This window comes from Oncorhynchus keta, chromosome 26 (genome assembly GCF_023373465.1).
Source record: "Oncorhynchus keta strain PuntledgeMale-10-30-2019 chromosome 26, Oket_V2, whole genome shotgun sequence".
NCBI lineage: Eukaryota > Metazoa > Chordata > Actinopteri > Salmoniformes > Salmonidae > Oncorhynchus > Oncorhynchus keta.
Genome location: NC_068446.1, coordinates 20,143,703 through 20,287,881, shown reverse-complemented (window position 1 = coordinate 20,287,881; position 144,179 = coordinate 20,143,703). Strand labels below are relative to the sequence as shown.

General features: G+C 43.5%; 5 protein-coding genes and 2 long non-coding RNA genes across 17 annotated transcripts; 3 read left to right on the top strand and 4 right to left on the bottom strand.

The window, feature by feature from the left end:
* Positions 1–27,217: 27,217 nt before the first annotated feature.
* bloc1s2 (biogenesis of lysosomal organelles complex-1, subunit 2) lies at positions 27,218–34,281 on the bottom strand. Its single transcript, XM_035737275.1, has 5 exons — positions 34,078–34,281; positions 29,301–29,408; positions 28,942–29,061; positions 28,724–28,828; positions 27,218–27,863 (listed from the first exon to the last, which is right to left on the bottom strand). The coding sequence occupies exons 1-5, from the start codon at positions 34,247–34,249 to the stop codon at positions 27,832–27,834; spliced, it is 537 nt and encodes a 178-aa protein (XP_035593168.1). The 5' UTR covers positions 34,250–34,281; the 3' UTR covers positions 27,218–27,831.
* A 58-nt stretch (positions 34,282–34,339) lies between these two features.
* On the top strand, positions 34,340–82,373 carry usp24 (ubiquitin specific peptidase 24). Its single transcript, XM_052480322.1, has 55 exons — positions 34,340–35,388; positions 39,513–39,681; positions 39,833–39,900; positions 42,010–42,153; positions 42,309–42,431; positions 42,535–42,570; positions 47,174–47,239; positions 47,451–47,516; positions 47,616–47,690; positions 47,896–48,054; positions 48,220–48,334; positions 48,444–48,655; positions 49,509–49,766; positions 49,897–49,995; positions 50,796–50,903; positions 51,046–51,198; positions 53,487–53,618; positions 54,054–54,165; positions 54,628–54,704; positions 58,328–58,468; positions 60,098–60,334; positions 60,492–60,701; positions 60,869–61,042; positions 61,134–61,219; positions 61,297–61,405; positions 61,588–61,743; positions 61,860–62,053; positions 63,256–63,477; positions 63,581–63,744; positions 63,923–64,084; positions 66,086–66,156; positions 66,273–66,433; positions 67,241–67,302; positions 67,393–67,584; positions 69,985–70,244; positions 71,632–71,877; positions 71,982–72,080; positions 72,194–72,276; positions 72,374–72,515; positions 72,647–72,975; positions 73,084–73,208; positions 73,385–73,526; positions 73,611–73,761; positions 74,399–74,494; positions 74,604–74,821; positions 78,602–78,899; positions 79,040–79,142; positions 79,286–79,404; positions 79,778–79,891; positions 80,006–80,071; positions 80,205–80,271; positions 80,636–80,714; positions 80,908–80,983; positions 81,082–81,279; positions 81,490–82,373. Exons 1-55 carry the CDS (start codon positions 35,116–35,118, stop codon positions 81,550–81,552), a joined length of 7,860 nt encoding a protein of 2,619 aa, XP_052336282.1. The 5' UTR covers positions 34,340–35,115; the 3' UTR covers positions 81,553–82,373.
* Positions 82,374–85,559: 3,186 nt separating this feature from the next.
* bsnd (barttin CLCNK type accessory subunit beta) lies at positions 85,560–88,750 on the bottom strand. Its single transcript, XM_052481140.1, has 3 exons — positions 86,909–88,750; positions 85,838–85,917; positions 85,560–85,695 (listed from the first exon to the last, which is right to left on the bottom strand). The coding sequence occupies exons 1-3, from the start codon at positions 87,083–87,085 to the stop codon at positions 85,587–85,589; spliced, it is 366 nt and encodes a 121-aa protein (XP_052337100.1). The 5' UTR covers positions 87,086–88,750; the 3' UTR covers positions 85,560–85,586.
* A 17,854-nt stretch (positions 88,751–106,604) lies between these two features.
* On the bottom strand, positions 106,605–110,425 carry si:dkeyp-51f12.2 (uncharacterized protein LOC100151460 homolog). Its single transcript, XM_035737272.2, has 3 exons — positions 108,895–110,425; positions 108,514–108,800; positions 106,605–108,390 (listed from the first exon to the last, which is right to left on the bottom strand). The coding sequence occupies exons 1-3, from the start codon at positions 108,979–108,981 to the stop codon at positions 108,168–108,170; spliced, it is 597 nt and encodes a 198-aa protein (XP_035593165.1). The 5' UTR covers positions 108,982–110,425; the 3' UTR covers positions 106,605–108,167.
* Positions 110,426–110,600: 175 nt separating this feature from the next.
* dhcr24 (24-dehydrocholesterol reductase) lies at positions 110,601–134,753 on the top strand. The gene is made up of 9 exons (XM_052480321.1): positions 110,601–111,082; positions 122,409–122,564; positions 122,660–122,765; positions 126,126–126,244; positions 132,031–132,294; positions 132,416–132,559; positions 133,036–133,233; positions 133,629–133,807; positions 133,931–134,753. The coding sequence occupies exons 1-9, from the start codon at positions 110,852–110,854 to the stop codon at positions 134,082–134,084; spliced, it is 1,551 nt and encodes a 516-aa protein (XP_052336281.1). The 5' UTR covers positions 110,601–110,851; the 3' UTR covers positions 134,085–134,753.
* On the top strand, positions 111,156–112,548 carry LOC127912012 (uncharacterized). Of its 2 annotated transcripts, none has more exons than XR_008080086.1 (3): positions 111,156–111,905; positions 111,949–112,034; positions 112,121–112,548. It is a non-coding gene; the product is annotated as an uncharacterized LOC127912012 (long non-coding RNA). The 2 variants fall into 2 exon arrangements; XR_008080085.1 differs by having other exon boundaries at positions 111,156–112,034; positions 112,121–112,249; positions 112,293–112,548.
* On the bottom strand, positions 126,951–132,024 carry LOC127912011 (uncharacterized). Of its 10 annotated transcripts, XR_008080076.1 has the most exons (8): positions 130,892–132,024; positions 130,310–130,413; positions 129,469–129,687; positions 128,394–129,274; positions 128,330–128,361; positions 128,226–128,293; positions 128,094–128,193; positions 126,951–127,365 (listed from the first exon to the last, which is right to left on the bottom strand). It is a non-coding gene; the product is annotated as an uncharacterized LOC127912011 (long non-coding RNA). The 10 variants fall into 10 exon arrangements; XR_008080077.1 differs by lacking the exon at positions 130,310–130,413 and having other exon boundaries at positions 128,226–129,138; positions 129,433–129,578; positions 129,615–129,719; XR_008080080.1 differs by lacking the exon at positions 130,310–130,413 and having other exon boundaries at positions 128,226–129,274; positions 129,469–129,719; positions 130,892–130,923; positions 131,052–132,024.
* Positions 134,754–144,179: the final 9,426 nt, after the last annotated feature.

The window sequence follows — 144,179 nt, the reverse complement described above, 5'->3', positions numbered from 1 at the left end:
TGCAGTTCGTTCTGAGACAACACGTTTTCAACGTCATTTTGGAATCAGAAGCAACTGGCGACTCAGCATGCATACTAAAGCAGGAAATCTCCTCTCTATTAAGCAAAGGGGCTATCAGGGCAATACCAGTGGCAGAGAGCCCCCTCGGCTTCTACTCCCGGTACTCTCTGGTTCCCAAAAGATGAGAAGTGTTCATCCCATTCTGGACCTACGGGGCTTCATCAGCTATCTAACAAAGTTCACGTTCATTATGCTTAAGTTCAATGTGCAGTCTTGCTCTATTTGTTGAGGCGCCTGGTTCACAACAGTCGACCTGCAGGACACCTATTTTCACATAAGCATCCAGCCAGCACAAAGGAGGTTTCTAAGGTTTGCTTTTCAAGGCACAACCTACGAATACCTCACCGTCTCTTTCAGGCCAGCGCTAGCTCCCTGACCGTTTAGCAAGTGTGTAGAGGCAGCCCTCACACCCCTTATTAGGCAACATTCTCGAGTGACCGCATCACCAAATTGATAGGTAGAAATACATTCAACATGCAACATTGGCTTCAGAAACCGCTAGAAGCTTCTGTTTCCTGGCTGGCAAAGTACTAGGATGTTGTAAGCTGGTTTTGAATCTGAATTAGAGAGTTGCATTTTAAAACTGAATCTGAGTGCATCTGATAAACTTGAAATAACAGTTTATTGGTGCCTTTAGTAGTGGTTTATTTGCAGCAATTCGACCATGACAGCCTGATTCATACAGTCTCCTCTTAATAAATCCTGTTGCGACTCTAGGGGCAGTATATTTATTTTTGAAGAAAAAAAATGTTCCCGTTTTAAACGGGATATTTTGTCAGTACAAGATGCTAGAATATGCATATAATTGACAGCTCAGGATAGAAAACACTCTAACGTTTCCAAAACTGTAAAGATATTGTCTGTGAGTATAACAGAACTGATGTTGCAGGCAAAAGCCTGAGAAAAATCCAATCTGGAAGTGCCCCATATTTTGAAAGCGCTGCGTTCCAATGAGTCCCTATTGAGCTGTGAATGTGCTATCAACCAGCTTACGCTTTCTACGTATTCCCCAAGGTGTCTACAGCATTGTGCCGTAGTTTTACGCATTTATGTTGAAGAATAGCCGTAGGCGGCTACATTGCATAAGTGGTCACCTGATGGCTCCCAGGGTGACTCTCGTGTAAAATACAGAGGTAGCCATTATTCCAATCGCTCCTACTGAGAAACCAATTGTCCCGGTTGATATATTATCGAATAGATATTTGAAAAACACCTTGAGGATTGATTATAAACAACGTTTGCCATGTTTCTGTCGATATTATGGAGCTAATTTTGAATATTTTTCGGCATTGTGGTGACCGCAATATCCAGTCGATTTCTCAGCCAAACGTGAAGAACAAACTGAGCTATTTCGCCTACAAAAATAATATTTTGGGAAAAAAATTAACTTTGGCTATCTACCTGGGAGTCTCGTGAGTGAAAACATCCAAAGTTCATCAAAGGTAAACGATTTAATTTGAATGCTTTTCTGATTTTGGTGACAAGGTTGCCTGCTGCTAGCAAGGCATAATGCTATGCTAGGCTATCGATAAACTTACTCGAAAGCTTGTCTAGCTTTGGCTGTAAAGCATATTTTGAAAATCTGAGATGACAGGGTGATTAACAAAAGGCTAAACTGTGTTCCAATATATTTTACTTGTGATTTTCATGAATAGGAAGATTTTCTAGGAAGATTTATGTCCGTTGCGTTATGCTAATTAGTGTCAGTCGATGATTATGCTCTCGGACCCGGGATGGGTAGTCACAAGAAGTTGAACTCTGTGAAGCATGTATTTGGGCTGCAATCTGAGGTGCAGTTAACTCGAATGAACTTGTCCTCTGCAGCAGAGGTAACTCTGGGTCTTCCATTCCTGTGACGGTCCACATGAGAGCCAGTTTCATCAAAGCGCTCGATGGCTTTTGGAACTGCACTTGAAGAAACTTTCAAATTTCTTGAAATGTTCCGTATTGACTAACCTTCTTGTCTTAAAGTAATGATGGACTGTCATTTCTCTTTCCTTATTTGAGCTTTTCTTGCCATAATATGTACTTGGTCTTTTACCAAATAGGGCTATCTTCTGTATACCACCCCTACCTTGTCACAAAACAACCGATTGGCTCAAATGCATTAAGAAAGAAAGAAATTCTACAAATGAACTTTTAACAAGGCACACCTGTTAATTGAAATGCATTCCAGTTGACTACCTCATGAAGCTGGTTGAGAGAATGCCAAGAATGTGCAAAGTTGTCATCAAGGCAAAGTGTGGCTACTTTGAAGAATCTCAAATATAAAATATATTTAGGTTTGTTTAACACTTTTTTAGTTAGTACATGATTCCATATGTGTTATTTTATAGTTTTGATGTATTCACTGTTATTCCACAGTGTAGAAAATAGTAAGAATAAAGAAAAACCCTGGAATGAGTAGGTGTGTCCAAACATTTGACTGGTACTGTATATTCAAATTTTCCCTCTCTATTCCCTCTGCACCCCTCCATCTCTCTTCCTCCCCTTCTCCCCCTCTCTATCTCTCTCATCCTTCTCATCCCTCTGTACTCTGAGTCATCTGCTAACCTGATTACTCATCATGCTGGCAGGCAGTTTTAATGAGCCCTTCAAGAAACCTCCACATTACTACTTACTGTTGGAGATCATGACCACAGATCAACCACTCAATGGTCACACACACTGACCAACATCGACCACATCCTGGGGAGTGATGAGAGAATATGGACCGCATGGTCATCTGTGTAACTTCATCCAAAAAAATAAAACGGTGGGGGAAAAAAATAGGTGAAACTTGTCCAATAAGAAACACTCGTCCCGTCCCCCCCCCACATCGTGTCCTGCTGAACACACCCAGGTCACACAGCACAGTTGAGGAGGAGGAGATTCCCAAGGGAACAAGCTTGTCTTTTTGCTCTGTGGTGTGGTTCTCAAGAGGTCAGAGGACCTTGAGGATTTAAAGACACTCAACTCGAGCAGTTCAAGAATTGCCTTCATTTATGAGCACAACCCACTGGGCACAGACAACAACTCAAAGTCTATTCCACATTGGTTCAACGTAATTGAATCGAAATGATGTGGAAACAACATTGATTCAACCAGTGTTTGCCCAGCGGGAAGCATCTCACTCTGGAGAAAGCTGCAGTCGTTGCAGATGAGTTTGTGTTGACACAAAACTACAAACAAAGCACACAGTAGTTATCCCTTCGACACGAAACAATCCAGAGTCACTTCCTACTACGAGGTTTCAGTCTCGTTCCGCCCAAAGTGCCTCAAAGATAAGGATGGGCAAAAACAGTTTTTTTTTGTATCTGCCAGTTTGTCATTACTTATGAGAGAAAGGACACATTGTCTCTTGTGTCCTAAGTTGAAACGGAAAAATGAGGGAGAAAAAGTTATTTCTTGTTGTGGGAGCCCTCCAGACAGTTAAGGCTCTGGTTGGGAATGGATTCTCTACTAAACAAGAGTTTGGATCAGATGTGTATGAAGCCTTAGTTTTAGACGGGTTCGTGTCTCTGCAGAGTGGTGATGCTGTTGAACAGCCTGTGAAGATACTGCAAGACACTTGGGCAGACCAATCCTTGATTTTGTTTATCCTTCGTCCGACACTTCAGCAACTGGTTACAGTGTGTTAGTTCAAGGCGTGGAGTGGAGATGGGTTGCATGGAAGTTCCTTTCTATAATGTCAAACTCAAATCGGGTCTTGCTACTGGGTCGGTCTGTCGTCATTGGAGTGAGTGAAGGGAGTGTCTTTAATTTTGGGCAACGATTTGGCTGGTGGGAAGGGCGTGCCAAGTCCTGTTACCTGTAAGGAACCCAGAGTAGAGGAACCTGATGTGTTATCAGAAAAGTACCCTAGAGTGTTCCCTGCGTGTGGGGTTACACATGCTGTCTAAGAAGAGCAAGTCTTGAGTTGAGGAGGACGTCAGCGATCCCACCATGTTCGATCTGTCTGAGACATTTATGTGTGGTTCTGATTTCGGTAAATCTCCTGAGTTGACCTCTCCTTTGAAAACACCAAATGTCAGCGAGTTTCTAGGACCTCTAAAAGAAGAGAGGGTCCCTACAGTTAACACTTCAATGTCTAAGAAGCAGCTGATTGCTGAACAGAGTAAAGATGCTTCCCTACCCCCTCTCTTTGCTGAGATGTGTCCAGAGGAGGAGTTTGATGAAATCCGTGTGGGTTACTTTGACAGAGATGGTGTTCTGATGAGGTGTTGGTGAACAACAGGACAGTCTGCGGCTCTGCTGGTAATGTAAACATGACGTCATATACTGGACATTACAACAACACAGCAGACAGGCTGGAGAATGGGTTATTGATAGACATGTGGCTCGCTCATGTGTTTCTGAATGGTGAGGAGAGATTGCCCAGGAAATTAAGTGATCAAGGGAGGGAGGGAGGGAGGGAGGGAGCAAGAGATGCCAAAGAGGGGCAGATAACTCAGCCTTTAGTGTGGTGGGGAGAGAGAAGGGGGGATGGAGGCGAAGGGAGAAGGGAAGGGTAGGTAAATGAAAACCACATGCAGGTTGAATCTCTCTTATTGTCTTCAACTCAAACCAGCTGGCTGCTCCTGGCTTATCCTTCAATATAAACATCCCTGCAGTCTCCCTTGCACAAACACACATTTACAGTATACATACACACACATGCACTCAGTGTTCTCCTGACCAGTGAACTTAAACAGCCAAGATCATATACTGACTCATGTACCTGCATCCTCCTACACACTCTCTCTCTCACACACACGCACGCACGCACGCACACACACACACACACACACACACACACACACACACACACACACACACACACACACACACACACACACACACACACACACACACACACACACACACACACACACACACACACACACACACGTTGGGGGTTGTGGAGGCAGGAAATAGCCTCTTCAGCTCCAAAGCCTCTGCTGTTGATCTTGGCATGCTGCAAAGCATGCTGGGGGATAAACTGCAGCTGAGTGGACTAACAGGCCTGTCCTGGCTAACGCACGCACACACACACACAGAATGTGGAGTGTGTTTTATGGATTATTGCTGAGTCACATATCGCTATTCCCCATTTCCTCCTCTTCGTCTCTGTTTCATCCTTCTCCTTCTTAGTATTGCTCTCTCTCCCCCTCTCTCTCTTTATCACTCTGTTTCGTTGACCTGACATCAGTTTATCGAGCCCTGGCATACATCCGCATGCACACACACACACACACAAATATGGATGTGTGTTATAACTTGTGTGTGGCAGGATTGTGGCCAGAGAGTTGATTGCTGTTTTCTCCCTCCAACAGTAATGACTAGCAGACCGACAGGTCGGCACAACTGAGAATAGAAAGAAAGGGTTGCAGCATGTTTTTGTTGTTGAGTCATTAGTCTGCCTGTTGTTTGTCCAAACATCAGATGCTTTCTGTTTATGACTGCTGGGGAGTGTGTGTGTGTATGTGTACTGGACCCTATCCTCCTACCAGATGCTATTGATCTGAAGGTAACTACTAGTACAACTCTCTGTTCCTGAGCCAGGTACACATGCCAGCTCTCATTCTCTCTCTCGCTGTGTGTATGAGAGTGTTGTGCGTGCTTATGTGTGTGTTGGCAGGAGATGTGACAGCAGGAACAGTCATCAGCAGGACAGAGTAAGGGGCCGGAGAGGGTCTACAGTTCATAGTTCAACATCGCAGATCCGTGATAGGCCAACGGTCCATAATGACCAGTAGGCTGGTAAGTATACCATAACCGGACAGAACTATCATGGCCAACTCAGCTGTAGACGCATCAAGGGTGTTCTCATTTCCTATATATGATAATGCCCCTTTGAGAGAGTGGGTCAGTTAATGGCAGTGGGTGAGGAGGAAGAGGAGGATTGGCGAAGGATGAGGCTGACACAGAGACAGATGTGTGTGTCTGTGGTCTGGTGCCACTCTGGCTCCTGGCACTCTAATGCGCTATTTCAGAACTGCTTCCGCACGCACACACACACACACACACACACACACACACACACACACACACACACACACACACACACACACAATGGATGGACTGTAAATAGCTCTGATGGACTCTTGATGATCTTGTTCCTGGAGAGAGAAGCAGGAAGAGGAGAGGAGATGAGACAGTAGGAGTTTGCTGCCATCTTGTTACTGCTACTGAGCACCGGAACCTATACACTGTTTGAGTAATCAGTTTGAGTTTCTGTTTGAGTAATCAGCGTTTCCAGAGAGATTCCCATCAGGCCCCAGGGTTATCCCTGGGGGACGGATATCAGCACTCTAACTCACCCGGAGCTCTGAAGCACCGACTCTCGCTCTCTTCCTCTCTCTCTCTCTCTCACATCGTTGTTCTACTACTGGCTCCGAGTGTTTACTGGAAGCTTCATATTTACCTGGCTGCGTGAGGCAATTTCCACTGAGGAGAAAAGCATCTGTGTTTCCACCACTGGGAATTTGTGTGTGTGTGCAGTCTAGCACCTAAAAGGGTTCTTCGGATGTCCCCATAAGAAAACCCTTTGAAGAACCCTTTTTCCTTCCCGGTAAATGGAATCCAAAAGTATTTGACCTGTAACCAAACAGGGTTCTTCTATGGGAACAGCTGAAGAACCCTTTTGGAAGCCTTTTTTCTATACTGTACAATTCTTTCACTACAACACTTGAACAATATAACCCATCACAGGACAGGGACAACTACAGTGTTTTCAAAATGTAACTGCAACCATTATATAATAGTTTCTTATTAACTGATACACTGACAGCTGAAACGCAGTGAGAACATGTGGCTAACGACCCCCAAGGAAAAATCAATCCCATAATGCTTATGGTGGTCTGGAGAAGAGTTGATTGACCTCTGTTCAAGAGGTCAATCCTACATGAGCTGTACACCAGCAGAGAGGCGTGTGTATGCATGCGAGTGTGTATGGAAGCATGCATGCATAAAGGATGTCACGGTGTAGGCCTCCTGAATCAGCCAACACCGAGGCTCAAACCCAGGACCTCTGCCTTGCTAGCAAACATGACCACCCTCCTGAAGCATCTTACCAGTTGGCGCCACCCGAAAAGCTTGACCACGCATCTCTAAAATCTCTAAAATATTTGTGTCCTTTGCACCTGTAATGTCTCCAGCCAGGTGTTTTGGTTGTTTTTTCTGGGTTTTCTTTGACCGTTATTTCCAGCACTGGGTTTGCTGCAGTCCAAAAATCCTAGGAAACGCTCTTTAATTGACACAAGTAGTCTCCAATCGATTATTTAATGTCTGGTTGTGCATGAGTATTTGGTGGTGGGGGATTGCCTAAACTAGGGGAGGGGGGGGTATACTATTTGTAGATCAGTGATTCTGCACCTCAATTTGCTGAAGCTGACCCTCTCCAATAGACTCAATCCCTTATCATCAGAGGTTATAAGAATGGGGCAATTAGGACAGTAAAATGGGGAAAGACTATGAATCCAACCAGAACCCAGCAAGCACAGAACATTCCTGTAACGTTTCCTAAAGGTTCTCTTTTGGTTCTCAGAAAAATAACTTTCACATGGGACTTTGCTATTTTGGAAAGGTAGAAACACATTGTTCTGAGAACGTTCAAATAAAATTTTATTTTTTGGTTAAATTCGAGCTATCGTTCCCTGTGGTTCCCGTTTGGTTCATGGAATAGAAAAAGTTCTGGGAACGGTGCATATCTAAAGGGCCATATTGGATCAAACTGCTGAAAGAGGAGATAAAGTGTGTGTGTGGAAGTGAGTGCACATCATTTTGTGAATAACTTTTTCTTCCACTAAAAAAACGTATTAAACTTGGAGTGGGGGATTACACAGGCCTTCTGAAAGATCTGGTGAAGGTGAAGATGATGGACAAGACAAAAAGGAGAACAGAGGAAATGTTTATGAAGTCATATGGAATGAGGAACTTCACAGAACTTTTGGAAGAACTTAAGGAAATTGAGAGTGAGGCTGAATTAGATGCGAATCAGATAGCAGATTTCTCCGAAAAACCGTGATATACAACAAATTGATAACTGCAATTATAATTGTGTTAATAGTTCATTTGTAATTGTGTAATCCCAGGTGTGTGTGTGTTCCCAACTTTGTAACTTTCCCAGAACGTTAAGAAAACCAAAATATGTTATCTGTGAAATTTCAAAAATGTAAATTCACAATATCGAAGGGAAAAAAAGAGCACCAATACCCCACTGGCATGCATTACAGACGAGAATCAATTCTGCAAAACCTGCAATTTACACTGAACAAAAATATACACACAACATGTAAAGTGTTGGTCCTATGTGTGGGTCCTATTGGTCCTGAAATAAAAGATCACAGAAATGTTCCATACACACAAAAATAGTATTTCTCTCCAATTTTGTTCACAAAATTGTTTACATTGCTGTTAGTGAGCATTTCTCCTTTGCCAAGATAATCCATCCACCTGATAGGTGTGGAGTATCAAGAAGCTGATAAACAGCATGATCATTACACAGGTGTACCTTGAACTGGGGACAATAAAAGGCCACTCTAAAATATGCAGTTTTGTCACACAAAACAATGCCACAGATGTCTCAAGTTTTGAGAGATCGTGCAAATGTCATGATGCAAATGTCATGATGACTGCAGGAATGTATATGGATTGATTGAATATGTCCGTAAACACACCGGCCAGCTGGTCTGCACATGCTCTGAGGGCGCGGCTGGGGATGCCGTCTGGGCCTGCAGCCTTGCGAGGGTTAACACGTTTAAATGTTTTCCTCACGTCGGCTGCAGTGAAGGAGAGACCGCATGTTTCCGTTGCAGGCCGTGTCAGTGGCACTGTATTGTCCTCAAAGCGGGCAAAAAAGTTATTTTGTCTGCCTGGGAGCAAGACATCCTGGTCCGTGACTGGGCTGGTTTTCTTCTTGTAGTCCATGATTGACTGTAGACCCTGCCACATACCTCGTATCTGAGCCGTTGAATTGAGATTCTACTTTGTCTCTATACTGACGCTTAGCTTGTTTGATAGCCTTGCGGAGGGAATAGCTGCACTGTTTGTATTCCGTCATGTTACCAGTCACCTTGCCCTGATTAAAAGCAGTGGTTCGCGCTTTCAGTTTCACGCGAATGCTGCCATCAATCCACAGTTTCTGGTTAGGGAATGTTTTAATCGTTGCTATGGGAATGACATCTTCAACGCACGTTCTAATGAACTCGCACACCGAATCAGCGTATTCGTCAATGTTGTTATCTGACGCAATACGAAACATATCCCAGTCCACGTGATGGAAGCAGTCTTGGAGTGTGGAATCAGCTTGGTCGGACCAGCGTTGGACAGACCTCAGCGTGGGAGCTTCTTGTTTTAGTTTCTGTCTGTAGGCAGGGATCAGCAAAATGGAGTCGTGGTCAGCTTTTCCAAAAGGAGGGCGGGGCAGGGCCTTATATGCGTCGCGGAAGTTAGAATAACAATGATCCAAGGTTTTTCCCGCCCTGGTTGCGCAATCGATAATCTGATACAATTTAGGGAGTCTTGTTTTCAGATTAGCCTTGTTAAAATCCCCAGCTACAATGAATGCAGCCTCAGGATGTATGGATTCCAGTTTGCAAAGAGTCAAATAAAGTTTGTTCAGAGCCATCAATGTGTCTGCTTGGGGGGGAATATATACGGCTGTGATTATAATCGAAGAGAATTCTCTTGGTAGATAATGCGGTCGACATTTGATTGTGAGGAATTCTAAAATCAGGTGAACAGAAGGATTTGAGTTTCTGTAATCACACCACGTCTCGTTAGCCATAAGGCATACGCCCCTGCCCCTCTTCTTACCAGAAAGATGTTTGTTTCTGTTTGTTTCCCCCAGTGGTCGAAATGTGGAATTCGTACGCTTGCCAAAATGATGGACAGTAATGGGTTGAGAACATTCCAAGTTTTGAAAGATACATACACATTTCCAGGCAACTCGTTTTTTCAGCATCACTGGCTTCTGGAGTCCCTTGGGTAACCCAACTACTGAACCATCCAATGATGGGATTTATAAATAAATTATCTGCACCCCCAAAAGGTCTGATCTCTATAATATTTAAACAACCTTTGGAAAGTTTGTACTTTAGCCATTAAAAGTACAACCCTTTAACTGGAACAGAATATGGAAGAATATGACCATGGCATCCCATAAGCCGAAGCATCAATTAATACATTTTAAGTTTATTCCCAGATTGTATTTAACACAAAGGAAAATGTTACAATTAAATTGGCCCCAACTCCCAATTGTTCATATATGATTTTTTTCTTATTTTTTCCCCACCTTTATTTAACCAGGTAGGCTAGTTGAGAACACCTTTATTTAACCAGGTAGGCTAGTTGAGAACACCTTTATTTAACCAGGTAGGCTAGTCGAGAACACCTTTATTTAGCCAGGTAGGCTAGTTGAAAACAAGTTCTCATTTACAACTGAGACCTGACCAAGATAACGCATAGCAATTTGACACATACAACAACACAGAGTTACGCATGGAATAAACAAAACACAGTCAATAATACAGTAGACAAAAAGAAAACAAAAATGTCTATATACAGTGAATGCAAATGAGGTAAGATAAGGGAGTTAAGGCAAAAAAATAGGCCATGGTGGCAAAGTAATTACAATATAGCAATTAAACACTGGAATGGTAGATGTGCAGAAGATGAATGTGCAAGTAGAGATACTGGGGTGCAAAGGAGCAAGATAAATAAATAAGTACCGTATGGGGATGAGGTAGATAGTCCATCTGTAAACAGCACATCTATGTACAGGTGCAGTGATCTGTAAGCTGCTCTGACAGCTGGTGAGGGTGATGAGTCTCCAGCTTCAGTGATTTTTGCAGTTCGTTAAAGTCATTGGCAGCAAAGAACTGGAAGGAAAGGCGACCAAAGCAGGAATTGGATTTGTGGGTTTGGAGACGAGTATGAAGCGAGGTCCAACCAACGAGAGCATACAGGTTGCAGTGGTGGGTAGTGAATGGGGCTTTGGTGACAAAACGGATGGCATTGTGATAGACTGCATCCAGTTTGCTGAGTAGAGTGCTGGAGACTATTTGGTAAATTACATTGCTGAAGTCGAGGATCGGTAGGATGGTCAGTTTTACGAGGGTATGTTTGGCAGCATGAGTGAAGGATGCTATGCTGCGATATAGGAAGCTGATTCTAGATTTAACCAGACACATAGCCGTCCAGAGTAGGTAGTGATGCTGGACGGGTGGGCAGGTGGAGGCAGTGATCGATTGAATAGCATGCATTTAGTTTTACTAGCATTTAAGAGCAGTTGTAGGCCACAGAAGGAGAGTTGTATGGCATTGATGCTCGTTTGGAGGTTAGATAACACAGGTTCCAAAGAGGGGCCAGTAGTATACAGAATGGTGTCGTCTGCGTAGAGGTGGATCAGAGAATCACCAGCAGCAAGAGCAACATCATTGACGTATGCAGAGAAGAGAGTCGGCCCGAGAATTGAACCCTGTGGCACCCCTATAGAGACTGCCAGAGGTCCGGACAACAGGCCCTCCGATTTGACACACTGAACTCTATCAGAGAAGTAGTTAGTAAACCAAGCAAGACAATCATTTGAGAAACCAAGGCTGTCAAGTCTGCCAATAAGAATATGGTGATTGACAGAGTCGAAAGCCTTGGCCATGTCGATGAATACGGCTGCACAGTAATGTCTCTTATCGATGGCGGTTATGATATCATTTAGGACCTTGAGCGTGGCTGAGGTGCACCTGTGACCAGCTCTGAAACCAGATTGCATAGCGGAAAAGGTACGATGGGATTCAAAATGGTCGGTAATCTGTTAACTTGGCTTTTGAAGACCTTAGAAAGACAGGGTAGGATAGATATCGGTCTGTAGCAATTTGGGTCTAGAGTGTCACCCCCTTTGAGGAGGGGGATGACTGTGGCAGCTTTCCAATCTTTGGGAATTTCAGACGATACGAAAGAGAGTTTGAACAGGCTAGTAATAGGGGTTGCAACAATTTCGGCAGAGAAAGTGAGGGTCCAGATTGTCTAGCCCGGCTGATTTGTAGGGGTCCAGATTTTGCAGCTCTTTCAGAACATCTGCTATCTGGATTTGGGTGAAGGAGAAATGGTGGGGGCTTGGGCGGGTTGCTGTGGAGGATGCCGGGCAGTTGACCGGGGTAGTGGTAGCCAGGTGGAAAGCATGGCCAGCCGTAGAGAATTGCTTATTGAAATGCTCAATTATAGTGGATTTATCGGTGCTAACAGTGTTTCCTAGCCTAAGAGCAGTGGGCAGCTGGGAGGAGGTGCTCTTATTCTCCAAGGACTTTCCAGTGTCCCAGAACTGTTTTGAGTTTGTACTACAGGATGCAATTTCTTCTTGAAAAGGCAGCCTTCGCTTTCCTAACTGCCTGTGTATATTTGTTCCCAAATTCCCTGTAAAGTTACATATCGTGGGGGCTATTCAATGCTAATGCAGAACGCCATCTTAAACAAGCATGCTCCATTCAAAAAATTTAGAACCAGGAATAGATATAGTCATTGGTTCACTCCAGACCTGTCTGACTATATCTATTCCTGGTTCTACATTTTTTTTAATGGGGCATGCTTGTTTAAGATGGTGTCGAAGGCACTTTTAAAGAATAACCAGGCATCCTCTACTGACGGGATGAGGTCAATGTCATTCCAGGATACCCTGGCCAGGTTGATTAGAAAGGCCTGCTCGCAGAAGTGTTTTAGGGAGTGTTTGACAGTGATGAGGGGTGTTTGTTTGATCGCAGACCCATTACGGATTGATTGAAAACAGCAGATGTGTATTTGGAGGGCGAGTAAGTTAGGATGCTATCTATGAGGGTGCCCGTGTTATCAGATTTGGGTTTGTATCTGGTAGGTTCATTGATAATTTGTGTGAGATTGAGGGCATCAAACTTAGATTGTAGGATGGCCGGAGTGTTAAGTGTGTCCCAGTTTAGGTCACCTAGTCGCACGAGCTCAGAAGATAGATGGGGGGCAATCAATTCACATATAGTGTCGAGGGCACAGCTGGGGGCAGAGGTTAGTCTATAGCAAGCGGCAACGGTGAGAGACTTGTTTCTGGAAAGGTTGAATTTTTAGAAGTAGAAGCTCGAATTGTTTGGGTACTGACCTGGGTAGTAAGCCTCCAGAGTTCTGTCTATCTTTGCAGTAGATTGCAACACCGCCCCCTTTGGCAGTTCTATCTTGGTGGAAAATGTTATAGTTAGGGATGGAGATTTCAGTGGTGGTTTTCCTAAGCCAGGATTCAGTCACGGCTAAGACATCTGGGTTGGCAGAGTGTGCTAAAGCAGTGAGTAAAACAAACTTTGGGAGTAGGCTTCTAATGTTAACATGCATGAAACCAAGGCTTTTACGGTTACAGAAGTCAACAAATGAGAGCACCTGGGGAGTGGGAGTGGAGCTAGGCATTGCAGGACCTGGATTAACCTCTACATCACCAGAGGAGAAGTAGGATAAGGGTACGGCTAAAGGCTATAGGAACTGACCTTCTAGCGCGTTCGGAACAAAGAATAAAAGGAGCAGGTTTCTGGGCACGATAGCATAGATTCAAGGCATAGTGTACAGACAAAGGTAAGGTAGGATGTGAGTACATTGGAGGTAAACCTAGGCATTGAGAAATGATGAGAGAGATATAGTGTCTAGAGATGTTTAAACCAGGTGATGTCATCGCATATGTAGGAGGTGGAACAACATGGTTGGTTAAGGCAAGTGATCATATGGGTCCAGTGAGTGGTTGGGCTGGCTGGGGCCACGGCGATTCAGACAGTTAGCAGGCCGGGGCTAACAAGCTAGCAGTTAGCTGACCGGGATTAGCAAGCTAGCAGTTAGCAGACCGGGGCTAGCAAGCTAGCAGTTAGCAGACCGGTCGTGGATTAGTAGGGTTCCAAATAGCTCTAGATAGCTAGCAGGCAGCGGTTAGCAGAATGGGCCTTCAGAGGACGTCGCGCCTGAGGAGCCTGTTGGAATCCTAGAGCAGAATATGTCGGTATTCCAGTCGTAAAGGATCGGCCATGCCCAGTACCGGCAGTAGAAGGGGTCCGGATATTGTAGCCCAGGGAGCTGGGAGCTCGAAAATTCAAGCCCCTTGGGTGCTGCCATAGAGTTATAGAGAAATTATAGATAAAACTTATCGGTGCTCATCGGCCATAAACATGACACAACAAGTTAGAAATCACAAATTCGACAATGAGCAGTTTGGAAGGAAACAGTGGGTAATTGCAAGCACTGCAAAGCAATCACTAGGTGTGTGGTCCAAGTCTGGGTTTAAAGGGTCTCTTTCCCAATCTTAAAATGATAAACATTCAACATTGGCCATGCTGTCAATCCAGCATGACTTCTGCTGAGATCGAAATGACTAGAAACTCAGAACTGGGAAATCTCAGACTTCAGAAAAAACTAGCTCTGACTGGGAAATATGTTTTGAACATTCATCCAATTCAAAATTCCAAGTTGGGAACTTGGGCCTCTTTCAAGAGCTCTGACCTGAAGATCACTGACATCATGATTTGACCTTGTTTTTTTTCCCAGAGTTTCCAGTTGTCTTGAAAGCACCCTAAATTCAGAGAATGCCAGACATTGATGACAACATTTGCCCATGAAGGACCACCGCGCCACCTTCCTGATCAAGTGAGCACAGCACAACAAAGTGAGTCCAAAAATGTATTGTATGTTGCTTCATGAATTATGTAATATGCCTAGGAGATATGTATACTGTAGCTAAGACAGTAATACTAAGTGTATTTTCTGTGGTAAGCTGTTGGTAGCCCATGTGCTTGAGGTTGTGGACAGGTGTCTTTTATACTGATAACAAGTTCAAACAGGTGCCATTAATACAGGTAACGAGTGGAGGACAGAGGAGCCTCTTAAAGAAGAAGTTACAGGTCTGTGAGGGCCAGAAATCTTGCTTGTTTGTAGGTGACCAAATACTTATTTTCCACCATAATTTGCAAATAAATTCATTCAAAATCCTACAATGTGATTTTCTGGATTTTTTTCCCTCATTTTGTCTGTCATAGGTCATAGTTGAAGTGTACCTATGATGAAAATGACAGGCCTCTCATCTTTTTAAGTGGGAGAACTTGCACAATTGGTGGCTGACTAAATACTTTTTTGCCCCACTGTATATATAAAATATAAATAATGTCAGAGAGGAAGACTGACACCCTTCCATATCCTTGCCTATTTCCATACAGTTCCTGTTTTCAGGACGTACTTTATAGGAGTATCAATTACACACACAGCTAGATGCCAGAGGAAACTGGGCTGTTGTGAACGTTGAAACAAAAAGACAATTTTAGAAAGTTTCTCCTGAGCGGGGAAACAAAGGGGGGAAGAGATGACGTCGCACATCGAGAACTAGAGTGTCAACTTGTGGCATGGTTGACACACATGGGAGCTCACAGTACAAGGTCTACACACACACACACACATTTTAATTACCAGTGAAAAGCTGAAATGTCTTAGGTCAATAAATATTCAACCCCTTTGTTATGGCAAATCTAAAAAGTTCAGGAGTGAACATTTCCTTATCAAGTCACGTAATAAGTTGTGTGGACTCACTAAAAGTACAATAATGCAATAACAATGTTTAACATGATTTTTGAGCAACTACCTCTGTACCCCACACATACAGATAATTGTAAGGTCCCTCAGTAGAGCAGTGAAGCAGTTCACATTTTGTCCTGAATACAAAGTGTTATGTTAGGGGCAAATCAAATGCAAAACATTACTGAGTACCACTTTCCATATTTTCAAAAATAGCGGTGGCTGCATCATGTCATGGGTAATGCTTGCATCCCTAAGACCGGGTGTGATAACTCGTATGTCTTAAGTTTAGTAAAGATGTTTGGTACAGTGTGACTTTTAGGAAAGGGGCTTTATAAATGAAAACATAGCAATGTAGTATCAACCTGTGACATCAGAGGGCCAACCAACTTTCTGGTAGAGAATGCAGCCATGAATTGTTGTCTGTAATTGTTGTCTGTAATAAAGCGCAGTGCGCTATGATAAACTGAATCTTAACAGCTTTAATGAAGTGGCAGCTGTGTTCATATAGATGTCACTATAGACTAGGACAGATAGGAACATCGACTGAATAATTTGCTTTCTACTATTTAGCGAAGAAGCCCATTTTTATTCTGTTTCTTAACTAACTCATCAATATGCTTTTTAAAAGACAGCTTTTCATCTATCCAGATATTTGTAAGCAGGGCCATGATCAATATGGACACTATCCAAAGTGCATATGCATAAATCAGAGTTATTTTATGCGCTCTAGAAAACATGCAATACTCATTTCAGGTCAATAAAGTTTTTCTGTAATACAATGAAGGCAGACTGTAGTTCAGTGGAGCCTGGTTAACCGTGGGGGCAATTGCATAGCCAACAGTATCATCAGCATACAAGTGCAGGTTACAATTTTCTACAGGAAATTTGATATTGTTCATGTAAACAGTAAAAAGTAAAACCCAGAATCGACCCCAGCGGGACGCCTTTCGCAATATCCAGGAAAACTGATTTACCACCATCAGTAGATACACATTGAGTTCTACAGTGCATTGCAAAGTATTCACCCCCCTTGGCGGTTTTCCTATTTTGTTGCATTACAACCTGTAATTTAAATGGATTTTTATTTGGATTTCATGTAATGGACATACACAAAATAGTCTAAATTGGTGAAGTGAAATGAAAAAAAAAAAAAAAAAAAAAAGGAAAAGTGTTGCGTGCACATGTATTCACCCCCTTTGCTATGAAACCCCTAAATAAGATCTGGTGCAAACAATTACCTTCAGAAGTCACATAATTAGTTAAATAAAGTCCACCTGTGTGCAATCTAAGTGTCACATGATCTGTCACATGATCTCAGTATCACCTGTTCTGAAAGGCCCCAGAGTCCGCAACACCGCTAAGCAAGGGGCACCACCAAGCAAGCAGGGGGCACCACCAAGCAAGCAGAACTATGAAGACAAAGGAGCTCTCCAAAGGAGAAGTACAGATCAGGGTTGGGTAATTAAAAAATATCTGAAACTTTGAACAACCCACAGAGCACCATTAAATCCATTATTAAAAAAATTGAAAGAATATGGCACCACAACAAAACCTGCCAAGAGAGGGCCGCCCACCAATACCAGGCAAGAAGGGCATTAATCAGAGAGGCAACAAAGAGACCAAAGATAACGCTGAAAGAGCTGCAAAGCTCCACAGCGGAGATTGGAGTATCTCTCCATAGGACCACTTTTAAGCCGTACACTCCATAGAGCTGGGCTTTACATTTACATTTACATTTAAGTCATTTAGCAGACGCTCTTATCCAGAGCGACTTACAAATGGAACTTACTTTATGGAAGAGTGGCCAGGAAAAAGCCATTGCTTAAAGAAAAAAATAAGCAAAGATGTTTGGTGTTCGCCAAAAGGAATGTGGTAGACTCCCCAAACATATGGATGAAGGTACTCTGGTCAGATTAGACTAAAATTGAGCTTTTTGGCCATCAAGGAAAACACTATGTCTGGCACAAACACAACACCTCTCATCACCCCGAGAATACCATCCCCGCAGTGAAGAATGATGGTGGCAGCATCATGCTGTGGGGATGCTTTTCATCGGCAGGGACTGGGAAAGTGTTCAGAATTGAAGGAATGATGGATTGCACAAAACACAGGGAAATTCTTGAGGGAAACCTGTTTCAGTCTTCCAGAGATGTGAGACTGGGACCGAGGTTCACCTTTCAGCAGAACAATGACCCTAAGCATACTGCTAAAGCATCACTTGAGTGGTTTAAGGGGAAACATTTAAATGTCTTGGAATGGCCTAGTCAAAGCCCAGACCTCAATCCAATTGAGAATCTGTGGTATGACTTAAAAGATTGCTGGAACCCATCCAACTTGAAGGAGCTGGAGCAGTTTTGCCTTGAAGAATGGGCAAAAATCCCAGTGGCTAGATGTGCCAAGCTTATAGAGACATACCCCAAGAGACTTGCAGCTGAAATTGCTACAAAGGTGGCTCTACAAAGTTGACTTTGGGGGATGAATAGTTATGCACGTTCAAGTTAAAAAAAAAAAGTGTCTTATTTCTGGTTTGTTTCACAATAAAAAAAATATTTTGCATCTTCAAAGTGGTAGGCATGTTGTGTAAATCAAATGATACAAACCCCTCAAATCTATTTTAATTCCAGGTTGTAAGGCAACAAAATAGGAAAAATGCCAAGGGGGTGAATAATTTCACAAGCTACTGTATTTGCAAGTAATTTTTAAAAAACAGTTACTTGAGAGCCTAGTCTAGGCCAATTGAGGAAATCCTCTGATTTAGCAGTAAGTTATCAATACTTTCAAAAGCTTTTGACAGGTCAATGAAGAAGGCAGCACAATGTTGCCTTTTATCCTTACAGTTAAACACAATGTATAAATAGGGATGCAGCAGAGATAGTAATATGACCTGGTCTAAAACCCGACTGATGTACATTTAGAATACATTTCAAGGATAAGAAATATCTTAGCTGGGAATTAATCAAGGATTTTAACATTTTAGCAAGGCAAGAAAGTTTAGAAATAGGGCAATGATTATTTAAGTCTCTAGGGTCACCACCTTTGTGAAGGGGGAATACATAGGCCACCTTCCAAACCTTGGGGATAGTACCATATATAATAATCAGGTAAAAAATATGGGCTAATGATTCAGCAATCAGGGGGGCAGCGGGCTGCAGCAAAAATGAATAAAGCATATCAGCCCCAGTGGATTTTTTAAATAAAGCATGGCCCCGTGTTGTAAGGATCTGCACACCGTTTCTGGAAGCTGAAAATGTCCCAGTCCCATGGCCTGCATACTCACCATACATGTCACCCATTGAGCATGTTTGGGATGCTCTGTATCAACGTATATGACAGCGTGTTCCAGTTCCCGCCAATACCAAGCAACTTCACACAGCCATTGAAGGGGAATGGGACAACGTTCCAAAGGCCATCATGGTCATGGTCAAATTGCTGCAAAGAAAACACTACTAAAGGACACCAATAAGAAGAAGAGACTTGTGTGGGCCAAGAAACACAAGCAATGGACATTAAACCGGTGGAAATGTGTCCTTTGGTCTGGAGCCAAAATTTGAGATTTTTGATTCCAACTTCCGTGCCTTTGTGAGATGCGGTGTGGGTGAACAGATCTCTGCATGTGTATTTCCCACCGTAAAGCATGGAGGAGGAGGTGTTATGGTGTGGGGGTGCTTTGCGGGTGACACAGTCTGTGATTTATTTAGAATTCAAGGCACACTTAACCAGCATGGCTACCACAGAATTCTACAGTGATACATAGCACGCGCTCCAGTAGGTATATCTCACTAGTCACCCCCAAAGCCAATTCCTCCTTTGGCCACCTTTCCTTCCACTTCTCTACTGCCAATGACTGGAACAAACTGCAAAAATGACTGAAGCTGGAGACTCATATCTCCCTCACTAGCTTTAAGCACCAGCTGTCAGGGCAGCTCACAGATCACTGCACAGTCATTGCCAAAAGTTTTGTGAATGACACAAATATTAATTTCCACAACGTTTGCTGCTTCAGTGTCTTTAGATATTTTTGTCAGATGTTACCATGGAATACTGAAGTATAATTACAAGCATTTCATACGTGTCAAAGGCTTTTATTGACAATTACATGAAGTTGATGCAAAGAGTCAATATTTGCAGTGTTGACCCTTCTTTTTCAAGACCTCTGCAATTCACCCTGGCATGCTGTCAATTAACTTCTGGGTCACATCCTGACTGATGGCAGCCCATTCTTGCATAATCAATGCTTGGAGTTTGTCAGAATTTGTGGGATTTTGTTTGTCCACCCACCTCTTGAGGATTGACCACAAGTTCTCAATGGGATTAAGGTCTGGGGAGTTTCCTGGCCATGGACCCAAAATATAAATGTTTTGTTCCCCGAGCCACTTAGTTGTCACTTTTTCCTAATGGCAAGGTGCTCCATCATGCTGGAAAAGGCATTGTTCGTCACCAAACTGTTCCTGGATGGTTGGGAGAAGTTGCTCTCAGAGGATGTGTTGGTACCATTCTTTATTCATGGCTGTGTTCTTAGGCAAAAAATTGTGAGAGTGAGCCCACTCCCTTGGCTGAGAAGCAACCCCACACATGAATGGTCTCAGGATGCTTTACTGTTGGCTTGACACAGGACTGATGCTCGCTCTCACCTTTTCTTCTTCGGACAAGCTTTTTTCCAGATGACCCAAACAACCAGAAAGGGGATTCATCAGAGAAAAGTATTTTACCCCAGTCCTCAGCACTCCAATCCCTGTACCTTTTACATAATATCAGCCTTCTTCGCCAGGAACATTGTTGCTTTTTCCCCGATCACAATTATAGGCACACTTGCTAGCGTTGTCGCAAAAGGGCTGGGTTTTGATGAATAAACAAGTTGTGGGTGTGCAGAGGCTTGGCCCCTCAATGGCCAATCAGCATCAAGCTGTGTATTAACTGTATTTTATGCTTTGCCTCGGAATAAACTCAAATTCCAAAGTTAGTCTGTTATAGTTTGTTAAATCGCTTACAGAAACGAAATAACAAAATGTAGACCTATCTTTAACGCATTTGTAGTGCACATTGTTCCAAGTAATTGCATGGCTTCAATATCATTCACACTGATATAGGGGCTGTAAATTGCATTATGGCTGAGCATGGACTTGACAAACATTGACAATAAACAAGATTAAATTAATAATTGATAAGGCAAAAAAAAAAATAGAAGGAATAATTATAATCAAATGCTAAACAAAACGAAACAGCTTGTTTTAAATAGGCAATGTCAGACTTACAGGCACCATCATTTCCCCCCCGTGGGCATAAAATATTAAAACAAAGCAGAAGTCGCATTGGATGCGCCATGGACGTTATCACCATAGAACCAGGAAGACGAATCATCCTAAATTCACTAAATTTGCTGAACCTGGCATTAGAGCTGGAAAATGCCCGTGTGCCAGTTTTTACATGACGAGATTGCAAACGAACGAACGCCAGCCGAAAATAGTTTGTATTGGTATAGATGCTGGAACAAAGTGGCCCTGTAGCTGATATTACGTAACACCATCTCTACCCGTTTGTTCCTGTATGAAACTGCCATGCAGTGGGGGCTCAGGGCCAGAGAGAGGAGGCATGGAGGTCTACAGTTAGTAGTCCCCCCTCCCCCCCCACACACAAAACGTGGGTTCAGGAGTCACCCCATGGAGGTGGATGTTTTTGTGGTACACATACACACACATCACTTATCCATCACAGCCACAATGTGAACCACATGGATGTAGTTGCTGTTAATGCCATCCAGCCTGGAGGAGGGCTGTGACATGAGCAGAGCAGGGGTCCGGACTAGGGGAGGACACACACAGCAGGCATCTGGACCAGGTTAGATGTGCTCTATTTATTGTGTGTAAATATCTCTGAAGCTGGGGGCCCATGCCATCAATCAGAAGCATAGTGGTACATACACACTTTGGAGATGGTGGTGCACATGCACGTACACACATACCCTGCTGTGGTCTGCAGGTAGGGGGAAGTATTTACCCCTAGCGAGCAGAGATAGAGTTAACAGCCTAGCGCACAAAATTGGTTGGTTTATGATGGCATAGTCAGGTTGTATGACATTTTATTAACGTATTTAAAAAGAAAATCAACTGAAATACACAAATATTTAATTGTCATGAAAAAGATGCCTTTACCAATAGTTGTAATTTAGTTATGTCATACTACAACAAATACTGAACACCATGAACTTCAGAGTAAACAGCATCTCAATCAGAAAACATATTTACAACCAGAAAATGTGCTCACACCAACTCTAAACTATGATCTAACGCCAAACTACTCAGATATTTTTATTCTCTTAGACAGGAAATTTGTGACTTGTTAGTTTAAAACTTCTTGTGACTCCCAAACCCGCATGGGAGTTTTAGCATAACGCAACGGACATAAATATCCCTAGAAAATATTCCTATTCATGAAAATCACAAATGAAATATATTGAGACACATCTTAGCTTTTTGTTAATCACCCTGTCATCTCAGATTTTAAAAATATGCTTTACAGCCAAAGCTAGACAAGCATTTGTGTAAGTTCATCGATAGCCTAGCATAGCATTTTGTCCAGCTCGCAGCAGGTAACTTGGTCACGGAAATCAGAAAAGCAATCAAATTAAATCGCTCCATAATAATCGACAGAAACATGGCAAACGTTGCTAGAGATTTGGGTCAGTATGTTGGCAGCAGCCACTCAATGTTAGTGATGGCTATTTAACAGTCTGATGGCCTTGAGATAGAAGCTGTTTTTCCACTCTCTCAGTCCCAGCTTTGAAGCACCTGTACTGACCTCGCCTTCTGGATGATAGTGGGGTGAACAGGCAGTGGCTCTGGTGGTTGTTGTCCTTGATTATCTTTTTGGCCTTCCTGTGACATCGGGTGGTGTAGGTGTCTTGGAGGGCAGGTAGTTTGCCCCCGGTGATGCGTTGTGCAGACCTCACTACTCTCTGGAGAGCCTTGCGGTTGTGGGCGGAGCAGTTGCCATACCAGGTGGTGATACAGCCCGACAGGATGCTCTCGATTGTGCATCTGTAAAAGTTTGAGTGTTTTTGGTGACAAGACAAATTTCTTCATTCTCCTGAGGTTGAAGAGGCGCTGTTGCACCTTCTTCACCACGCTGTCTGTGTGAGTGGACCATTTCAGTTAGTCCATGATGTGTACGCCGAGGATCTTTCCACCTTCTCCACTACTGTCCCATCGATGTGGATAGGGGGGTGCTCCCTCTGCTGTTTCCTGAAGTCCACGATCATCTCCTTTGTTTTGTTGACGTTGAGTGCGAGGTTGTTTTACAGACACCACACTCTGAGGCCGTCTCGTCGTTGTTGTTAATCAAGCCTACTACTGTAGTGTCGTCTGCAAACTTGATGATTTGAGTTGGAGGCGTGCATGGCCACGCTGTCAGGGGTGAACTGGGAGTACAGGAGAGGGCTGAGAACGCACCCTTGTGGGGCCCCAGTGTTGAGGATCAGCGGGGTGGAGATGTTTCCTACCCTCACCACCTGGGGGGCGGCCCGTCAGAAAGTCCAGGACCCAGTTGCACAGGGCGGGGTCGAGACCCAGGGTCTTGGGCTTAATGACGAGTTTGGAGGGTACTATGGTGTTAAATGCCGAGCTGTAGTCGATGAACAACATTCTTGCATAGGTATTCCTCTTGTCCAGATGGGTTAGGGCAGTGTGCAGTGTGATTGCGATTCCTGTGGACCTATTGGGGCGGTAAGCAAATTGGAGTGGGTCTACGGTGTCAGGTAGGGTGGAGATGATATGATCCTTGACTAGTCTCTCAAAGCACTTCATGATGATGGAAGTGAGTGCTATAGGGCAATAGTCGTTCAGCTCAGTTACCTTTGCTATCTTGGGAACAGGAACAAGGGTGGCCCTCTTGAAGCATGTGGGAACAGCAGACTGGGATGGGGATTGATTGAATATGTCCGTAAACACACCTGCCAGCTACTCTGCGCATGCTCCGAGGACGCGGCTAGGGATGCCGTCTGGACCGGGAGCCTTGCGAGGGTTGACACGTTTAAATGTTTTACTCACGTTGGCTGCATTGAATGAGAGTCTGCAGGTTTTGGTAGTGGGCCGTGTCGGTGGCACTTTATTGTCCTCAAAGCAAGCAAAGAAGTTGTTTAGTTTGTCTGGGAGCAATACATCGGGGTCCAAGACTGGCCTTGTTTTCTTTTTGTAGTCCGTGATTGGCTGTAGACCCTGCCATATTCCTCTCGTGTCTGAGCCGTTGAATTGCGACTCTACTTTGTCTCTATACTGACACTTAGCTTGTTTGATTGCCTTGCGGAGGGAATAGCTACACTGTTTGTATTCGGTCATGTTTCCGGTCACCTTGCCCTGATTAAAAGCAGTGGTTCGCGCTTTCAGTTTTGTGCGAATGCTGCCATCAATCCACGGTTTCTGATTGGGGAAGGTTTTAATAGTTGCTGTTGGTACAAATTCACCGATGCACTTGCTAATAAACTCACTCACCGGATCAGCGTTATACATCAATGTTGTTGTTTGACGCTATCCGGAACATATCCCAGTCCACGTGATCGAAGCAATCTTGAAGCGTGGAATCAGATTGGTCGGACCAGCGTTGAACAGACCTCAGCACGGGCGTTTCCTGTTTTAGTTTCTGTCTATAGGCTGGGAGCAACAAAATGTAGTCGTGGTCAGATTTGCCAAAAGGAGGGCGAGGGATGGTTTTGTATGCATCGCGGAAGTTAGCGTAACAGTGATCCAGAATTTTCCCAGCCCGGGTTCCGCATTCGATATGCTGCTAAAATTTAGGGTGCCTTGTTTTCAGATTAGCCTTATTAAAATCCCCAGCTACAATAAATGCAGCCTCAGGATATGTGGTTTCCAGTTTACATCGAGTCCTCTTGGTAGATAATGCGGTCGGTTTTTGATTGTAAGGAATTCTAGGTCATGTGAACAAAACAAGACTTGAGTTCCTGTATGTTGTTATGATCACACCACGACTCGTTAATCATAAGGCATACACCCCCGCCCTTCTTCTTATCAGAGAGATGTTTGTGTCTGTCGGCGCGAAGCGTGAAGAAACCAGGTGGCTGTACCAACTCTGATAACGTACCCCGAGTGAGCCATGTTTCCGTGAAACAGAGATTGTTACAATCTCTGATGTCTCTCTGGAAGGCAACCCTTGCTTGGATTTCGTCTACCTTGTTGTCAAGAGACTGGACGTTGGCTAGTAGTATACTCAGGAGCGGTGGGCGATGTACCCATCTACAGAGCCTGACCAGAAGACTGCTCCATCTGCCCCTTCTGCAGCGCTGTTGTTTTGGGTTGCCTGCTGTGATCCGATCAATTGTCCTGGGTGGTGGACCAAACAGAGGATCCGCTTCGGAAAAGTTGTATTCCTGGTCGTAATGTTGGTAAGTTGGCGTTGCTCTTATATCCAATAGTTCCTCCCCGCTGTATGTAATGAGACTTAAGTTTTCCTAGGTTAACAAGTAAGAAATAATACATTAAAAAAAAAAAAAAATACTGCATAGTTTCCTAAGAACGCGAAGCGAGGCGGCCCATCTCTGTCGGCAGTGAAGATAAGATACATTGTCGTTCCTCTGACCCCTCACCAGTCTCTCCCATAGGGACTCGGGTGCCTGTAGGTCTGGGAGACAGTGGGACCTGCAGTGACCTGGTACCAGTTAGACATGGTGCTGAGAAGAGACGTACCACACATCAAAGCAGAAAATTGAAAAACACATGCGCATGCACACTTCATAAATACAACTGAACTTTTCCAGAACCCCTCACTTACTCAACAGTGTGGTGTGGCATCCTGCCCTGCTATTGTAATTGGCCATCTTGATTGATGTTTGATATTTCTAAAATCATATTTCTCAAGGACTCTCTCAGGGACTTTTGTGGTCAGTACCAGTAAGAACAGTCTGTGCGTACGCATATGTTTATGTGCCAATACTGGCTAGTGTCCCATCTGTCTTTCTATCCATCTAGAGCAGGGGTTTTCAAACCTTTCCTCGGGGACACCCAGCCGTTCCATGTTTTTTTTAAAACTTATCGACAGCTAGCACACCTGATCAACTTTAACTAATCATCAAGCCCTTGAATAGGTGAATCAGGTGAGCTGGTTAAGGGCTACAACAAAATTGTTTAAGGTCTTGGGGTCCCAGAGGAGAGGTGGGAAAACCCCTGATCTAGAGTGTGTGATTGTCAGGCTTTGTGTCGGGTCTTTCAGTGGTTACACAGATTCATATAATAAATCAGAGTAAACTGTATTGGCACTTGCAGGGATGTCCTCAGGGAGCCTCCTGATAGACTGTAGCAGGCCTCGATCACGCCTCGCTTTAAATAAGACTCTTTGGGCCTCCTGAGCGGTGCGGCGGTCTAAGGCACTGCATCGCAGTGCTTGAGGCGTCACTACAGACTGGGTTCGATCCCAGGCTGTGTCATATTTGGCTGTGAGCAGGAGACCCATGAGGTGGCGCACAATTGGCCCAGCATTGTCTAGGTTAGGGAAAGGTTTGGCCGGCCAGGATGGCCTTGTCCCATCTCGCTCTAGCAACTCCTTATAGCGGGTCGGCGCCTGTAAGCTGACTTTGTTTGCCAGTTGTACAATGGTTCCTCCAACACATTGGTGCGGCTGGCTTCCGGGTTAAGTGAGCAGTGTGTCAAGAAGCAGTGGGGCTTGGCAGGGTCGTGTTGTGGAGGACGCCTGGCTCTCGACCTTCGCCTCTCCCGAATCCGTACGGGAGTTGTAGCGATGGGACAAGACCAACTACCAATTGGGGAGAAAAATGGGTAAAAGTACAAACATAAAAATAAGACTCTTTCTTGAGCAATAAAGAGTCGGATGACAGGGGAAAGAAACCAGAGCCTCATTTAATTCTCCCTCCCTTGTCCCGTTCCCCTACGTATCGGATTTAACCCCCCATACGCAGCGTTACACTCATGATGCTGTCTCAGCGAGTCGACCGTCCTGTGGCGCTCAGACAACCTGAGTTCAAACAGAGTTGGTCATATATTGTACCCCCTGAAGATTGTAAGTTGTAGCAACAAATGAAAACACCATGTTGAAACATTTATCGACTAGGGGAGAGAGAGAGAGAGCGGGAGGGAAGTAAATAATGTTACATTATGAATAATGAGCTGGGCCTTCACTGGCCTAACGACAGAGACCTGCTTTAGATTAAGCCCCTACAAACAAACACACACACACACACAGACTCACAACCCCCATGCAGCAACTTGCATACACACAGGAGAGCAGTGCAGGAGGCCATATCGGCATCCACTCTGATAATCTATTGCCCCTGGCAATGATATCAGATTTGCTTTGCTCCAGGACAAAAGAGGGAGAGAAGGGGAGAAAGACAGGGAGAATTGGGCCTGTAACCGAAAGTTCACTGGTTCGAATCCCTGAGATGACTAGGTGAAAAAATCTGTCAATGTGCATTTGAGCAAGGCTATTAACCCTAATTGCGCCTGTAAGTTGCTCTGGATATGAGAGGGTTTGTGGTTAGTTAGGGTGCAGAGGGGGTCTGTGTGTGTGTGGTTGGTTGGGGTCTGGGAGATCCACCCTAGTCTCACATACACAGCCTGCACTTCCTTATGAACATGGAGTACCGCTTCCATCTGCTGACCAAATGACAACACATCAGTTTCCTTCACAGATTTATTATCATTAGTTCATGTTTTTAGAAGATACATTGTGCACATGCTGCAATCAAACATGTATGTCAATGCTTTTAAGGGACATTAGTATACACAAGCAAAGAAGTATTATAAAGATCATAAAAAAGGTTTGAATTCAGTTCATGATGCCAGCAGAGGAAAACATTTAAAGAAGCTAAAGTCCATCAGTAGAAAAGTGAATTTGGTTGTCATCTTCTTAGCTGTGTACCTTCAAGGTTAGAAGGAGGTTGGTGATTCTAGGGTAGTGTGCACCAAGGTAGGGGTCAATTCACTAAATCCAGGAAGTCAATTGTCATAGTGACAGGACGACACAGAGCGGCCTGGAATGTTGCTAACAGGAATATGGACTCAAACTACCCAAAGCCCCATCGACAAGCAACTTTACTGATCCATATCCCTCCAACCAACCCCAGGCTACCTCATACCTCTCTATATAAGGCTGGTGTTGTAAAGATGTGGGTGTTGCTTCCTCAGATCAAAAGGGTTAACAGACGGGGAGAAGGAGGACCAGTACCCCCTCAGGCTTCCTCCATCAACCCCTTTTCCTCCTTTCCATATAATCTTCTTCCATATTTACTCATCATCGCTTCTCCAGTTTCTTGAATTTGGCCTCTGCAGAGAGACAGACAGATTGACTGACTGTGCAGGAAGGTTAGTTAGTCTCTCACACACACACACACACACACTTAGGAGTAGTGTCCAGGGGAAGTTCATTTTTAGCTGTTCATTTGGGACAGTGTGCTAGCGCTCTCTGCTGTTGGAGCTCAGGGTGTAGAGGTGAACTTAAACAGCAGAGGGCACCATAAGGCTGTTGCTAACATTCAAGGGCCAGTGCATTTTTAATATGACACTATGAGGTCGAAATAACACAGCCTGTTCAGGTGGGATGGAGTTTTCGGCCCAGATCATGACGTCACAATCTGATCTGATTATAAAAGACCAATAATCGTTCATCAGGGTAAGCGGGTGGGCTCTAGATCATCCTATCAGCCAATCAGGGCTGTGTATGTGAATATCTTCAAACTTCTTTCCTAACGCCCACACGATCAGACTGAGCATTTCAATGACCAAAAGAGGAACAGGGTAATAAATGATGCAAATATATATTTAGGAGTCGTTTAAATAAACAGTGATTTATTAGACATATTGTGATGATTAAAAAAACATTAAAAACACTGCATGGGGCTTTAATGTTGAGCTGAACACTGCAGCACAGCTATTCTTAGCACATCTGCTATAGAGACTGCAAGCAGATTCTAATAGACAAGCCATAGTGAACGAGCTAACAGATATGTATTTCTATCTACCACTTCTCTCCCCCAGTCAGTCTGGTGAGGGTTAAGGTTACACACAAACTCAGTAGGCCCTTTTTCCACTTACAGCCCTGGTATAAATATAGACTTGCAATATGAAGCTACGGTATGTGTTTCCACAGGCATGCTACACTGTCTCTGTGTGTGTTTCTGTCTTACCAAGCTTCTTGGAGTAGGTGTCCAGTTTATAAGCAGCCTGCTCCAGAGACGACACTTGTTCCTCAATCTGGTTTATCTGGTCTAGATAGGGCTGGAGGCTGGCGTCTGTAACACACAAAACAATATATTTCTCAGCTAAATTAAGGTAAAACCCCCCCCGTCATTTTCATAAAGGGTCGCAAGCTTCCCCCTCACGTTTGAAAGGCTAATAAACATACACTTGAGGTTGAGGTCCTGCAGGTTCCTGCTGATATTAATGCTGATGTCTTTCATCTCCATGTACTTCAGACTGGTCAGCTTGTTCATATTCTCCAGCAGACGGTAGTCCTCACAGGTGCCTGGGAGAAGAGGGAAATGGGGGAGCATGAAACAGGAGATGACATTGTTGTTATGCTGAAGACATGACAGAGAGTGTAATAAAACTCAATATTTGGAAGGTGTTCTTAATGTTTTGTACACTCAGCATATACTAGTATGCAGCTGTATAGACATGTAGAGGGAGAGACAGAAGACAGTCAGTCAGAGACAGTCAGGGGAGACAGACATGCAGGAATACAGACAGATAAGACAGGCACACCTGTGAGTTCTCCTTGTAGGAAGACTGCCATCTTATCGAACATGTCTGTACAGAGCTCATTGATGTCTGGTTCTACAGCCTCCTCTGCAGTCTCCACCCCACCGTCACCTACACACACAGCAGAGTTACACACCATTGACATGTTGTAGAAACATCCCATCATCCGTACTCTGGAGGATTCTGCTGGCTCCTACCTCAGATGTAGGACCAATTTGCCAGTCCCTTGGCATGATGCTGTGATATTCGGCTTAGCTACTGCATTCTAATGTAATAAAAGGTACTCATGGCCGACTCCAGGCATAAGCAGTTTCTTAATAAACTCAAATTTTGTGCATAAATTTGTTTACATCCCTGTTGGTGAGCATTTTTCCTTTGCCCAGATAATTCATCCACCTGACAGGTGTGGCATATCAAGAAGCTAATTAAACATGATCATTACAGAGGTGCACCTTGTGCTGGGGACAATATACAGTAAGGCCACTAAAGTGAGCAGTTGTCACACAACACAATGCCACAGATGTCTCAAGTTGAAGGAGCGTGTAATTGGCATGCTGACTGCAGGAATTTCCACCAGAGCTGTTGCCAGATAATTGTATGTTAATTTCTCTACCATAAGCTGCCTCCAACGTCATTTTAGAAAATTTGGCAGTACGTCCAACCGGCCTCACAACTGCAGACCACATGTAACCATGCCAACCCAGGACCTCCAATCCGGCTTCTTCACCTGCGGGATTATCTGAGACCAACCACCCGGACAGCTGATGAAACTGAGGAGTATTTATGTCTGTCATAAAGCTCTTGTTGGGAAAACTCATTCCGATTGGCTGAGCCTGGCTCCGCAGTGGCCCACCCAGGGCTGCCCCCCTGCCCAGTCATGTCAAATCCATAGATTAGGGCTTATTTATTTATTATTTCAATAACTGATTTACTTACATGAACTGTAACTCTGTAAACTTTTTGGAAATTGTTGCATGTTGCGTTTATATTTTTGTTCAATATATATTCATAAATATATAAAAAAGTATGTGGACACCCCTACAAATGAGTGGATTCAGCTATTTTTGCATAATTTGAGTCAATTGGAGCTGTACCTGTGGATGTACACTGCTCAAAAAAATGAAGGGAACACTAAAATAACACATCCTAGATCTGAATGAATGAAATATTCTTATTAAATACTTTTTTCTTTACATAGTTGAATGTGCCGACAACAAAAATCACGCAAAAATGATCAATGGAAATCAAATTTATCACCCCATTGAGGTCTATCCAGCTATCTAGCTAGCCATTTCACATTGGTTATACCAGCCTAATCTCGGGAGTTGATAGGCTTGAAGTCATAAACAGCGCAATGCTTGAAGCATTGCGAAGAGCTGCTGGCAAAATGAACGAAAGTACTGTTTGAATGAATGCTTACGAGCCTGCTGCTGCCTAACATCACTCAAGTCAGACTGCTCTATCAAATCATAGACTTAATTATAACAATGACATACAGAAATAAGAGCCGTAAGTCATTAATATGGTCGAATCCGTAAACTATCATTTCGAAAACAAAACATTTATTCTTTCAGTGAAATACGGAACCGTTCTATATTTTATCTAACGGGTGGCATCCCTAAGTCTAAATATTGCTGTTACATTGCACAACCTTCAATGTTATGTCATAATTACATAAAATTCTGGCAAATTAGTTTGCAACGAGCCAGGCGGCCCAAACTGTTGCATATACCCAGACTCTGCGTGCAATGAACGCAAGAGAAGTGACACAATTTCACCTGGTTAATATTGCCTGCTAACCTGGATTTCTTTTAGCTAAATTTGCAGGTTTAAACATATATACTTCTGTGTATTGATTTTAAGAAAGGCATTGATGTTTATATGGTTAGGTACAGTCGTGCAACGATTGTCCTTTTTTCGCAAGTGTGCTTTTGTTAAATCATCCCCCGTTTGGCGAAGTTGGCTGTCTTTTTTTTAGGAAGAAATAGTCTTCACACAGTTCGCAACGAGCCAGGCGGCCCAAACTGCTGCATATACCCTGACTCTGTTGCACAGAGGCAAGAGAGGTGACAATTTTCCTAGTTAAAAGAAAGTCATGTTAGCAGGCAATATTAACTAAATATGCAGGTTTAAAAATATATACTTGCGTATTGATTTTAAGAAAGGCATTGATGTCTACGGTTAGGTACACGTTGGAGCAACGAGTCCTTTTTCGCAAATGCTCACCACATCGATTATTTGCAACGCAGGCCACGCTACATAAACTAGTAATATCATCAACCATGTGTAGTTAACTAGTGATTATGATTGATTGATTGATTTTTATAAGATAAGTTTAATGCTAGCTTGCAACTTACCTTGGCTTCTTACTGTATTCGCGTAACAGACAGGCTCCTCGTGGAGTGCAATGAGAGGCAGGTGGTTAGAGCGTTGGACTAGTTCACAGTAAGGTTGCAAGATTGAATCCCCGAGCTGACAAGGTAAAAATCTGTCGTTCTGCCAGAGCAAAGCAGTTAACCCACCGTTCCTAGGCCATCATTGAAAATAAGAATGTGTTCTTAAGTGACTTGCCTAGTTAAATAAAAGGTGAAATTCTTTATTTTTTTAAATAAAAAAATAAAATGTATAAAATCAGCCAAATCGGTGTCCAAAAATACCGATTTCCGATTGTTATGAAAACTTGCAATCGGCCCTAATTAAATCAGCCATTTCGATTAATCAGTCGACCTCTAAAAAGAAACCACTACTAAAGGACACCAATAAGAAGAGACTTGCTTGCGCCAAGAAACACGAGCAATGGACATTAGACAGGTGGAAATTTGTCCTTTGGTCTGATGAGTCTGTTATATTTTTGGTTACAACCGCTGTGTTTTTGTGAGACTCAGAGTAGGTGAACAGATGATCTCTGCATGTGTGCTTCCAACAGTGAAGCATGGAGGAGGAGGTGTGATGGTGCTTTGCTGGTGACACATTCTGTGATTTATTTAGAATTCAATTCTGCAGTGATACGCCATCACATCATTCTGCAGTGATACGCCATCACATCATTCTGCAGTGATACGCCATCACATCATTCTGCAGTGATGCGCCATCACATCATTCTGCAGTGATGCGCCATCACATCATTCTACAGTGATGCGCCATCACATCATTCTGCAGTGATGCGCCATCACATCATTCTGCAGTGATGCGCCATCACATCATTCTGCAGTGATACGCCATCACATTATTCTGCAGTGATACGCCATCACATCATTCTGCAGTGATACGCCATCACATCATTCTGCAGTGATGCGCCATCACATTCTGCAGTGATACGCCATCACATCATTCTGCAGTGATACGCCATCACATCATTCTGCAGTGATACGCCATCACATCATTCTGCAGTGATACGCCATCACATCTGGTTTACGCTTAGTGGGACTGTCATTTATTTTTCAACAGGACAATGACCCAACACACCATGGCCATGTAAGGGCTATTTGACCAAGAAGGAGAGCGCTGCATCAGATGACCTGGCCTCCACAATCACCTTACCATAACCAAATTGAGATGAGTTGGACCGCAGAGTGAAGAAAAAGCAGCCATCAAGTGCTCAGCATATGTGGGAACTCCTTCCAGGTGAAGCTGGTTGAGAGAATGCCAAGAGTGTTTAACACTTTTTTGGTTACTACATGACTCCATGTGTGTTATTTCATAGTTTTGATGTCTTCACTATTATTCTACAATGTAGAAAATAGTAAAAATAAACCTTAAATGAGTAGGTGTGTCCAAACTTGACTGGTACCGTACACACACACAAAAGTATGTGGACACCCCTTCCAATTAGCAGATTCACCTATTTCAGCCACATGTGTGCTGACAAGTCTATAAAATCAAGGACACAGCCATGCAATCTCCATAAACACACATTGGCAGTGAAATGGTCCGTACTGATGAGCTCAGGATGCCATCTTTCAGTCAGTTCATAAAATATCTGCTCTGCTAGAGCTGCCCTGGTCAACTGTAAGTGCTGTTATAGTGAAGTTAAAACATCTAGGAGCAACAACGGCTCAGCCACGAAGTGGTAGGCCACACAAGCTCACAGAACGGGATGGCCGAGTGCTGAAGCGCATAGAAATCGTCTGTCCTCGGGTTGCAACGCTTGCTTAATGGAAGCTAGCCCCCACAAGCAATGTTCCAACATCTAGTGGAAAGCTTTCCCAGAAGAGTGGAGGCTGTTACAGCAGCAAAGGGGGGACCAACTCCATATTAATGCCCATGATTTTGGAATGAGATGTTCAACGAGCAGGTGTCGACATAAGTTTGGTCATGTAGTGTATATATTAACTCAGTTGGGGTCTCAACTTAATGTTTAGAGTTAGAATACACAAGGTGCAAGTTCAACATGTGGTTGTTACATCAGCAGTTTCTCTCTTGTTTTGTCAGCCAGACAGTCACTCAATTAGCCATGTCAGCTAACAATTTTTAGATTGCTATGTTAGTCTAGTCAGTTATCATGGACAAATACCGCCCAGGGGCACTAACCTCCATGGGACCCCCATTGATTTTGTGAGTCACTCTCACTCAGATACTGTATAATTAACATGGCATCATGTTTTAGGGTCCCCAAAAGGCTAGAGATGGCCAGAGTAAACAACAAACAAATTGTTAATCTTCTTGCTCTCAATAACTAAAATAGCGCATCAATTTGCAGCAAGGGCGTCTCCATTGGCCCATTTGTGTTTGTCGACCTGCTACGGTTAGCTGGAATTGGAAGCGAGCAAGCACCACTCACTGCTGCTGGTAGGCTTCTTGGGCGCCGCGGGCACAACCTGGCCGTCAGCAGCAGTCTCGCTAGGCTCTCCCCGGGATTCGGAGCTCCCTCCCAGGCTGAGGACGGTAGGATGGACAGGGGGTACTCTGGAGATGCTATCCATCGCAGCAGCCTCCTCTCCCGTGGCCGCCATTTTGCCTTTCCGCCAGTCACATGATGGAGTTTCACGTGACATTTATTGTTACCTCTACCTTTTTGCCCTTTGTGGTGTTGTCTGTGGCCAATAATGTTTGTACCATGTTGTTGTCATGTTGTGTTTTCGTGTGTTGCAGCTATGCTATGGTGTTGTCTTAGGTCCCTCTTTATATAGTGTTGTGGTGTCTCTCTTGTCATGATGTGTGTTTTGTCCTATATTTTTAATACATTTTGTCATGTTTAATCCCAGCCCCGTCCCCGCAGAAGGCCTTTTGCCTTTTGGTAGGCCGTCATTGTAAATACGAATTTGTTCTTAACTGACTTAAATAAAGGTTCGATTTTTTTTATTTTTATATAAAAGTTTCAATAAAATTATAAAAATGAATTATTCCCCCTCTTCTGAATTCGAGCTACACCCTTTTACTTGACAGGCGCGTGCTACGTCGTGTGGTTGTCACCACTAACCATCTTCACACAAACAATAACACAATTCATTTATCTTTTTCCTATTCATATTGATTGATAGTTTTATATTGTTTTGTCATTGTTCGAGTATAGTGAGGTCGAGTGTTTTGTCTAGTCGTGTTGCATTATGAACACTTCGAATCAGTGTGAACCATAATGTTAGTGTTTGCCGAGCTAACTCGTCAGCCTAATGTTAGAGGTTTTGGGGTAAAATAAAGGGGATCCTCAGTCCTCTCTTCGGTTCATATGGGTGGGTCAGGGTGCTGACGTTCTACGCAGGAAGTATCCAGTGAACCATCGTGACAGCCTGCGTGATTGTAAACATGGCGCCATGCACCGCTACAGGGCTGCGCTGTTTTACATCCCGTTTGTAGCTAGCCTGAGACACAAAACTTAACCATGGAGACAGAAGAGGAACAACATATGACAACTCTCCTCTGCATGGGTTTCCCAGATGCAGTGGCGATACGCAAGGCGCTACGCCTGGCGAAGAACGACATCAACGAGGCTGTTGCGCTCCTGACCAACGAAAGCCCCGGTCTTGGGTATGGATATGAGCCGATGGAGAGTGGCCCTGCCCCAGGCCCGAGTGGAGACGGGGAGTCCAGTGGGCGGACCGGGACTGGAGGGTTCGACCCACCTCCCGCATACCACGATGTGGTGGAGAGCGAGGTAAGGGTGAAGAAGGATAGTAAACGTTAGTTCGCTGGCTTCGTAAGCTAGAACACAAGTTAGCTAACGTCGTTAGCGCTATAAAATCTAGCGATGATGATGGCTAGGTAGCCAGACAGGGCTCGCCCTACAATACTGCATAGCGCCTGACTGTCAACATATAGAAGGAAATCCGCGGCATGCATAACTCCATTTACAGTTGGCTAACGTTAGCTCCATCTCGGTCTGCATACATTCGACATTCGGCTAGTTGAGTTGTAAATACAGCACTAGATACTTTAATCATCAGTATTGAAATTGGGTGCACACTAGCCAACATCCGATTCAGAATGTAGCTGTTGCTTGACAGCTAACTAGGTAGTTAGTTAGTTAGCCCAGCGGTTAGTTATGGGGAATGCGCGAATCTCTAACCAACTAACTAGTGTTTGCAATCGTTATTAATAAAGCCGGTTTGCAGAGTGAATGTGGTGATATTAAGATCTTCGCATTCATTACTTTGGGGAAATGCACATCTGTATGCAGTTTAGCGTAATGGAGCTATTGATGATGATGCCCGAGAAGCCGGTGTTGTTAGGCCGGAGACGATAGGTCGCCTAGCGGTTAAGAGCGTTGGGCCAGTAACCGAAAGGTCGCTGGTTGGAATCCCTGAGCCCACTACGTGAATAATCCGTCGATGAGCAAGGCACTTAACCCTAATTGCTCATGTATGGGCTCTGAATAAGGGCGTCTGTTAAATGACTAAAATGTACACATGTAGCTAGCCAACGTTAGCTACGCGAACTAAGCTGGCTATAACTCGGTACATTAGAGAAGCTGAGATTTCGCAATCGCCCGTGAACCTGATGTGGCAATCTTGTGCTTTAAATATTGTCTAATAAAAAAGGTTATTTAAATTGTTCATAGTCCGGTGACAACGTGATGTCTAACTACATGATGTCTCCAGCATCTGCAAGCTGGCTAGAGAGCATCAAGTTGGGGCAGGACAAAACCGTTTTGGTGATTTGGGTATCATCAAAATAACTCCATCGCACACGTTTTTGGTCTCATTCATCAAGTTTTACCTGATTAAGTAAAATACCATTGGATATTTTATGTTGAAAGATCAGTTTATATTCCTAATACTTAAATTGAAACTGATGCTGTTGCTGCTTCCTGTTAAGACATAATGATGAATAATAGTCCAATGTCAAAACAGTTTTAAAGTGTCCGAATCTATAATAGTTTGTGATATATTGAAAACCTAAACATTAAATGTACTATCTACATACACATGTGCAACAATAGTAATCATATGTATTTTTTTTAAGGAGCTACTTATTAACTGCACAAGCTCCAAAACCCTGTCGTTTTGTCAAGTGGCAATACATCACTCATCAATTGGGGTGGGGGTATGTGCTGTTTAAACTACCACAACTCTAAAACCACATGGAACTGGATAGGCTGTATTTTTACATCACTGGTTAGAGGACAACATCCAGAACAGTCAGCTACATTTTGGAATGTTGCATTTTGATAAGGGGGTCAGAAACCTGGCAATGTGGTGCCAGGACGGCAACCTCTCCCTCAACGTCAGCAAGACAAAGGAGCTGACCGTGGACTACAGGAAACAGAGGGCCGAGCACGCCCCCATTCACATCGACGGGGCTGTAGTGAAGGGGTCGAGAGCTTCAAGTTCCTCGGTGTCCACATCACTAAGGATCTATCATGATCCACACACACCAACACAGTCTTGAAGAGGGCATGACCATGCCTCTTTCCCCCTCAGGAGGCTGAAAATATTTGGCAAGGGCCCTCAGATCCTTTTTAAAAATGTTTTTTTTGTTTGTTTTTGTTTTACAGCTGCACCATTGAGAGCATCTTGGCTGGCTGCATCACCGCTTGGTATGGCAAGCAACTGCTTAGCATCCGATCGTACGGTGTATCTCTCTAGTCTAGCGGTTAGGGTACCATCTCTATTCTCTACACACAGCAGATTATGCCCCCTGTCTTCATTGCTGTGCGAAACTGTGTGCATGGTGACGTTGATCACCAGGGTGTGGGCATGTGTGTGTGTCTCTGACACCCGGGTTGCATTCAGTAGGTCACAGCATTGCGAAATGTTTTCAAATGTACCCCATTTTCCAGGAACCGTCTGCATCAAAAGCAGCCCTGTTTTGTTTCTATATTTAAAACATTTCTTTCAGGTTACATATTCAAATGGTTCACATTCAGACTATTACGCCAGACAAATCCCTCCGTCCCACTCTTTCTCCTCCGTCTCCCTCTCTCTCTTCAGCTTGTTTTTGCGTCTCTGCTGTCTGCTGTTAGGAGGCATGTCACGGGTCTGTGGCCCTGCATTCTCATCCTAAATTTAGCTCCACACACAAACATCCCTACATTCTCATATGGTTACCTAGTTGCCCTGCGCAACATACATGCATGCGTACATAAACACAGCACACACACTAAATAAAAACACGCATACCAGAAAGACATAGACACACTAACAAACACACCACATCCCATCCTCCTGAGAGAAGCCCAGAGCTCCAGTCTTCCCCTTAGCTTCTCCTCAGGCAGGAAAACGGCACTAGTACTGTTATTGTTACTGTGTTAATAATGCTGAGATGAAACTGTGACAACTGCCTATTGGTTCAGCAGTAGCTAGTTAGAAACCTCCCCAGGTAGTATCTATTAACCCAGATTATTCTATTTCTACACTAAAACATATTTCTAATGAGATTCTCCTATACACATGCTTTGTAGTCCTGGAGTCATCTCAATCTAGGATCCTGACCCCAGTTGTTTGTTAAAAGACAGGTCAACAGATCATGCTGGCTTCCTTACCTCAAAAAGAGGTCTCTGATTGGACTGTGCTGTTCTGGGGAGCACCTACCTAGATCTAGAGCTCATCTCTTTCCAATTCTTTCTATGAAGGAAGATAGCTGAAACTTCCCTCCCCCTTCATCCTTCCATCGATCATATATTGGTATGCTATACTGAAAGGTCAGAGGGGTTATTGAACACACCCACCACTCTCACAGCCTGTTGTGTTCAAGACCACCAAAGTGAGACCGTTTTTTTTTTTTTTTTTTAAAGACCGGAGCAAATCGAGTCTTAGTCAAGACCCAAGACCGGGAGGGGGGCGAGTCAAGACCGAGATCAGAAAAATGAAGTCCAATTCAAGACCATGATTGTAACTGTGTCAAATAACCACCATAATGAGTTCAAAATGTCCAGTATTTATTTTTATATTTCAGAAGAACATATTGATTCTTTAGACAGTCAGAATGGTGAGAAAATGCGTGCTAATGGCAGAGAACCACTACAGATGATCACTAACCCAAGCTGGTCGATAATAGATAAAGACAATATGTTCCAACTTCCCCGTCTCCCCAAATAATTGTGAGCGCACAACTTTCAAACATTTGCCCCATTCATGCAGGCGAATCAAAGGACATTCTGTCGAGCGTGACAGTTTGAGGATATTTTTCAATGAAAGTAAAGGACATTAATGTTACGAGTAAAGTAGGAAGCCCGGGATTCAATAGGCGATTAGATGTTAATGTGTCATGAAAGGAGGGTGGTTGTTTGGCCTGACCAAGCAGTTTTATATGCTGAGTCTGACTGAGTTTCTTACTTTGCTGGTCTCGAAGAAATTACAAGTCCTCAATGTCAGAGACGGAATAAAGACCAATTCATTTTTATATGTGTATATATATATATATACACACACACACACACACACACACACACAGTGGGGCAAAAAAGTATTTAGTCAGCCAACAATTGTGCAAGTTCTCCCACTTAAAAATATGAGAGGACTGTAATTTTCATCATAGATACACTTCAACTATGACAGACAAAATGAGGGGAAAAAAATCCAGAAAATCACATTGTAGGATTTTTAATGAATTTATTTTCAAATTATGGTGAAATATAAGTGTACCTATGATGAAAATTACAGGCCTCTCTCATCTTAAGTGGGAGAACTTGCACAATTGGTGGCTGACTAAATACCTTTTTTGTGTGTGTATTTAAAACATGTTTTTATGTTATCTGAAACCTAGACAAGACCAGGACTCTCAAGACCAGTCTAGAGTACTACAACACTGGTAGAACTATGAAATGTTTGTGTGTTTCAGAGGAGTAATGATGAGAATGGGAATTGTTCAGGCAGCAGTATGGAGTTCCCCACCACTAACCTGTATGAACTGGAGAACAGAGTGTTCACTGACCACTGGTCAATCCCCTACAAGAGAGAGGAGTCACTGGGCAAATGTCTGATCGCAGCCACCTGCCTTGCCAAACACGGTAAGAGAGAGCCAGTAAGTGTGTGGGGTGGGTTTGTTGTTGGGGGTTTTGTGACTTGTAACTGTTGGATGCTTTTCACACATTATTTTACACCCAGTTGTCAATAACTACAGACTCTCTCACTTTCTTTCTCACTCTGTCTCTCTCTCAGGTCTGGCGGATGCAGATGAAAACTGTAAACAGTTTATGGACAGGTGTATGCACGAGGCCTTTAAAAAGGTGAGTTGTGTGTATGCATGAATGAAGCCTTTAAGTGTGTGTGTGGTAGAGGTTGACCGATTATGATTTTTCAATACCGATTTATTGGAGGACCATAAAAGCCGATACCGATTAATCTGACAATTTTTATTTTATTTTTATTTGTAATCATGACAATTACAACAATACTGAATGATCACTTATTTTAACTTAATATAATACATTTCGATTTAGCCTCAAGTAAATAATGAAACATGTTCAATTTGGTTTAAATAATGCAAAAACAAAGTTTTGGAGAAGAAAGTAAAAGTGCAATATGTTCCATGTAAAATATGTGCCATGTAAGAAAGCTAACGTTTCAGTTCCTTGCTCAGAACATGAGAACATATGAAAGCTGGTGGTTCCTTTTAACATGAGTCTTTAATATTCCCAGGTAAGAAGTTTTAGGTTGAAGTTATTATAGGAATTATAGGACTATTTCAATCTATACCATTTGCATTTCATTAACTTTTGACTAATGGATGTTCTTATAGGCACTTTTGTATTGCCAGTGTAACAGTATAGCTTCCGTCCCTCTCCTCGCTCCTCCCTGGGCTTGAACCAGCAACACAACGACAATTAGCGCGCGCTAACCAGCCAGCCATTTCACTTCGGTTACACCAGCCTCATCTCGGGAGTTGATAGGCTTGAAGTCATAAACAGCGCAATGCTTGACGCACAACGAAGAGCTGTTGGCAAAACGCACGAAAGTGCTGTTTGAATGAATGTTTACGCGCCTGCTTCTGCCTACCACCGCTCAGTCAGATACTTGTATGCTTGTATGCTCAGTCAGATTATATGCAACGCGGGACACGCTAGATAATATCTAGTAATATCATCAACCATGTGTAGTTAACTAGTGATTATGACAAGTTTAATGCTAGCTAGCAACGTACCTTGGCTTACTGCATTCGCATAACAGGCAGCCTCCTTGTGGAGTGCAATGAGAAAGAGGCAGGTCGTTATTGCGCTGCCCTCCAGGACACCTACACCACCCGAGGTCACAGGAAGGCCATAAAGATCATCAAGGACAACAACCACCCGAGCCACTGCCTGTTCACCCCGCTATCATCCAGAAGGCGAGGTCAGTACAGGTGCATCAAAGCTGGGACCGAGAGACTAAAAAACAGCTTCTATCTCAAGGCCATCAGACTGTTAAACAGCCACCACTAACATTGAGTGGCTGCTGCCAACACACTGACTCAACTCCAGCCACTTTAATAATGGGAATTGATGGGAAATGATGTAAAATATATCACTAGCCACTTTAAACAATACTACCTAATATAATGTTTACATACCCTACATTATTCATCTCATATGTATATGTATATACTGTACTCTATCATCTACTGCATCTTTATGTAATACATGTATCACTAGCCACTTTAACTATGCTACTTTGTTTACATACTCATCTCATATGTATATACTGCACTCAATACCATCTACTGTATCTTGCCTATGCCGCTCTGTACCATCACTCATTCATATATCCTTATGTACATATTCTTTATCCCCTTACACTTGTGTCTATAAGGTAGTAGTTTTGGAATTGTTAGCTAGATTACTTGTTGGTTATTACTGCATTGTCGGAACTAGAAGCACAAGCATTTTGCTACACTCGCATTAACATCTGTAACCATGTGTATGTGACAAATACAATTTGATTTGATTTATTTGATTTGGACTAGTGACGTTTGCAAGATTTGATCACCCGAGCTGACAAGGTGAAAATCTGTTTTTCTGCCCCTGAACAAGGCAGTTAACCCACTGTTCCTAGGCCATCATTGAAAATAAGAACGTGTTCTTAACTGACTCGCCTAGTTAAATAAAGATTAAATAAAGGTGTACAAAAAAAAAAATAACAGATTTCCGATTGTTGTGAAAACTTGAAATCGGCCCAAATTAACCGGTCGACCTCTAGTGTGTGGGGGTGTGTGCATAACACTTATAAGTGAGCGACGTAGAACCTGTTTCAAAGCCAGTTTCCCCTCATCTTCAAGAAAGGAGACCTATTTGAACAGGACTGTTTGGTGGAATATTAACACGTTCACTCACTCTGCTTGCTCTTCCCATCCCCCTTTCTAGCTCCTGACCAGTAGTGCGGTCCATAAGTGGGGGACAGAGATCCACGAGGGGATCTACAACATGTTGATGCTACTGGTGGAGCTGGTGGCTGAGAGAGTCAAACGGGACCCCATACCAGTTGGCGTGATGGGTGTACTGACTATTGTGGGTACACACACAGACCTCATGCATACAGTAAACACACACACACACACACACACACACACACACACACACACACACACACACACACACACCACGTCACATGGAATAGCATTCACACACCTCAACCCTTTAAACCATTAGCTGTCTGTCTGTAGGCCTTCAACCCAGACAATGAGTACCACTTTAAGAACCGTATGAAGACGTGTCAGAGGAACTGGAGCGAGGTGTTTGGAGAGGAAGCCATGTTTGCTGTGTCACCTAGCAACAGCTACCAAAAGGTGAGGCTGTAATATGGGTGTGGCTCTAAAGCACAAGTATGAAATAAAAAACAGAAAATATATGTGTGACTGATCACGTGTGTGTGCCTTTTTGTTTCTACAGGAGCCTCATGGCTGGCTGGTAGATTTGGTCAATCGGGTAAGTCCTCCCACACACACCTACACACACCTCTGTGATAGTTCAGGGCAGTTTCATGGCAACAGAATTATGCTGAGGACTCATATTTTTCACTTTAAAATGTATACCAAAAACACCCCCACTGATTTCAAGGTTTATCAAACCATATATCTCCATGCACAATGACTACTTTTAAAGCCCCCCCCCAGACATTGAAGTTAGGTTAAATTTAGGTTCTGAATGAAAGGTGAAAAAGTATTTTCCTTATGTTTAAAATACATATTTTCCAGGACGTTGAAAAGGCGTCTTTTTCCGGATGTTGAAAAATACGTATTATCCAGACATAGAAATCCAGTTAATTTTTGGTTCTGAATGAAAGTTGAATATAAGTAGTTTTATAGACATCTATTTTTTGGGCGAAATCAAGGATGGACCGGACCAAAAACCGATGTCCGTGGATGTGGAAATCCAGGCCGGTCCGGACTGCACCAAAAAAGTCCAAAAGGCATCGGCGTCAGACTACTTAGAGGTGTAGCCTGAAATGTTATTTTCTGAATGCCCATTTATGTGATAAGCCTACCGTTTGTAAAACGCCCCAAAAAGACTTGCGGACAGGGATGTAGCCTACAATGTCAACCCTCAATGGATTTGTATGAATCCCCATCCATGTGGTAGGCCCACTATTTCAGGTCTGAATATCAGCTACCCAACTTTATCAGGAGTTCTTGGGAGCTTATTTTCAATGTGATTACACAGCGGGAAATGCAGAAGTATTTTCTTTTTCGCAATGAACAGCTTGTCAAGACTTCGCCACAGATTGCAGCCACTGGCCTATCTTGGATTTCGCCATCTATTGTTTTCTCATGTTTTGTCATCTCCCATAAGTTGCGGCTGCGAATCCACCATAGATATAGTTAGACAAAATAACAGACCTGCCAACATGCACGTATTTTGCGTACCAGCTATGTAGTTCTCTGTCCATGTACGAGATCCAAGTTAAAAGTACGCAGAAGTAAATGGGTGCTGATTTTTTTTATTTTTTTTTATTGTTGATGTACATTTTCATAAAAAGTGACTCTAACATCCTGGTTCTCGAGCTGCAACACACAGACATGTGCTGAGTTTGTGTCAACGGACATGTAGATCAATACATCCTTATTGGACGTAGCTTCTCGTGTCTGCCCCTCCTGTTTGTTGTGATGCTTGAGTTTGAAGACTGACAGCTGTCCGTAAACACATGGACAAATCCCTTTTCGACTCCGTGTGTTGTGCAAAGGTAAACACTATTTATTTCAAGCTAACGTTAGCGTACATAAGATGGACATTCAGTGGGCTCTAAAGTGCCAGCAGTTCACTCGCATTTGCTAGTGAAAGAAATGAAATGCAAATACGAAAAATAACTGGTGGCATTTGTGCGATTGTGATACACATTTAATTTAATACATTTAATTCTGCTTCCCTTTAGTTGTATTTCCAGACTTTAACTATAATTCTGATCCACGTCACAACAAGTAGAATCCAAAATAAATATAAACATCTTTGCATTAAATGGAGTGGGGAGTTTAGAAGAGTGAGCGATGAAGAATGGATGAGTGTCCGGTATTCGCTATAGAGGCAATGCTTCTAAAATACCGTTGCACTAGATTTGAGATTTGATCCATTTTGAAAATCTGAAATAATGTATGCGCTGTAAAGAAATTCAATAGGCACCTTTACGTAGGCTGAAACAGCCAGTTTGCGGTCTGTGTTGATGCGGTCATTTGTTTTCAATGTTTTCAATGTTGATTTGGAACCCTGTCCAAAAAGTCAATACTTGTGAGCTGGCCCTGTTTGAGAGGTGACAAGCGTACCTCTACTATAGAGACTATACTTGGTGGCCAAGGCAAGTTGGATCTGAAGAACTTCTATGCAGATGTCAGAAACTTTATTTTCTTCTGCGGTTGACTACATGTTGCTGAAATTTCCATTTGGAGATATTCTCCTCCAGCATGCAGTGGTCGCTGACATTGCCAACAGGCAGACTGCCTAGTTCTCATTCCTCAACTTTTAAATGGCACACTTTCCCTGTATTATTCCTGAGGGAGCCTCTGTTGATCTTGTGGAAGATGAGTTTAGACTCTCCGGCAACAACCTTTGAGCAGAGTCTGGTCAACATGCGCATGGATCAGGCCTGGAGAGAAATCGGCGCAATGAAAAGGGGGGGCTGCCTGGTCTACTCCCACCTTTTGGCTGTGATGCTGGGCATATTGGTCATATTTCACCAACACAAACATCATCGTTTCCAAGAACAAAACCCAGTACAGAGCCTCCCTCAGTACAGACATGCTGAGTGCCCTCGTTACCAAGAAGGTATCTATGATTGCCAGAGGAACTGTTTTCCACAGAGAAGTCTATCCTGCTGTCTAAGGCAAAATCTGCTGACTACCAGGCAAATCTGTCTAGGAAATGATTTCCTGAACATTTTGAAGGTCTCCAGAAGATTTGATCTCACCCACTGTTTCCTATCATAGCTTTTTTGTTTTTATTATGGATAACATGTTTATTTGATACTGATGCTTTGCTTCAAACATTTGTTCTTATATCAGAGTTGAATTTTTTAATTTTTTATTATCGTGGATAAGACGTTTGTTCATTTTGTACCTAGATAAATAACTTATTATTTGTTTAATAAAATAAAAACAACTCCAAGAATAAAGGCCCTTGTTAGTGACTTTTACCATATGTGTAAGTGGAATTCCAACCGTATTATAGTGATTTGGTACAATTCTATAATTGCGATCACTCACAAACAGCGCGCGCACAAGCGTGCGGGTAGGCTTCGGCTGCGGTACTGCAAAAACAATGCTCATGGTTCTCATGGGAAGTGAAATGATAGGCTACAATGACTTTGCTCATGATCATGCCCGCTGCAAGTGACATGTAACTAACTATAAATTCCTTGAATTTTCTTACGTGTATGCCTTTTCGTTATCTGCATAGACACTTGTGGTTTCTAGCTATTGTTACACCAGTCAAAGCAGTGGAGCGTGTAGTGAAGCAAAACATGAGCGGTCAAAATCTTGCGGCGACGGGGGAGCAGTTTTTCAAAATGCTATCACATCACACAATAACACTATTTATAAAGGGGTCACTAGCCACTCGGTGGCTAGTTTATTAGGTACAACCATCTAGTACTGGTTCGGATCCCCCTTTGCGTCCAGAACAGCGTGAATTCTTCGGGGGATGGAAATGTTGCTCAATTGGTATCAAGGGACATAACGTGTGCCAGGAAAACATTCCCCACACCATTACACCACCAGCCTGTACTATTGACGCCAGGCAGGATGGGGCCATGGACTCTTACGCCAAATCCTTACTCTGCCATTAGCATGACGCAACAGAAACCGGGATTCGTCAGACCAGGCTGAAGTTTTTCCACTCCTCAATTGTCCAGTGTTGGTGATCGCATGGCCGCTTCTTCTTGTTTTTGGCTGATAGGAGTGGAACCCATTGTGGTCGTCTGCTGCATTAGCCCATCTGTGACGAGGACCAACGAGTTGTGTGTTCCGAGATGCTGTTCTGCATACCACTGTTGTACTGCGCTGTTTTTGTCTGTTTGTGGCCCGCCTGTTAGCTTGTATGATTCTTGCAATTCTCCTTTGACCCCTCAACAACGAGTTGTTTTTGCCCACAGGATTGCCCCTGACTGGATCATTTTTTTGTTTGTCGCAGCATTTTCAGTAAACCGCAGACACTGTCCTGAGAGAAAAGCCAACACCGGAGCTGACGTGCATGGCACTGATGGTCATACCACACTCAGTCGCTTAGGTCACTCGTTTTGCTCATTCTAACGTTCAATCGAACAGTAAATGAATGCCTCGATGCCTGTCTGCCTGCTTTTCTAGCAAGCCACGGCCACGTGACTCACTCTCTGTAGGAGCGAACCATTTTCGTGAACGGGGTGACTGGCCACTGTGTGTGTTTTTTTTAATACAGACCTAACAAATCAGTGAACATTTGCAAATGATCTAAAGTAATCTGATAATTCTCTGTTAAAAAAACAAATTTGCACCCCTTATTTTATTTTGCTCCATGGCTCAGTGAACACAAGTCTGTTTGGATCAGTTCAGTCGTGAAGAGGAATAAAATTGCAGCTGTTTCTGATTAATATACAATGCCATGCTGGTGGTAACGTTAAAATAAAACCCAGTCCTGAAACAAAACGTAGGCTGACAATAATGTCTGTCATAGGAAAAGATACTGCATTCATGTGGATTTACACGGAGTGCACAGTTTGGATAAATATACAGTATCATACTTTGTCTAAAACAATGACTTATTGACTTAAATCATTGTGCAACATCATGAGTAAGCTCTGGCCATCGCCGTTCAGCTCGTAAAAGTGGATTTTTACCTTAATTACTTTACCAAATTTAGCATCTGCAGTTTTTCCAGTAAATGTATTTAAACCTTTTTACTATGTAAATTCTTCAAAGTAGTCATTGTGCATAGAGCTGTATGGCATGTTCAGACAGTTCCGTTACAGTCCAATTGCCGTCCATTTTTGTCTGTGTCTCTATTCAGTGAAGTGACTGTGTATTTCTGTCTCTTCTCTCAATGTCCTTTCCCTTCTTGCTCTCTCTAGTTTGGAGAGATGGGAGGGTTCACTGCTATCCAGGCTAAACTCAATACACAGGAGATAGAGATTGGGGTAAGGGGACGCATGCGTACTTGTGTGGCTACTCTTAGATCTCCTTGTGTGAGTCCTTCCTTTTGAGGATTCTAACCAGAACAACACACACATGGATCCCTTTCCACCATTAGCCCCCCCCACCACCACCACCTCCTCACCTTTGGGAGACAACCATTTAACATTGTCTTTTTTAGACTATGTGTGTATGCAACTCTCTGTTTCTCTGCAGTGTGTGTCTGCTCTGGTCCAGCCTCTATCTGTGTGTGCAGAATACCTCAACTCCAGCCTGGTGCAGGTAAGACATTTCCCTCCAACACACACGCAACATATGGCACATCCTCAGCATGATGATGACTTCATGAGACTAATAATAATAATGTGTGTTTGCTTGAAGCCCATGTTGGATCCTGTTATCCATAAGATGATCACCTATGTTCAGAACCTGGAGGAGAAGGACCTGAAAGACAAGGTACCACAATACCCCCCCCTTGCCTTGTTTACCCGCAAGACTCTGCTCTACAGACCTTGGGATGCTCTCGTAAATGTTATAAATATCAGTGTCCAACGTCTAAAACCGTTCATTCAGCGCTTAAAGTCTGAAGCGAACAGTCAGACTGCACAGAGTTTCCTATGAACACAGCATCAGATGCTGATTGTTTCCGTCCGTCCTGTAGAGGCTGGTGAGCATCCCAGAACTGCTGTCGGCCATAAAGCTGCTGTGTATGAGGTTCCAGACCACCCTGGTCACTGTGGTGGACGACCTGCGCCTGGACACTCTGCTACGCATGCTGAAGACTCCTCACTTCTCTACCAAGATGAACTCCCTCAAAGAGGTGAGAGGTCAGGGGTTACACCATGAAAGGTTAGATGTAAAACAGGAAGCCTTTGCCAAAGTTAGCAGGGCCATGAAAAACTGGTGTCGCTCTCCTTATTGTTATGCTATTGTCCATGTGGATGCTTCTTGCTATAAACGGTATGAAATGTGTTTATGTGTCTAGGTGACTAAGCTGATTGAGGAGAGTACTATGTCTAAGACGGTGAAGAATGCCATTGACACAGACAGACTGCTGGACTGGCTGGTAGAAAACTCTGTCCTCTCAATAGCACTGGAGGGTAAAGACAATGTTAATGTTAGCACTGGAACAACATATTTGTACTTTTATCTATCTTGACATGTGATTCCAGGTAAGAGAAAGCAGTAATAGAAGTGTGTGTGTTCTAGGTAACATAGACCAGGCCCAGTATTGTGATCGAATAAAAGGCATCATTGAGTTGCTGGGCAGTAAACTGTCTCTGGACGAGCTCTCTAAGATCTGGATGATACAGGCAGGACAGTCGTCCACGGTGATTGAGAACATCCACACCATCATGGCTGCTGCTGCCGTCAAGTTCAACTTAGACCAGCTCAGCCACCTGTTTGTCCTTATACAGAAGGTCTGTATGTGTGCTTAGGAACGTCTCTGTGTGTGTTACTTTTATGCTCAGGCAAATGCTGGTCGATTTAGCTATTGGCGGTTAAGAATGTCTATTTCACCAGCCACGTTGGGGGGGGTGGTCAATTTGCAGGCTCTACACTGCAAGCATTACCTTCCCATTTTGTTAATAAAAATAAGAGTCAGAAGTCGACTCTGAGCATATGTGTGAGTTTTCTAACTATTTCTGCTGTTTTGTTTCATAGCTGCTAATCACAAAGAAATACAAATCCTACATATCACTTCGCGCAGCAACAGCTTTAAGCACTGTGAGTGAAGTGCTGATAGATACATTTTTGGAGGCGCTGGCACAGGCATAAAAGTTGGTTTTAATTAACTCAAGTCTGCAAAGGGAGACTTTGTCCTGTTATTTCTTGGCTATTTACATGGTTTTGTTCAATTCATAGCAGATATGCTGTAGATGCTGTCTACTACTAGTCACATCCCAAATCTCTCACAGACACAAGTGACATGATTTGAGTGGCCCTGTTACCACGGTAACCTCCTGCCCTTATAGGGGAAGCGGGAAAATGTTTTCATCTGATATTTTGGGTAAAAGACTCTGGTCACAAAAAATGAAATGAATTTGAGCAATATTACCACATTTACTTATTTCTAATACATTTCTTGTTTTAGAAAAATGACAAAGCGTGGTTGTTTATTTTTTTTAAATGTAATTATAACAAACATATTTTGGCTGGTAAAAAAAATCTGAATGGCTGGTAGATTTTTTTTCTTCTTTCATCTACCTGCCACCATAGCTGGTGGAACAAAAAGTTAATTTTAGGCCCTGAATATGTGTGCGTGTGTTCCAGAGCTGGGAGGTAGAGAGTGACCGTGTGAGGCAGAAGCTGCTCAGTCTGATTGGGAGGATCGGTAGAGAGGCCCGCTCTGAGGCCACCACAGGGAAGGTGCTGGAGGTGCTGTGGGAGTTTGCCCATCTGCCAACCCTGCCCACCTCCCTGGTACAGCAGGCGTCTGAGGAACACCTGGCCATCCTCACCGACGCGTACGCTGTGAAGGAGACTGTCAAACGCTGCTACATCATCAAATGTATAGAAGACATCAAGAAGGTGAGAAACACACACACTTTCTGTTTCTCTGTAGGCTGAAGCGCTTTGTCACTCACAGCCTTTGAATGTCAATGTACGTTTTTTTTTACACGCACGCACACGTCCTGAATAAGCCAGTTTATGTTTGTAGACTCAGACTGAGGAGGAGGGTAAAACCAGCGACATTCAGAGCTCGTTTCTTACTGGCTCCTGGGGCAAGAAGAAAGCCAAAGAGAACTCATTGGCCAAAGTAAGAGAAGCCCCTCCACTTCCAACTCTACTGACCCCTCAGCATTCACCTACAATCTTCTCAATGCTACACACCAACCAATTCTGGAGGAGTGCTGGATCACGGGGGGATTTGATTGGTCACTGAAGGATTGCTAGACTTGATTTTAATGCTGCGTTCATAACCAAGTGGGAAAGTGGAAATTACAAGTTGTGAAGTCGTAAATACCAGTTGGATGCTTTCACAGTCTTTGAACTCGTTGAGAAACACAGATTGGCTAATGGCCAACAAGCTGCGTCAACCATTAACTAAAAGTGCAGCTTGTAAACAATTTAAAGGGTTCAATAACCATATTTATAGATTGCTTTTGTTGTTGCATTTAACTGCCCAAAATGCTGTTATCGAGAATTTCCTTAGTTGTCAGAGGTCAGCATGTGGAAGTGGGAGCTCAGGGATGATAGACGAGTTTCCCACTAGTAATTACCAGTTGGAGGGGCATTCAAGTGGATTTTTCCTAGGTGTATGTGGTAAATTCCACCTTCCCACTTGGTTAAGGACGCAGGGTAACATGAGCTGTTTCAGTACTACATCAGGTGTCTTAATTTTCTGTGGAATGGGCCAGTCTTCATTTGAGGTTATAAGGCGTGTGTGTGTTGGGGGAAGTCCAGGTGTATAAGTCAAGGGGTGGGGTATTGACTGGATAAGGTTTGTGTTTGGGCTTCAAGGTGTAAGGTGTGGGGCGGCTCTGGTGTTCTGTGTCATGTGATTGGATGAGCTGAAGGAATCTGACGGTACTGCTCATCTAGTGTGTGTGTGTGCAGTCTTCACAGCAGGGCAGCCCCCAAGCGGTCTGGGTGGTTCCAGCTCTGCGGCAGCTCCATGAGATCACACGTTCCTTCATCAAACAGACCTACCAGAAACAGGACAAGGTACACACACACACACATTACCCCTGCAAGAGAGACCTTATCCAAGATGGCAGCAGTTGACAGCATTAAAAGTACATGAACACATTACTTGACACATTTTAAAATGAACAGACACATCTTCATAGCACATGTGCTTCCCCAGCAGAGCATCATCCAGGACTTGAAGAAGAACTTTGAGATCGTCAAATTGATCACAGGATCTTTGGTGGTCTGTCATCGACTGGCTGTGTCTGCAGCTGGGAGCAATGGACTGGCCGGACACACACTCGTAGATGGACGATACACCTACCAGGAGGTGCTGCAGCGTGTCTGTGTGATTTGCTTTGATGGGTTGATGAATGTAGAGCTTTGGTAGGAGTTTGTGGCTGAGATTAGGGCTGTGACGATACCAGTATTGCAATATTTTTTCCATGGCAAAAAAGAACACCAAGCAGACAACTCTTTGGTCCTTAAAAAAAAAAGTTTTATGGCCTCCTGAGTGGTGCAATGTTCTAAGCCACTGATTCGCAGTGTTGCAGCGTCACTACAGCCTGGGGTTCGATCCGGCCATGAATGGCAAAATTTGCCCAGTGTCGTCCGGGTTAGGGGAGGGTTTTCCGGCAGCCTTTACTTGGCTCATCGCGCTCTAGCGACTCCTTGTGGCGGGCCGGGCGCCTACAGGCTGACTTCAGTTGTCAGTTGAACGGTGTTTCCTCCACACATTGGTGTAGCTGGCTTCCAGGTTAAGTGAGCGAGTGTTAAGAAGCATGGCTCGGTGGGTCATGTTTCGTAGGACGCATGACTCGACCATCACCTCTTCCAGGCCCGTTGGGAATTTGACAATGAGACAAGATCATGAAATTGGGGGGAATCTGCTGTATAGTGTGATATAGATTGGAAAGTATGTGACTGGATGACAACATAATGATGTTTGTTTCCAACATTAGGGCTGTTTTTCTAAAGACGTTGAATCCGCTTTCGTGTTTTGTTTCCTTGTCACGATACTCGTATCGTCCTGGCCCTAGTTGAGATGATGGACTGAGGATTTTGACATTTTAATGTCACAAGTACAGCAAAAGGCCTTTCTTGCCAGTTCTAAACCAAACAATGCAATAATCAAAAACAATGTATTACTAGAAAAAAGCACACGAGAAATAATAAATATGAAATACACTTTGAATTAAGTAAGCATACTATAGACAGGAAATATTTAAAAAATTCAGATCCAATACCATATTTACATGTGCAGTGATACTGGAGTGAAGGAGGTAGATATGCACAGGGGTAAGGGGACTAGGCAACAGGATATAAGAAACGGAGTAGTAGCAGCAGCTTGCATGTGAGTGCGTGTGTAGAGTCAGTATAAATGTGAATGAGCAAATGGTGGAGTGAATGTTTGTGTGTAGGGCCCTGTGAGTGTGCATAGAGACAAATGTAAAAGAGAACGTCAAAGGTCAACTCTGTCCGTTTAGCCATTTTGTTAGCTATTTATCAGTTGTATTGCTTGGGGATAGAAGCTGTTCAAGAGCCTGTTGTTGTGAGACTTGATCCTGTGCGGCAACAGAGAAAATAGTCTATGGCTTGGGTGGTTGTGGTCTTTGATTTTCCGGGCCTTCTTTTCACACCGATATAGAGGTCCTGGATGGCACGGAGCTCGGTCCCAGTGATGTACTGAGCTGTCCGCACAACCCTCTGTAGCGCTATGCGATTGAGGGCGGTGCTATTGCTATACCAAGCAGTGATGCAGCCAGTCAATATGCTCTCACAGCTGGTACAGCTGTAGATTGTTTTTAAGGATTTGAGGGCCCACTCCAAACTTTTTCAACCTCCTGAGGGGGAAGAGACACTGTTGCATCTTCAAGACAGTGTGTGTGTATTTGGACCGTTTGAAGTCTTTAGTGGTTTCGGCAACGAGGAACTTGAAGTTGTCTACCTGCTCCACTGCCACTCTGTGGATGTGGATGGGGGCGTCCGTGCCCCTCGTTTTCTCTAGTCCACGATCAGCTCCTTGGTCTTGCGTTGAGGGAGAGATTGTTGCTCTGACCTTCACCCTGTAGGCTGACTCATTGTCGCCGGTGTTGAGCCGTGCGTGGCCACACAGTCATGGGTGAACAAGGAGTACAGAAGGGGACTAAGCACACATCCCTGTGGGGCCCCTCTTTTAAGGGTCAGCCTGGTGGAGGTGATGTTGCCTACCCTCACCACCTCGGGTCGGCCCGTCAGGAATTCCAGGATCCAGTTGCAGAGGGAGGTGTTCAGACCCAGAGTCCTAATCTTGGTGACAAGTGTGTAGGGGATAATGGTGTTGAATGCTGAGCTGTAGTCAATGAACAGCATTCTCACATAGGTATTCTTCTTATCTCAGTGGGTGAGGGTAGTGTGGAGACCAATTGAGATTGTTGGGATGGTATGCAAATTTGAGTGGCTAGGATGGTGCCGTTAATGCGTGCCATAACCAGCCTCTCAAATAACTTAATGATTACAGAGGTGAGTGCTTCAGGGTGGTAATCATTGTGGCATGAAGCCTTAGAGTTACTCAGAACAGTGATGATTGTGGTTTGAAGTACATGCTAGCCTCTGACTCTTTCTCCCTCCCCTCCTCAGTATCTAGACGGCCACCTGAGGTTCCTGGCCTTCTTCCTCCAGGAGGCCAGCCTCTACCTGGTCTGGAACAGAGCCAAAGAACTATGGGATTGCCTGGTCTCTGGACCCGAAGTCTGCGAGCTGGACAGAGAGGTACCTACACATGTTACATAGTCCTCTCTCGGTGTGTGTGTGTGTGTGTGTGTGTGTGTGTGTGTGTGTGTGTGTGTGTGTGTGTGTGTGTGTGTGTGTGTGTGTGTGTGTGTGTGTGTGTGTGTGTGTGTGTGTGTGTGTGTGTGTGAATTTTTAAAAAAATAATACAAAGATCTCGTGCTGTTTGGTTTGCCTAATATAAGGAATTACAAATGATTTATACTTTTACCTTTGATACTAAAGTATATTTTAGGAATTACATTTACTTTTGATACATACGTATATTTAAAACAAAATACTTTTTACCTTTACTCTTGTAGGATTTTACTGGGTGACTTTTACCTTAACAGAAAATGACTTAAGTATCTTTACTTGTACTCAACTATGACATTTGTGTACTTTTTCCACTTTTTCTGACTTTACCTGTGTGTGTAGATGTGTTTTGAGTGGTTCACTAAGGGCCAGCATGATCTGGAGAGTGATGTTCAGCAGCAGCTCTTCAAAGAGAAGATCCTCAAATTGGAGCCCTACGAGATTACTATGAATGGTGAGATGCACACACACAATGTATCTTTTTGAAAACATTTTTGATGGCAGCCCACTCATCGACAAAGTGCATTTGGAGTATTCAGACCCCTTCACTTTTTCCAAGTTTTGTTTAATCAATTCTAAAATGGATTAAATTAACAATTTTCCTCATCAATCTACATACAATACCCCATAATGACAAAGCAAAAACAGTTTTTTTTTTTAAATGTCTGCATATTTATTACAAATAAAACATGGAACCTTATTTGCGTAAGTATTCAGACCCTTTGCTAGTAGACTCCAAATTGAGCTCAGGTGCATCCTGTCTAAATAAGGACAACCAACAATGAAATCCATTTTACAATAAGGTTGTAACCTAACAAAATGTGGAAAAAGTCAAGGGGTCTGAATACTTTCCGAATGCACTGCATGTAAATCTTAGATAGTGGCTTTAACCAGGGTTTTATTTGGGATTTTTCAGGCTTCAATCTGTTCAAGACCTTTTTTGAGAACGTCAACCTGTGTGACCATCGCTTGAAACGCCAGGGGACTCAACTGGTGAGTCAGTACACGCACGCACAGTCTTGTTTTACTAACATTGTGGGGGCACAATTGATTCCCATTCAAAATCCTATTTTCCCTAACCCTTACCCTAAGATTAACCCCAAAACTTAATCCTAACCCTAATTCTAGAAATAGCCTTTTTCCTTATGAGGATCGCCAAAATGGCCCCAGTTGGTTGCATTTAATTTTTTTTTTTTTTTTTTAATGTTTAACTTTTATTTATTTATTTGACCATTTATTTTACTAGGCAAGTCAGTTAAGAACAAATTCTTATTTTCAATGACTGCCTAGGAACAGTGGGTTAACTGCCTGTTCAGGGGCAGAACGACAGATTTGTACCTTGTCAGCTCGGGGATTCGAACTTGCAACCTTTCGGTTCCTAGTCCAACGCTCTAAGCACTAGGCTACCCTGCCGCCCCCGTTTTGGTTCCCATAAGTATAGTTATATGTGTCTACACATCGCCCTTTTTAGGTCATTACACAAAATTAGTGCCTTATGCGTCCATTTGATATTTTAATTCTAAATTGTGCTCCAATATAGAATTTTAAAAGCCTGTTATATTCAGATAATTGCCCTTTTTAATATAGACCACAATTCAATAAATCTGGCTTTGAATGTGAATAAAGTGTTCACAAAACAAGCTTCCATTTCTTCTGTCATAAAATAATGTATGGATTTTAAGATGAAATCATCAGACCTGTTATGGTCAAATCTGACTTTATTTGGCACTTAAAGTTATATTGCCACTTTTGGGGCGACCCGACAAAATTGACAGAAGTTTCATTTTCGCTTTTTTTTATTTTTACTTTCGGTTGTGTACACCAGCTTCAAACAGCTGAAAATGCAGTATTTTTGTTATGGAAAATATATTTTTTAGATGGTACAATGAATGTCTACACTATACTTGCTTGTTTTGTCACTAACTGAAATTAAGCAAACTACTAGAATTTTAGAACCCAGGAAATGGCAGAGCGATATCTGCATTGTGCACCTTTTTAATAGGCATTAATGATACTTACTATAGTCCAGGTATACCCAAACTGTTACTCTCTCGCAGGAAACCATTGCGCAGACATTTAGAAACAAAACATGACAATTAGAAAAATAAGCCACAGGAGTTTTTTGAGCGAGAATAAAGACGACTTTCAAGTAGTAAGACATGTATAAAAGCAACAGATACCATTAATAAGACTGGCTAGAAGTGTCTTATATGGTGAGCTACAGAGTGGCTCGGACAGGCAAGCCCCATACTATTGTGGAGGACTTAATTCTTCCTGCTCCCGCGGATATGGCTGGGACAATCCTGGGGGAAAAGGACCAAAAAACACTGTCTCCATCAAACAACATTGTTTCACGACTCATCAGTGATGTGGCAGGAGATGTTTTGAAACAATTACTGCTTTGCATACAAGCCAGTGAATAATTCTATGATTTACAGCTGGATGAGTCAACAGACGTGTGTAACGTGTGCTGGGAGTCGGGAAGCAAGTTCAGGGAGTGAGTGTTTTTTAATAAATAAATAATACAAAACAAGAAACGAGAACAACGCACAGACATGAAACTGAAACAATGACTGCTGGGGAAGGAACCAAAGGGAGTGACATTTTTAGGGCAGGTAATCAAGGAGTGGATGGAGTCCAGGTCAATGTCATAATGCAATGATGCGCTTAACGATGGTGACAGGTGTGCGTCATAACGAGCAGCCCGGTGACCTAGAGGCTGGGGAGAGCGCACACGTGACAATGTGGCGGGCCTGGCCCAGCTACTGGTATATGTCCATTATGTTTATGGGGGGTCAATTAAGGAAGACATCCTCTTCTGGAAACCAGGACAACAGGAGAGGATATTTTTTTTAAGTACTGGACAGCTTTGTGACATCAAATGGACTTTGGTGGTCAAGATGTGTTGTATCTGTACTGATGGCGTAAAAGCCATGACAGGAAGACATGGTGGAGTGGTAACGCGCGTGCAAGCATTTTCTCCCGACACCACTTGGGTACACTGCAGCATCCACCGAGAGGCTCTTGCTGCCAAGGGAATGCCTGACAGCTTGAAAGATGTTTTGGACACTACAGTGAAAATGGTTAGCTTTGTTAAAGCAAGTCCCCTGCACTCTCGTGTATTTTCTGCATTATGCAATGATATGGGAAGCAACGATTTTACGCTTTGACAACATACAGAAGAAGTGTGCTGGTTATCAAGGGGCAAAGTATTGACACGTGAGCTCAAATTTTCCTTCCCTGACCATCATTTCCACTTGTCTGACCGCTTGCATGACAACGAGTTTCTCACACGACTGGCCTGTCTGGGTGATGTTGTTTCTCGCCTGAATGATCTGAATCTAGGATTACAGTAACTATATTCAATGTGCAGGGACACATTTGAGGCTATGATTAAGAAGTTGGAACTCATTTCTGTCTGCATTAACAAGGACATCACACAGGTCTTTCCATCATTGGTATGATTTTTTTTTGTGTGCAAATTAACTAAAGCTTTACGGACAATGTCAAATGTGATATAGCGAAGCACCTGAGCGAGCTGGGTGCGCAATTACGCAGATACTTTCCCGAAACAGACGACACAAACAACTGGATTCGTTATCCCTTTCATGCCCCGCCTCCAGTCAACTTATTGATATCTGAACAAGAGCCTCATCGAAATTGCAACAAGCGGTTCTGTGAAAATGGAATTTAATCAGAAACCACTGCCAGATTTCTGGATTGGGCTGCGTTCAGAGTTTCTTGCTTTAGCAAATTATGTTGTTAAGACACTGACGCTCTTTGCAACCACATACCTACGTGAGTGTGGATTCTTGGCCCTTACTAGCATGAAAAGTAAATACAGGCACAGACTGTGTGTGTGGAAAATGTTTTAAGACACTCTTACAACCCAACATTGTAGAGTTATGTGCATCCTTTCAAGCACACCATTCTCATTAACCTGTGGTGAGTTATTCACAATGTTTGTCGAACAAATAAGGTTTTATATGTAAGATGGCTAAATAAAGTGAACAATTATTTATTATTATTTGTGTCCTGGTCCTATAAGGGCTCTTTGTCACTTCCCACGAGCAGGGTTGTGACAAATTCACTCATTCTTATGTTTAACATTTATATCATATAGTGTGTGTGGCAGGCTTACAATGATGGCAAAAAACAACATTTGAGAGTGCACTGACCCTGTTGCTAGAGGGGGTATGCCGCTGAATGTTTGGAGGTGTACAGGACTATTAGAAAAGTTTGGGAACCACTGCTATAGTCTTTTTATTGTAAAAAACATTTATGTTGAACATGTATGTGCTCTATATAACAATGTTAAAATTAGGCGAAATCAATTTTCTTCAAGTTACACATCTCAAAAGGCACTGACATGGTGAAACGACCCCTTTTTTATTAAATAATTTGGTTCATGATATGTCTAGACAGTCGTTCATCTCCATATCAGTATTGAGACATATTTTCAGAGCTGGAAAGTAATTTATGGACTCCAACAATCTGACCAGTTTCTGTCAATTTATTCAGCATATGAGGCTAACACTATCCTGACCGTTAGGATTAATGCACCAGTGGGACCTAAACAGCCCAACCTTTTTATCATTTCGGTCCTGTGTGTGTAGTGTGTGGAGCGGCTGGACCTGTCTGGGATGGACTTTATCTGGCGCATCGCCATGGAAACGCCTGACGAGGAGATCGCTAACGAGGCCATCCAGCTCATCATCACCTACAGCTACACCAACCTCAACCCAAAGATGAAGAAGGTGTGTGTGTGTGTGTGTGCAGGGTTTGATGAAGGATTACTTGAGAAAGGTAATCCGTTACTGATTAGAGATTACATGACAGTAAAAGTAATTAGTAATATAATCCATTGGAATGAGTAACGCAATCTGATTACTTTTGGATTACTTGGTTAGCCAGCATCTGCCACATCAGTTTATGCTGCAGACTGATGAGTGACCTCTCTGCCCACCTATCTCTCCTCTTGCCCACCCAGCTCACCAGCATCTTTGGGCAATTGCTGGCTCAGATGCCTGTTGCATCTTCTTGATGAAATGACACCACTGCTAAAAAGTCTGTTTCACTGTCAAGTTGCAGGGAAAGCAGACCCAACTCTTGTTCTTTGATTGTGCAGTTCTAGGCCTACTGCACCCAGCCACCAAGCAGATAGTGCTCAGTAAAAGAGGAAATGAGCGTTTGAATGTCTGGCCCACCTTTAACATAACAGTCTGGAACCATAAAGTAGACATGTAACGGATCCAATAGATCTGATTATTTCATGGGTTGGATGATCAATTGTGCAAATATTCTGAATGTAGACTATTCTCAATTTGCAAACACACATAGATCTGTGTGCCAAAGCTGACAGGTATATTTCAGTGTAGTTTCACTTGAAACTAGAGGGTTAGCTGTGCAAGCAGCGGATTTGTCGTGTTTTTCATCCCAGGGCTTAGGAAGTGAACAAACAGGATGGAGCTGTGTTAACTAATCTAAAGTGTCCTTTTGACAGAAAGATCCTGATGAAATGAGGGACGATTTAGTTCTCAGTAAAGCGGGGGTCTGATGTTTTCTGGTTTAAAGAAAGTTTCTGTAGAGACAACCAAGCAAAGTAATTTGGCAGTTTTGGAGATTTGAAATAGATTTGAACAGAAAGGAGAAGTATTCATTTCCACTAAAAGGTGACTTTACACTCAGCACAACTCTCAAAAACCTGCAATTTCTATTGCAGCAAACATCTTGATATTAGATGAAGTAATGCGTTGTTTTTAAGAATATAACTCATTTGATTACGCCATATTTGTTTTAAGCAATCTGTGCTGATAGTTACTTCATTTTTGTAATCCGATTACATAATCCCTGTTACATGCAGTCCGTTAGTACCCAAACCTGTGTGTGTGTGGGGGGGGGTCATGGTTACCATCTCTGCTATTGACTCTCAAATCAAATTTTATTTGTCACATACACATGGTTAGCAGATGTTACTGCAAGTGTAGCGAAATGCTTGTGCGTCTAGTTCCGACCGTGCAGTAATATCTAACAAGTAATCTAACCTAACAATCTCACAACAACTACCTTATACACACAAGTGTAAAGGAATGAATAAGAATATGTACATAAAATGTATGGATGAGTGATGGCCGAACGCTATAGGCAAGATGCGGTAGATGGTATAGAGTACAGTATATATACTGAGATGAGTAATGTACTGGCATAGTTTTAAAGTGGCTGATACATTTACTACATCAATTTTTCCATTATTAAAGTGGCTAGAGATTTGTCGTCAGTATGTTGGCAGCAGCCACTCAATGTTAGTGATGGCTATTTAACAGTCTGATGGCCTTGAGATAGAAGCTGTTTTTCAGTCTCTCGGTCCCCGCTGTGTGTGTCTGTAGGATTCTGTGTCTTTACACAAGAAGTTCATTGCTGATTGTTACAAACGACTGGAGGCAGCCAGTTCAGCTCTAGGAGGCCCCACGTTGACTCATGCTGTTACCAGGGCAACCAAGATGCTGACGGCCACCGCCATGCCAACTGTTGCTACGTCGGTCCAATCACCTTCCAGGTCCACCAAACTGGTTATCATTGAGAGGCTGCTGCTATTGGCTGAGCGTTACGTCATCACTATCGAGGTAAGACCTCACACTGACCAAAATATGTAACACTGCATTTATCATTTTTGTTTAAACGTTACACTACTTTCACCTATATGTCGTTATAAACATTTAAACTTGGGGGATGAGAGCGTGACATGGAAAGATAGACAAATGACTGTGTGTGTGTGTGTAGGATCTGTACTCTGTGCCTCGTACCATTCTACCTCACGGAGCATCGTTCAACGGCCACCCTGTCTCTCTACACGTCACCTATGAGTCCACCAAAGACACCTTCACCCTGGAGGCCCACAGTAATGAAACTGTAGGCAGCATCCGATGGAAGATCGCCGAGCACCTCAGCTGTCCAGTTGACAATGTCCAAATCTTTGCCAATGACAGCGTGGTGAGTGTGTGTGTGTGTGTGTGTGTGTGTGTGTGTGTGTGTGTTATTTGTGTGTCTTGTTGACTGAACAGTGTGTGTGACAACGTAGTAAGCCAAAGGATGGAAGTGTGTGACTGTGTATCATATGCATCTGTGTGTTTTGTGTGACTCTCCCTCTTGCTCTGTAGTTGACTATGAACCGGGACCAGAAGCTGCTGTCCCAGCTGGGGTTCAGTGATGAGCAGTCTCTGACAGTGAAGAGCTCTGGCACAGGGACACCCTCAGGTGGCAGCTCTGAATCCTCCGCCTCCGCCTCCTCCTGCAGCTCTGCGGTCTTCAACTCCGCCTACGCTATGGAACAGGTAAACCACACACAATCACTCACTGACATGTGTATACGAACACATTGAGTTCACGTTTGTCTCTGATTATGTGCTAACGGTGTGTTTGTAGGAGAAGTCCCTTCCAGGCGTTGTCATGGCGTTGGTGTGCAACGTGTTTGAGATGCTCTACCAGCTGGCCAACCTGGACGAACCCCGGTGAGTTGTGCATGAACACACACAGATCCTTCAAGGACCTGGACCTGAATGTATGACGTTCTGTGTGTGTGTTTCAGGACAACCCTGCGTGTGCGTAAGCTGCTGCTGCTGATCCCAACAGACCCAGAGGTTCAGGATGCTCTAGATAACTTTGTTCCCAAAGAGTCCAGTGTATGGAGTCACCAGGTACATTTACATTAACTAGTTCTATAGCTACTAACCCTTCAGTACTATCATAATCTAACCCTGAACTAGCAACCATCAGGCCCGGTGGGTTAGTTTGGGTTGAAATGATGAGGACAGTTAAACCCCTCTGACCAGAGCCAGGGTGATAACATGTATGCATTTCCTGTGTGTGTCTGCTGTAGAAGACGCTGTTCACCCTGGGTCAGGGGTCAGGCTCTCGGTCTCCGTCTCTGGGTTCTAAGCAGCAGCACCAGCCCAGTGCTGCCTCCATCTTGGAATCACTCTTCAGATCCTCTGCTCCCGGGATGTCCACCTTCAGAGTCCTCTACAACCTGGAGGTGCACACACACACACACACACACACACACACTCCTGTACACACACACACATTTGTGCACGGACACACTTAACACACTTCGTTCTGTGACCTCTCTCTTTCTTCTCCTTTCTCAAGGTGTTGAGTTCTAAGTTGATGCCGACCTCTGATGACGAGATGGCTAAGACCAGTGTCAAGTCTTTCTGTGAGAACTTCCTGAAAGCTGGAGGTCTCAGTTTGGTGGTGAACGTGATGCAGCGAGACTCTATTCCCTCTGAGGTGGACTATGAGACCAGACAGGGAGTCTACTCCATCTGTCTACAACTGGCCAGGTACACACACACACACACACACACACACACACACACACACACACACACACACACACACACACACACACACACACACACACACACACACACACAGTGGCGGTTCTAGCTTGTATATCTCCCTGGGCGAACCCCCACCCACCATTCTGCACTAACTGTGCTTTTTATTCAGACATTCGGAACAACACAAATAAATAATCATAACATTTTAAAACTATATAAAATATATACAAAAATAACTCATAAATATAAAAAATAAATAACAGACGAATAGAAACAAATTTGTGTTGATTTGGCACTCAAGCATCTACATTACCCATTCCCCAACACTGTCAACCAAGAATCAAGACTACATTACCCATCCCCCAACACTGTCAACCAATAGTCAAGACTACATTACCCATCCCCCAACACTGTCAACCAAGAGTCAAGACTACATTACCCATTCCCCAACACTGTCAACCAAGAGTCAAGACTACATTACCCATCCCCCAACACTGTCAACCAAGAGTCAAGACTACATTACCCATCCCCCAACACTGTCAACCAAGAGTCAAGACTACATTACCCATTCCCCAACACTGTCAACCAAGAGTCAAGACTACATTACCCATTCCCCAACACTGTCAACCAAGATTCAAGACTAAACCAGTTCACCTTGGTGGTGTGCAGACTGGGTTTATATTATTCTTAATGATTTCACACAAACCAGGAAAAAATGCAACAATATGTCTGTGAAACTATATATTCACAGTATTATGAATGAATTGTAGTTTATTTGGTAGCATTTCGTAGTGTGACTGATTTGTACTAATTGCATTAATACTGTACAAAGTTAGAGGTGCGCTATTTGATAGATTCCCCCTACCTCGGGCTTCCAGTGGGGAGACCTCTGGTCAACCTACTCCCGCCCCCCTCCCCATCTCGCACTTCTGAGTGGGAGACCTTCCCAGGCAACTAGAATCAGGGCGCCCACTCCGACAAGGTTAATTGACCCACAGTTCCACACGGTGACATGATATCATTGACGTGACGTGCAAATGAGCAATAGAAAAACGATCGCGCAAATGTCACCATTCTGATTTTTCTTTTGTGTGGGCGCCTGTCCATGTCGCCTAGAACGAAACCCACCACTGCACACACACACACGTTTCGATACGTTGTTAGAGAGGTTGAATGTGATTGGATCTTTCTTTCCCCTGCAGGTTCCTTTTGGTTGGCCAGAGTATGCCGTCGTTGCTGGATGATGATGTCATCCGAGAGGGCGACACGCTGTCCAGTCGGCCGTTCCGTAATGCGGGGCGACCGGGGAGGCAGCTGTCGCTGTGTGGAACGCCAGAGAAGAGCTCCTATAGACAGATGTCTCTGTCTGAACGCTCCTCCATCAGGGTAGAGGAGATCATCCCTGCTGCACGCGTAGCTATACACACACACACACACACACACACACACACACACACACACACACACACTAATGCATACCTAACACAAACATCTTACACACACCTCTAACCATGTCTCTTCTCCATAGACGATGGAGGTGGGGGACTTCACCTCGACGTTGGCGTGCTTCATGCGTCTGACATGGGCAGCAGCCGCTGGCCGATTGGACCTCGTCGGCAGTCCACAGCCAATCAGACCTGAGCACAGCTCGCTCCTCCCACTTGGGGTCCGCACCCGTGTCAGCAGCACTGGTGAGACACACACATACAATGCACTGGTGGAATATATTGACACACATTTAACAACATACACATCAGCCTGAATTGTGAGCAATGAAATGGCTTGTCTGTTACGCTCTTCTCATTCTTTGGCCTTATACTGAGGATTTCTCTCTCTCTCCTCTCTCTTTTTACTTCTCTCTCTCGACAGGAAGTAACTGCAGCTCCAGCAGTGAGGGCGAAGCGCCACCCACAGCTCTGCATGCTGGGATATGCGTGAAGCAGCAGAGTGTTTCTATTAAAGACTGCATCATCGCTAGAGAGGCCCTGTCACTACTGGTCACCTGTCTACAGCTACGAACACAACAGCTAGGTAACACACACACACACACCCTGTCTCTACTGGTCACCTGTCTACAGCTATGAACACATCAGCTAGGTAACACACACACACACCCTGTCTCTACTGGTCACCTGTCTACAGCTACGAACACAACAGCTAGGTAACACACACACACACCCTGTCTCTACTGGTCACCTGTCTACAGCTACGAACACAACAGCTAGGTAACACACACACACACACACACACACCCTGTCTCTACTGGTCACCTGTCTACAGCTACGAACACAACAGCTAGGTAACACACACACACACCCTGTCTCTACTGGTCACCTGTCTGCAGCTATGAACACTGCAGCTAGGTAACACACACTGACATTTTTCAAAACCTGACCCAGTCTGTAATACCTACATGTTTCAAGCAGACCACCATAGTCCCTGTGCCCAAGAACACCAAGGTAACATGTCTAAATTACTATCGCCCTGTAGCACTCACATCTGTAGCCATGAAATGCTTTGAAAGGCTGGTCATTGGCTCACATCAATACTATCATCCCAGAAACCCTAGACCCACTCCAATTCACATACCGCCCCAATAGATCCACAGATGACGCAGTCTCTATTGCACTCCACACTGGCCTTTCCCACCTGGACAAAAGGAACACCTATGTGAGAGATGTTAATTGACTACAGCTCAGCATTCAACACCATAGAGCCCTCCAAGCTCATCACTAAGTTAAACTCCCTGGGACTGAATACCTCCCTCTTCATCTGGATCCGGGACTTACTGATGAGCCGCACCCGGGTGATGAGGGTAGGCAACAAAACATCTGCCATGCTGACCCTCACCGCGGGTGCCCCTCGGGTGCGTGGTTAGTCCCCTCCTGTACTCCCTGTTCACCCACGACTGCGTTGCCACGTACTACTTCAACACCATCATTAAGTTTGCTGACGGCACGACAATGGTTGGCCTGATCATTGGCGACGAGGAGGAGGTCAGAGACCTGGCAGTGTGGTGCCAGGACAGCAACCTCTCCCTCAACGTCAGCAAGACAAAGGAGCTAATCGTGGATTACAGGAAACAGAGGGCCGAGCACACCCCCATTCACATGGACGGGGCTGTAGTTTGAGGGGTCGAGAGCATGAAGTTCCTCGGTGTCCACATCACTAAGGATCTACCATGATCCACACACACCAACACAGTCGTGAAGAGGGCACGACAATGCTTCTTCCCCCTCAGGAGGCTGAAAAGATTTGGCTTGGGCCCTCAGATCCTCAAAAAGTTATACAGCTCAGAATTGAGAGCATCTTGACTGGCGGCATCACTGCTTGGTATGGCAACTGCTTGGCATCTGACCGCAAGGCCCTACAGAGGGTAGTGCGTACGGCCCAGTACATCACTGGGACCAAGCTCCCTGCCATCCAGGACCTGTAATACCAGGCGGTGTCAAAGGAAGGCCCTAAAAATGGTCACTTACTCCAGCCACACAAGTCATAAACTGTTCTCTCTGCTACAGCACGGCAAGCAGTACCGATGCACCAAGTCTGGCACCAACAGAACCCTGAACAGCTTCTACCCCCAAGCCATAAGACAGCTAAATAATTAGTTAAATAATTAAACCAAACAGCTACCTGGACTATTTAACTATCAGCATTGACCCTTTCTGCACTAACTTTCTTTTGTCTCATCACACACGCTACTGTTTATTATCTGTGACTTTATTCCTAGTTGTATGTACATATCTACCTCAATGACCTCGTACCCCTGCACACCGACTCAGTATTGGTACCCCGTGTATAGAGCCAAGTTATCGCTGCTCATTGTGTATTTATTATTATGTGTTTTACCTGTCTATTATTTCTCTATTTTCTTTCTCTGCATTGTTGGGAAGGGCCCGTAAGTAAGCATTTCACTGTTAGTCTACACCTGTTGTTTACCAAGCATGTGATGATTACAATGTGGCCTTGATTTGACACACAGACACTGTTTTGTAAAGACAGAATGCTAACAGTGTGTGTGTCTCTCTCCAGGCTCATTCTACATCCTCCCCTGTGTCAGCGACTTCATCATCGACATCCTGCTAGGATCAGCCAGTGGAGAGGTACCTAGGATGTGTGTTGGTGTGTGAGACTGAGTGTGTGTGTGTGTGTGTGTGTGTGTGTGTGTGTGTGTGTGTGTGTGTGTGTGTGTGTGTGTTCTAACCCGTGTCTCTGTCAGATCCGGCGTGTGGCATGTGACCAGCTGTACACGCTGAGCCAATCCGACAGCTCTGCGTTCCCTGAGATCGTCAAACCCAACGTGTTCCTGCTCCGAGTCGTCCTCGCCTCCCAGCTGCCTCTCTGGAGCCCCACGTCTGTCATGAGAGGAGTCAACCAGAGGTACACACACGTATTGTTGTCATTGCTACTGGGAGGCAGTAGTAAGTTATCTTAAACAGCAGATGGGGCCAAATTATCTGTGAGAGATGATAGATGGACTAACATGCTGACCACACCGCTTGCAATGATTTGAATAACAAATCAGGCGCTAAAATAGAACCAAGTTCTATTTGTGACGCTTGATGCGCTGCAAGTCCCGCCTCTCCCATCTCCTCATTGGTTTTTAGGAGCATAGACCCACGTGGGTGATTGAAAGATGAACTGAGGTCCACACTCCAGTCGGGGGTGGTAATGCACCTAAAGTTGGTTGCCAAACACCATATAACGTCCACAGAAGAAGACTGACGGCGGAATGATTACTAGAAACAAACTCAGTTTACGCTTTTATCTGTGGATTAAGTGTCGGGGGACCTTGTGCAGTAGAGGACCTTGTGCATTTCAGGTAAAACAACCCGAAGTTTATATCCCAGGAAAAATTTGCTGGCAACGTCAATTTAGCTAGCTAAACTACCATGAATGTTTAATGCTTTTCAACCTGTCCCCAAATTAATATAGTTGGTTCAGAGTTTGTTTCAACCTGCGTGTCCTGATCATGTCTGGACAAAATCAACATGCGCGCGGATGCCCGCGTGTGCCCAGTCTAGTCAGCATGTAACTGGAAAATATATAAAAGCTGATGTAAAGCGTCATATAGCTGTAGCTAGTTGTAAGTGTATATGGATGTATTGCTCCACGGCCTGTTTTGTTCTGTGTATTTTGTTCTGTCTGTTGTCTATATCTGAGTGTAATATTGTTCTGTCTGTCCAGGTTGCTGTCACAGTGTACTGAGTACTTTGACCTGCGATGTCAACTACTGGATGACTTGACCAGTAAGTTTACACACACACACAGACACACACACCAACGGTTTTCCAACACTCATTGATTGACACATGATGAATGCTCCTGTCCCACTCCAGGTTCGGAGATGGAGGTGTTGTCAGTGAGTGCGGTGGCCATGTTGGAAGATGAAATCAGCTGGTTGGATAACTTTGAGCCCAGCTGGAGCTCTGAGATGGAGACCAGTGAGGCTGACAACATCCTGCAGGCTGGACACCTCCGCCTCATCAAAACACTACTGTCACTCTGTGGCACAGAGAAGGAACAACTGGGTGAGAACACACACTTTCATATGCCGTGCCTTCGGAAAGTATTCAGACCCCTTGAATTTTTCCACATTTTGTTATGTTACAACCTTATTCTAAAATGTATTAAATGCTTTTCCCCCTCATCAATCTACACACAATACCCCATAATGACAAAGCAAAAACTGTTTTCATTAATTTTTGCAAATGTTATTTTTTAATTTTTTTTATGATAACATTTACATAGGTATTCAGACCCTTTACTCAGCACTTTGTTGAAGCACCTTTGGCAGCGATTACAGCCTCAAGTCGTCTTGGGTATGACGCTACAAGCTTGGCACACCTGTATTTGGGGAGTTTCTCCCATTCTCTGCAGATCCTCTCAAGCTCTCAGGTTGGATGGGGGGCGTCGCTGCACAGCAATTTTCAGGTCTCTCCAGAAATGTTCGATGGCTTCAAGTCCGGGATCTGTCTAGGCCACTCAAGGACATTCAGAGACTTGTTCCGAAGCTGCTCCTCCGTTGTCTTGGCTTTGTGCTTGAGGTCGTTGTCATGTTGGAAGGTGAACCTTTGCCCCAGTCTGTCAAGGATCTCTCTGTACTCTGCTTCACTGTAGGGATGGTGCCAGGTTTCCTCCAGACGTGATGCTTGGAATTCAGGCCAAAGAGCTCAATCTTGGTTTCAGAGAGAATCTTGTTTCTCATGGTCAGAGTTCTTTAGGTGCCTTTTGGCAAACTCCAACCGGGCAGTCATGTGCCTTTTTACTGAAGAGTGGCTTCCGTCTGGCCACTCTACCATAAAGGCCTGATTGGTGGAGTGCTGCAGAGATGGTTGTCCTTCTGGAAGGTTCTCCCATCTCCATAGAGGAACTCTGTCAGAGTGACCATCGGGTTCTTGGTCACCTCCCTGACCAAGACCCTTCTCCCCCGATTGCTTAGTTTGGCTGGCCGGCCGGCCGGCCAGCTGTAGGAAGAGTCTCTTGGTGGTTCCAAACTTCATCCGTTTAAGAATGATGGAGGCCTTTCCAAATCAAAATGTGGAAAAGGTCAAGGGGTCTGAATACTTTCCCAATGCACTGTACATATACACCATCGGAACACAGAGTACACACACACACACACACCAGAACACAGCCTGCCATACATACACACACATAGTTCAGATCCTTAAAAGGTTATATTTTCCGAATGCTTTGCTGTGGTAGGGAGACGGTCCAGCACCAAGCACAATTGCAAGTTACACTGAACAAAAATATAAACCACATATAAAGTGTTGGTCCCATGGTTCATAAGATTAAATAAATTATCCCAGAAATGTTCTTTAGGCACAAAATGCTTATTTCTCTAAAATTTTGGGCAAAAATGTGTTTTATCTCCCTGTTAGTGAGCATTTCTCCTTTGTCAAGATAATCCATCCACCTGAGATGGGTGGCATATCAAGGAGCTGATTTAAACAGGATGATCATTCCACAGGTGTACCTTGTGCTAGGGACAATAAAAGGCCACTCTAAAACAGGCAGTTTTGTGTCACACAGCACAATGTCACAGACGTCTCAAGTTTTGAGGGAGCGTATAATTAGCATAAATGTCTAATGTTAATTTCTCTACCATAAGCCGCATCCAATGTTGTTTTCGAGAATTTGGCAGTACGTCCAACTGGCCTCACAACCGCAGACTCACGTGTATGGCATTGTGTTGGCAAGTGGATTGCTGATGTCAACATTGAACCGAGTGCCCCATGATGGGGGTGCGGTTATTGTATGGGCAGGCATAAGCCACGGACAACAAACACAATGCATCTTATCAATGGCAATTTGAATGACGAGATCCTGAGGCCCATTGTCGTGCCTGTCATCGGTCGCCATAACCGTATGTTTCAGCATGATAATGGACAACCCCATGTCGCAAGGTTATGTACACTTCCTCGAAGCTAAAAATGTCCCAGTTCTTCCATGGCCTGCATACTCACCAGACATGTCACCCATTCACCATGTTTGGGATACTCTGGATTGACGTGTACAACGGCGTGTTCCAGTTCCCGCCAATGTCCGGCAACTTTGCACAGCCATTGAAGAGGAGTGGGACAATATTCCACAGGCCACAATCAACAGCCTGATCAACTCTATGCGAAGGAGATGTGTCGCACTGCATGAGACAAATGGTCACACCAGATACTGACTGGTTTTCTGATCCACACCCCTACCTTTTTTTTCTCAAGGTATCTGTGACCAACCGATGCATATCTGTTTTCCCAGTCATGTGAAATCCATAGATTTGGGCCTTATGAATTATTTTAATTGACTGATGTCCTTATATTAACTGTAACATTTTTGCATGTTTCATTACAAGACAGTCCAGGCAGATCGGGTTTCAAAGTCGCTAAATAGACGACTTTCACATTTACAGCATGTGTGTGTTTTCTCCACAGGTCACTCTCTGATCCAGCAGCTGTTAGATGACTTCCTCTTCCGAGCATCGCGCATCATCCTGAACACATCTAACCCCGCCTCCAGCTCCCCCCCCAGCCACGACTTCTTCCCCAAGTGCAGTACGGCCAGCAGCAGACTGGCAGCCTACGAGGTGCTGGTGATGCTGGCAGACAGCTCTGTGGCCAACCTACAGCTCATCACCAGAGAGCTGCTGTCCATGCACCACCAGTCAGACCCCTCGCTCAGCAAGGAGTTTGACGTGAGTCTCACACACATTTTTGCTCTCATGCGAGCGCACACACACAGATGGGCGTAACGGTTTGGTGTGTTTTGCGTTCACGTTTCACAATGTTCCTGACGTTGTCTGTTGTGACTGGATTGTTATGTTGGGCCTCAAGTTTTCCGCTCTGATGCCGAGTTTGTGGGAGGTGGGAGTTTACCAGTTATGAAGTCGTAAATACCAGTTGGATGCATTCATGTGATTTTAACTCTGTTTGAGAAACGATTTGGCTAATGGCCAACACGCGGCGTCAACCATAAACTAAAAGAACAGCTATCATGCTTGCAAACAAATTATAGGGTTTCCATAACCACATAAATAGATTGCTTTTTTTTATTAAATAATGTTTTGTTGCATTTAACTGGCGAAAATGCTGTTGTACGTTTCCTTTTGTAGGTGACGTCAGAGGTCAGCATGTGGGAGAAGTGGGTTCTCAGGATGATGGACTAGTAATTATGAGTTTGACGGCCGTTCAAGTGGATTTTTTTCCCTCCCCAGTCGTATATGGTGAATTCCCACTTCCATCTCGGTTCTGAACGACACTGCCTCCTTCAGTGCCAGATGGGTGTACCTGTGACTCATAAAGGGGGCATGTCTGGAGCATGATACATCTCTTTCCAGGGTAATGTGACGTTCATAATGTTGGCTCGAGTACTTTCACGAGTTGCTGAAGAAAGGGAACTATTCTCAACCACAGAGAATAGCCTACCTATCGCTCTTGTAAGTTATTTGGCTCTGTCACAATCAGCTGCCAAGGGCTGCTTGAATGCAGAGGGGAGACGATGTGTTGTTTCCGTCTTGCTCTGGTACACCGGGGTGATGTCGGCGTAAATGTGTCAACCACATTTGAGGCGTTGTCCATCGTCGTTGTAATCTACTGGGAAGCCTAAATGTTCCCAAACGGGAGATTTAAACGGTGGTGGTGGTGGAACGTCTATTCCTGGTTTATCGACCCCAGGACCGTTTGAAATGCGGCAATTAAGATTTGAATTTGGATTACAACGTGCGCATAGGCTCTAGTTGTGTTAACGGAATCGCCTGAAATAACTTTTCAGCTCAGATTTACTGGAGACATTGGCCTACCATGCAGCGTAGCCACAGCCTATAGGCCTAGTGTTTTCTGTGTTTTTTTATTTATTTATTCGTTTGGGTTCAGAGTGCGGAACAAACGGGGTCCCCCGTACCAAACGGTTCGGTATGAGTACGTGTACCGTTACTACCCTGGTGTGCGTGTGCCCACACACAACAAACACATGTGAATGGAGAAATGCTTGATAGAACTGAAGTGTTTACAGGTATGTAATGTTTCTACCTTCAGTGTCGTAACTCTCTTCTCCTATTCCCTCCCTCCGTGCCCCTCTCCCAGTTCCTCCCGCCGGTGGACAGTCGCTCTGTGTCGGGGTTCGTAGGGTTAAAGAACGGTGGAGCCACCTGCTATATGAATGCTGTGTTCCAGCAGCTGTACATGCAGCCTGGCCTGGCTGAGGCCTTTCTGTCTATAGAGGACGACACGGAGCAGCCAGACGAGAGTGTTTTCTGTCAGGTCCAGTCTCTGTTCGGACACCTGATGGAGAGCAAGCTGCAGTACTACGTCCCTGAGAACTTCTGGAAGGTATCCGAACATGCGCGGACGTGCACACGCACACTCATTAAAGTACACTACACAGTACATACCCGCGTTTCCTTTGAAAATAATGCATGTTTTTGTTTCTGTAGATCTTTAAGATGTGGAATAAGGAGCTGTATGTACGAGAGCAACAGGATGCCTATGAGTTCTTCACTTCACTGGTGGACCAGTTGGACGAGCACCTTAAGGTTTCACACACTCCACTATTCACTTATCTACTTATCACACATATTTGTACTATAATGTGACACACACCTTTTTATTATTGACATATTGAGATGTTGTCTGTTTTGTTCTTTAGAAAATCGGCCGTGAGCAGATCTTTAAGAACACTTTCCAGGGAATCTTCTCTGATCAGAAAATATGCAAAGACTGTCCTCACCGGTAAGCTCACACATGCGTGTATACACACACACACACACACACACACACACACATCACTTTTAAACCCCTAACTATAACCTCTGACCCCCGATCGTAGATATGAGCGAGAGGAGACGTTTATGGCGCTGAACCTGGGTGTGACTTCGTGTCAGAGTCTGGAGATCTCATTGGACCAGTTCGTCAGGGGGGAGGTGCTGGAAGGAACCAACGCCTACTATTGCGAGAAGTGCAAGGAGAAGGTGTGTGTGTGTGTGTGTTAATATATGCATAAGGAGGATGTGTATTAATGTGTGTGTAAACAGGATGTTTATTAAGTCGATGTCCAGTGTTAGTGTACATGTACATTAACTTGGTGTGTGTATCTCTCCAGCGTACCACAGTGAAGCGGACCTGCATAAAGTCCCTGCCCAGTGTTCTCTGTATCCATCTGATGCGCTTCGGATTCGACTGGGAGAGCGGACGCTCCATCAAATACGACGAGCAGATCAGGTTTCCCTGGGTGCTGAACATGGAGCCCTACACAGTGTCTGGCATGGCTCGTCAGGATGGGGGGGCGGAGGGGGGAGAGAGCCGGGGGGAGGCAGGTGGCTCACCCAGGAAGAAGGTCACTATCTCTGAGAACTACGAGCTTGTGGGAGTCGTAGTCCACAGCGGACAGGCGCACGCTGGACATTACTACTCCTTCATAAAGGACCGACGGTGAGAGACTAACACTTAAGTGTTATAAACAAATATCCTATTTTTAAGACAAGGAAATTACATTGATCATAAATAGTCATCTTACCATTCTGCTCTCCTCTCCTGTAGGGGAAGTGCTAGAGGAAGGTGGTATAAGTTTAATGACAATGTGGTCGAGGAGTTTGACATGAATGACGAGACACTGGAATACGAGTGCTTTGGAGGAGAGTACCGGCCTAAAGTCTACGATCAGTGTAAGTCCTATTTAACAGGTAGAACAAATAGTGGATGTAAATGGAACATTCGCAGCGCTAACATTTTTGGGGTCCCTCTGGGTAGTGTCCTTGGTCCCCTTTTTTCAGTTCCTTCTGTACATTAATGACAAACTCATAAAATATCCAACCTAACATCACTTTGTGTGTGTGTGTAGCTAACCCCTACCCAGATGTGCGGCGGCGGTATTGGAACGCCTACATGTTGTTCTACCAGAGGATCAGTGACCAGAACTCTCCTGTTCTCCCTAAGAAGAGCAGAGTCAGCGTCATGAGGCAAGAGGCAGAAGACCTCACGCTGTGAGTCTCACACACACACAGCCTACATACACACACCTCATGCACACACACAACTCACACTGTAACCCTCTCTTTTTCATGTAGTTCGGCGCCCTCTAGCCCAGACGTCAGTCCCCAGTCATCCCCTCGCCCTGCCAGGGCCAACAATGACCGTCTCTCTGTTCTGACCCGTCTCGTACGGAAGGGAGAGAAGAAAGGACTGTTTGTGGAGAAGATGCCTGCTAGGATCTACCAGGTAACTACACTGGACTGGTTCGGTGGACCACATTTTGTAATCAGTCACCTTCCATGAGACCTGAGGACTTTAAAAAAGCACCCTGTGTTAATGCCTAGGCTTTAGCTCAGTTCGCTAATCAAATGTTATTGGTCACATACACCTATTTAGCACATGTTATTGGTCACATACACCTATTTAGCACATGTTATTGCGGGTGTAGCGAAATGCTTTTGTTCCTAGCTCCAACAGTGCAGTATAACACTGTCTTGTGGCGCACAGACAAACTCCTCTCCCCTTCCCCCTCCATTTTTCTGTCTGTCTGTCTGTCTCTCTCTCTGTGTCTCTGTCTCTCTCTCTGTGTCTCTGTCTCTCTCTCTGTGTCTCTGTCTCTCTCTCTGTGTCTCTGTCTCTCTCTCTGTGTCTCTGTCTCTCTCTCTGTGTCTCTGTCTCTCTCTCTGTGTCTCTGTCTCTCTCTCTGTGTCTCTGTCTCTCTCTCTGTGTCTCTGTCTCTCTCTCTGTGTCTCTGTCTCTCTCTCGGTGTCTCTGTCTCTCTCTCGGTGTCTCTGTCTCTCTCTCGGTGTCTCTGTCTCTCTCTCGGTGTCTCTGTCTCTCTCTCTGTGTCTCTGTCTCTCTCTCTGTGTTTATCTGTCTATAGATGGTGAGAGATGAGAACCTGAAGTTTATGAAGAACAGAGATGTGTACAACAGCGACTACTTCAACTTCACTCTGTCACTGGCCTCCGTCAACGCGGTATGTGTTTGTGTGTGTAAGATAAACAGAGACGTGTCTGCATAATTCAAAGTTATGCCTGACTCTTTTAAAACTGTTCTTATAAGGTGTGTGTGTGTGTGTGTTGCAGACAAAGCTGAAGCACCCAGCCTATCAGGCCATGGCCAGAGTCAGTCTCCAGCTAGCAGTCCACTTCCTGTTCCACACCTACCTCCACACCAAAAAGAAGCTGCGGGTGGACACAGAGGAGTGGATGACTACGGTGGAGGTGCTGCTGTCTAAAAGCAGTGAAGCCTGTCACTGGATGGCTCAGTACCTGGTGGGACCTGAGGGACGAGAGATCACCAAGTCAGTACTACTATAATACTGCGATAGTACTGTGACCGTATTACTGCTACACCAGCAGTCATAAGTTATGACCGCAGTCAAATTCCATGTGACCATTGAGTCACGGTAATCTCCTCTTATGCACTCTGGACATGTTGGTAGTACTCAGCTCCCTAACGACCATCAGGTCATAATGGCCTGGTACTCGGGGTTCTATTGTCCCTCTAACCACTCTGACATCAATGCACATGAAATCAGAAATCACATCAAACACTTACCAAAACAGTGTCATGCTATTAAAACCCACCATTAGGCAAAAAATATTTACCTCACTGTGATGGCAATTTGAAGAAAGAAGTTCAACAACTGGTTGAAACTGAGTGGAAAACGTGGTCATTTCAAAGCCAAACGCAGTGAAATGGACAGCCGTTTCTAAGGTGATGATTCAGTCAAAGTGTTTAAGACGTTGCATATAGAACCTTAATTTGCATATTAGAGCTTGCGCAAACTCTTTCAAATAGTCAATAGCCTATAGTCGCATCATGAAATCCATTGAATGTTTTGATTCTGAAGACAGACAGGTTTGTATAATTCACAACTAAAATTGCCAAAACCGACATCTAGAGTATAAGACCTGTTTCAAATGATCACTTTCATGCTCAACGAAACCACTTGCTCCGGATATATTTTTTTCAATTATATTTTTCTAACAAAAAAAATCTGATTATAAAATAATAGGACTGACAGGTATATCTTTTCTGCTAAATGAACTAGCCTACAGCCTTTGGCATGGCGCATAGCCAGATGGCATACATTAGGCCGATTCCTATTCTGTTCTTCTGAAATATATTTTCTTCATATCATAATGTTTATTTTAGGCCAGACTAAAATGAATATTGTGATGGTGTGTATTAAATAGGTTTATTCAACTTTTTTAATGTAGATGTTCCAAAGGCGCACATCGCCAGGTGGTAAGGGAAGGTAACAACACATCTGCCACGCTGATCCTCAACATGGAGGCCTCTCGGGTGTGTGTTCAGTCCCTTCCTGTTCTCCCTGTTCACCCATGACTGCATGGCCAAGCACAACTCCCAACACCAAGTTTTCCGACGACACAACAGTGGTAGGCTTGATCACAGACAACGATGAGAAAGCCTATAGATCACCGACAAAGATGAGAAAGCCTATAGGGAGGTGGTCCGAGATGCCAGGATAACATCTCCCTCAAAGTGATCAAGACAAAGGAGATCATCGTGGACTACAGGAAAATAAGGGCAGAGCACGCCCCCATTCTCATCGACGGGGCTGTAGTGGAGCAGGTTGAGAGCTTCCAAGTTCCTTGGTGTCCACATCACCAACGAACTATCATGGTCCAAACACAAGACAGTTGTGAAGAGTGCATGACAATGCTTATGGCACCTCAGGATATTGAAAAGATTCAGCATGGGTCCTCAGATCCTCAAAAGTTCTACAGCTGAACCATCGAGAGCATCCTGACTGGTTGCATCACCACCTGGTATGGCAACTACTCGGCCTCCGACCGCAAGGTACTACAGAGGGTAGTGCATACGGCCCAGTATATCACTGGGGCCAAGCTTCCTGCCATCCAGGACCTCTATACCAGGCGGTGTCAGAGGAAGGCCCTAAAAATGGTCAAAGAATCCAGCCATCCTAGTCATAGACTGTTTTCTCTGCTACCGCACGGCAAGCGGTACAGGGGGGCCAAGATTAGGTCCAAACGGCTTCTTAACAGTTTCTACCTGGACGCTATAAGACTCCTGAACAACTAATCAAATTGCTACCCGGACTATTAGCATTGATCCCCTCCCCATTTTTACGCTGCTGCTACTCTGTTTATTAACTATACATAGTCACTTTACCTCTACCTACATATTACCTCAATTTCTTTGACTAACCTGTGCCCCCGCACATTGACTCTGTACCGGTGTATATAGCCTCGCTACTGTTATTCTATTGTTGCTCTTTAATTATTTATTTAATTATTTTTGGTCCCCCACACCATTTGTATTTGGTGCATGTGACAAATAAAATGATTGAATTTGTATGTGTAGAAACCTGAAGTTGCCAAACAAATATTTGTTAATTAATGGCAAATTGCCAGTTGACAAATTTAAGACCGCCACAGCCTTAATACTAACGACTAACTACTCCTCCCAGCTGCCTACTGCACTGAGGCTAGGTAACACGGTCACCACCGATAAATCCATGATAATCAAACATTTCAATAAGCATTTCTCTTCGGCTGGCCATGCTTTCCTCCTGGCTACCCTGACCAATAGCTCCGCCTACCCGCAGCTACTTGCCCAAGCCTCCCCAGCTTCTTTCACCCAAATCCAGATAGCAGATGTTCTGAAAGAGCTGCAAAACCTGAACCCGTACAAATCAGCTGGGCTAGACAATCTAGACCCTCTCTTTCTAAAACTATCCACCGCCATTGTTGCAACCCCTATTACTAGTCTGTTCAACCTCTCTTTCGTATTGTCCGAGATCGCTAAAGATTGGAAAGCTGCCGCGGTCATCCCCCTCTTCAAAGGGGGTGACACTCTAGACCCAAACTGTTATAGACCTATATCCATCCTGCCCTGCCTTTCTAAAGTCTTCAAAAGCCAAGTTAATAAACAGATCACTGACCATTCCATTCTGAATCCCACCGTACCTTCTCCGCTGTGTAATCCGGTACCATGCTCAAGGTACTAAACTATATTATAACCGCCGTCGATAACAGACAGTACTGTACAGCCGTCTACATCGACCTGGCCAAGGCTTTCGACTTTGTCAATCACCGTATTCTTATCGGCAGACTCAACAGCCTTTGTTTCTCAAATGTCTGCCTCGCCTGGTTCACCAACTACTTCTCAGAGTTCAGTGTGTCAAATCGGAGGGCCTGTTGTCCGGACCTCTGGCAGTCTCTATGGGGGTTCCACAGGGTTCAATTCTCAGGCCGACTCTTTTCTCTGTATATATCAATGATGTCGCTCTTGCTGCGGGTGATTCCCTGATCCACTTCTACGCAGACGACACCATTCTGTATACGTCTGGCCCTTCTTTGGACACTGTTAACTAACCTCCAAACAAGCTTCAATGCCATACAACACTCCTTCCGTGGCCTCCAACTGCTCTTTAATGCTAGTACAACCAAATGCATGCTTTTCAACCATTCGCTACCCGCCCGCCCGACAAGCATCACTACCCTGGACGGTTCTGACCTAGAATATGTTGACAACTGCAAATAGCTAGGTGTCTGGCTAGACTGTAAACTCTCCTTCCAGACTCATATTAAACATCTCCAATCCAAAATCAAATCTGAAATCGGCTTTCTATTTCGCAACAAAGCCACCTTCACTCACGCCGCCAAACTTACCCTAGTAAAACTGACTATCCTACCGGTCCTTGACTTCGGTGATGTCATCGACAAAATAGCTTCCAATACTCTACTCAGTCTGCATCCAGTTTGCTATCAGTGCCATCCGTTTTGTTACCAAAGCCCCTTATTCCACCCACCACTGCAACCTGTATGCTCTCGTCGGCTGGCCCTCGCTACATATCTCTGTTGTTCTTTCTGTCACACTGCTTTGCTTTATCTTGGCCAGGTCGCAGTTGTAAATGAGAACTTGTTCTCAACAAGCCTACCTGGTTAAATAAAGGTGAAATCATTTATTATTATTTTTTATACTATAATACTACCACTCTACACAGAACCACTGTAGTACTACTATTTATATCTTACATTTCTACTCATCAATCTAACTGATCTTCTCTTTCTCTCCTCTCTCCTTCCAGAGTGTGTCTGTTGGAGTGTGGGGTAAGGGAGGTGAGGGTCGTAGTGGCAGCCATCTTGGAGAAGACCTTAGAGAGTGCGCTCCACTTCGCTGACTCTGGATTGGACAGCCTGACCGACGCGCTCCTCTCCCTATTGGACAAAGACGTTCCTGAGAATGTCAAAAACTGCAACCAATACTTCAGCCTCTTCAGCAACTTTGCTCAGAGAGGCTCTGGTCCGTGCCATTTGTTGTTGAAACACTCAGCGTATCGTAGGATGCTCATCTTTCTCCTCGGACCCAACAGACAGAACAACCAGGTACTCGCAGCACACACTCAATTCCTACTCCGCTGCAGTGAAATGCATATGACAGAATGTTATTGTTGATGGTTCTGGAAGTTAATTAACTTTTTTCTCACTCTCGCTCCCTGTTCCTGTGATTCCTTCTCCCACTCTAGAATCGGAGGTGGAGTCCAGCCCAGGCCAGAGAGTTCCTGCACCTCCACTCCACTCTGGCCCTGATGACTCTCCACTCAGACCTCAACACACAGCACACACATGGTAACACAAACGCACACGCCTTACCGCAGTTAGGATGGTTCCATAATACGCTGATGTGTGTGTTTCTCAGATCACGGTGTGTGTTAGCTGATGTGAGTGTGTGTGTGTGTGTGTGTGTGTGTGTGTGTGTGTGTGTTTCTCAGATCAAGGTGTGTGTAAGCTGATTGTGAGCAGTATCCCTGCCTCCTCCCGCCTCCTCCCCCTCAACGCTGACATCATGGCCTCGCTCTTCAGCCCAGAGGGACAGCCTTACCTGCTAGAGGTAACATACACACAGTCTCACACACACACACACACACACTGAGGAGTATTTCTGGCTGTAATAAAGCCCTATTGTGGGGGAAAACTCATTCTGATTGGCTTGGACCGGCTCCCCAGTGGGTGTCCTCCCAGGCCCACCAATGGCTGCGCCTCTGCCCAGTCATGTGAAATCCATAGATTAAGGTCTAATGATTTTATTTCAATTGACTTATTTCCTTTATATGAACTGTAACTCAGTAAAATTGTTGAAATTGTAATATTTTTTGAACAGTAACTCTGTAAAATCGTTGCAATTGTAATATTTTTGTTCGGTGTATATGGAAGAGGCAGTTATTCTTTTTTTTTTTAAACGTTTTTTTTTTGTTTGTCTGTAGGTGATGTTTGCGGTGCGGGAGTTGTCAGGCCCTCTGACTGTGCTGATAGAGATGGTGACGTACTGCTCCTTCTGTAACGAACCCTTCTCCCTCGGAGTACTACAGCTGCTCAAGGTAAGAACTACAACTGCCAGTTGTGAACAAATCCATTTCCACAGAGGACTCCAAATCCCAGCACAAACCACATCATTACTCTTCTGATCTGTGTGTGTACGTTTATGTATATAGACTCAGTTGGAGACCGCTCCACCCCATGAGTTGAAGAACGTGTTCCAGCTGCTGCAAGAGCTGCTGGTGAGTGACCGCTGTCAATCAAACCTGTCTGTGCATTAGAGTTGAGCGATTTACAGACAAGAATTAGTTTGGGATGGGGAATCCATGCCCCGACGAGGCAGTGTAATACACGCGGTGTAACGTGTGTTCTCAGGTGGTAGAGGACCCTCTCCAGACACAGAGACTGAAGTACGCCTTTGAGTCAGAGAAAGGCCTGCTAGGTAGGCTACCTTCCACTGGAAGTGTGTGTATTTGTAAGGCGTGTGGAGAGCGTGTGTATTTGTAAGGCGTGTGCAGAGTGTGTGTAAGGCGTGTGCAGAGCTTGTGTATTTGTAAGGCGTGTGGAGAGTGTGTGTAAGGCGTGTGCAAGGTGTGTGGAGAGCGTGTGTATTTGTAAGGTGTGTGGAGAGTGTGTGTAAGGCGTATGCAGAGCGTGTGTATTTGTAAGGTGTGTGGAGAGTTTGTGTAAGGCGTGTGCAGAGCGTGTGTATTTGTAAGGTGTGTGGAGAGCGTGTGTAAGTGTGCGTGTGTGTGTGTGTGTGTGTGTGTGTGTGTGTGTGTGTGACACTCCTCTCTTGTTTGCAGCATTGATGCACCAGAGTAACAACGTGGACAGCAGCCGCTGCTACCAGTGTGTCAAGTTCCTGGTTACCCTGGCACAGAAGTGAGTTCCTCCAGAGACCAGGAAATATGTTCCTGTCGCCACCCTTTTGTCTCAGGCTGAAAATATTGAATGGAAGTAGATTTGACCGTTGCAGCAAGTACATGAAAGTAACAAAGAGAATTTGTTTCAGTTAAAACCTCTCATTTCATACTTCCTGATTTCACATCTAGTGTTTGTCTGTCTCTTTCTCCAGGTGTGCTCCTGCTAAGGACTATTTTAAAGATCTGTCTGGTCACTGGAGCTGGGCAGTGCAGTGGCTGCAGAAAAAGGCAAGCATCAAGCACACAACGCACACACAATTTCAGATGTGTGTGTGTGTGTGTGTGTAGAGTATGGGTTCGTGTTACAGTGTGTGTTTCTCTGTCAGATGTCAGAACACTACTGGACTCCTCAGAGCAACGTGTCCAATGAGACGTCCACAGCCAAAACGTTCCAGCGCACCATCTCAGCCCAGGACACGCTGGCCTACGCCACAGCGCTGCTCAACGAGAAGGAGCCATCTGGCAGCAGCAACGGCTCTGACGGCAGCCCAGCCAACGAGAACGCAGACCGCAGCCTCCGACAGGTACAGCTTGACAGAGAGGTAGCAAGTATGAAGAGCTCAGTAGCGGTCCTAGAATAGAGCCTTGTCAGGGTATTGTCACTTCTCAGGACTGGGCTGAGCTCAAAATCTTGGCTGAAGAGTTTTGTATGACTCGGTTTCATAAAGATCTCTTACTCTGAGATGTCACGTCTCCTGTAATCTCTCTCTCTCTCCCCTCTCTCTTTATCTCAGGGTTCCGAGTCTCCCATGATGCTCGGTGATTCAAAGAGTGATTTGGAGGATGTCGACCCTTAGGAGAAGCTACCAGACACAATCCCTCCAATGGAGAGAAGGCTCCAGACAGCCAATCAAAAGACTGCTTTTCACCTCTGATTGGCCAGAGTTTTGAGGGAGAGGCCCGCTACAGCCTGGTTGGCGGAGCAACAAAGGATGCGTGAAATATCTTGAGTGACTTCCGGCCAGACTAATGTAATCAGAGCTGGAGGAGAGTTTAGAGACCAGACTAATGTAATCAGAGCTGGAGGAGAGTTGAGAGACCAGACTAATGTAATCAGAGCTGGAGGAGAGTTGAGAGACCAGACTAATGTAATCAGAGCTGGAGGAGAGTTGAGAGACCAGACTAATGTAATCAGAGCTGGAGGAGAGTTGAGAGACCAGACTAATGTAATCAGAGCTGGAGGAGAGTTGAGAGACCAGACTAATGTAATCAGAGCTGGAGGAGAGTTGAGAGACCAGACTAATGTAATCAGAGCTGGAGGAGAGTTGAGAGACCAGACTAATGTAATCAGAGCTGGAGGAGAGTTGAGAGACCAGACTAATGTAATCAGAGCTGGAGGAGAGTTGAGAGACCAGACTAATGTAATCAGAGCTGGAGGAGAGTTGAGAGACCAGACTAATGTAATCAGAGCTGGAGGAGAGTTGAGAGACCAGACTAATGTAATCAGAGCTGGAGGAGAGTTGAGACCAGACTAATGTAATCAGAGCTGGAGGAGAGTTGAGAGACCAGACTAATGTAATCAGAGCTGGAGGAGAGTTGAGAGACCAGACTAATGGAATCAGAGCTGGAGGAGAGTTTAGAGACCAGACTAATGGAATCAGAGCTGGAGGAGAGTTGAGAGACCAGACTAATGTAATCAGAGCTGGAGGAGAGTTGAGAGACCAGACTAATGTAATCAGAGCTGGAGGAGAGTTGAGAGACCAGACTAATGTAATCAGAGCTGGAGGAGAGTTGAGAGACCAGACTAATGTAATCAGAGCTGGAGGAGAGTTGAGAGACCAGACTAATGTAATCAGAGCTGGAGGAGAGTTGAGAGACCAGACTAATGGAATCAGAGCTGGAGGAGAGTTGAGACCAGACTAATGTAATCAGAGCTGGAGGAGAGTTGAGAGACCAGACTAATGTAATCAGAGCTGGAGGAGAGTTTAGAGACCAGACTAATGGAATCAGAGCTGGAGGAGAGTTTGAGACCAGACTAATGTAATCAGAGCTGGAGGAGAGTTGAGACCAGACTAATGTAATCAGAGCTGTAGGAGAGTTGAGACCAGACTAATGTAATCAGAGCTGGAGGAGAGTTGAGAGACCAGACTAATGGAATCAGAGCTGGAGGAGAGTTTAGAGACCAGACTAATGGAATCAGAGCTGGAGGAGAGTTGAGAGACCAGACTAATGTAATCAGAGCTGGAGGAGAGTTGAGAGACCAGACTAATGTAATCAGAGCTGGAGGAGAGTTGAGAGACCAGACTAATGTAATCAGAGCTGGAGGAGAGTTGAGAGACCAGACTAATGGAATCAGAGCTGGAGGAGAGTTGAGAGACCAGACTAATGGAATCAGAGCTGGAGGAGAGTTGAGAGACCAGACTAATGGAATCAGAGCTGGAGGAGAGTTTAGAGACCAGACTAATGGAATCAGAGCTGGAGGAGAGTTGAGACCAGACTAATGTAATCAGAGCTGGAGGAGAGTTGAGAGACCAGACTAATGTAATCAGAGCTGGAGGAGAGTTTAGAGACCAGACTAATGGAATCAGAGCTGGAGGAGAGTTGAGACCAGACTAATGTAATCAGAGCTGGAGGAGAGTTGAGAGACCAGACTAATGTAATCAGAGCTGGAGGAGAGTTTAGAGACCAGACTAATGGAATCAGAGCTGGAGGAGAGTTGAGAGACCAGACTAATGTAATCAGAGCTGGAGGAGAGTTTAGAGACCAGACTAATGGAATCAGAGCTGGAGGAGAGTTGAGAGACCAGACTAATGTAATCAGAGCTGGAGGAGAGTTTAGAGACCAGACTAATGGAATCAGAGCTGGAGGAGAGTTGAGACCAGACTAATGTAATCAGAGCTGGAGGAGAGTTGAGAGACCAGACTAATGTAATCAGAGCTGGAGGAGAGTTTAGAGACCAGACTAATGGAATCAGAGCTGGAGGAGAGTTGAGACCAGACTAATGGGTTACAGTGCAGTTTATTCTTCTCTTTCTGGCTGAGTCAGAAAGTTCACCCCTTTGCCTTTGTAGTTCACTACTTTGGGCTAAAGGTTCAGTGACGGCTAGTGGTACTAGACTGTATCGGCAAAAGGGTGTCATTTCAGATGGAGCCACTATTGTCTCACAAGGATGGGATGGGTTTGTTTTGTAAGTTGTTGCTCATATTTGGCAATGTAACTAAACAGACCATATTCATTATTGTAAAGATCTGTTCGATAGCTGTAATTTGAAATGTAAGATAATATTTTAAAGTCTCCTGTGCTCCACTCTGTAGATGTGTGTATGTGTGAGCCCGCGGTATGACCTGCTCTGGAAGAACACACACACACACACACACACACACACACACACACACACACACACACACACACACACGTTTAAGCAGGGTTTTTAAGTATGCACTTTATAGTCCACCCCAGTCTAGTGGAGTAGAGCAATAGTGATCAGGTTCGCTAGATCAGCTTAACCATCCTCAACACACACACCATCACACGCACCTGTCTTTCTTTTGGTGTTAGCACTTCTTATCACACCAAACTTAGTTTTCAGCTTGTTACACACACACACAGTACACACAGCCAATGCCACCGTAGAGAACACGCGCTCCTATGGCTATGTCTGTTGCTCCGGTAACCACAATGGTATCTAGGAATGGCGCAGTCTACGGAGGGTTCTAGAACACGAACGGAACCAAACCAACCAATAATTCAGCGCTCTCTCCTCCCCTCCCCTACAGCGAATCACAGCGCTGGATTTTAGGTATTTTAATTTCTTTGTTTTTGGTTTCTCCTGACGTCGCTGTACTTATGCCACCACCACTGCCCTGTGACACACACACCAGAGATAAGGTCATCGTGCCAACCAGAGGAGAGATCAGGAGCAAGTTTTACTTTGGGTGCCAATGAAATACACACACTGTCTTCCCCTCTTTTATTTATTTATATATATATACACACCATACTCTGCTTTATCATAATTATTTGGCGCTGGGTTTTTCTTGTTTTGCCTTTTTATCTTTGTCAGTTCAGGTTTGCCTTTTGACACAGAGGGGCATAACCTCTGACCCCTAAGCTCTGATACCAAACCCCACCCCACCTGGACCTCTGACCGCTAACCTCTTGAGCTAACCCAACTCCTGGGAGAATTCTAGTGCCTTCATCTCCCAACTCCCCTCACCTCTCTGAAATCAAATTTTATTGGTCACATACACGTGTTTAGCAGATGTTTGTGGGTGTAGTGAAATGCAAAGTTTCTTAAGAGCTCGAAGCGAGGCAGCCCTCTGTCAGTGCCATTTTTAAGCGTCCCTTGTCCCTCTCACACCAATCCCCTACCTGGCAACAGATGACTTGCTATAATGAACTGTGTGTATGTTACCATGCTGTGTATTGACCAGCAGACTGACTGGGCCCTCATCCTGGTCTTAGAGGGCTGTGTCAGAGCTTTCAGGTGTGTTCTAGGTCTGGTGTGCCAGTGACACAGCACTCCTCACTCAGAGCCTACTGCTCAGTTTGACCCTCCACAGCACCTGTAGTACTTCTCAGAACAGTACCATCTGTGGTGTGTAGTAAGGGGGGGAGGGAGGGATGGAATTACGGAATGATATGGATCCAGATTTTTATTCTGTCTCATTCTGCTTTGAGCATCACTCCTGCTGAAGGCCAGTCCGAGGCAGGACCATTCATGTTGAAACCCAGTTTTCATTTGTACATCAGTTTGATTATGGGGAAATTTGATATAAAATAAACTGGAATGCCCAACCTTTTTGTAAACTTTGTCTTGTTCTTTGGTGTGTCTGTGAAACAGGAGCGATCACAGTAAAATATCAAATCCATAAAAGATGTTTATTTCAGGTCAAGCCAGGTGTAGTACAGGACAGCTGTGGGAAGAGTGGAGCTGGAGGACCAGAGGGACAGACAGGGCAGGGCTGACCTTGTTATCATGGAAACCAGCCAGTGTAACACTGAGAGAGAGAAGTGGGAGATACGTCAGTCTTGTATCAATGCTCCATCACATAAACATACATTCATAATCACATTACTTCCTAGTAATACTACATATTAGTATATTACTGGAGTGTATATGTGTGTGTGTGTATACAGTACCTGATGTTTTTCTCCCCTGCAGCAGCATCCATGCTGTCCCTGGCTCCCCTCTCCTCCAGGCTCTGAGAGATCAACACCACCTGACAAACAGAAACACAGATTTCATGACCCTGTTTGTTTATTCCATGCACACTCATTCTGTGTTTAGTATGGCTCTGGGAGAGACCGAGTGGAGACAGACCGCACGTCCTGCTACTATACTGAACAAAAATATAAATGTAACATGCTACAATTTCAAAGATTTTACTGAGTTAGTTTAGAGAAGTAAATCAGTCAATTGAAATAAATGATTTAGGCCCTAGTATATGGATTTCCCATGATTGGCAGGGGCGCAGCAGGCCAACCCACTGGGGATCCAGGCCCAGCCAATCAGAATGATCCCCCCACAAAAGGGCTTTATTAAAGACAGAAATACTCCTTAGCACCCCCCTCCCCCTCAGATGATCCTGCAGGTGAAGAAGCTGGATGTGGAGGTCCTGGGCTGGCGTGGTTACACGTGGTCTGCGGTTGGACGGCCAAGTTGGATGTACTGCCAAATTCTCTAAAATGACGCGGCTGATGGTAGAATCCTCTCTGGCAACATCTCTATTGAACAGTTCTGCAGTCAGCATGCCAATTGCACACTCCCTCAACTTGAGACGTCTGTGGCATTGTGTTGTGTGACAAAACTGCACATTTTAGAGTGTCCTTTTATTGTCCCTTTGATCATACTGTTTAATCAGCTTCTTGATTTGCCACACCTGTTAGGGGGATGGATTATCTAGGAAAGGAGAAATAATCACTAACAGGGATGTAAACATGCATATGGGACATTTCTGGGGTCTTTTCTTTCAGCTCATGAACATGGGACCAACACTTTACATGTTACGTTCATAGTTTTGTTCAGTATAAATCAGTTGTCCAAACCACCATCCTGTTCAACACACACACTAAAACATCTCTTTCATACACATATGTAAGGTGGTTCGTGATTTCTTGATTGATAACCTTACCTGGGACCTGAAGACTTGCGTTGGCTGGCTCCCTGAGGTAAGTTTAAACTTGAACACACACACACACACCTGTTCTTACCTTAGGGTAGCACTGGCAGAGGCTCCACGCGGTGCCAAGGGTGATCATGGTGATCCCCAGAGAGCAGAGTGTTGCGTAGATGTGAGGTCGCTCCTGAGTCATAACGAACAGACCGACTAACAACACACACATCCCCGCCGCGATCAGACCATACCGATACGGCTTACCCTCCACCATGCTGCTACCCTGACCAATGAAGTCTGAACCAAACCCACCTTGGTATGGAGCCTAGCTAAGGCTATGTAATGCTCTGGGTCAGATACTACTGAAGGTGAGGGAGAGAAGGAGGTTCAAGATTTGTAATTCAGCAACAGAGTTCCACTCTGTTGGTTATTACAGCCTGCAGACAGACTAAGGTGTGTGCATGTGGACGTTTTTATGTATACTTGTGGGGACCAGAAGTCCCCATAAGAATAGTAAAGGAACACTCATCTGACCAACTGGGGACATTTTGTTAGTCCCCACAAGGTCAAATGCTATTTCTAGGGTTAGGTTTTTGGGTTAGGGAAAATAGAATTTTGAATGGGACTGAATTGTTTGTCCCAAGAAGGTCAGTTATACAAGACTGTGTGTGTGTGTGGTTTTACTATCCTTGTGGGGATCAGAAATCCTCAAGGATAGTAAAACAAGTACAGTTCTGACAAGTGGGGATATTTTGCCAGTTCTCACAGGGAAAAATGTTATTTAAGGCTTAGGGTTAGGTTAGGGAAACTATGATTTTGAATGGGAATCAATTGTTTGGTCCCCACAAGAATAATACAATGTTTGTGTGGTGGCCAGAGGTGGGTCACCTTGTCCTACCTCCAGTTCTACTTGAAGTAAATGCTTTCTCAAGGAGAGATGAAGGGGAGAAGGCTGTCACTCTGCTAGGAGGCCCACAACTCCTTCTCCACCGTCCTATTTTCCTCTCTCTCTCTCTCTCTCTCTCTCTCTCTCTCTCTCTCCTTGAAAGCATTTACTTCAAGCGTAACTGAGGTTAGAACAGAACAAAGAAACCGAGGAAACATACAGTGCATTCGGAAAGTATTCAGACCCCTTCACTTTTTGTTACGTTTACAGCCTTGTTCTGAAATGGATTAAATATTGTTTTCCTCATCAATCTAGACACAATACACCATAAGTGAAAAAACAGGTTTTAGAATTTTTTGCACATTTATAAAAAAAAAACTGAAATACCTTACTTACATAGGTATTCAGACCCTTTGGTATGAAACTCGACATTGAGCTCAGGTGCGTCCTGTTTTCATTGACCATCCTTGAGCTGTTTCTACAACTTGATTGGAGTCCACCTGTGGTAAATTCAATTAATTTACATGATTTGGAAAGGCACACACCTGTCTATATAAGGTCCCACAGTTGACAGTGCATGTCAGAGCAAAAACCAAGCCATTGGGTCAAAGGAATTGTCCAGGTACCAAAACATTTCTTAAGCATTGAAGGTCCCCAAGAACACTCAAGAAGTGCTCCCTCAATCCGTGTAAAATTATTACCTCAGAATTGCTCTCCAAAGACTGTGTTTTTGACACTGACAACCTTCTGACTACCTGCTGCTTCAGAGGCCCAAAAGACTGGAAGGAAAACACTATTTCTTTCCCATATATGTCTTTATATAAGAAAATATTGTTAAATAGGAATAAATTATTTAAGCTGTTTTTAGATTGATTTTATATTGACATTGCTAAGTACTTATTTACCTCAGCGACACAGTTTTATTTAGCTAACGTTATCTAAGTTAGCTAGCTAACTGTTATTGCTGCTTTCTGTTTATCTAGCTAGCTAACTTCTTGTAGCTGCTTTCTGTTTGTATGTAGTTTGCACTTTAATGGCATCTCTCGAGGAGATTTTCTTTTATCTTTCCAACCAGGCAAAATACTATGAAGGCAGCACTGATCTCGACTAGAGGTGCAACATTCATAGGGGGGCAGAGAAATTCACAATTCAGGGTAACGTTAACGTTAAGCTGTTAATTTATATTACTGTTACTGTTAGATAAATGGTTGTACATAAATCCTTCCAGTTAACAACCATTTTTCATCTAGCTAATGTTAGTTGGTCATCTACATGTCGCTAGCCATACATTTAGTTATACTGTATGTCTGTCACATTGAGGTATCTAGCTATAAGTTAACCCTGATCAATCAAATGGATAGGTCTTAACAATTATGGTAACTCCAACTGCCCTTACTTAACAAGGTGTCACTAGATGACAGAGAGAGACCCATACAGAAAGAGAGGGAGGAAGAAAGTGAGAAAGAAAGAGAGAGAAAGTGGTGGGAAGAGAGTGAAAGACGGAGAGATGGAGAGTGAGAGAAACAGAAAGATAAAACGAGCAGTACAATTTTACTTTGATTTTAGTATTACAACAACTCTTGTCTTCCAACTTGTTAGGCAAGCACGTGCACCTACTGGGGAAGGATGGCCAGCAACACAGGAGGGTGATTTTCACTAAGGAGGAGAAGGAGGACGTGCTGACAGAGATGCATGTTGGACATTTAATATGAAATATATTTGCATTTATTTCTGTTATCAATCAAGGTGAGACTGAAGATCAACAAGGTGCAGGATAAGCAGAAGGAGAGCTACCAGAGGAAAATCAAGAAGGGGACCAAGTGCTTCGACATCCGGGCAAATTACTTGATTTGGAAGGAGGATGAAGGCGAGACCTACGAAACCTCGCTCCTCTTTCGCTCCTAGCTGGGGTCATCATCCGTTAGGGTTATGTAAATATAACAGAATATCAGATAACTATTTGCACACAAAATAACCTGAAGCTAGTTTTAGTTTTCCTAAAACTGACATTTTTTCTCTTTATGTCTTCATAATGGTTACCTCGGTAGAAGCCAACAATCTTCTCCAGTTGGAGCAGTTGGACACTTCCAACTATTCCGTCACACTCCTAGTTAGACAATTTTACAATTGATCAAGCTCTTCTGCAGGTGCAGCATTCAGAAGTGGGAGGCCTCCTCGCGGTGAGCGGCATCGCCATGATGTCAGCAGTACCAACACTGGCCCAGGGGTTTGTCCAGATAGTCAATCTCAAGGCTAACTACTGGGTCACGGTAAGTAACCTTCGCTGAGAGGTAGGTGCTGTTAAGGTGTATGACTCCAGTGGTCATAACACCGTCCCAGAGTTTCTCTCACAATTGACAGTTCAGTTGCCGAGTTCCTTACTGGTCCTTAACCTCTTCTCCCTAACTATTAATCTTTTGTGTCCAATTCCAAATCAAGTTTTAGGCCAGGGTTGGCATGGAATTGTACATGGGTTTCTAGTTAGTGTTTGCATATCCGGAGGCTCTAGATTTGTGTATGTAATCTGGCAGAAGTCTCCCGGAGTCCATTACACAGCAGGGTTGAGTCATCACCATATTACTATACCTATCCAAGCCCCATCAGGTCAAATACTACAAAGATAGAGTAGGGGGTTAAAGGCCTTAATCAAAAACAAAATCCTTCTCTTGGCCTGTACCTTGATGTGGTGAGAGGGCTTCCAACTAAACCAGGCCCATGTTATTGAACCCCTGACTGAGACTGGCTGCCTGTTGGGAACAAGTGACTGGAAGAACTAGCCACAGCACCTGATCGAACATCTCTTGAAAAGCGTCTGCTAAATGGCATATATTATTATTATTATTATTATTATTCTGCCTCTTTCCTCTCTCCTCATCCTTTAACTCTTTCTCTCCTCTCCCTCCAGATGAAATTCTATATCTAGGGATGTCAATCACCTTCCGGAGACACCTGAAACCCCACCTCTTTAAGGAATACCTAGGATAGGATAAGTAATCCTTCCCACCCCCCCCCCCTTTTAAGATTTAGATGCACTATTGTAAAGTGACTGTTCCGTTCCATTGGATGTCATAAGGTGAATGCACCAATTTGTAAGTCGCTCTGGATAAGAGCGTCTGCTAAATGACTTAAATGTAAATGTAAACACAGTGGCCTCCATCATTCTTAAATTTAAGAAGTTTGGAACGACAAAGACTCTTCCAACAGCTGGCTGCCTGGCCAAACTGAGCCATCGGGGGAGAAGGGCCTTAGTCAAGGAGGTGACCAAGAAACCGATGGTCACTCTGACAGAACTCCAGAGTTCCTCTGTGGAGATGGGAGAACCTTCCAGAAGGACAACCATCTCTGCAGCCCTCAACCAATCAGGGTTTTATGGTGGAGTGGTCAGACAGAAGCCACTCCTCAGTAAAAGGCACATGACAGCCCGCTTGGAATTTGCCAAAAGGCACCTAAAGGACTATCAGACCATGAGAAATAAGATTATTTGGTCTGGTGAAACCAAGCTTAAACTCTTTGGCCTGAATACCAAGCATCACCTCTGGAGGAGACCTGGCACCAGCCCTACGGTGAAGAATGGTGGCCTCATACTGTGGGGATGTTTTTCAGGGGACTGGGAGACTAGTCAGGATCGAGGGAAAGATGAACGGAGCACAGAGCGTACAGAGAGATCCTTGAGGAAAACCTGCACCAGACGCTCAGGACCTCCGACTGGGGGGACGAAGGTTCACCTTCCAACCGGACAACGACCCTAAGCACACAGCCAAGACAACGCAGGAATGGCTTTGGGACAAGTATCTAAATGTCCTTGAGTGGCCCAGCCAGAGCCCGGACTTGAACCCACCTGCAAATAGCTGTGCAACGACGCTCCCCATCCAACCTTAGAGCCTGAAAGGATCTGCAGAGAAGAATGGGAGAAACTCCCCAAATACAGTTGTGCCAAGCTTGTAGTGTCATACCCAAGAAGACTCAAGGCTGTAATCAATGCCAAAGGTGCTTCAACAAAGTACTGAGTAAAGGGTCTGAATACTTATGTAAATGTGTTAGTTCAGGTTTTTTTTTATAAACATTTGGTCAAAATGTTTAAAAACCTGTTTGCCATTATGGGGTATTGTGTGTAGATTGATGAGGGGGAAAAACTATTTAATACATTTTAGAATAAGGCGGTAACGTACCAAAATGTAGAAAAGGTCAAGGGGTCTGAATACTTCCGAATGCACGGCATGCTATAACAATACCTTAACACTCACATCTGAGACACAAACGACTCAGAGATCTTTGGTTAATCATTTACTAAAGTTGATCATGACATCCCATTTTAAAAATGAAGAGAGAGAGAAAAAAAACTTGTTACAAGCATTTACTACTGTAACAACAAGGCACTTCTGGTTGAAATCATCTCTGCCCAAATTTTATTACATTGTCAAAAAAGCAAATCAGTGAAAATTATATTAATTTTAATATTGTACCTGTAAACCCACCAAAGGGGGAAAAAATTGAATCAGTGGTGCAAGACCACAGAAGCACACACACTCGCTATATCGCACTCACTCACACATACATACATACATACATACATACATACATACATACAGACGCACACACCTTCTCAATCACACTCGGGAATGACACTTAACACTTAACTCCCTCCACAGTCACAGACACAGCTAATGGAGTCCAATGCCGCAAGAAAGTCAGATTGGGGTTTTAAAGGCTGGCTCCATTGAGGCTGGTAGTGAAGGCTTAGTGCTGGGCTTGTCGCCTGGTGTAGCACGATGCCACTACAAAGTCAAAATATATGGCTGCCGGGCGGTCTTATACTAAAAAGTAACAGCAGCAAACAACAATTTTAGGTTGTGTAAAGTTTTTTTTTCTAAATGACATAATAGGAGTGCAGTGTATTACGCTGTAGTAGTCTTAATAGCAGCATTATAACGCACTCATTCTTCAAACAAGTATGTAAACAATGTTGGTGGGTTCAACCCCTTACAGCCTCTGCATTCCCCTCCATTCCCAAACAACGACTCTCCCAGCACGGGGGGGCTTTTTTTAGCTCACTGTGTAATGGCAGCAAGGGAAAGAACAGTGGTCCCATCCTAGCCCTCAGAGGTCAGAAGGACCTCGGCTCTTCATGACAGAGTCGTAGGAGGGGGGTGCCTCCAGGTCCCAGGGAGGAGGGGTGGGGGACAAGGGGAGGTGTAGAGAGGGGGTCACTCGCACAGAGTCCTCTGACATCTCTCTATGTATCCGGTCCAACCTCCTAGGGAGAGAGAGACGGATTATAGACATATAGTGACAAACTCCCATGTCGCTCAAATCACATTGTTTCATTGTCTCCAAGAATCCTTGTCTCCTGTCCATCCTGCTCAGTGTTATTATACAAGCCGCATACAAGCCGCATACAAGCCGCATACAAGCCGCATACAAACCGCATACAAGCCGCATACAAGCCGCATACAAGCCGCATACAAACCGCATACAAACCGCATACAAGCCGCATACAAGCCGCATACAAACCGCATACAAGCCGCATACAAACCGCATACAAACCGCATACAAACCGCATACAAGCCGCATACAAGCCGCATACAAGCCGCATACAAACCGCATACAAGCCGCATACAAACCGCATACAAACCGCATACAAACCGCATACAAGCCGCATACAAGCCGCATACAAGCCGCATACAAGCCACTGATGCCCACCTTTGGAACATCTAAAAAAATGTTTGTTTTTAACTATAATAACTCAATTTAATACACAACATCACAATAAATCTATTATTTATTTTTGTCAGGTCTACAGAAACATTATGATATGAATATAATGTATTTCAGAAGAACAGAATGAGTTAGCCAGATAACATACAGTAGGCCATGTGCCATGCCATAGGCTTGTTCATTTAGCAGGTAAGATATGCTTGTAAATTCCGTGCCATTATTTTATATTATACAATTTATAGTAAAAATATAATTGATTATAGCTGAATAAAATAAAGGATATTTTTCCCATTCTGGAGCAACTTCACATATGAAGTGGCTATATTGAGCGTAAAAGTGATCATTTGAAACAGGTCCTATACGCTAGATTTAGAGATATTTGGCAAATTTAATTGTGAATGATACAAACCCACAAAAACAGAAACGTCCTCTCACTGTCAACTGCGTTTATTTTCAGCAAACTTAACATGTGCAAATATTTGTATGAACATAACAAGATTCAACACAGACATGTGACTAACAGAAATAGAATAATGTGTCCCTGAACAAAGGGGGGGGGGCAAAATCAAAAGTAACAGTCATGATCTGGTGTGGCCACCAGCTGCATTAAGTACTGCAGTGCATCTCCTCCTGATGGGGGAGATGCACTGCAGTACCAATATGAGATGTTACCCCATTCTTCCACCAAGGCACCTGCAACTTCCCAGATGAGGGGGAAGGGCCCTAGCCCTCATCCTCCAATCCAACAGGTCCCAGACGTGCTCAATGGGATTGAGATCCAGGCTCTTCGCTGGCCATGGCAGAACTGGCCATGGCAGGAAATCATGCACAGTACGAGCAGTATGGCTGGTGGCATTGTAATGCTGGAGGGTCATGTCAGGATGAACCTATAGGAAGGGTACCACATGTGGGAGGAGGATGTCTTCCCTGTAACGCACAGCATTGAGATTGCCTGCAATGACAACAAGCTCAGTCCGTTGATGCTGTGACACACCGCCCCAGACCATGACGAACCTTCCACCTCCAAATCCATCCCACTCCAGAGTAGAGGCCTCGGTCTAACGTTCATTCCTTCGACGATAAACGCGAATCCGACCATCACCCCTGGTGAGACAAAACTGCGACTCGCCAGTGGAGAGCACTTTTTGCAGGTCCTGTCTGGTCCAGCGACGGTGGGTTTGTGCCCATAGGTCGACGTTGTTGCCGGTGATGTCTGGTGAGGGCCTGCCTTACCACAGGCCTACAAGAACTCAGTCCAACCTCTCTCAAGCTATTGCGGACAGTCTGAGCACTGATGGAGGGATAGCGTGTTCCTGGTGTAATCTGGGCAGTTGTTGTTGCCATCCTGTACCTGTCCCGCAGGTGTGATGTTCAGATGTACCGATCCTGTGCAGGTGTTGTTACACGTGGTCTGCCACTGCGAGGACGATCAACTGTACGTCCTGTCTCCCTGTAGCGCTGTCTTAGGCATCTCACAGTACGGACATTGCAATTTATTGCCGTGGCCACATCTGCAGTCCTCATGCCTAAGGCATGTTCGCGCAGATGAGCAGGGACCCTGGGCATCTTTCTTTTGGTGTTTTTCAGAGTCGGTAGAAAGGCCTCTTTATAGTGTCCTAAGTTTTCATAACTGTGACCTGAATTGCCTACCGTCTGTAAGCTGTTAGTGTCTTAACGACCGTTCCACAGGTGTGTGTTCATGACTTGTTTATGGTTCATTGAACAAGCATGGTAAACAGTGTTTAAACCCGTTACAATGAAGATCTGTGAAGTTATTTGGATTTTTACGAATTATCTTTGAAAGAAAGGGTCCTGAAAAAGGGACATTTTATTTTTTGTTGAGTTTATATTGGCTGCATGATGCGCCTATAGGCTATTGATGATTTGAGAAAGTCACAAAAATAGCTTGTGCTCTGTTCCTTGTCTCAGGCTGCACAGCTGTTCTCCCATCAAGTGGTCATATTTTCAATTTAATCTTGTCTTCACTAATATGTCAAATTCGTTTAGATTTAGATTGGCCCATTATCAAATAGGCAAGAACAGAGGCAGAGGGAAAAATACATTCACTCTGTAGGCACTGGAATAGTGAATGGAGGCCACTTTCCTGCTGGTTAGTTTTTCAATCAGGAAGGGTAAGCTACTCTGGTTAATTTAATCCTTCCATCAACCACTGTTTGAGGCGCATACAGCCTCTCGACAGGGGATATTCTGCTCAAACTCTGTATGCCATGGGCTCTCAAACCCTGTTCCTGCAGCTACCCAGTGCTTCATTTTGGAAACCAAGTGAAATCTGTATGGGAACATTGATAGTAACATGTTTTCACAGCTAAAAATATTTAATTAAACTGTTGACAGTGCGCTCGGAAAGGAAAATGTCCAATACAATTTTACTATAATTGTAAGCTATCTCTGTAAACCACCCTGCACAATCAATGAAACAACCGCATCGCTTAGGCCTATACATTCTTTCCCAAACTCATGGATAGTCTAGAGCGTAGCATAAGGTAACCAGTCCATCTATCAGGTATCACTGGTAAGACCCAGATGCAGACCGTGTCAAAGTAACCATGGACCGCAGGCAGGGTCAGGTCAAGCAGAGGTTGGTAATCCAGAGGTGGGGCAAAGGTACAGGACGGCAGCCTCAGGGGCAGGCAGAGAGGTCAGGCGGGTGGGTACAGGGTCAGGACAAGCAAGGGTCAAAAACCAGGAGGATGAGAAAAGAGAGACTGAGGAAAAGCAGGACCTGACAAAAAAAAATGCTGGTAGGCTTGACAAACAAGACGAACTGGCAACAGACAAACAGAGAACACAGGTATAAATACACAGGGTATAACTGGGAAGATGGGCAACACCTGGACGGGGGTGGAGACAATCACAAAGACAGGTGAAACAGATCAGGGTGACACCATCCAGTATGCATAATAATACAGTCCACACTCAAAGGCGATTACTAGAATTTGTTTGATTTTGGAGTATAGGCTAGACCAATTATGTACCAAAGACATCTTAAATCTGTTTTTTTGTTTTGTTTTTCTGCTGTGCGTAATATGCGATAGGCTATGCATTGTGTAACGTACGGCACAATTATTATTTTAATTTGGGGGGGGGGGGTTCAGGCTTGGGCTCATATATAGGCATATGTGTATGCATTAGCTCTAATATATGTATGTTTTTAATTCATCCTCACCTTAGAAAGGGCTGTCCATTTCCTTGTGTTAGGCTTTGAAACCACACCCACATGGACCATGTTTTCCACTCAGTTTCAACCCGTTGTTGAACTTCTTTCTTCAAATTGATCAATCACATTGAGGTGAGTTTTAAACGCAAAAATACTGTTTTGATGATGAGTTTGATGTGATTTTTGATTGCATATGCATTGATGTCTGACTGGTTACAGGTACAATAAAGTACCAGGCCATTAGGACCTGATGGTCGTCAGTGTGTTTGGTACTACCAATGCGTGTCAAATCAAATAAAAAAAATATATTTTTTTGCATGCTTCCTAAACAACAGGTGAAGACTAACAGTAAAATGCTTACTTACGGGGCCCTTCCCAACAATGCAGGGAGAAAAAAAAGATGAATAATAGACAACACGAGGAGTGCATAAGAGGAGATTACCGTGACTCAACGGTCACGTGAAATTTTACTGTGGTCATGACTAATGACTGCCGTAACAGCCCTGTGTGTGTTTACCTCTGGATGGCCAGGGCCTGGTGTGGGCTGTAGCGTGTTCCTGTGCGGGGGTGTAACAGGAAGTGTCCAGGTACGTCCAACACCTGTAGCGTTGTCATGACAATACAGAGTCCCGCGGTGGTCAGTGTCGCTCCGGTAACAGCCATCAGCACCCCCAGCCAGAGGGCTGGACCTTGCAGAGTCAGGAAACCCCCTACTACCTGCATACATACATACATACATACATACATACATACATACATACATACATACATACATACATACATACATACATACATACATACATACATACATACATACATACAGTAAGCCAGGACACCATCTATATACTTGTTAACAAAAAAAGACACACAGCTAGAAATCTGCACCCTCCTACCATCATCACTGGGCCTAGAGAGAGCAGCATGCCCTGGGGAGATGGCCTCCTTCTCTCCCTCTGTCTGCCTGGAGTTACTCCCTGACTTGGCTCACACACACTACACTCCTCCTGCAACACCATCATACACAATCTGCAGGGGAGAGAGAGAAAGATGAATGAGCGTAATGTTTATTGTTAATTTTGTATTGTTTATTTCCCATTTGTTTCTTGTCAATTTCACTTGCTTTGGCAATGTAAACATGTGCTTTCCATGCCAATAAAGCCCTTTAAATTGCATTTAAATTGAGATATCAAAGAGGGTTAGAGAGTTATCAGATGATCACTTGTTGATTGAACTAGGGCATACCATTTTACCTTCTGAAGAAGCTTCCAGTTGCCCAGCCGGGGATAAAGGAAGGATAGTAATTATTTAGTTTCTATACATCTCCGTTGTTTTTTTTTACTAATCTCTTCAACTAGTTTCTTCCTTTATGCTTTCCATGTGGCATGCGGGGCTGTGATTGTTATCTAAACTAAATTTAAGAATCTCAAGAATCAAATGATTCTACTCGACCGAGAGTATAATTTAAAACTCATCCCGCTTGCTTTGCCAGAGGTAATCTTGATCGATCCTTTAAATCCGTTATAACGTTGCATCGCGGTCGACATTGAATGTGTGTCGAGTTGTGGGCAGGGCAGGACACTCGCCCCCGGTAGTCACACAGCCCCTGCGCGTGGTAAAAGGAAGTCGGTTTCTGAATGTTATTCGGTGACCGTAGGAGGAAAGGATCAAGACAGAGAGAGGGGGCGGGAACGGAGAGAGACAGGGTGGGGCAGTGGCGGAGAAGAGAAAGATCTGGATATCGTCAGTGTTTTATCAAAAACATGTTCGGCTGTTGATTTATCTAGACGAAGCTGTGTGAGGAGGGGGGGAGGATATATGCCATTCCTATTGTGTGGTGTAATTAATTATCCATAGACTCGTTTTCAATTAGTTGGACAGTGTAGGTTATTATCTCTGAAGCAGATCACTTTGATTCAAATTGTTTCAGTGAACAAGCAAACCTATAATCTTCAATGATTAAAATGTGATGATTGACTGGCCAGTCAGTCATCTCTATTACCAGAATGTGTTGATCGAGAGAGCCTAACCTGGAGCCTCATTTATCAATGTAACGTTGCGTAGAAACTATTCTAAAATACTACTCCCGGAAGTTCATACGCATATAACATTTGTGATTTATCAAACAATCCTACTAGCGTCAGATGCACACCAGAAGGGGAGAACCATTGATAAATAAAAATTGTTCTTAGCCTCAGTGGTTGTGCACAACCTTGGGTAGTTGCATTTCGGAAACGCCCCAAATTAACCATTTGGTCAAAATCACCCCTTTTAAAACTTCTTCCGAATTGGTCGTTCCCTTACAGGACGGTTGAGCTAATTTAGGCTAATGTGATTAGCATGAGGTTGTAAGAAGCATGAACATTTCCCAGGACATAGACATAACTGATATTGGCAGAAAGCTTACATTATTGTTAATCTAACTGCGCTGTCCAATTTACAGTAGCTATTACAGTGAAATAATACCATGTTATTGTTTGAGGAGAGTGCACAATTTTGAACATGAAAAGTTATAAACAAATTAGGCACATTTGGGCAGTCTTGATGCAAAATTTTGAACAGAAATGCAATGGTTCATTGGATCAGTCTGAAACTTTGTACAGACACTGCTGCCATCTAGTGTCCAAAATCTAAATTGCACATGGGCTGGAATAATACATTATGGCCTTTCTCTTGCATGTCAAAGATGATTGTACAAACAAAGTGTTTTCTTTGTATTATCTTTTACCAGATCTAATGTGTTATATTCTCCTACATTCCTTTCACATTTCCACAAACTTAAGTGTTTACTTTCAAATGGTATCAATAATATGCATATCCTTGCTTCAGGGCCTGAGCTACAGGCAGTTAGATTTGGGTATGTCGTTTTAGGCGATTTATTTTTAAAGGGTCCAATCCTTACGAGATTTGTAAAGCCCAGGGGGAATATATAAAGTCGTACCATGAAATTCAACGCGCAACCAAACGAAGCGAAGAAGAAAAAAAAACTTTTCCAAGACAGAAATAGAGGTGCTAGTATCAGAGATTGAGTAAAACCAAAATGTTTTTTGGGGTTCGCTCAGTTGTGGCGATGACCAGTAAAAATAACAACATGCTAACATTGCTGTTCTGTAGAATGACCGAGCAGTGCGTTCCACCTGGCCACCATATTCAGCAGCGTCCTTTTGCGCGTAACATAATTTATCACTTGCACATTAAGCATGGAAACCTGTTTACATAGTTAAAATTGTTTGGGGATATACAGTTGAAGTCAGATGTTTACATACACTTATGTTGGAGTCATTAAAACTCATTTTTCAACCACTCCACAAATGAACAAACTATAGTTTAACCATGTCAGTTAGGATATCTACTTTGTGCATGACACAAGTAATTTTTCCACAATTGTTTACAGACAGATTATTTCATTTATAATCCACTGTATCCCAATTCCAGTGGGTCACAAGTTTACATACACTAAGTAGACTGTGCCTTTAAACAGCTTGGAGAATTCCAGAAAATGATGGCATGGCTTTAGAAGCTTCTTAGAAGCCTAATTTACATCATTTGAGTGAATTGGAGGTGGTGTACCTGTGGATGTATTTCAAGTCCTACCTTCAAACTCAGTGCCTCTTTGCTTGACATCATGGGGAAATCAAAATAAATCAGCCAAGACCTCAGAAGAAAATTGTGGACCTCCAAGTCTAGTTAATCCTTGGGAGCAATTTCCAAACGCCTGAAGGTACCACGTTCATTTGTACAAACAATAGTACGCAAGTATAAACATGGGACCACGCGACACGTCCTGTCTCCTAGAGATGAACGTACTTTGGTGCGAAAAGTGCAAATATATCCCAGAACAACAGCAAAGGACCTTGTGAAGACGCTGGAGGAAACGGGTACAAAAGTATCTAAACTCAGCAAAAAAAGAAACGTCCCTTTTTCAGGACACTGTCTTTCAAAGATAATTCGTAAAAAGACAAATAACTTCACAGATCTTCATTGTAAAGGGTTTAAACACTGTTTCCCATGCTTGTGCAATGAACCATAAACAATTAATTAACATGCACCCGTGGAACGGTCGTTAAGACACTAACAGCTTGCAGCCGGTAGCCAATTAAGGTCACAGTTATGAAAACTTAGGACACTAAAGATGCCTTTCTAATGACTCTGAAAAATACCAAAAGAAAGATGCCCAGGGACCCTGCTCACCTGCGTGAACGTGCTTTAGGCATGCTGCAAGGAGACATGAGGACTGCAGATGTGGCCAGGGCAATAAATTGCAATGTCCGTACTGTGAGACACCTAAGACAGAACTACAGAGAGACAGGATGGACAGCTGATCGTTCTCGCAGTGGCAGACCACGTGTAATAACACCTGCACAGGATCAGTACATCTGAACATCACACCTGCGGGACAGGTACAGGATGGCAACAACAACTGCCTGGGTTACAAAAGGAACACACCATTTTTTTTCTTTTTTTTCTTTTTCCATTTTTTTTTCACCTTTATTTAACCAGGTAGGCTAGTTGAGAACAAGTTCTCATTTGCAACTGCGACCTGGCCAAGATAAAGCATAGCAGTGTGAACAGACAACACAGAGTTACACATGGAGTAAACAATTAACAAGTCAATAACACAGTAGAAAAAAAGAGAGTCTATATACATTGTGTGCAAAAGGCATGAGGAGGTAGGCGAATAATTACAATTTTGCAGATTAACACTGGAGTGATAAATGATCAGATGGTCATGTACAGGTAGAGATATTGGTGTGCAAAAAAGCAGAAAAGTAAATAAATATAAACAGTATGGGGATGAGGTAGGTAAAATTGGGTGGGATATTTACCGATAAGACTATGTACAGCTGCAGCGATCGGTTAGCTGCTCAGATAGCAGATGTTTGAAGTTGGTGAGGGAGATAAAAGTCTCCAACTTCAGCGATTTTTGCAATTCATTCCAGTCACAGGCAGCAGAGTACTGGAACGAAAGGCCCGCATCTCAATTCCATTGAGCACGTCTGGGACCTGTTGGATCGGAGGGTGAGAGCTTGGAAATGTCCGGGAACTTGCAGGTGCCTTGGTGGAAGAGTGGGGTAACATCTCATGGCAAGAACTGGCAAATCTGGTGCAGTCCATGAGGAGGAATGGACTGCAGTACTTAATGAAGCTGGTGGCCACACCAGATACTGACTGTTACTTTTGATTTTGACCCCCCCCTTTGTTCAGGGACACATTATTCCATTTCTGTTAGTCACATGTCTGTGGAACTTGTTCAGTTTATGTCTCAGTTGTTGAATATTATGTTCATACAAATATTTACACATGTTAAGTTTGCTGAAAATAAACACAGTTGACAGTGAGAGGACATTTCTTTTTTTGCTCAGTTTATATCCACAGTAAAACGAGTCCTATATCAACATAACCTGAAAGGCCGCTCAGAAAGGAAGAAGCCACTGCTCCAAAACTGCCATAACAAAGCCGGACTATGGTTTGCAACTGCACATGCGGACAAGATCGTACTTTTTGGAGAAATTTCCTCTGGTCTGATGAAACAAAAATAGAACTGTTTGAAAGTAATGATCATCGTTATGTTTGGAGGGGGATGCTTGTAAGCCGAAGAACACCATCCCAACCGTGAAGTACAAGGGTGGCAGCATCATGCTTTTGTGGGGGTGCTTTGCTGCAGGAGGGACTGGTGCACTTTACAAAATAGATGGCATAATGAGAAAAGATAATTCTGTGTATATATTGAAGCAACATTAGTCAGGAAGTTAAAGCTTGGTCGCAAATGGAGAATGACCCAAAGCAAACTTCCAAAGTTGTGGCAAAATGGCTTAAGGACCACAAAGTCAAGTTATTGGAGTGGCCTTCTCAAAGCCCTGACCTCCATTCTATAGAATTTTTTTGGGCAGAACTGAAAAAGCGTGTTCAAGCAAGGAGACCTACAAACCTGACTCAGTTACACCAGCTCTGTCAGGAGGAATGGGCCAAAACTCACCCAACTTATTGTGGGAAGCTTTTGGAAGGCTACCTGAAACACTTGACCCAAGTTCAACAATTTAAAGGCAATGCTACCAAATACTAATTGAGTGTATGTAAACTTCTGACCAACTGGGAATGTGATGAAAGTAATAAAAGCTGAAATAAATCTCTCTCTACTATTATGACATTTCACATTCTTAAAATAAAGTGGTGACCTAAGGCCTATCTGACCTATGGCCGTGGAATTTTTACGAGGATTAAATGTCAGGAATTGTGAAAAACTGAGTTGAAATTTATTTGGCTAAAGTGTATGTAAACTTCCGACTTCAACTGTATTTTATGTGGGTGCGTCTATTTCTCCGTTCATATTTGGGCACCCATCGTTGCAAATAAATCTCTTGACTTCGAACTGTTGTGCGATTGTGTGTGGAAATTGTATGTTACTGTTAGTTTTGCTGATGATTGCATACAAAACATTGGCTCATCAAGGGGTGTGAGATGCCGATCAGCAAGCTCCCGTTGAAAAGGGCCTGTTTTGAAAGGTACCTGTTGTGGATATCACTTGGATGTGCAACGGAATGGCAAATGTTTGCCTTTTTTCAAGTAGGTATTAAATCCCCACAAAAATCATATAACATTGGTTTTGGGAAACAATATCTGATGAGCCAATCTGTACTTTGCAGAACAACTCCCACCTGTCTCTAAAAATGAGCTCTCTGGAAAATGCAGCATGTGTCAAATCATCCAAAAGCAAAATCAGCCATCTCTTATTTGATTACCCATTATCTCAGTATTTTACCTCTAATTTAACAAATTTTACTTGATGTGGATTGTTATCTTAACAAATGCACTCATGTGGTCAAATTATAGGCTATAGCAGGTCAAGATACTTTTGTATATATAGTGTATGTGGACACCCTTTCAAATGAGTGGATTTGGCTATTTCAAATCTAATTTTATGGGTCACATACAAGTGCTTAGCAGATGTTATTGCGGGTGTAACGAAATGCCTGTGTTTCTAGCGATAGTGAAGTAATATCTAACAATTCCACAACATATAGCCAATACACACAAATCTACGTAAAGGAATGGAATTAAGCATATATAAATATATGGACAAGCAATGTCAAAGCGGCATAGACTAAGATACATTAGGATAGAATACAGTATATACATATGAGATGAGTAATGCAAAATATGTAAACATTATAAAAGTGACTAGTGTTCAATTTATTGAAGTCGCCAGTGATTTCAAGTCTATGAATGCTGAGCACGCCACCTTGTGGGTCCCCAGTGTTGAGGATCAACGAAGTGGAGGTGTTGTTTCCTACCTTCACCACCTGGGGGTGGCCCGACAGGAATTCCAGGACCCAGTTGTGCAGGGCTGGCTTCAGACCCAGGACCTCAAGCAGAATGATGAGCTTGGAGGGTACTATGGTGTTGAATGCTGAGCTATAGTCAATGAACAGCATTCTTACATAGGTATTCCTCTTATCCAGATGGGATAGGGATGTGCGATGGTGATTGCATCGTCAGTGGATCTATTGGGGTGGTAAGGAAATTGAAGTGGGTCTAGGGTGACAGGTAAGGTAGAGGTGATATGATCCTTAACTAGCCTCTCAAAGCACTTCATGATGACTGAAGTGAGTGCTACGGGGTGGGGCGGTAGTCATTTAGTTCAGTTATCTTTGCTTTCTTGGGTACAGGAACAATGGTGGCTATCTTGAAGCATGTGGGAACAGCAGACTGGGATAAAGCAGATATTGAATATGTCCGTAAACACAATAGCCAGCTGGTCTGCGCATCCTCTGAGGATGCGGCTAGGGATGCCGTCTGGGCCGGCAGCCTTTCGAGGGTTAACACCCTTAAACTTCTTACTTACGGCAGCCACGGAGAAGGAGAGCCCACAGTCCTTGATAATGGGCCGCTCCGGTAACCCTTTTGGTTAGGGTAGGTTTCAATAGTCACAGTGGGTACAACATCACCTATACACTTCCTGATAAACTCAGTCACCGTATCAGTATATTCGTCAAGGTTATTGTTGAAGGGTACCCGGAACATATCCCAGTCCGCGTGATCAAAACAATTTTGAAGCGTGGATTCCGATTGGTCAGACAAGCGTAGAATAGTCCTTAGCACGGGTAATTACTGTTTGATAATACTGTCGGCATTTGATTGAGGTATTCTAGGTCAGGTGAACAAAAGGACTTGAGTTCCTGTATGTTATCACAATCACACCATGAGTCGTTAATCATGAAACATACACCCGCCCTTCTTCTTCCTGGAGAGATATTTATTCCTGTCTCCGCGATGAACTGAGAACCCAACTGGCTGGACTGACTCAAACAGTATATCCCGGGAGAGCCATGATTCTGTGAAACAGAGTATGTTGCAATCCCTGATGTCTCTCTGGAAAGAAATCATCGACCTGAGTTTGTCAACTTTATTATCCAGAGACTGAACAATAGCGAGTAATATTCTCGGAAGCGGTGGGTGGTGTGCGCACCTAAGTCGGACTAGAAGACCAATCCGAGTACCTCTGCCAGCGGTGTTTTGGGTTGGCCTCTGGAATCAGTTAATTTGCCCTGGGGGGTGCGAACAAAGGATCCGATTCAGGAAAGTCGTGTTCCTGGTCGTAATGCTGGTAGAGCTGGTGAGTTACAGCTGCTCTGATATCCAATAGTTCTTCTCGGCTGTATGTAATAACACAGAAAAACTGCTGGGCTAATAATGTAAGAAATAATAAATTAAAAAAACTAAATACAGCAAAGTTTCCTGAGAGCTAGAAGCACGGCAGCTCTCTCTGTCGGTGCCATTTCGTTGTTCTTTCAGCCACACCCATTGAAGACAGGAGTATAAAGTCAAGCACACCGCCATGCGATCTACATAGACAAACATTCACAGTAGAATGATCTTACTGAAGAGCTCAGTGACTAGAATGCAATGCCACCTTTCCAACAATTAAGTTCATCCAATTTCTGCCCTGCTAGAGCTGTCCCGGTCAACTGTAAGTGCTGTTATTGTGAAGTGGAAACTTCTAGGAGCAACAACGGTTCAGCCGGGAAGTGGTATTCCACACAGCTCACAGAAAGGGACCTCCGAGTGCTGAAGCATGTACCGCAGAAAAATCATCTGTCCTCCGTTGCAACACTCACTACCGAGTTCCAAACTGCCCCTGGAAGCAATGTCAGCACAATAACTGTTCATCGGGAGCTTCATGAGATGTCTTTCCATGGCCCTAGCAGCCGCACACATGCCTAAGATCACGGTCTGCAATGCCAAGCGTCGTTTGGAGTGGTGTAAAGCACACTGTCATTGGCCTCTGGAGCAGTGGAAACGAGTTCTCTCGAGTGATGAATCACACTTCACCATCTGGCAGTCCTGGTTCGGGGAATTTGTATTTTTTTAGTTGAACCTTTATTTAACTAGGCCGGCCAAACCCTCCCCTAACCCAGACGATGCTGAGACAATTGTGTACCGCCCTATGGGACTCACGATCACGGCCGGTTGTGATACAGCCTGGGATCGAACCAGGGTCTGTAGTGATGCTTCTATCACTGAGATACAGTGCCTTAGACTTCTGACCCACTCGGGAGCCCTAAAAGACAGTCATGGTTTGGACTAGGCCCCTTTGTTCCAGTGAAGGGAAATCTTAATGCTACAGCATAAAATGACATTCTGTGCTTCTAGCTTTATGGCAAAAGTTTGGGAGAGGCCCCTTTCCTGTTTCAGCATGACAATGCCCCTGTGCACAAAGCGAGGTGCATACAGAAAGTGTTTGTCGAGATTGGTGTGGAAGAACTTGACTAGCCTGCACAGAACCGTGACCTTAACCCCATCGAACACCTTTGGGATGAATGGAAGCAAGTCCCTGCAGCAATGTTCCAACATCTAGTGGAAAGCCTTCCCAGATTAATGTAGGCTGTTATAGCAGTAAAGAGGGGACCAACTCCATATTAATGCCCATGATTTTGGAATGAGATGTTTGACGAGTATGTCCACATACTTTTGGTCATGTAGTGTATGTTGCATGAATTCAGTGGAAATACAATGGAATAAAAAAACAATTTAATGATTACTCTCCCAACTTCACACATTTTCAACATATATTTTCCTCATTCTACACATGACAAGCAGTTCCCTTATTCCACCACATGCCACTGTGCATACGCAATGTCATGGCTGTGCTTAAATTTGTGCAGCCTCAATCATATTTCATATTGATAAATCTCACACTCTGCGTGGAAATTATCCCAAGCATTATTTACACACAGATTTGTGCCTATGCATTATTGATAAATGAGGCCCCTGGAATCTAATTCCTAAATTCATAGTCTTATACAACAAAATTGCACAGAATAACAATATGTGCATTTATAAAGTACCATAACTCAATCATTAATCAGCCAAGGAGATACATCTCTGGGCTGATTCTGTATGTGGAGCCTGTTTCTACATACTACATTCTTCTTGTGGCAGAACAGGTGGGTCATCATGTGCTACAGATTGACCATGCAGAGCCTTTAAGGGTCATGTCTAGATGGGATACAGCTTTTGTCAAATTTGACGTCAAACGTTTTATTTTAGCTAATCCTTTTCCTAAACTTAACAGCCTGCTACATTTACCTAAACCGCTGCGTAAATTCTATGCTTGATCTGAAAATGTGGTAGGAGACACCATTTGGAGGGTGTGACGCAATTTCGTGGCCTCCGGAGTCGTGCAGAGGCCAAATTGAGCTCCATACCGCATCGCCATGCACCTCCCAAATGTTGTAACAATGTGGAGGGATCCATATAGCGCTGTATAGTCCTGCATTGACATGATTGGTTGACGGTAGATGGGGGCGGGAGGTCCTGTACAAACACAAACTCACTTCCTTGACAACTTACTTCATAACAGTTCTACTCAACAGCTCTGCGCTGATCCGCGAAGCACAAGAGGTATGAATGCCCTGATTTCTGCAGAGGCCGTTTCACCGTAAATGCTGCACGGCAAATGCAGACGACAGATTGACCATGCGTCGCCTTTAAACCTGCTAAGAAAATTCTATGTTGACTGAAGCTGTATCCCTGCTAGACAAAACCCTTTAGAGGGGGCTGGATGTGGTATTTGTATGGTTTTCGTTGTCTAGCATATCGACTGACCACTAGATGTCCTCGCAGACACATTAATGTATCACATTTGGATTTCAAAAGTACTAGATGACATGAAATCATTTCAAGTATTCAGACTATTTTGTTGAACTTTACATAATTAAATAGTATTTAACTTTTATATTCTGTTACACATGCATATAATGTAAAGAGCTAGCAGAGGCAGGGAAAGGCACTGCGGACATTGAGTGTGGTTTGCACTTTTGGGCTATTCCATCGGTTCCTTTGCACCAGGCAAACTCAATGTCCCATTTAAAAGGTAGCTTGTGAAAACATGCTCAACTACAGGTTGTTGAAGAGAGACAGATAATATGCTGCTCAGAGTGTTGCTTTAGGGCAATCTCCTATTCCTGCCTTTTCCTATGGGCTGACAGCTGATTGGAAGAGCCTGAGTGAAGGGTGTGGCCACAGTATTCCTCCTCCAGTGTGGTGGGTGGAGGCAGTGTGTGGGCCTGTCTGGTGATGTCACACCTCAAAGCTGATCTCCCGTGATCGGCCAAACAGGGGTTCCGAGGCCAGGTGTGTGTCTGAGTAGGCGCGGCGCAGGTGGGTGGAGCTACAGGTGGTCTTTATGGCGACCTCGTAGGGAGGTGGGGGGCCCAGCCCGGGGGGGTAGCGGGAAGGGGGGCTGAGTGGGGGGTAGTCCACATCATTAGCCCCATACACACCTCGCCGCTGGTGCTCGGTCCTAGACACAAACACACACACATAAAGGACAGTTACAGTACATGCACAGTGCATTGTAACCTTTCATTGTAACCTTTTAATGTACTTTCAATTCAACAATAACAATTCAAGAAGGATGTGTTACCTCTGCAGTAGGGCTGACTGGGACTCTGGGAAGTGTCCAACAGGACCACGGGGGCTGAAGAGGACATGTCCCAGGTCAGGATGGGCGTATCGGCCAGGGTAGTTGAGGTCTGGGTGTGGGTAGGGATAGTTGGGGTGTTCTCCCTGGTGGGGGTATTGGGGGAAGTTGGGGTACTCTCCCTGGCTGTACTCTACCTGGTGCTTGTTACTCATGGCCCAGAGAAGCCCCAGGATCAGCATGACGGCTCCCAGCACCACACAGCACAGAGAGAACGCCTGCAGGCGGCTCTGTAATAATAATACATAACATTATTTTATTATTAACCATAATCATAACAGTAATAATAATAGATTGTACATTGTATCTCTTTATGGTACCCACCTGTGAGGAGGTGAGAAAGGCAGTGGAGCCGCCTGTCGCGATGAGAAAGACTCCGAGGAAGATGGCGCCGTGGTGGAGGGAAGGCATCGCTCTGGGACCTCCGGGGATGAGGTTTGTGTGTGTGTTAGTTTCTGTGGTTCAGGGAAGGCATCTCCCTCTCTATGGGATCACCAGGGATGTAACCGCCTGGTAAATAACCCGTTGGGCGTGCTCTGTTCTGGTCAGTTCCATGGGACCAGGTCCCATTCCAAGTGTGGTTCCCAGGTCCGTGTGGGTTATTTGGAGTCAAGAAGCAAAGGTGATGAATGGATTTGAAGTTAAATGAAAGTTAAAGTTGAAAGACATTTGCACAGAGTCTCATTATCTTCAGGTACAGCAGTAGAAATACAAATGAAATGGAGGAAATGTTGGTTTTCTTTTATTCCTTCCAGACTGGATGATGAAATGAAGACAAAAGATGAGGTGATCACCATCAATTTCTTTTAGAATAATAGAGACCCATTTTCCAATGATATCCAGAAGCTCACATAAAAAATGGTCAATATCATACAGTTTCTTAAATGAAGACACTGAAAGCAGGAGAGAATCATCCGGGAGGGCTGAGTGAGTGTGTGAGAGAGAGAGAGAATTAGTGTGTGGTGTGCGTGTTCCGGGCAGGAGAGACAGACGAGTTGACAGCAGAGCCCATTAATTACTGGCGCCCCACCCTCTTGTCTAATGTGTGTGTACAACTCACCAGGCAAGTAATGCTCCATTCATGTGTGTGCATGTTTGCATGCCTCGGTGTATGTGTATTCGCATGTTCACTCCTTTTCATATGACCCAACAACTGAAAGTGAATTCAACTGAAAACAATCAGTCAGAAATCTCTCCTGTGCCAGTGCTTGACTTGGACTGAAATAGGAGTCGATACTCATTTTGGGTACCGGTACTGTTTATATTTAGGTGCAGGAGCTCCACAATATAATTGAGCGACTATTCTATTAGAGGAACAGGAGCTCAAGCAGTAGACCATTTGAGGTGTTGGTACTCAGCTCCGGTGAGCTCCTCCTGCCCAAGTCAAGCATGGCTCCTGTCACTGTGACAGTTCATAGATGTGGCTAAAGCTAGGTATCCAGACCTACCTCACTGTATGGATAGGGTATATGGTATTATTTATCTAGTTTGATTTCAGACTAATAGTTAACTATGGATATTTAAGGATGTATTCGCACTGTATTCACACATTCAATTTATTTTCATTGGTTAGGGTTTCATGTATCCTAATAATCAATGTAGTTTTATTACCTGTTTTATTGGTATAGTTTTATTTCTTGGCTATATGATTGCAATAACTACTATTGTAATTATATGGAAGTTATAATAGTTTATAGTTTAATTAATATAGCCTATGTTTTTCATATAGTTTAATAATTGTATCATGCATATAATAGGATATTGAAATACTGTAGGCCTAGTTTAAAATAATTGTATTTGTTTTTACAACGTTTTATTGATTTACAACAGTTAGGTAATACATGATATGTTAATGAAGGCATGAGCAGGGGGTGAATGGTGTGACGAGCTTTCTGCTCTCTGATTGGACGAAGCGCGCCGACATGCAACTGGAGTTATCCCGATTGACGCATTGCTCGCCAATGAGCACCGGCCAGAGGCGGGGCAAGCCGACCACCCAACCAGACTCGCATATCAGAGAGAACGACAGGAGTGGCTGGATTCTAACTTCAAAATTTACACACCTATCTATCTATGTGTTTAAGTGTGTGTGAATTTATGTGTGTGTACGTGTTGGCATAAACAATCTGTGTTGGATTTTAAAAGCAGAAGCTTTTTAATCTTGCATCGCTCGCTCCCAACTAAAGGTCATAGAAGATCGATTGTTCCTAGAAGGGATTTTCTCTCTGGAAAAGTCCCAGTGGACCATCATCAGGCCAAGTTGACCAACAGAGCGGTAAACATGGATCCGTTGCTGTATCTTGGTGGACTGGTAGTACTATTTCTGTTGTGGATCAAGGTGAAAGGCTTAGACTACGTGATCGTTCATCAGAGATGGATATTCGTCTGTCTGTTTCTGCTGCCGCTCTCAGTCATATTTGATGTGTATTATTACCTGCGCGCGTGGCTCATCTTCAAGATGTGTTCCGCGCCTAAACAGCACGACCAGCGCGTACGGAACATCCAGAGACAAGTAAGAACACGAGGCTGAATATCAATTATGTATGCACTCCTGTGATTATACTCTATTTAAATACACTGTTAATATTAAAGGCCCCGAACAGTCATTCCAATTCCCATGTAAAATAGCCTCTTGTGTGACTAAAATATCACCCATAATATTTGTTTTGGATAGGAGTGGAAATTTATTTGAGAAAATTACTAACTACCAGGAAGTTTGAAAAGACAGTGTGAGTGGGCAGGGAGCTTAAATTCATGAGCTTGCCTTGACTGACAGCTATAAAACGCCAATGTCAAGCAACTTCGGATTCAGTATTGCAATAATCATCAAGACAATTTGGTGATACACAAAGCAACTCAAACAACATTGAAATTGCATGAATGATGTCAACTTTTTTTTTATATATACATCTTCCGTTTGGCATGTCTCTTGTTATGTGGTTCACAGCAACACTGACTGATGTGTTGACTTGACAACTGTGTCAGGGTTTTGAACGGCCCTCCGCCTTTTCTTCCATGCTGGCTGAAGCCCTGGGTAGCCAGTAACTAGCTAACACCAGACACAGATGAAGCCCTGGGTAGCCAGTAACTAGCTAATACCAGACACAGATGAAGACCTAGGTAACCAGTAACTAGCTAACACCAGACACAGATGAAGACCTAGGTAGCCAGTAACTAACTAACACCAGACACAGATGAAGACCTAGGTAGCCAGTAACTAGCTAACACCAGACACAGATGAAGACCTAGGTAGCCAGTAACTAGCTAACACCAGACACAGATGAAGACCTAGGTAGCCAGTAACTAGCTAACACCAGACACAGATGAAGACCTAGGTAGCCAGTAACTAACTAACACCAGACACAGATGAAGACCTAGGTAGCCAGTAACTAGCTAACACCAGACACAGATGAAGACCTAGGTAGCCAGTAACTAGCTAACACCAGACACAGATGAAGACCTAGGTAGCCAGTAACTAGCTAACGCCAGACACAGATGAAGACCTAGGTAGCCAGTAACTAACTAACACCAGACACAGATGAAGACCTAGGTAGCCAGTAACTAGCTAACACCAGACACAGATGAAGACCTAGGTAGCCAGTAACTAGCTAACACCAGACACAGATGAAGACCTAGGTAGCCAGTAACTAGCTAACACCAGACACAGATGAAGACCTAGGTAGCCAGTAACTAGCGAACGCCAGACACAGATGAAGACCTAGGTAGCCAGTAACTAGCTAACACCAGACACAGATGAAAGGGGAAACATGTAAGTATCTTTGCCAGAGATAAATAGGGTAAACTTTTAAATATATTTGCTGACACCCTACTGTAACCCTACTGTTGGCACCAGTAGAGTAGCTATCTAGCTATATAAACTACGCCCCTCTACAAACACGCCTTCTTCAATGTTGGTTACAAAGCGGTACATATTTACATTAGATAAGAGAACATCATGTTATCATCGGTGTATTAAAATGAGGGTTAGGGTGATGTCACCTTAACCCCTTAATAATCCCGCCTCCTGAATCGAAGTGTTTGACATGGGGGAGGGGACCAGTAACTTTATGATCAAACGTTATCAAAGTAGAAGCAACAGTGATTTTTCATAATTTGGTCACCATACTGTACTTTGATCTGGTTTAATTCAAATGTCATTGATCAGGACTCTCAATTCCATTCCATTACACATTAGAGTCATTGGACGAAGGTGTCTTCTGTAGGGGGGAGTTTTGTTAAGATCCCTGATGCTTGGTCTGAAGATTAATATGCATCGCTTGCTGTACAGTTTTGGAAGCATAAGGACCTTATCTTTCATATCAGCGAGAAATCATTAAAAAAAAGTTTATATTGATACACGCCTTGATAGGGTTAGTGTTCCTACACGGCCGTGTCTCCATGCTACAGCGCTTGTTTAAGGAAAACAGACGGAAGACAAGAGGCGACCAACTGTGCAAATTAGTTATCTAGCATGTGTGTAAGTGTAACTCAGGAAGTGTAGCGGAAGTGTCGTTTCGTCGGATGGACACACCCATAGCTGAATGGATCTGTGCAAACACTAGCTGTAGTAGTACTTTTTTATTTGAAGTATTGTTTCTCACTGATGAAAGATAAGGGCCATATGTTTTGAAAGCCGTATCGCAAGCAAATATGCGTAGGCCTACTGTCTTAATAAAACAAGCACCATTTCCAGATTGTTGCACACCGCGTTCAGACAATCAGGTTGCAGCAGTCTGTTGTTTACCCCTGTCTGAACACAGTGCAGCAACATCAGGATGTAGCATTGGCCATTCTAGCATGGTGGTGGAAAATATTGTTTTATTAAGACAGGACACATATTTTCCCAGTTCTTTTAGGTCGGTGGACCATTAAATTGAGTTGAGGAAACCGATGCCTTTGCAGCCTGAATGAAGGATGTTTTATGTATGAGCCGGTCGCTGGGGGAAACGATTGCATAGCCAGCTGAGCACATTGAAGTCAAACTCAGATTAAACAAGATAGTGCAATCTGGTGGCCGGTTGGGCCTCTACTAGAGGTCGACTGATTAATCAGAATGGCCACTTAATTAGGGAAGATTTCAAGTTTTCATAACAATCGGTAATCAGCATTTTTGGACATCGATCATGGCCGATTACATTGCACTCCACGAGGATACTGCGTGGCAGGCTGACTACCTCTTATGCGAGTGCAGCAAGGAGCCACGGTAAGGTGCTAGCTAGCATTAAACGTATCTTATAAAAACAATCAATCTTAACATAATCACTAGTTAACTACACATGGTTGATGATATTACTAGTTTATCAAGCTTGTCCTGCGTTGCATATACAGTGGGGCAAAAAAGTATTTAGTCAGCCACCAATTGTGCAAGTTCTCCCGAATAAAAAGATGAGAGGCCTGTCATTTTCATCATAGGTACATTTCAACTATTACAGACAAAATTAGAAAAAAAATGGTAGGATTTTTAATGAATTTATTTGAAAATTATGGTGGAAAATAAGTATTTGGTCAGTAACAAAAGTTTATCTCAATACTTTGTTATATACCATTTGTTGGCAATGACAGAGGTCAAACGTTTTCTGTAAGTCTTCACAAGGTTTTCACACACTGTTGCTGGTATTTTGGCCCATTCCTCTATGCAGATCTCCTCTAGAGCAGTGATGTTTTGGGGCTGTTGCTGGGCAACACAGAATTTCAACTCCCTCCAAAGATTTTCTATGGGGTTGAGATTTGGAGACTGGCTAGGCCACTCCAGGACCTTGAAATGCTTCTTACGAAGCCATTTGGGGTCATTGTCATGCTGAAAGACCCAGCCACGTTTCATCTTCAATGCCCTTGCTGATGGTAGGCTTTGTTACTTTGGTCCCAGCTCAGTGGTTCTGGGATTTTTGCTCACCACTCTTGTGATCGTTTTGACCCCACGGGGTGAGATCTTGCGTGGAGCTCCAGATCGAGGGAGATTATCAGTGGTCTTGTATGTCTTCCATTTCCTAATAATTGCTCCCACAGTTGATTTCTTCAAACCACGCTGCTTACCTATTGCAGATTCAGTCTTCCCAGCCTGGTGCAGGTCTACAATTTTGTTTCTGGTGTCCTTTGACAGCTCTTTGGTCTTGGCCATAGTGGAGTTTGGAGTGTGACTGTTTGAGGTTGTGGACAGGGACTCTGGGACAGGTGACATTAATACAGGTAACGAGTGGAGGACAGAGGAGCCTCTTAAAAAAGAAGTTACAGGTCTGTGAAAGCCAAAATCTTGCTTGTTTGTAGGTGACCAAATACTTATTTTCCATCATAATTTGCAAATAAATAAATAAAAAATCCTACAATGTGATTTTCTGGATTTTTTTTTCTAATTTTGTCTGTCATAGTTGAAGTGTACCTATGATGAAAATTACAGTCCTCTCTCATCTTTTTAAGTGGAGAACTTGCACAATTGGTGGCTGACTAAATACTTTTTTGCCCCACTGTAATTGATGCGGTGCCTGTTAATTTATCATTGAATCATAGCCTACTTCGTCAAATGGGTGATTTAACAAGCGCATTCGCAAAAAAAGCACTGTCGTTGCACCAATGTGTACCTAACCATAAACATCAATGCCTTTCTTAAAATCAATGCATATTTAGTTAATATTGCCTGCTAACATGAATTTCTTTTAACTAGGGAAATTGTCACTTCTCTTGCCTCTGTGCAACAGTTTGGGCCACCTGGATCGTTGCGAACTGTGTGAAGACTATTTCTTCCTAACAAACACAGCCAACTTCGCCAAACGGGGGATGATTTAACAAAAGCATATTTACGAAAAAAGCACAATCGTTGCACGAATGTACCTAACCATATAAACATCAATGTCTTTCTTAAAATCAATACACAGAAGTATATATTTTTTAAACCTGCATATTTAGTTAAAAGAAATTAAGGTTAGCAGGCAATATTAACCTGGTGAAATTGTGTCACTTCTCTTGCGTTCTGTGCAACAGAGTCAGGGTATATGCAGCAGTTTGGGCTGCCTGGCTCATTGTGAACTAATTTGCCAGAATTGTACGTAATTATGACAACATTGAAGGGTGTGCAATCTAACAGCAATATTTAGACTTATGGATGCCACCCGTTAGATAAAATACTGAACGGTTCCGTATTTCACTGAAAGAATTAACGTTTTGTTTTCGAAATGATAGTTTCCGGATTTGACCATATTAATTACCAAAGGCTCGTATTTCTGTGTGTCATTATATTATAATTAAGTCTATGATTTGATAGAGCAGTTTGACTGAGTGGTGGTAGGCAGCAGCAGGCTTCTAAGCATTCATTCAAACAGCACTTTACTGCGTTTGCCAGCAGCTCTTCGCAATGCTTCAAGCATTGCACTGTTTATGACTTCAACTTTATCAACTCCTGAGATTAGGCTGGCAATATTAAAGTACCTATTAGAACATCCAATTGTCAAAGGTATATGAAATACAAATGGTATAGAGAGAAATAATCCTATAATAACTACAACCTAAATCTTCTTACCTGGGAATATTGAAGACTCATGTTAAAAGGAACCACCAGCTTTCATATGTTCTCATATTCTGAGCAAGGAACTTAAACATTAGCTTTTTTACATGGCACATATTATTTGAAAATGTTTCATTATTTATTTGAGACTAAATAGATTTTATTGATGTATTATATTAAGTTAAAATGTGTTTATTCCGTATTGTTGCAATTGTCATTATTACAAATATATATATAAAAACCGGCCGATTTAATCGGCATTGGTTTTTTTGGGTCCTCCAATAATCGGTATCGGAGTTGAAAAAGCATAGTCGGTCGACCACTAGCCTCTACTCTACTATCCTACATGTAAAGGCCTATTAATTGATAACTTGTGCAGTGCTATTACAATCTAAATTCTAACATGTTATATAATCTGGACCTTCACACAGGTTCCTGATAACAACCCCAGATGCGTGCGTGCGTGCGTGTGTTCCTAAACGCAGATCCCTGATAACACCAGATGATAACAGATCAAATTATAATACATTTTATGTGTGTGTGTGACTGTGCTGTGAAATTCCTGGGGTGAGGGACCTTAATCCCCCTCTTCCTAAAGGGATTTTGGAAAGAACAAGGGATTTGGGAATGGATAACAAACTGTGCAGGGTTCACTGCGTAGATCTCGGAATGTGTGGCAGTGTGTGAGTGTATTCTGGGAGCTCAGCATTTCATCATGGTATCAGGTATTGTATTTACCTTGTGTCGGTTCAAAGTTCAAATTCTTGCTTCCATGTGTTATGTTCTGTAGGGATTAATTTACAGGGAAAAGCAGGAGTACGGCTTTAACAATTGGGCGATTTTAGCATGTAAATCTTGGTGGTGTAAAAAAAAAAAAAAAAGAAGTGGGATGCATGCCAGCAAAGCCACAACACTAAACAATACATTAATTGCACTATAACGGTGACACATGGTGCACACAAACTGTTAGGGCTTACATAAAGCTGTGTCCCAACAGCAGTCCCAACACCTTACCACAAAGCGTCAATACAGGAATAAGATCTAATCATACTACACCGGCTCCGACGCTCGTCTTATGTGACAGGGCTTGCAAACTATTACAGACAATAAAGGGAAGCACAGCCGAGAGCTGCCCAGTCACGAGCCTACCAGACGAGCTAAACTACTTTATGTTCGCTTCGAGGCAAATAACACTGAAACATGCATAAGAGCACCAGCTGTTCTGGAAGACTGCGTGATCACGCTCTCCGCAGCCAATGTGAGTAAGACCTTTAAACATGTCAACATACACAAGGCCGCAGGGCCAGACGGATTACCAGGACGTGTACTGCGAGCATGCGCTGACCAACTGGCAAGTGTCTTCACTGACATTTTCAACCTCTCCCTGTTCGAGTCTGTAATACCAACATGTTTTAAGCAGACCACCATAGTGCCTGTGCCCAAAAACACCAAGGTAACCTGCCTAAATGACTACAGACCCGTAGCACTCACATCTGTAGCCATGAAGTGCTTTGAAAGGCACACATGGCTCACATCAACACCCTCATCCCAGAAGCCCTGGACCCACTCTAATTTGCATACCGCCCAAAAAGATCCGCAGATGCAATCTCTATTGCACTCCACACTGCCCTTTTCCACCTGGACAAAAGGATCACTTATGTGAGAATGCTATTAATTGACTATGGCTCAGCGTTCAACACCACAGTACCCTCAAAGCTATTCACTAAGCTAAGGATCCTGGGACTAAACACCTCCTTCTGTAACCGGATCCTGAACTTCCCGACGGGCCGCCCCCACGTGGTGAGGGTAGATAACACATCCGCCACGGCAGGTTACTTTAGTGTTTTTGGGCACAGGCACTATGGTGGTCTGCTTAAAACATGTTGGTATTACAGACTCAATCAGGGACATGTTGAAAATGTCAGTGAAGACACCTGCCAGTTGGTCAGCACATGCCCGGAGCACACGTCCTGGTAATCCGTCTGGCCCCGTAGCCTTGTGTATGTTGACCTGTCTAAAGGTCTTACTCATGTCGGCTACGGAGAGCGTGATCACACAGTCGTTCAGAACAGTTGATGCTTTCATGCATGCCTCAGTGTTGCTTGCCTCGAAGCGAGCATAGAAGTGATGTAGCTCGTCTGGTAGGCTCGTGTCACTGGGCAGCTTGTGGCTGTGCTTCCCTTTATAGTCTGTAATAGTTTCCAAGCCCTGCCACATTCGACGAGCGTTGGAGCCGGTGTAGTATGATTCAATCTTAGCCCTGTATTGATGCTTTGCCTGTTTGATGGTTCGTCACAGGGCATAGCAGGATTTCTTGTAAGCTTCCGGGTTAGAGTCCCGCACCTTGAAGGCAGCAGTTCTACCCTTTAGTTCAGTGCGAATGTTGCCTGTAATCCATGGCTTCTGGTTGGGGTATGTACGTACAGTCACTGTGGGGACGATGTCCTCAATGCACTAATTGATAAAGCCAGTGACTGATGTGGTGTACATCGGAAGAATCCCGGAACATGTTCCAGTCTGTGCTAGCAAAACAGTCCTATAGTTTAGCATCTGCTTCATCTGACCACCTTTTTATAGACCAAGTCACTGGTGCTTCCTGCTTTAATGTTTCCTTGTAAGCAGGAATCAGGAGGATAGAGTTCTGGTCGGATTTACCAAATGGAGGGTGAGGGAGAGCTTTGTACGCGTCTCTGTGTGTGGAGTACAGGTGATCTAGAATTTTTTTCCCCTCCGGTTGCACATTTAACATGTTGATAGAAATTTGGTAGAAATTATTTCAGTTTCCCTGCATTAAAGTATCTTGCCACAAGGCCCGCTACCTCTGGGTGAGTGGTTTCCTGTTTGCTTATTTCCTTATACAGCTGACTGAGTGCGGTCTTTGTGCCAGCATCTGTCTGTGGTGGTAAATAAACAGCCATGAAAAGTATAGCTGAAAACTCTCTAGGCAAGTAGTGTGGCGCCGTTGATAGGACCTTGTGAAGATGCTGGAGGAAACCGGTACAAAAGTATCTATATCCACAGTAAAACGAGTCCTATATCGACATAACCTGAAAGGCCACTCAGCAAGGAAGAAGCCACTGCTCCAAAACCGCCATTAAAAAATCCAGACTACGGTCTGTAACTACACATGGGGACAAAGTACTTTTTGGTGAAATGTCCTCTGGTCTGATGAAACAAAATAGAACAGTTTGGCCATAATAACCATTGTGTAATAACCAGTCTCAACGTCAACAGTGAAGAGGCAACTCCGGGAGCTGGCCTAGGCAGAGTTGCAAAGAAAAGCCATATCTCAGACTAACCAATAAAAGATTAAGATGGGCAAAAGAACACAGACACTGGACAGAGGAACTCTGCCTAGAAGGCCAGCATCCCGGAGTCGCCTCTTCACTGTTGACGTTGACTGGTGTTTTGCGGGTACTATTTAATGAAGCTGCCAGTTGAGGACTTGTGAGGCGTCTGTTTCTCAAACTAGATTCTCTAACGTACTTGTCCTCTTGCTCAGTTGTGCACCGGAGCCTCCCACTCCTCTTTCTATTCTGGTTAGAGCCAGTTTGCTCTGTTCTGTGAAGGGAGTAGTACACAGCGTTGTACGAGATCTTCAATTTCTCACATGGAATAGCCTTCATTTCTCAGAACAAGAATAGACTGATGAGTTTCAGAAGAAAGTTCTTTGTTTCTGGCCATTTTGAGCCTGTAATCGAACCCACAAATGCTAATGCTCCAGATACTCAACTAGTCTAAACAAGGCCAGTTTTATTGCTTCTTTAATCAGGACAACAGTTTTCAGCTGTGCTAATTAGAGGTCGTCCGATTATGATTTTTCAACGCCGATACCGATTACTGGAGGACCAAAAAAAAAGCCGATACCGATTAATCGGACGATTTTATTTGTTTATTTGTAATAATGACAATTACAACAATACTGAATGAACACTTTTATTTTAACTTAATATAATACATCAATAAAAATACATTTAGCCTCAAATAAATAATGAAACATGTTCAATTTGGTTTAAATAATGCAAAAACAAAGTGTTGGAGAAGTAAAAGTGCAATATGTGCCATGTAAAAAAGCTAATGTTTGAGTTCCTTGCTCAGAACATGAGAACATTTGAAAGTTGGTGGTTCCTTTTAACATGACACTTCAATATTCCAAGGTAAGAGGTTTTTAGGTTATAGTTAATATAGTATTTATAGGACTATTTCTCTCTCTACCATTTGTATTTCATATACCTTTGACTATTGGATGTTCTTAAAGGCACTATAGTATTGCCAGTGTAACAGTATAGCTTCCGTCCCTCTCCTCGCCCCTACCTGGGCTCGAACCAGGAACACATCGACAACAGCCACACTCGAAGCAGCATTACCCATGCAGAGCAAGGGGAACAACCACTCCAAGTCTCATAGCTGGTGACGTTTGAAACGCTATTAGCGCGCACCCCGCTAACTAGCTAGCCATTTCACATCGGTTTACAACAGCCATTAGGCTGATAGGCTTGAAGTCATAAACAGCGATGTGCTTGTGAAGAGCTGCTGGCAAAACGCACTAAAGTGCTGTTTGAATGAATGCTTACGAGCCTGCGGCTGCCTTCCATCGCTCAGTCAGACTGCTCTATCAAATCATAGACTTAATTATAACATAATAACACACAAATACGAGCCTTTGGTCATTAATATGGTCGAATCCGGAAACTATAATTTCGAAAACAAAACGTTTATTATTTCAGTGAAATACGGAACCGTTACGGTATTTTATCTAACGGGTGGCATCCCTAAGTCTAAATATTCTTGTTACATTGTACAACCTTCAATGTTAAGTCATAATTACGTAAAATTCTGGCAAATTAGTTCGCAATGAGCCAGGCTACCCAAACTGTTGCATATACCCTGACTCTGCGTGCAAGAGAAGTGACACAATTTCACCTGGTTAATATTGCCTGCTAACCTAACCTTATGGTCCTTCTGTAGCTCAGTTGGTAGAGCATGGCCCTTTTATGCCAGGGTAGTGGGTTCGATTCCCGGGACCACCCATACGTAGAATGTATGCACACATGACTGTAAGTCGCTTTGGATAAAAGCGTCCGCTAAATGGCATATATTATTATTATATTATATTATATTAACCTGGATTTCTTTTAGCTAAATATGCAGGTTTAAAAATATATACTTCTGTGTATTGATTTTAAGAAAGGCATTGATGTTTATGGTTAGGTAGTCGTCCAACGATTTTTTTCTCAAATGCGCTTTTGTTAAATCATCCCCCAGCATTTTATTGATTATATGCAACGCAGGACACGCTAGATAAACTAGTAATATCATCAACCATGTGTAGTTATAACTAGTGATTATGATTGATTGTTTTTTATAAGATAAGTTTAATGCTAGCTAGCAACTTACCTTGGCTTACTGCATTTGCGTAACAGGCAGTCTCCTCGTGGAGTGCAACGAGAGGCAGGTGGTTATAGCGTTGGACTAGTTAACTGTTAGTGTTGCAAGATTGGATATGAAAAAAAATCTGCGCCCCAAAAAAATGATTTCCGATTGTTATGAAAACTTGAAATCGGCCCGAATTAATCGGCCATTCCGATTTTAATCGGTCGACCTCTAGTGCTAACATAATTGCAAAAGGGTTTTCTAATGATCAATTAGCCTTTTAAAATTATAAACTTGGATTAGCTAACAACGTACCATTGGAACACAGGAGTGATGGTTGCTGATAATGGGCTTCTGTACGCCTATGTAGATATTCCATAAAAAAACAGATGTTTCCAGCTACAATAGTCATTTACAACATTAACAATGTCTGCACTGTATTTCTGATCAATTTGATATTTTAATAGACAAAAAATGTGCTTTTCTTTAAAAAACAAGGACATGTATATTTTTTCTTTTCCCCACCTGCCCTGAATGACGGGTCACCACTGCTTCTATGCCATAAAGTTCCAGACCTTTAGGCAGGGGACATAGTGTTCAGAGCGGAGTGAGAGGCAAGCCAGCAACTGGAGCGTTGCCAGTTCGACTCCTGGGTCTGACGGGGGAGGGGGGGGGGGTCAGGCGAGAAGTGAGCTGGCAACAGGAAGGTTGCTGGTACCAAATCCTAGAATCCATTGCCTGCTGTTGTGCCCTTGAGCAAGGTACTTAACCCCCAACAACAACAGCTCCCCTGGCGCACTGTGTGGCAGCCCCCCCACACCTCTCCAAAACCTGTATGTGTATGTACACGTGTCTTTCAAAGGGTTTGGTTAAAAGCGTCAAAAGTCAAATTTTGGTAGGACCTTGTGTGCAATTTACAAATAAATTGAGCTTAATAAATCTACAGTATAATACTGTCTGTGTGTTGCAGGTGCGCGAATGGAGGAAGGAGGGTGGGAAAACCCACATGTGTACAGGTCGTCCAGGCTGGCTGACTGTCTCTCTCAGAGTGGGGAAATACAAGAAGACCAATAAGAACATCATGATCAACATGATGGACATACTGGAGGTGGACACACAGAGACAGGTATAGGAGATCAAACACACACACTGTAGCTCTGTATATAAAAGTGTGTGTGTGTGTGTAAACCCGTATGACCTGGACATGTGCATGTATAACAGGTGGTTCGTGTGGAGCCCCTGGTCAACATGGGCCAGATAACTGCTCTCCTCAACTCCCTGGGCTGGACTCTGCCTGTGCTGCCAGAACTGGACGACCTCACTGTCGGTACGCTACGCATCTCGTTACCATATCATCTGCATATCATCCTCATATATTGGTTGTATATGGCTCAGGTTATATTGTGTGGTGGTATGTGTTATTTTATAAACTGGGTGGTTCGAGCCCAGAATGCTGATTGGCTGACAGCTGTGGTATATCAGACCGTATACCACAGGTATGACAAAACATGTATTTTTACTGCTCTAATTACGTTGCTAACCAGTTTATAATAGTAATAAGGCACCTCGGGGGTCTGTGGTATATGGCCAATATACCACGTTTAAGGGCTGTATCCAGGCAATCAAACTAGTAGTAGTATTTTAAAGGGTAATAAAAAAAACCTGTGCTACGCATTAATGTTATAAAATGATTGTTCTATTTATCGTTATCGCATCAATTCAGGCAATTTATCGCAATATGGAATTTTGTCCATAATGCCCAGCTCTAATATATACACTGATCTTTCCATGATACTGACCAGGTGAATCCAGGTGAAAGCTACTGTACGATTCCTTATTGATGCCACCTGTTAAATCCACTTCAATCAGTGTAGATTATTATTAGTATAAGTGGAGGAGAACGGTTAAAGAAGAATGTCTAAGTCTTGAGACAACTGAGACATGGATTGTGTATGTGTGTCATTCAGAGGGTGAATGGGCAAGACAAAATATTGAATTGCTTTTGAACGGGGTATGGTAGTAGTTGCCAGGCGCACCGGTTTGTGTCAAGCACTGTACCGCTGTTGTCTATTTCACATTCAACAGTTTCCCGTGAGTATCAACAATGGTCCACCAGCTAAAGGGCATCCAGCAACTTGAAAAACAATCCAAATCTACACTGATTTGAAGTGGATTTAACAAGTGACATCAATAAGGGATCAAGGCTTTCACCTGGTCAGTCTATGTCATGGAAAGAGCAGGTGTTCGTAATGTTTTGTACACTCAGTGTATGGTGGGATATGTTGTTGTCCTATACAACGACTGTCAAATTGTCATCCAGAGGGGTATACTACGAAGGCAAATATTCTGAAATAACCTTTTATTTTTTTTAAAGATGAGTGTGAAATATGCATGGTCTAATTCTCTCAACAACCAAAAACAAATATATATGTTTAGCTTTCTTAATCTACGGGATCGGTGTCCCTATACTGGGACGGTTGAGCTAACGTGCGCTAATGTGATTTGCATGACGATTTAAGTAACAAGAAAATGTCTCAGGACATAGACATGTCTTATATGGTCAGAAAGCTTAAATTCTTGTTAATCTAACTGCACTGTCCAATTTACAGTAGCTATTACAGTGAAAAAATACAATGCTATTGTTTGAGGAGAGTGCACAACAACAAAAAACTTCTCACGGCAACTGGTTTGATACATTCACCTCTGAAGATAAATAATGTACTTACATTCAGTGCTCTTGTTCTGATTTGTCATCCTGAGGGTCCCAGAGATAAAATGTAGCATAGTTTTGTTTGATAAAATCTATTTTTATATTCAAATGTAGGAACTGGGATCTACAGTTTGAACCCCTGCTGTCTCTGGCTCCACACCCATCCCGCCTGGCCATCTAGATGTGTGCCAGTTAGTGTATAAGCTAATTATCTATCATGTGTGTAAACTCTTATTTTGTATTACCATATTATTTTTGTATGTTCTCTATAGTTATGTACTTGAAAATGTATCAATTGACCAATTCGGAACATTTGGGCAGACTTGATACAAAATATTGTCCAGTATATTAAGGCGTCACTGGATCAATCAGAAACTTTGCACACGAACTGCTAAATCTAAATTGCTCCTAAACTGTAATATTATATGATGGTCTTTCTCTTGCATTTCAAAGATGATGGGAAAAAAGGAAAAAAAATATTAAAAACTCATGTTTTTTCGTTTGTATTATCTTTTACCAGATCTAATGTGTTATATTCTCCAACATTCATTTAACATTTCCACAAACTTCAAAGTGTTTCCTTTCAAATGGTATCAAGAATATACATATCCTTGCTTGAAGTCCTGAGCTACAGGCAGTTAGATTTGTGTGTGTTATTTTAGGTGAAAATGGAAGAAAAAAAAAAGGTCAGATCCTTAAGAGGTTGAACCCAAACATCAGTAGTTATTTCTGGTTGTTTATCAAAGTTAGCTGGCTAACTCATTGATTGTAGTATACTCCTCTGTAGTTTAGCATTTCCATGGCATATCATCCATCACAGGCTTGTTATTTTGGGTTGTGATAACCATCACACTCTCTTATTGGATTGGATGATACATGGTTTACAGATGGTAGAGTTCCGAACGTGAAACTCAGAGGAAATGGTTTCGGAAGTGTACAGCGCCCCTGGATCAGATTCCATAATGGTTTTACGGATCCATGAATGTTAGATCAACAGCTTAATGTTTTCCCATCAGCACGCTGTAGATTAATCTGGATTTCCACAGAGACTCTCTCTCTCTCTCTCACACACACACACACAAAACCGAGGAACTGTTTCCTGCTCTCTGTTCTCTGTTTCCTGCTCTGTGTTTACCCTGCTCTCTTCTTTTTCACCTGTGAGGGTATTGAGTTCCCCGAATCCCTAAAGTGTCCTCACTTTTGTCAGTGTTGTTTTTGTTGTCCTGTGCTGTTCTATGTTGTTATTATTATTATTATTTTTTTTTACAGTTTGTTATTATTCTGTTTTCAATGAACCGTCAGAATAAACAGCATTTGACAAATACCTTGTCAGTCCATATCACATAATAATAATCATTACATGCTTATCAATAACATACAGTAAGGAGCATTCATAGTACATGCAAGCAACAATATACGCTGAGCTAATTGATTCCAACATTATAAGAAAAACAAAAAAATAGGATGAATTAGAAAATAACCCCCCCCCAACACCACATCCCACCCGAGTGACTCTTTAGATGTAACTCCTCGTAGCAAGAGATCTTACACTTTTAGCTGCATTTCACCACATTAACAAGGTTCTTTCATTGTCACCTTGAGAATGAGAAGTGGACTATTCCAAAATAACAATATATCTAAAAACTAGAAGACCCATTGGAGCAATGCCAGTGTATGTGGGGGCTTTCATCTTAAGACAAAGTACTGCTGTAGCCTAATGGTTAAAGCGTTGGGCTAGTAACCGAAAGGTCACCAGACCGAATCCCCGAGCTGACAAGGTAAAAACCTGTCGTTCTGCCCCTGAACAAGACAGTTAACCCACTGTTCCTAGGCCGTCATTGTAAATAAGAATGTGTTCTTAATTAACTGACGTTCCTAGTTAAATGAAAGTTATATTTAAAAGATACTATTCCCCCATTTTTTATGAAATAATCAAGCCTACTCCTCTCTCTCTCCTCTCTCTCTCTCTCTCTCTAGGAGGTCTTGTGATGGGTACAGGTATTGAGTCGTCCTCTCATATCTATGGACTCTTCCAGCACATCTGTGTTGCCTTTGAGCTGGTGCTGGCTGATGGCAGCTTGGTCCGCTGTACTGAGGTGAGCATAGCTCTCTTTACTGTTTGACTCTTTGAGAGAACCTTGTAGTCGGAGACTATGTTAGTTATAGAACTGGAGGTCTGTAGTATTACTAACAGAGTAATACTACATACCTCCAGTTCTATAACTAACAGAGTAATACTACATACCTCTAGTTCTATAACTAACATAGTAATACTACAGACCTCCAGTTCTATAACTAACAGAGTAATACTACATACCTCTAGTTCTATAACTAACATAGTAATACTACAGACCTCCAGTTCTATAACTAACAGAGTAATACTACAGACCTCCAGTTCTATAACTAACATAGTAATACTACAGACCTCCAGTTCTATAACTAACATAGTAATACTACAGACCTCCAGTTCTATAACTAACATAGTAATACTACAGACCTCCAGTTCTATATAACATAGTAATACTACAGACCTCCAGTTCTATAACAGAGTAATACTACAGACCTCCAGTTCTATAACTAACATAGTAATACTACAGACCTCCAGTTCTATAACAGAGTAATGCTACAGACCTCCAGTTCTATAACAGAGTAATGCTACATACCTCTAGTTCTATAACTAACATAGTAATACTACAGACCTCCAGTTCTATAACTAACATCCAGTAATACTACAGACCTCCAGTTCTATAACAGAGTAATGCTACAGACCTCCAGTTCTATAACAATAACTACAGACCTCCAGTTCTATAACTAACAGAGTAATACTACAGACCTCCAGTTCTATAACTAACATAGTAATACTACAGACCTCCAGTTCTATAACAGAGTAATACTACAGACCTCCAGTTCTATAACAGAGTAATACTACAGACCTCCAGTTCTATAACTAACATAGTAATACTACAGACCTCCAGTTCTATAACTAACATAGTAATACTACAGACCTCCAGTTCTATAACTAACATAGTAATACTACAGACCTCCAGTTCTATAACTAACATAGTAATACTACAGACCTCCAGTTCTATAACAGAGTAATACTACAGACCTCCAGTTCTATAACTAACATAGTAATACTACAGACCTCCAGTTCTATAACTAACATAGTAATACTACAGACCTCCAGTTCTATAACTAACATAGTAATACTACAGACCTCCAGTTCTATAACAGAGTAATACTACAGACCTCCAGTTCTATAACTAACTACAGACCTAGTTCTATAATACTACAAACCTCCAGTTCTATAACAGAGTAATACTACAGACCTCCAGTTCTATAACTAACATAGTAATACTACAGACCTCCAGTTCTATAACTAACAGAGTAATACTACAGACCTCCAGTTCTATAACTAACATAGTAATACTACAGACCTCCAGTTCTATAACATAGTAATACTACAGACCTCCAGTTCTATAACATAGTAATACTACAGACCTCCAGTTCTATAACTAACATAGTAATACTACAGACCTCCAGTTCTATAACTAACATAGTAATAATACAGACCTCCAGTTCTATAACTAACATAGTAATACTACAGACCTCCAGTTCTATAACATAGTAATACTACAGACCTCCAGTTCTATAACAGAGTAATACTACAGACAGACCTCCAGTTCTATAACTAACATAGTAATACTACAGACCTCCAGTTCTATAACAGAGTAATACTACAGACCTCCAGTTCTATAACATAGTAATACTACAGACCTCCAGTTCTATAACAGAGTAATACTACAGACCTCCAGTTCTATAACTAACATAGTAATACTACAGACCTCCAGTTCTATAACTAACATAGTAATACTACAGACCTCCAGTTCTATAACATAGTAATACTACAGACCTCCAGTTCTATAACAGAGTAATACTACAGACCTCCAGTTCTATAACTAACATAGTAATACTACAGACCTCCAGTTCTATAACAGAGTAATGCTACAGACCTCCAGTTCTATAACAGAGTAATGCTACAGACCTCCAGTTCTATAACAGAGTAATACTACAGACCTCCAGTTCTATAACAGAGTAATACTACATACCTCTAGTTCTATAACTAACATAGTAATACTACAGACCTCCAGTTCTATAACTAACATAGTAATACTACAGACCTCCAGTTCTATAACAGAGTAATGCTACAGACCTCCAGTTCTATAACAGAGTAATACTACAGACCTCCAGTTCTATAACAGAGTAATGCTACAGACCTCCAGTTCTATAACAGAGTAATACTACAGACCTCCAGTTCTATAACAGAGTAATACTACAGACCTCCAGTTCTATAACAGAGTAATGCTACAGACCTCCAGTTCTATAACAGAGTAATGCTACAGACCTCCAGTTCTATAACAGAGTAATGCTACAGACCTCCAGTTCTATAACAGAGTAATACTACAGACCTCCAGTTCTATAACAGAGTAATACTACAGACCTCCAGTTCTATAACAGAGTAATGCTACAGACCTCCAGTTCTATAACAGAGTAATGCTACAGACCTCCAGTTCTATAACAGAGTAATACTACAGACCTCCAGTTCTATAACTAACATAGTAATACTACAGACCTCCAGTTCTATAACTAACATAGTAATACTACAGACCTCCAGTTCTATAACTAACATAGTAATACTACAGACCTCCAGTTCTATAACTAACATAGTAATACTACAGACCTCCAGTTCTATAACAGAGTAATACTACAGACCTCCAGTTCTATAACTAACATAGTAATACTACAGACCTCCAGTTCTATAACTAACATAGTAATACTACAGACCTCCAGTTCTATAACTAACATAGTAATACTACAGACCTCCAGTTCTATAACTAACATAGTAATACTACAGACCTCCAGTTCTATAACTAACATAGTAATACTACAGACCTCCAAGTTCTATAACTAACATAGTAATACTACAGACCTCCAGTTCTATAACAGAGTAATACTACAGACCTCCAGTTCTATAACTAACATAGTAATACTACAGACCTCCAGTTCTATAACAGAGTAATACTACAGACCTCCAGTTCTATAACTAACATAGTAATACTACAGACCTCCAGTTCTATAACAGAGTAATACTACAGACCTCCAGTTCTATAACATAGTAATACTACAGACCTCCAGTTCTATAACTAACATAGTAATACTACAGACCTCCACAGACCAGTTCTATAACAAGTTCTATAACTAACATAGTAATACTAACATAGACCTCCAGTTCTATAACTAACATAGTAATACTACAGACCTCCAAGTTCTATAACTAACATAGTAATACTACAGACCTCCAGTTCTATAACTAACATAGTAATACTACAGACCTCCAAGTTCTATAACTAACATAGTAATACTACAGACCTCCAGTTCTATAACTAACATAGTAATACTACAGACCTCCAAGTTCTATAACTAACATAGTAATACTACAGACCTCCAGTTCTATAACTAACATAGTAATACTACAGACCTCCAGTTCTATAACAGAGTAATACTACAGACCTCCAGTTCTATAACTAACATAGTAATACTACAGACCTCCAGTTCTATAACTAACATAGTAATACTACAGACCTCCAGTTCTATAACTAACATAGTAATACTACAGACCTCCAGTTCTATAACTAACATAGTAATACTACAGACCTCCAGTTCTATAACTAACATAGTAATACTACAGACCTCCAGTTCTATAACACAGTAATACTACAGACCTCCAGTTCTATAACTAACATAGTAATACATTTACATTTAAGTCATTTAGCAGACGCTCTTATCCAGAGCGACTTACAAATTGGTACTACAGACCTCCAGTTCTATAACTAACATAGTAATACTATAGACGTCCAGTTCTATAACAGAGTAATGCTACAGACCTCCAGTTCTATAACTAACATAGTAATACTACAGACCTCCAGTTCTATAACTAACATAGTAATACTACAAACCTCCAGTTCTATAACTAACATAGTAATACTACAGACCTCCAGTTCTATAACTAACATAGTAATACTACAGACCTCCAGTTCTATAACTAACATAGTAATACTACAGACCTCAAGTTCTATAACTAACATAGTAATACTACAGACCTCCAGTTCTATAACTAACAGAGTAATGCTACATACCTCCAGTTCTATAACTAACATAGTAATACTACAGACCTCCAGTTCTATAACAGAGTAATACTACAGACCTCCAGTTCTATAACTAACATAGTAATACTACAGACCTCCAGTTCTATAACTAACATAGTAATACTACAGACCTCCAGTTCTATAACTAACATAGTAATACTACAGACCTCCAGTTCTATAACTAACATAGTAATACTACAGACCTCCAGTTCTATAACTAACATAGTAATACTACAGACCTCCAGTTCTATAACGAACATAGTAATACTACAGACCTCCAGTTCTATAACTAACATAGTAATACTATAGACCTCCAGTTCTATAACACAGTAATACTACAGACCTCCAGTTCTATAACTAACATAGTAATACATTTACATTTAAGTCATTTAGCAGACGCTCTTATCCAGAGCGACTTACAAATTGGTACTACAGACCTCCAGTTCTATAACTAACATAGTAATACTATAGACGTCCAGTTCTATAACAGAGTAATGCTACAGACCTCCAGTTCTATAACATAGTAATACTACAGACCTCCGGTTCTATAACATAGTAATACTACAGACCTCCAGTTCTATAACAGGGTAATACTACAGATCTCCGGTTCTATAACATAGTAATACTACAGACCTCCAGTTCTATAACAGAGTAATACTACAGACCTCCGGTTCTATAACATAGTAATACTACATACCTCCAGTTCTATAACAGAGTAATACTACAGATCTCCGGTTCTATAACAGAGTAATACTACAGACCTCCAGTTCTATAACTAACATAGTAATACTACAGACCTCCAGTTCTATAACTAACATAGTAATACTACAGACCTCCAGTTCTATAACTAACATAGTAATACTACAGACCTCCAGTTCTATAACTAACATAGTAATACTACAGACCTCCAGTTCTATAACTAACATAGTAATACTACAGACCTCCAGTTCTATAACTAACATAGTAATACTACAGACCTCCAGTTCTATAACTAACATAGTAATACTACAGACCTCCAGTTCTATAACTAACAGAGTAATGCTACAGACCTCCAGTTCTATAACAGAGTAATACTACAGACCTCCGGTTCTATAACATAGTAATACTACAGACCTCCGGTTCTATAACAGAGTAATACTACAGATCTCCGGTTCTATAACATAGTAATACTACAGACCTCCAGTTCTATAACAGAGTAATACTACAGACCTCCGGTTCTATAACATAGTAATACTACAGACCTCCAGTTCTATAACTAACATAGTAATACTACAGACCTCCAGTTCTATAACTAACATAGTAATACTACAGACCTCCAGTTCTATAACTAACATAGTAATACTACAGACCTCCAGTTCTATAACTAACATAGTAATACTACAGACCTCCAGTTCTATAACTAACATAGTAATACTACAGACCTCCAGTTCTATAACTAACATAGTAATACTACAGACCTCCAGTTCTATAACTAACAGATTAATACTACAGACCTCCAATCCATTAGTAAACACAAGCCAACACCTAGCTAAAGCTAATCTGGAAACAAAGGTTTCACAGTACAACAAGAGAGAGCGAAGGAAAGAGTTAGAAAGGAGGAGGATTGTTTCTGTCCTCTGCTGTGTCTCTCTTACAGGAGGGGAACTGTTGTTCTGTGTGTTTGTGTTCTCTAACAGGAGGAGAATTCTGACCTGTTCCACGCGGTTCCTTGGTCCTGTGGAACTCTGGGGTTCCTGGTTGCCGCGGAAATAAAGATTGTCCCTGCGAGGTTGTGGGTTCGTTTGCAGTATGAGCCAATCAGAGGGCTGGAGAACATCTGCCGTCGGTTCAGTGAGGCGTCTGAGGACAAGAACAACACATTTGTAGAAGGACTGCAGTACTCACTGGATGAAGCTGTTATCATGACTGGCACTATGACTGACACCGCTGAACCCGACAAGGTGAGAGAGGGAAAGCGAGAAAGAATGACCGGGTACACTGAGAAGGACAAGCGAGGAGGAGAGTGCTGTCTTGTCTGCAAGATCTAACCATATCCCTCCTCTGTGTGTGTGTGTGTTTCAGATCAACCGGATCGGCCTGCACTATAAGCCTTGGTTCTTCAAGCACGTTGAGAGATACTTGACAGAGAACAAGAAAGCAGTAGAGTACATCCCGCTTCGCCACTACTACCACAGACACACACGATCCATCTTCTGGGAGCTCCAGGTACACACACACACACACACACACACACACACACACACACACACACACACACACACACACACACACACACACACACACACAATGCATTAGACAGATGATACAGAGTGACCCTTTTATCCTGCAGATTTCAGCATGTCATCTTATTCTCCCCCAGCTCATGCATTAGTCTCCCTAATGCATGCACACACACACTGCTATTAGGAAGTCATGTGTGGTTTGCTGGTAATTGTTTCTTTCCTAACCTTAAATGATGTTATAAATAATGTATTTTTTTCTGGCAGACAGAGGATGTTGTTGTTGGGGAAGGGGGAGAGGATGGGTAAAGGAGGCCGTTTTACAGCTTCCTGATATTCTATCCTTATTGAGGGTCGTGGTCTGTAGGGCGTACATTACAATAGCTAAACGTTCTGAAATGTACTGGACACCACTGCACTGCTGGAAAGCTGATTCCTGTTCACATGAATGTGTGTCTCCAGGACATCATCCCGTTTGGTAACCACCCAGTGTTCCGCTGGTTGTTTGGCTGGATGGTCCCTCCTAAGATCTCTCTGTTGAAGCTGACCCAGGGAGAGACCATCAGACAGCTGTATGAGCAGCACCATGTTGTCCAGGACATGCTGGTCCCCATGAAGCACATCCAGACCGCTATCGCACGCTTCCACCAGGACATCCACGTAAGACACGTACTTTGCATGATTCCACAGCGTAACATATACCCTAATAAATTAGACAAACTCAAGTGTGACTGAGTTGGTAGATCTCGTTTTAAGGGTGTGACTGAGTTGGTGCAGTATATCTCGTTGTAGGGGTGTGACTGAGTTGGTATGTCTCGTTGTAGGGGTGTGACTGAGTTGGTATGTCTCGTTGTAGGGGTGTGACTGAGTTGGTATGTCTCGTTGTAGGGGTGTGACTGAGTTGGTATGTCTCGTTGTAGGGGTGTGACTGAGTTGGTATGTCTCGTTGTAGGGGTGTGACTGAGTTGGTGCAGTATGTCTCATTGTAGGGGTGTGACTGAGTTGGTATGTCTCGTTGTAGGGGTGTGACCGAGTTGGTATGTCCCTCCCTGCAGGTGTACCCGCTGTGGTTGTGTCCGTTCATGCTCCCCCCGGGCCGGGGGATGGTTCATCCTAAAGGTGAGGAGGCAGAGCTGTATGTGGACATCGGAGCGTATGGAGAACCCGGAGTTAAACACTTCCAGGCTAAAGCCTCGTGTAGACAGCTGGAGCAGTTTGTCAGAGAGGTTCACGGGTGAGTTTCTTAACACACACACGTTACACACAAATATACCAACCCTTACACACAAGCACCCCAACAGGGAATAGAGAGTAGGGAGTTAGGGTTCAGATTGTGATGATGTGTGTGTGTCTCCAGGTTCCAGATGCTGTATGCTGATGTGTACATGGAGCGCAGTGAGTTCTGGGAGATGTTTGACGGGACGTTGTATCACCGTCTGAGGAAGGAGCTTGGCTGTCAGGACGCTTTCCCCGAGGTCTACGACAAGATCTGCAAAGCTGCACGACACTGACCTCTAACCTCTGATCCTTTCAACTCTACCAGCAACAATATGAAGATGAGAGCCTTTAAGGAGTGTTTGCACCATGTTCTCATCCTGTTTGTATGGTTAATTCCACTGAATGTGAATGTGCTGATGAAGCAAACACAGCCCTAACACTTGCCTGTTTTGACGTCTAACCTCTGACCCCTAACCCCAACACCAGCCTCTAGCTCATAACCCTAGGAGAGACCTGTGCTGTCATTTGTTTGTTTTAACATTCCTTAATTTGACTATCAAGGGGTATATTTCCTTAGTTCAAATGACTGGACATCTTACAGACTGTGGCTTTAATGATGTAATGCCCTCTGCCTGTTATACAACACACATCCGTCTATCATGTGTTTAGAATCTATCCAGACATATGGAGCATGTTTCTTTGTGTCCACTGTGATCACATCACTCCGCCTTAAACTCATCTGATGATTATTGGTTCGCACGTCATCTGTAGTGTTTAATCCCATCACATTTCTCTGGCTTGTGGAAGAACAGTCACCTGTTCTCAGTCCGTGTGTGTGTGTGTGTGTGTGTGTGTGTGTGTGTGTGTGCGCGCGTGTTCAGAGAGAAAGGACGTCACTGCTTTTGTCCACATAAATGTTTTTGTTGATGTATGATAATAAAGTTTGATTTGTCAACCGTAAATCTCTCTACTACTTTCTACGGTACCAAACATAGACATCTTATATTGATTGATCAATATAGATTTGAGTATAGTTGAAAAACAAAACTTTGAAATCTGATGGTTGAATCCTAAGTCTGGGGCGTGCTGCTTGTGTGTATGCTGTGTGCCTTTGCAGCTGTCATCAAAGCGTTCCTTCTGGGCGGCACCAGGAAACTCCCTGAAACGCACAAGCTCTGTCAGAGAAAGGTCTCTCGTCTCATTTCAGGTCGGGTATCACTGTGTGTGTGTGTGTCTTACTGTGAGTGCTCGTCTCTGACAGGTTTGTGACTCAGAGAAGTGCACGGGACTAGGTTGAGGGCATTGGGACAGAGTACTGTGGTAGATTCTGGAACGTTTGGGTACTGATCCAACATTCCAAACACACCGTGGTTCTGCGTCTCATGACGACACAGCTCTTCTCCAAACCCCATATACACACCAGGGTACTCCCTTGGAGTCAGGTTCATACACTTCTGCACGCTAGAGAGAAAACGTTTGGTGGTGGTCACTCGCAGTTTAATATGTTCTAAGGTGTGTCTGTGATGGTGGGAGATTGTGTGTGTGAGCCAGGATGTAAGGGTGTGATTTTAGTGTCTGTATGTTACCGGGGAGCTGAGGTGCATTATGGGTGCTCCATTTGACCCCGCCCTCTTCTCCAGCGCTGCCCAACACTCCCTTTACCATAGCAACCAGTGCCTGGCATCCAACTCTGTGCACACATATGTTGAGACGGAGTAAGGCGCTTTGAGCATCACAGAGAAAGATTGATCCAAATCTAATCTACCTTGAATGATTGTAGCCAGTTGATACCTGCTTTTAACATGGTATTACCATGGGGCATATCGTCCAGTGTACTGAGTATAACATATTGTGTTCTCTTGCCCTCTAGTGGTGTACTGTTTTACCTGTGTGTGTTGTGGTACCCGTGCGTTTCTGAACCTCTCTACTCTGCTGTCACACACTCCTCTCACTCTGCCTGGTTTCTTCTGTAGCTCCTCTATAAAGTCTGCTGTTCTGTATGTTCATGGACCCACTTTCAGGCACTGGTTGCTACGCCACCTTCCCGCCCTGGGGCAGCCACCCTGCCTTCTTCTAAATCTCAGCCTCCTTCAGCCCAAAGGAGGCCAAGCCAAAACCGACCGCCCCATTGAAGCAGTCAACCTGCTGCCCTGTCATGGTGAAGGGGACTCCATGGAGCTGCCACTGCCTCCTTGGCCTAAGGTGTCCTCATGTCCGGCATGAGAGCCAGACTGAGTCTGGCCAATACCCCCTGTGAAACCAGAGGTGCTATCAAAACTACAGTCCCTCGCTGTGTCACAAGGGGCACCACCCATACTGCAGTCCCATGCTGTAACACTAGAGGTACCACCCATACTGCAGTCCCTTGCTGTAACACTAGAGGTACCTCCCATACTGCAGTCCCTTGCTGTAACACTAGAGGTACCACCCATACTGCAGTCCCTTGCTGTAACACTAGAGGTACCACCCATACTGCAGTCCCTTGCTGTAACACTAGAGGTACCACCCATACTGCAGTCCCTTGCTGTAACACTAGAGGTACCACCCATACTGCAGTCCCTTGCTGTAACACTAGAGGTACCACCCATACTGCAGTCCCTTGCTGTAACACTAGAGGTACAACCCATACTGCAGTCCCTTGCTGTAACACTAGAGGTACCACCCATACTGCAGTCCCTTGCTGTAACACTAGAGGTACCACCCATACTGCAGTCCCTTGCTGTAACACTAGAGGTACAACCCATACTGCAGTCCCTTGCTGTAACACTAAAGGTACCACCCATACTGCAGTCCCTTGCTGTAACACTAGAGGTACAACCCATACTGCAGTCCCTTGCTGTAAGACTAAAGGTACCACCCATACTGCAGTCCCTTGCTGTAACACTAGAGGTACAACCCATACTGCAGTCCCTTGCTGTAACACTAGAGGTACAACCCATACTGCAGTCCCTTGCTGTAACACTAAAGGTACCACCCATACTGCAGTCCCTTGCTGTAACACTAAAGGTACCACCCATACTGCAGTCCCTTGCTGTAACACTAGAGGTACAACCCATACTGCAGTCCCTTGCTGTAACACTAAAGGTACCACCCATACTGCAGTCCCTTTCTGTAACACTAGAGGTACAACCCATACTGCAGTCCCTTGCTGTAAGACTAAAGGTACCACCCATACTGCAGTCCCTTGCTGTAACACTAGAGGTACAACCCATACTGCAGTCCCTTGCTGTAACACTAGAGGTACAACCCATACTGCAGTCCCTTGCTGTAACACTAAAGGTACCACCCATACTGCAGTCCCTTGCTGTAACACTAAAGGTACCACCCATACTGCAGTCCCTTGCTGTAACACTAGAGGTACAACCCATACTGCAGTCCCTTGCTGTAACACTAAAGGTACCACCCATACTGCAGTCCCTTGCTGTAACACTAAAGGTACCACCCATACTGCAGTCCCTTGCTGTAACACTAAAGGTACAACCCATACTGCAGTCCCTTGCTGTAACACTAAAGGTACCACCCATACTGCAGTCCCTTGCTGTAACACTAAAGGTACCTCCCATACTGCAGTCCCTTACTGTAACACAATAGGTACCACCCATACTGCAGTCCCTTGCTGTAACACTAGAGGTACCACCCATACTGCAGTCCCTTGCTGTAACACTAGAGGTACCACCCATACTGCAGTCCCTTGCTGTAACACTAGAGGTACCTCCCATACTGCAGTCCCTTGCTGTAACACTAGAGGTACCACCCATACTGCAGTCCCTTGCTGTAACACTAGAGGTACCACCCATACTGCAGTCCCTTGCTGTAACACTAGAGGTACCACCCATACTGCAGTCCCTTGCTGTAACACTAGAGGTACCACCCATACTGCAGTCCCTTGCTGTAACACTAGAGGTACCACCCATACTGCAGTCCCTTGCTGTAACACTAGAGGTACCACCCATACTGCAGTCCCTTGCTGTAACACTAGAGGTACCACCCATACTGCAGTCCCTTGCTGTAACACTAGAGGTACTTCCCATACTGCAGTCCCTTGCTGTAACACAAGAGGTACCACCCATACTGCAGTCCCTTGCTGTAACACTAGAGGTACCACCCATACTGCAGTCCCTTACTGTAACACTAGAGGTACCACCCATACTGCAGTCCCATGCTGTAACACTAGAGGTACTTCCCATACTGCAGTCCCTTGCTGTAACACTAGAGGTACCACCCATACTGCAGTCCCTTGCTGTAACACAAGAGGTACCACCCATACTGCAGTCCCTTGCTGTAACACTAGAGGTACCAGCTCCAGCAACGCCTCCAATGCTGAAGCCACAGCCCCTCTCACTACCATCCCTACCTGGCCTCCTGTTAGGTAGCTTGCCCTTATTGGCCAACCACACCTTTGACCCACGGGGATAGGTGGCCGTAGAATGGCCAATCTTCAGTCGGCTAATGGCCTCCATTGAGGAAAGCCGTTAGGTGGTGTAAAAGGCAAACCCTCTTACCATGCCCTTTCAACAGTTTAGTAAGCTGATGCTGCTCACATTCAGGGAGAAAGGACTGGAGTCAGCAGCAGACACGTTGGGGGCTAAAATACTTTCAGTTTAAGAGAAACCTCAGTTACTGAAGCTTTACTTTAAGCTACTTATTGTTGAGCATTTCTGTTTGTAAAATTATCAGTAATTCTAGTCAACCACAGGAGGCTGTTGAGAGGATGACTGCTCATAATAATAGTTGGAAGGGAGAAAATGGAATGCCATCAAACATCTGGAAACCATGTGTTTTGACGTATTTGATACATTCCACTGAATCCACTCTAGCCATTACCACGAGCCCGTCCTCCACAATTACGGTGCCACCAACCTCCTGTGTAGTCAACGTCAACTCATCGCTTAATGCTTGCTTGTATATTTGAATGATCTGTAATGAGTCAGATAAACATTTGAATAGGATAATTGCTTAGTCGTATTATGAGTTGCATGTGAGGTATTTATAATATCATAAAATACAGTACCAGTCAAAAGTTTGGGCAGATCTACTCATTCAAGGGTTTTTCTGTATTTTTACTATTTTCTACATTGTAGAATAATACTGAAGACATCAAAACTATAAGATAACACATATGGAATCATGTAGTAACCAAAAAAGTGTTAAACAAATCTAAATTAATTTTACATTCTTCAAAGTAGCCACCCTTTGCCTTGATGACAGCATTGCACACTCTTGGCATTCGCTCACCCAGCTTCACCTGGAATGCTTTTCCAACATTCTTGAAGGAGTTCCCACATATGCTGAGCACTTGTTGGCTGCTTTTCCTTCACTCTGCGGCCCAACTCATCCCAAACCATCTCAATTGGGTTGAGGTCAGGGGATTGTGGAGGACAGGAAATCTGATGCAACACCCCACTCTCCTTCTTGGTCAAATAGCCATTACACAGCCTGGAGATGTGTTGGGCCATTGTCCTGTTGAAAAACAAATGATAGTCCTACTAAGCGCAAACCAGATGGGATGGCGTATCGCTGCAGAATGCTGTGGTAGCCATGCTGGTTAAGTGTGCTTTGAATTCTAAATAAATCACTGACAGTTGGATGGCGGTTGGAACCAAATATCTAAAATTTGGACTCATCAGACCAAAGGACAGATTTCCACCGGTCTAAGTACGTGTTTCTTGGCCCAAGCAAGTCTCTTCTTACTATCGGTGTCTTTTAGTAGTGGTTTCTTTACAGCAATATGACCATGAAGGCCTGATTCACGTAGTCTCCTCTGAACAGTTGATGTTGAGATGTGTCTGTTACTTGAACTCTGTGAAGCATTTATTTGGGCTGCAATTTCTGAGGCTGGTAACTCTAATGAACTTATCCTCCACAGCAGAGGTAACTCTGGGTCTTCCTTTCCTTTACAGTCCCTGGTTTGATTCCAGGCTGTATCACAATCGGCTGTGATTGGGAGTCCCAGCGGCGCACAATTGACCCAGTGTCGTCCGGGTTAGCGTTTGGCCGGGGAAGCCCATCATTGTAAATTGGAATTTGTTCTTAATTAACTCACTTGCCTAGTTGAATAAAGGTTACATAAAACATTTAAAAATACATTGTCACAACACAACTGATTGACTGAAACGCATTAATAAGGAAATAAATTCCACAAATTAACTTTTAACAAGGCACACCTGTTAATTGAAATACATTCCAGGTGACTACCTCATGAAGCTGGTTGAGAGAATGCCAAGAGTTTACAAAGCTGTCACTAAGGCAAAGGGTGGCTACTTTGAAGAATCTCAAATATATTCTTATTTGTTTAACACTTTTTTGGTTACTACAAGACTCCATAAGTGTTATTTCATAGTTTTGATGTCTTCACTACTATTATACAATGTAGAAAATAGTACAAATAAATAAAAACCCTGGAATGTGTAGGTGTGTACAAACTTTTGACAGGTACTGTATATCAAATATTACCCCACTACAGTAAATGTGACCCCGACATGATATCATTAGGAATTAGTTTATTATATTGATTACTTTGGAGGTACAGTAAATTGCGACTTGATAATATCTTACTGAGACTTTGGATCAAATATTAGTTAATTCCATTAGATTCCCTGATATATAACAAATATGTAGTTTATGTGATGGTGAATATTAAGTCAGGCTGACTGGCTCTCGTTCAGGCAAATTAGAAAAAAAGTGCACTCAGGCTATCCAGAAAGGCCAAAGTTAGTTACTTTAAGGAGCAGTTCTCTCTCTGTGGGTCTAACCCCAAGAAGTTCTGGAAATCGATTAAAGACCTGGAGAATAAACCCTCCTCCTCACAGCTTCCCATGTCCCTTAATGTTGATGATGTGGTTGTCACTGACAAGAAGCACATGGCTGAGCTCTTTAATCACTACTTCCTTAAATCCAGATTCCTTTTTGACTCAACCATGCCTCCTTGCCTGTCCAACATTTCCTCATCTCCCACCCCTACTAATGCAACCTTTTTAACCTGTCCCTCCTCACTGTGGAGGTTGCCATTGATTGGAAGGCAGCCACAGTTCGTCATTTATTTAAAGGGAGATCAAGCTGATCCATACTGTTATAGGGATATTTCTATTTAGCCCTGTTTATCAAAAGTGTTGGAAAAATATGTCAATAATAAACTGGCTGGCTTTCTTGATGTCTATAGTATTCTCTCTGGTATGCAATCTGGTTTCCACTCAGGTTATGGATGTGTCACTGCAACCTTAAAGGTCCTCAATGATGTCACATTGCCCCTGATTCTAAGCAATGTTGTTTGCTATTTTTATTGACTTGGCCAAAGCTTTTGATAAGGTAGACCATTCCATTCTTGTGGGCTGGCTAAGGAGTATTGGTGTCTCTGAGGGGTCTTTGGCTTGGTTTGCTAACTACCTCTCTCAAAGAGTGCAGTGTATAAAGTCAGAACATCTGCTGTCTCAGCCACTGCCTGTCACCAAGGGGGTACCCTAGGCTCAATCCTAGGCCCCACGCTCTTCTCAATTTACATCAACAACATAGCTCAGGCAGTAGGAAGCTCTCTCATCCATTTATATGCAGATGGTACAGTCTTATACTCAGATGGTCCCACCCTGGATTTTGTGGTAAACGCTCTACAACAGAGCTGTCTTAGAGTCCATCAAGCTTTCTCTGCCCTTAACCTTGTTCTGAACACCTTCAAAACAAAGGTGATGTGGTTTGGTAAGAAGTATGCCCCTCTCCACACAGGTGTTATTACTACCTCTGAGGGTTTAGAGCTTGAGGTTGTCACCTTATACAAGTACTTGGGAGTATGGCTAGATGGTACACTGTCCTTCTCTCAGCACATATCAAAGCTGCAGGCTAAAGTTAAATCTAGACTTGGTTTCCTCTATTGTAATCACTCCTCTTTCACCCCAGCTGCCAAACTAACCCTGATTCAGATGACCATACTAACCATGCTAGATTATTGAGACGTAATTTATAGATCGGCAGGTAAGGGTGCTCTCTAGCGGCTAGATGTTCTTTACCATTCGGCCATCAGATTTGCCACCAATGCTCCTTATGGGACACATCACTGCACTCTATACTACTCTGTAAACTTGTCATCTCTGTATACCCATCGCAAGGGGGCTCCCAAGTGGCGCAGTGGTCTAAGGCGCTGCATCTCAGTGCAAGAGGCATCATTACAGATGCTGGTTTGATTCCAGGCTGTATCACAACCGGCCATGAATAGGAGTCCCATAGGGCAGCATACAATTGCCCCACCGTCGTCCGGGTTTGGCCGGGGTAAGCCATCATTGTAAAAACTGACTTGCCTAGTTAAATAAAGATAAAAAAATAAAAAAGACCCACTGGTTGATGCTTATTTATAAAACCCTCTTAGGCCCCACTCCCCCCTATCTGAGATACCTACTGCAGCTCTGATCCTCCACATACACCCGTTCTGCCAGTCACATTCTGTTTAATGTGGGTCACTCGTCTTTTCAGTTTAATGCAGCTTGCGACTGGAACAAGCTGCAACAAACACTCAAACTGGACAGTTTTATTTCAATCTCTTCATTCAGAGACTCAATCATGGACACCATTACTGACAGTTGTGGCTGCTTTGCGTGATGTATGTCTCTACCTTCTTGCAGTTGTCTGTGCCCAATAATGTTTGTACCATGTTTTGTGCTGCTACTATGTTGTGCTGCTGCCATGTTGTGTTGCTACCATGTTGTCATGGTGTATAGCTACCATGCTGTGTTGTTATGTGTTGCTGCCTTGCTATGCTGCCTTGCTATGTTGTTGTCTTAGGTCTCTATTTATGTAGTGTTTTATTTTTTTTATTTAACCTTTATTTAACTAGGCAAGTCAGTAAAGAACAAGTTCTTATTTACAATGACGGCCTACCAAAAGGCCTCCTGCGCTGGGATTAAAAATAGAGAGACAACAATACATCACGCAAAGCAGCCACAGCTGTCAGTAAGAGTGTCCATGATTGAGTCTTTGAATGAAGATATTGAGATAAAACTGTCCAGTTTCAGTGTTTGTTGCAGCTCGTTCCGGTCTCTAGCTGCAGCGAACTGAAAAGAGAAGCGACCCAGGGATGTGTGTGCTTTATGGACCTTTAACAGAATGTGACTGGCAGAACGGGTGTTTGTGGAGGATGAGGGCTCCAGTAGGTATCTCAGATAGGGGGGAGTGAGGCGTAAAAGGGTTGTATAAATTAGCATCAACCAGTGGGTCCTGCGACGACGGTTATACAGAGATGACCAGTTTACAGAGGAGTATGGAGTGCAGGGATGTGTCCTTTTAAGGAGCATTGGTGACCGAACGATAAAGGACATCTAGGCGCAAGCTCTCTTGTCGTGATGTGTGTTTTGTCCTATATTTTTTTTATGATAGATTTTTTAAAATCCCAGCCCCGTACCCGCCGGAGGCCTGATAGGCTGTCATTGTAAATAAGAATGTTCTGAACTGACTTGCCTAGTTAAATTGACGTTAAATAAAAGTAAAATATGCAAGCAAACAGATTATTTTAATTATGGCAATCATCTCGCATTAATGATTTGATCAAAAAAGGTAAACAATGTCTCACATTTGATTAGACTGTTTGAAATAATTGATTACTTGCGCACAATTGACATGCAAAAAAAACGAGGCAGAGTAAAAGCAAATTCTAGAGGTTAGTGCGCATTTGCTTCGCAAACACCAAAACAGGGAATTGAAGATAAATGTATGTATTTTGGAACTCTTCTCTGATGTTGCCTCCTTAGAGCCAGAGGTGACACTTTTGAAGCAGCAATGTGAAGTGCTAGAAAAAGTGTATAGACACTGAACACCCGGCCCACAGCTCTGCTTTGAGGCAGACCAGTCAGGTACTGATGATGTTTCAGACACGGATAATGGTTTTGGCTTTACAGACGATTGTGGAGAGCGCAGCCACACTCAAAAACGCACGTTTTGGCGCCCGCATATTCGAAATCCAAGCCGTTGTCGCACTCCTCATAGACTAGCGAGTCCATTTAGGGCAATGGCAGCTCATGTTTCAGTCATTAAGACATTGACAAACAACACAGACGCAGAGTCATTTCGCGCAGGTTAACATGCAGCGATACCACCGCTTAAATTAGATGTTATTGGAACATTCCCAGTGAAATCTTAATTCACACCATGGTGTCCTCAAGGCATGTTCCGTTGCATCTAATGTTAACAATGTATCTAAACAGTACAATAAACAGTGTACTCACAAACGAACGGGACATGTAGTTAAAACGTGTTGGGATCTGGGGAGGGTTCGTGCTCCCAGGCATTTCAACCAAGGTGTAGACTCTTACACTCCCATGACGGGTCATCTAGCATCGAAGTGTTGGAACCCTGGATACCGGAATCCACATTTCTTTGTGCTTCTTAAACTAGACACAAAGCAAATTATT

What these genes read in the sequence shown, in the direction of transcription:
- bloc1s2 (XM_035737275.1), bottom strand. Translation starts at nt 34,249, where the DNA reads ATGGCGGCCACGGGAGAGGAGGCTGCTGCGATGGATAGCATCTCCAGA. An exon ending in CAAGAAGCCTACCAGCAGCA is followed by an intron (nt 29,409 to 34,077) that starts GTGAGTGGTGCT and finishes CTGTGTGTGTAG; the next exon opens with GTGACGGTGGGGTGGAGACT. An exon ending in CACCTACTCCAAGAAGCTTG is followed by an intron (nt 27,864 to 28,723) that starts GTAAGACAGAAA and finishes GTCTCTCTGCAG; the next exon opens with AGGCCAAATTCAAGAAACTG.
- usp24 (XM_052480322.1), top strand. Translation starts at nt 35,116, where the DNA reads ATGGAGACAGAAGAGGAACAACATATGACAACTCTCCTCTGCATGGGT. An exon ending in GTATAGAAGACATCAAGAAG is followed by an intron (nt 49,767 to 49,896) that starts GTGAGAAACACA and finishes TTATGTTTGTAG; the next exon opens with ACTCAGACTGAGGAGGAGGG. An exon ending in TCCCTGAGAACTTCTGGAAG is followed by an intron (nt 71,878 to 71,981) that starts GTATCCGAACAT and finishes TTGTTTCTGTAG; the next exon opens with ATCTTTAAGATGTGGAATAA.
- bsnd (XM_052481140.1), bottom strand. Translation starts at nt 87,085, where the DNA reads ATGGTGGAGGGTAAGCCGTATCGGTATGGTCTGATCGCGGCGGGGATG. An exon ending in TCTGCCAGTGCTACCCTAAG is followed by an intron (nt 85,918 to 86,908) that starts GTAAGAACAGGT and finishes TCTGTTTGTCAG; the next exon opens with GTGGTGTTGATCTCTCAGAG. An exon ending in GCAGGGGAGAAAAACATCAG is followed by an intron (nt 85,696 to 85,837) that starts GTACTGTATACA and finishes TCTCTCTCTCAG; the next exon opens with TGTTACACTGGCTGGTTTCC.
- si:dkeyp-51f12.2 (XM_035737272.2), bottom strand. Translation starts at nt 108,981, where the DNA reads ATGCCTTCCCTCCACCACGGCGCCATCTTCCTCGGAGTCTTTCTCATC. An exon ending in CCTTTCTCACCTCCTCACAG is followed by an intron (nt 108,801 to 108,894) that starts GTGGGTACCATA and finishes TTATTATTACAG; the next exon opens with AGCCGCCTGCAGGCGTTCTC. An exon ending in CAGTCAGCCCTACTGCAGAG is followed by an intron (nt 108,391 to 108,513) that starts GTAACACATCCT and finishes GTTTGTGTCTAG; the next exon opens with GACCGAGCACCAGCGGCGAG.
- dhcr24 (XM_052480321.1), top strand. Translation starts at nt 110,852, where the DNA reads ATGGATCCGTTGCTGTATCTTGGTGGACTGGTAGTACTATTTCTGTTG. An exon ending in GCTTCCACCAGGACATCCAC is followed by an intron (nt 133,234 to 133,628) that starts GTAAGACACGTA and finishes CCCTCCCTGCAG; the next exon opens with GTGTACCCGCTGTGGTTGTG. An exon ending in TTTGTCAGAGAGGTTCACGG is followed by an intron (nt 133,808 to 133,930) that starts GTGAGTTTCTTA and finishes GTGTGTCTCCAG; the next exon opens with GTTCCAGATGCTGTATGCTG.